Genomic DNA, 112,885 nt, shown 5'->3' with positions numbered 1-112,885 from the left:
TTGCTGCCAGTTTTTCAGTTTGTACTTCTGGCTCACTCAGGATTTGAATTGTTCTTTTTTCTGGATGAAGGTTCCAAGAATTTAACATGAAAACGTCTCTGAAAGGAACAAGAATTTCTCTCTTTTTTTAAAAAAAACAAACAAACAAACCAAAAAGAAGGTTTTTCGGGCCTATGAAGCTGAAGTTCCTCCACCACAGAGGTGTTTCACACACGTTCAGGCCTGTGTGTAATAATGCAGAGACGACGTGCCATGAATCAGATTTTCCATTTACTCAGAAAAGACACGTTTTTATTCCTACGGTTGGGTTTTGTTCACTTTGTCAGGTTTTTTTTTTAGCTCGTTTGTCCAGCAGAGGTGAAAAACACATCAGGAGACGTGATGGCGAATTACTTTTATTTGCTTCAGTCACTATCTATTGAGCATTTTGTTTTATGAAACGGTTTGAGAAGAAGACTTCCGTTCATGTTCGGTGTTTACACCATTAACACACAGCTCCGGCGTCACCCTCAGCTGAGGCTCACAGAAAAGCTGGATTTTGTCCCCGTAATGATGGGTGGACCCCCCAGACTCAACCCACCTTTAATAACTACAGTGGTCGTCAAGGTCGTGTTGGGGTTCAAACATGTCGGGCAGGAAGTGCAGTGGTCTGCAGGTTTCAGGCCTTCTGGAGGTTGAAAACGTTCCCGCCTGCCGGGTTTCAGCTTTACAGTTGACCGACGTGCAGACATTCCACTTTCCACTAAAGATGGAGATAAAGCAGCGCGGTAATACGGAAATCTTGCAGCTGGGCTGTGTGTGTGTGTGTGTGTGTGTGTGGGGGGGGGAGGTTGAAAAGGGCCTGTGACTGCGAGTGGCCGCCTTGGGAATTACCTGCACAGAGAAAGTCAAACGTCCATTTGATTTTGAGAAAGAGGAAACTCAGCAGCTTCAGAGCTCGCACGGAAGAAAAAAAAAATCCTCTCACACATTCCCACCTGGAAGTCATATTGGAAACGTGGCAGATGAAATTTGGCTGAACTCGTTTGTGTTTCCGAGGCTGATGTCGTTGACGAGTTAAAACGATGTGATGTGACGCTCGTTGTCAAAGCACAACATTTAACCAAATCATGTGAAGGAAGCTTGTTTTGCATTATGCAGAGGATGTGCAGGCTGATCACTTTCAGCTCTGGACCGGGACAATTTCTGCTTTGTTCTTCTCATCAGGAGGTTTTTTTCTTTTTCTTTTTCTTTTTTTTCTCCTGAAGTTTAGAAGAAAAGAAGCACAGAAATGGTTTTTAAACAGCTGCTTTTGTTCAATTGACATCAAAACTCCACGTCTTTCTACTTATTTGATGGAAACATGTTTCACCGGGATTCTGTTAGCTTGATAATAAAAGCTGTATTGTTGTTGGATTTACTCGTCTTGTTTTTTTTATTTATTTATTTTAACACGTGAAAGCATTTCCTCGCCGTTAATGTGACCAGCACTTCATTGAACATTCACGCAGGTCATCAACACATTTTCCAACTAAATCTAATTCAGCTGTGTCGATCCCGTTGGAGGAAACACTGAGAAGAAAGCAACGATTCCACGCCGACGAGAGGCAAAGAGAGGAAACGGTGGAAAGACGGCGGCGACTTTCCACCGCCACTGGTTCCAGTTAGAGGAATAATGAGAAACAAGGCAGTCGGAGGACTTGTTGACATGAAACAACAAGAAACATGGAAAACGTTTCCTGCGACTTGAACTTGTAAAATGTGTTTGAGGTTAATTATTGACTCTAAGACTGTTGGTCGTCTCCCGACGCACTGCTCACATAACGCCTGCTGCATCTTGACCTTTATTTTATTTATTTATTTATTTATTTTCGGGGAGAGTCTGTAATGTTTCTGTGCTTTAAATTGCGATCAGAAGTCTTCCTGCGTGCAGCTTATGCAAGGTATTACTGGAAGAATGTGTCTTCAAAAGAAGCTGACAAAACACATTGTGTCCCATGGAATTAAGGATGAAGGGGAAAAAAAATATTATGTACTGAACCTTTAAGTGATCATCGACAGAAAATAAGAAAAACCACCTGACTTCAACCAGAACAACATGAATTGTACAACGTTTTGCATTCACGTTGTCTAAAGTGAGAGCTGCAGTTTTCACCAAGGATGTTTGTTTGTTTGTTTACTCACAGTCCTCATCCCGTCTTTTCAATCCAATTAGATTAAACTAACATTTACAGTCCTCAACGTTCTATCCAGTAAAGTTCACAACATCATTCAGCTTTGACAAACATTTAACGGACCGAAAGTCTTTAGAAGTTCAATTCAAACATAAAACGCCACATCATCATCATATTAGCAGATAGTTCGGGCCTGAGTGTTCACCACGCGGTGTTCGCCACGCGGCGCTCGCCACGCGGCGCTCGCCACACAGCGGTCCCTCTGTGAATCCAGCTTTTTCCAGGAAGTCTGTGGTTCCCGTGTGCCTGTGGAGAACCGAAGGGCCGCCGCTGGAGACGTTTCCCTCCATTAAAACACCATGTGAACAAACGCTGAGGGGGCCAAGCCCCATTAATGCTGCTCAGACTGCCAGCGACCAGACCGGAGAACACATTCATGTTAACAAGTCACCAAGTCCAGCGGTGACTGAAGCCTTATTTTCTAAAGCAACGCCGACGGGGTGAGATCACCTCAACTCGGTGCCAGAGCAAGAACCAACACCATCACTGGATTGAACGAGACGCGGGGATTTGCTTCACTCGGCCACATTGTCACTGCCGATGTAGGAAAAGACCACGGTGAACTCTGTGTGGTCGTGAAAGTACTTGACTCATTTTCCTCGTCTGATCAGAGACGCTGATGGAAAGAACTTCACTTCTATTCTCGGAGAGGAAGGTGAAGACGGGGGGATTCAGGGAAGAGTTGCTCTCTAGAGTCTTGGTAGGAAAAGGTCAGAGTGGAAGTTCATTTATGAGCCACATAAATTAAAGCAAATAAATGAGAATATAATGGTGATGATTTTTCAGTTACTTAGTGTTTAAGTGAAATATATTTTTACTTTCTTCACTGTGAGGCGAGACTCGTAACTCGTAACAAGAGTTGGTGATTAATGAACTGAAAGTAAAGTATCGGGGGCAAAAGTTCAGTCATGTCAGATTTACATTTAAGTTTGTGAGATCCACATAATTACATGAAGTAGTCAAATAATGTCTGAAGCTCATTGGGTCGTTTCACACAGAGGAACGACGCCGCCGCGGCACAAACATTTGGAAGACGTGCGCCGTGGCGTCCAGTCGTCCTGACGTCTCCTCATGTCTCCTCATGTCTCCTGCTCACAGTGAACAGGAGGTGCTTCATATTGTCTGGTGGTGTTGTGCAGAGAATCCAAACAGTGCTGCCTGGTTCCCCTCCATGCCGATGATGAATGGACCGCCGCCATGAACAGATGCAGTGTGTGAGCCGCTGCTCCTTCGCCAGCCTGCACAACTTATGCTTGTTTAGTTTACGTCTCCACAGGCGGCGTTCCCAGAAGGACTCGTCCAGCTGCCTCTTCTTCTTCTTCTTTTTTTTTTTCCCCTCCCCCTCCTCCATTTTGTGGCGATATACTCCCTCTGCTCCACCTCCGGCAGGTTCTCCGGAGCAGCAGGTCTGGTGTCCAGCTGTTGGTCCAGAGGAGGACCGAGGCCTCGTGCTCCGTCCAGCAGGGAGCTGGCACCCGGGCAGCCTTCTGCTGGAGGTCAAGGGTCGAGACAACAACCAGACCACTGCACCGTGAAGTCCAAAAACCACCAGTCGGACTTTGATCCGGCCGGAGGTTCACTTGATAACAGAGGGATTTGAACCTGTGAACACCGGCTCACTTGTGAGAGGCCAGTTTGTCCACTGTGCCACGCTGAAGGGTAAAGCAAAATATAAAAAGAATTGTCTGGAACCCCGATATAAAAAGATATTTGGCGTAGAAACAAAGCAGTGCTTGCGTCCAGGGTACAGAGAGACAAAGACAGAGTGGATAACGTCTCCAGCTGCAGAAAGACTGGAGACGAGAGCAGCGTCAGAAGCTTGAGGCTGCTGCTCACTTCACTAACTCATCCCGATTCGGTTGTGGTGAGATATGTAACACCTGCTGACTGGTTCATCACTGCACCGGCAGACTAAAACCAAAAACACCAAACTACTGTCAGACATCAGGAAAGCAGGACGATCACCTCCTCCTCGCTGGGGGTCGAACTCACACTCATTTAATAAGCACATGACGGGAAGCGTTTCTTCTCCTAATCTCATTTTTACTCTTTATTGTGATGTTATTACAAGATCCTCCTGGAATCATGTGCTGCACTGAAAGAGGGAACTGGATGACTCAACAAGCAGAGACTCTGGTCCCTCCATGTCCCTCCATGTCCCTCCATGTCCCTCCATGTCCCTCGCCGTCTCCGTCCTCCTCTCAGACGCAAGGAAACTTATGAGCTTTCGAGCCTCGAGGCCAAAATCCACAGAGTTGGTTGAGATGGTCCAGAGCTCCATCACGGACCAGTGCTGCATCACTCGCTGAGCCTCCGGCGAGGCCAAAGCCTGTGTGGGACCTGGACCCCGCCCCCCACCACCACCACACACCCCCCCCCCCCCCCCCTCCCCCCCCGGCTCCCCCGGCTCCCCGGTGGGTCCGTTTGTTTGGTCTCACCAGTCCGTCTGACCGTCGGTCCTCTCACCAGCCCGCCGCAGCATCCACAGACGGTGACTACATGCTCCGTCTGCTCTTCCCTCCTCCACCTCCTCTTCCTCCTCTTCCTCCTCTTCCTCCCGGAGGGCTGCTCCACCAGGCTGCTGACAGACGTCCGCAGCTCGGCCCGAGGCACCGTCCAAACCCTGGGATCACTTTTTCCTTGTATGGTGCTCCGGAGCTGCAGACTTTCTCCTTCTAAAGCTCACTGGTTCTATACGTTCTGTATCGTCACGAGGCCCCGGTGGCGCATCTCAAACCTCCTACGTCTGTTTATCGTCGTTCATGTGTTTTTAAAATGTGTCTTTTATGTGTTTTAAAGCCTTTTCACACTTTTATCACTTGTTCTGTGAGTCTGTTTGTCCATTTTTTTGCATCTCGGAGACTGTGCTCATCTTCATCACGCCATGTTGAAGCAGCTGGTTCCTGATTCTCCGTTTGATCACAAATATAGATTGTTTTGGTTTATAGAGCCGATTGTTGATCATAAAATATGCGCCTCACTCAAGAACCGTCTTTATAAAAAGGCACAGACACCAAACATCTTTAAATGACTTACAATGTGCCGATTTTAATACAAAAAAAAATGAGAAAGCAAAGTTTGTAAAGGAGTGAGGCATTAAGGCCACGCCCCCTGAGCCTCCTCTGGGTCTGCTACCGAGGACAGAACTTTAATATCAATCTAATATCATTACAAACCTCCTCACTCCTCCCTGGATCCTGCTGCTGTCAGGTGGAGCATGTTCCTCCTCCAGCCTCCTCCGTCTCTCTCTCTCTCCCACTCCATCAAACCTCCAACTGGAGGAAGTGAGACGTGATGGAAGGCTCTTCAGGGAGGAGCTGGTTTGTGTTCGGCTGTTCGTCCTCCAGCAGGAAGGAGTGAGGAGGAAGTGGCTCCGTCACTGGATGAAGCGTGAAAAAAGAATGGCCAGATGTATGAAACACCCTCCACCACTTGGGCCTGTGACAAATGTTTTTAAAGTTTAAACTCTTAAACTCAATCGATAATGAAGCTCGACTGATTAAGAGTAGTTAGTGTAGTGGGATCAACCCCGCCTCCTCCTGACACAACACTGGATAAAGCCTCAGTGACAGTCGTCGTACGTTTGATGTGAGCGACACTTGGTTCTAAAATCTGTGCTTTCATTAATACATATGAGTTTTCAGCTCCACTTACTTTTGTCAACTAAAATGACAGGAATAAAAGGAAACATGTCGTCAACCACAGGAATGACCAACACTTTCTTCACAAGTCTGTCTTGACCTTCGTGGGCAGAAGTCCCAGGCTGGACTGGAGGGTCTGGATCTGCTTCCATAAACCAGCAGAAAATGACAATCTATTTATTTGAGGAAACAACAAGGTGGAACGGAGCAGGTGATTCCCGGACGTCCAGAAGGAGCGACGACTGCAGAGAGGAGAGAGTTTCATGTTCTCCAGTGAGAGACTCCCCGGGAATGTGCAGGGAGGAAGTGATGAGACGAGACGTCCGTCCACAGTGGACCAGCAGCACATCGTCTCTTTTTTTCCCCTTACCGGCCTGAACGGGTGGCGTTCCAGAACACTTCATGCAGAAAACAACTGCCTGTTATCGTTTCCAAACCACTTTTCCAGAGCGGGCCTCGTTCAGCAGATAGAATCATTAAATAGAGAAATACTGGCCACTCGGAGGGGATAAATGTGATCTGGGACCAAAACAACACAATAAAATCAAATAAATTCTTCTGCAGGCCCGAGTCCGCTCAGATTTATTTATTTTGAACCGTGCAAAGCATTGAGGAGGAGAGGATGATCGTCTTAATTCTAGTAAACATGAGGGAGCAGCTTAATAATCAGATAAGATGCTCGTTGGAAAGGTTCCCCACTAATATTAGCCGGTGGAAAATCTCCTGTGACGACTCTTTTGCATAAAAAATACAATTTTCAAAGCACGTTTGTTTCATTAAAACTTTCCAGGTCGTGTTTTGAGTGACTGAAGCGGCAGAGTCACATTTAGATCCGTGACGTTTTCAAGCGTCACATTTCATTTCCATGCTTCAGGAGCACGTCGGTCCCGTTTGCATCCGAGCGTCTTGAGTCAATAAAATATCATGAAGATGTTATAAAAAGGCAGATTTACAGAGAGCTCAGGGAGGATTCACACGGTACTTCAGAAGAAAAGGGATTTCACTTATAAACCACGTGAACATCCCCCAGAGCCTCACAGCTTCATCACATCCACCCTCCGATGGAGGAGCTGCAATGTGAAGGTGCAGTTTGGGGGTTCAGGGTCTTGCTCAAGGGCACTCCGACATGAGGAGAAGACGAGGAGTTGCACCTGCAGCCTTCTGATAGAGTGACGACCTGCTCTACCAACTGAACTACAACTTTAACCAAAAACATGAAGGCAAATTAAGAATAAATGGAAACTAAGAACATTTTTTAAAAAGACCAACTCGATGTTCTGTAAAGCAAAATCAAGCTAAAATTGTAAATAAAAATTATTCAATATGAGTAAAATAGAAAAAAAAAATGCATTGAAAGAGATGAAATAAAAAGAGTTCTGCTGTAGGTTGTTGAATTACTACCTTTCATTCTCTGTAACCTTGTATTGAGAAAAAGCCAATGTAAACATACTATGCATGCTGGTTCGACCAAAACAAAGTATTAAACTCCTAAATGTTTTTTAAAAAGAGCTTGGTTGAATAGACCAACTGAAGTACACCATGAAAACCACTTGATGAGTGAAATTATGATGGGAGGGGCCTCCCAAACATGCTGTGGGAAACCCTGCTTATCTCCAGACAACTGCTGAGTGGTCGAAAGACAAATGTGACTCTCCTGGAGGAGGAGGCAGGAACCTCACAACTGTATTTAAGAGCTGAACCAAGAGTGAATGTTTTGTGTCCACTGGTCCACCTGGGCTCCGGGTTTGAGCAATAAAACTCTACTTTATCCAGATTCTGTCTCCCAGCCTGTCTTTGCATTCGAGGACGAGCTGAGCACCAGTAATGTTAGAACATTGATCAAATACGCTCGTGGAGGCATCCTAACGTCGCGCCTGGCCCAGGACACTTCCTCTTCCTGTCGGCTGTTGAGAGGAATCGACAACCTTTCTAACTCCTGCATAAAGTCCATTTCTTCACCTCAGTCACTGTCCTCTATAGAGCAGTGTTTTTCAACCTTTTTTGAGCCAAAGCACACTTTTTTGTTTGGAAAAATCTGGAGGCACACCACCACCCGAGAATGTTAACATTTGAAACTCTGTAGCCTATATTAATAATATAAAGTCATTCTTATCAAAGTTTTATCAACAGGAATCAATTAATTACAGAAAAAAGTATTTCCCAATGTCTTTTTTTAATTGTGACTCCCTCATTGTGAAACCTGGACCTGATGGATGAACACAGAGCTGAGATCCTGGTTCGATTCTTCCTTTTCAAAAACTTCTCCATCACTGTCACTGACACAGTACTTTGATACAAGATGGGAGCAGCAGGAGGTGGAGATTAACCAGACTGACGTCAGTTAAGTTTCCATTTCACCGGCAACGTTCTGTGCTGCCATCTAGTGGCGAAGAATATTGTAGCGATCACAGAGTTGGTCGCTGCAGGGCATGATGGGAGTTCAGGTTATGTGTTGCCGGAGGTTATTGAGGGTTATTGTTGGGGTTGTTGTGTGTGTTGATTTGTGCTTGTGTTGTGTTTTTGTTCCTCAGTTAAGATAGTTAATTATTTCGTCTAGTTTGGTTTGTTGGATGTTGGTGTGCAACCATGAGTGAGAAAGGTGTTTAGTGGAGTGTCATCCTATTATGAAGTTCTGGTTGCGTGTGTTCATGTCAAAATAAAAGCCTCTTGTGATCACCTGGCAGAAAAGAATCTCAACTCAGAGCAATTCTTCCCCGGCGCTTTTAGAAAAAATGTGAAATTGGATTCTTTCCCACGGCACACCTGACTAGATCTTGTGAAACACCAGTGTGCAGCAGCACAGTGGTTGAAAAACACTGCTCTATAGTAACACCAGAACTTGACATGAGACCAAGTGGACGTCTGTCCCCTCCACCATGAATCAAACTGGCTGTGGCTGTGACGCTCCCGTCCTGCCACCCAGCGCTGTTTGGGCTTCAGACCGACTGGAGCAGCTGCTGCTGAGTGCTGCAAATGTAAACTTCTTTCTCAAAGTCTGGGCTGACAGAGAATCTCTCAATGCAGGACTGCTGCAAATAAAACACACGTTTTCCACTCTGTAATATACATTACTTTTATTGCAAGGACTTTAGAAATAATACAAGATGACAAGGAACAAACAAGAAGTCTGCACAGGAAGCGAATGTGTTAAAAAGTCGAAGAGGTGGGTGGATGCACAGTGTGGGGGGGGGGGGGCATCATGCAGGATCTCCACTCAGAGGCCTGGAAAAGAAAAGAAGAGAGAGAAATGAGACGATCTCTGCACTGATAATCTATATCAACCTTGTCGCTGCAGTCAAACAACCAATCGGTCTTTTTCCCCACTTTAACATTATTATAAACGTTCAACAGGTTGTTCAGGACGAGACTGGAACTAAATCCAAACTCCTTCTGCCTCCCAGACGACAAACACACTCAATGAACCAACAGGTGAGAGAAGGAGGGAGACGATCTACTGTAACGCTGATTCATGACAACTTCAGACGTAGTTTCTGTCATAAGTTATGACAAGTTCCTGGTTGTAGTTTAGTTATTCACTCATTGACTGAATATTAGGTGAACATCTCCTCATTGATTATCGTCAATTATGGACTCCTGTTCACAACCTGAGAATGTCGTTTCACCTAAAAGAGATGAAGAATCAAACCCTGAACGGCTTCAGTATTTCAGCCTGTGTTGTAAATCTAGAACCCACAGAAGGGTCACTGTTTTTAAAACTCAGGCGTCTGAGAGGAGTGACAAAAGCACAGAGGGTCTGATTTACTCGCTGCCACCTCGTCGTCTCGCCACGCTGGCGTGCAGCCGCTCAAACACGAACGCGGCGAGCATCAAGCGCTCGGCTTCGCGTAGCAGCGAGGAGGTTTGTGCTGCGCTGATGTTTACAATCCTGAGTCCCTGGCGGGTGCAGCCGGGTTTTTAAGAGCAGCGCAGACTCGCACGGCGTGTCGCTGCACCATGTCACTGTATGAAAACAGCGGCCTGGCAGAGTTACAGCCAGAGAGCAGGTCTGGTTAACCTCCTCTGCTGCTGACCACCAGCCTCACGGTTGCTGTGATTCAGCTTCAGCTGGCTAAAGAAAGTGGAGCAGATCGATATGCCACGGGGGGAACAGGAAGGAGGCGAGAGCGAGATAATGAATGGACGTGGGTGGAGGAGGACTGGTCAGTGTACCTTTACTCTTTACTCGTCAATGTACTCGAAGGGCTCCGGGGGCTCGGGCTCCTGCTCCTCCTCCTCGATCCTGGGGCCGTGAGCCGAGACGGGCTCCACCAGCTCCTCCTCTTCCTCGCTGGTGTCCTTCATGATGATGATCCCGCCTGTGTGCAGCTGTAAAGTCAGAAGGTTGGAGGTTTTTAGATCAAGCCGACGACCTGCAGCACTTATTTTTAGTGAACCTTTTAGGACCAAACTCCAAACCTCCAGTTAACAACAAGAAACTTCCTTTCATACAACAAAGTGTTCAATAAATCCCCTGACCTTGAACAGATAAACTCTGAAAGTCTTCTTCACTTCCTAAACTTGCTTTTGAATAAAAACCAAACCCTTAAAAGGGGCGAGCGGCGTTATAAAACTGAAGCGGAGCAAAGCCAGCGTCACGGCGCTGAGTGACACTGGGACACACAGTCAAACACTGCTTCCTCTTTACAGGACTGCGGCGCCTGCTGGTTGGGTGACTGGACGCCGTCGTGGCGTTTACAGCGGGAAACTGTCGACGTTTACAGCGAGCGCTCCGGTGCAGGGCGGAGAGTCTGGACCTTCTGGAGGACAAAGTCTACCAACGAGCCGTTCCCACATTTTAAACTGTAGTTTAAAGAAGAAAGTCACAGCTTTGCTCTGTTCTAACTGCATTATCTGATATTAAACGTATATTAAAGGTTTCTAAGCAGTAACTCAAGTCTCTGAACAGATTGTTGCTATGAAAACGTGCAGATTAAATACACTGAACAGCTGATTTGAATACGACAGGCTGAGGATTTTCAAAAGAAAGCTCCAGTAATTGAAGGTCTGTCTCTTCTTTCAGACAGCAAACCCCGTCCTCCGTGGTTTAGACCAGAGGTCAACAACCTGCAACACTCAGAGCCATTTGGACTCGTGTCCCACTGAGCAGAACCCACTGGGAGCCGCCCCCGCCCGCCATCTTGGCACCATTATTGTTGCATAATGACGTTGCATCACATCACATCACTGCAGTTACCGGCTTGAAGGGCTGGTAGCGGCAGGTCTCCGGCATGTTGAGCACTTTGAGCTGAGCCGGCATCACCCTGGCTGGGTTTTCCAGGAGCTGGAAGTTTGGCTCCGCCTCTTTTTTCTTCTCCTTCTCCTTCTCTTCATCCTTTTTCTCCTTCTCCTTCTCCTTCTCCCCCTCCACCACTTCCTGCGAGACACGAATCAATGACAAAGTTAATAAACATTTTTGGAAGTTAAAAAGTAAAATCAAAGAACTAAAAATTGTTTAGAAGAAACTTGTTTGACAATATTTGACAGTGTTAAGCAGTCATAACTTCAGTTTTTTGTTCAGTCTGTTAATTTTTGACGTGCTTCCTTTCGTTTCAAAGTACAAAGCTTTTAGACCAGGGTCTCCAGCCTGTCCTGCAGGGTTTAGCTCCTCCCACTTGCAGAACACCTGACTGCAATGAGGGGCTTGTTATTGGGCTTGTTCACAACCTTGGTGATGACATCATCACTAGATTCAGGTCTGCTGAAGCAGGGAGAGAACTGAACCATGCAGGACAGGGGCCCCTCGAGGATCGAGGCTGGACACCTCTGTTTTAGACAATATAGATCAACACTAAACACAATTTAAAAAGAACAACAGTGAAGCCACAGGTTCTGAACTGTGCGACCCCGTTTCAGTGGGTAACTTCCACTCAGCCGCCACCTCAGCGGGTAAATAAAGTGAAAAGCCCGCGATGTGAGCAGGCTGGACGTTTCCAGGCTCGTCTCTCAGCACCAGAAGGGAGATGTAGCGTGGAGCGGGGGGGGAATCAAACCCTACTCATGGTCAGAGAGGTTGTAATGACATAAACACTGCCTGCTGTGGGTGACGGAGAAGATTAAGACCGACGTGTGTTTTGAGCAGGACCTGTTGTACGATCCACCGAAGCCAGAGTCAGAGAGCACCCATTCATTTAATCCCTTTAAAAAAAACCCGCTACTCTAAATACCGCCGAGAGATCAAAGGATCAAAAGGGTCCTTTTGTTTTAATTTGAGAACAATTACTCGGTGTGGGTGGTCCGTTCAGATCGGAGATTCCTGCTCATGGAGACGAAGCTGCTCACGTAAACTCCCCACGCGCAAAGAACAAGCAGGATAAATCCACGACTGGGCTTTAAAGTGATTGAGAGCAAAGAAGAGGAAATTGATGAGGAACCGCGAAAGAGGAGAGCGAGTTTCCACTCACCACTTCCATCTTTTCCTCCTCTTTCTCCTTCTTCTCCTTCTCCTTCTTCTTGGCTTTGGCTGTGATGGACAGCACGGCGGTGGATACCTGCCACGCACAGAGCAAAGCTTTTTCCACAACATGCAACAACATCAAGAGCTTCTGCAAACATATCTGAAAATGTACAAAAAAACAAGTTGACCACAACATAAACTTTGGTTTTGAGGAACGAAGCTACAAAAAAAAAAAAAAAGGGGGTCCCATAGATTCTCAAACAATAAACACGGTGGCGAAGACGATAATGAGCTTTACAGAGAAGGTTTGAAAAGGATTCGGAAATCAATACAAAGCTGGATCGGCTTCCCTGATGAAGGAATCTCCTTCTGAAAAAGGAAAGTAAAACATTTTGTTGTGGCGTTTTAGTTCTCACCTTTTCCTTTTCCTTTTCCTTGGGGACCTCGAGCGCCGGCGGGTAGGCGAAGGTGGAGGGCTTGCAGTTGGAGCGGTACTGCACCTTGGGCATCTGAACAAGAAGAGGGTGTGTTGTGTCAGAAATGTAGAAATTAAAAGATCAAACCTGGATGTGCAAACTACTATAAAGTAAACAGACCACGTACGATTGTACCTGTTCAAAGTAAAGACCCAGTTGGTGGCTTTTAGAGCATTTTGTTCTGGACAACAACTGAAACCTTCAGTGAATAAGAATTGTTTTTGGATTCTGTGATTCCACACGTGGATGAAAACAAATGTGGTTTATTGACAATAGAAAGGTTGTTGTCTCGTTTCCAGCAGCAGTTTGAAACTCCTGCTTTAAAGACAAAGGGTTAAAATTGAAACTGGACGGTGCTCCAGCGGGAAACGTCTGCGAAGAGTTTGATTTCAGCTGCGCGGTTCTAAAAGGAATTTGAATAACGACTGAAAGGTGAATTGAGAATGAGCAAAAGCCAAACACCAGGAAGAAAGGAATGTTCCACAATAAATTTCATGTGTCTTGTTAATTCGTCTGTCAGAGGGCTGCGAGTGGCGGCCCGACTCATCTTGTTACCACGGCGACTTCAAAAGAGTGGTGATTCGGTTAAGAAGAGGCTCCATTACATTTGACAGAGAAATCACTGCTCCATGCAGGGTAAAGACGTCGTCGCTGTAACACTCGTGAAAAAGAGTTTCAGCCTCAGATGTGACCCTTGTTTTGGTGCTTCTGGACTAAAGCTGATGTGAAAATGAACACATGCTTTGACCAACAGAAGAGGAGTCCTGCTGCCTCCTGTTCAGTGTTTGCTCTCAGTTTGCAAACGCTCCACAGCTCTGCCGCCGAACACAACGGATTTTATGCCACGTCGTAATCCGGTCATCCACCTCGAGAATCAGAGGCAGATGAGTGATTTTTACTGTGCAGGGGGCGTCTGGTAGAGAAACTCCACGTCTGTTCAACTGGAACAACCAGTATACGACGAAAATGTTCTTTTCCTGACGACGAGATGCCTCGTCATCGGAGGCTTTAAACACAACCTGATGAGAACGTCCACTGAACCACTTCACTCTCAGCCACCACCTTTGCTTCTTCACCGTCGTAATTGTATAGTAGCTTACAGGCTTTACGCCACATAAGATTCCCCAGGGCCTTGTAAAGTTGGGAATGTAACAGACCCCCCAGTGGATCAGTGTCCCTGATGGCAGGTGCTGTTGATCCAACGAACAAAATAGGAGATAAAGTCCCATCTATTGTCCGTTTAAGTCGACAATATGTCTCACTGATCTCTTGGCATTGGTGTGCGAGTGGCATGGGGCCAGAACAAGCCTGCAGTCGGGGGGGAGTCTTGTTATAGAGAGGCTGCTGGTGACAGCTGTTATCACCACAGAAAGGCGAAATACAAACACCTGCAAACGCTATGCCACATAAAATTCAGAAGTAATAACTAAACCCGACAAGGTTTACACATTAGAAATATATTATCAGACGTTAACAACTGTATTTGACAAATGTATCATGTGGCGAATGATAATGTGACAGGGGTTCGTTCGTACCGACCTTGAGATCTTTGTTCAGGCCGATGATGGCGGTTGGCGTGAAGGCCAGCGACAGGAAGTGAGAGAGGGGGAACCAGAACCAGAACTGGGTGAAGACCAGCAGGCCGACCACCGAGGGCATGTGAGTGTGGCCCGTTCTCGACTGGAGGGAGATGGTAACATTACGGCCACCTGGACAAGAAAAAGCACTGATGTCAGTTTCACTTTTATAGAGCAACACTTCATTTATCCACACAAGGACTAAATCACGCAGCATTCCAGTCTATGCAATACATTCACTGAAAATATTTGAGGAGTTCAATAACAAAATGGAATCTGATGGTAAAGAACTGCTGTTAGCCAAGACAAAAGTGTAGAATGAAATAATGAATGCATCTCAAGGTGTTCAGGGTGAACAGGCACACAACGATTCCCATCTTACATTTGTATTCAATTACAAAACACAGTCTCTCCATACCAAAGCACACTGCTTGTAGGAAGCGATGGATTACACAATATTAAAACAGATGAAAAGATTAGGATTCGCTGCCAAATACAAAATGGCTTCGGTGATAAACTAAAAGGTATTGGAGCTAGTTTATGTGTTTATATGTTCATAAGTGACACGACATGATGCTACACAACATACAGAGGAGTGATGAGAGGGTATTCTGGATGAATTGCAGGAAGGTGGTGTTCATGGTGAATCAGGTCAATGATATAAAGTGTCAGGAGAGTGGTGAAGTCGTGCGTGTTGGTGAATGAATGTTAAAAATGGATACGTCTGAAACATGGTTTGGCAATCAGTGTCTACCAGAGTTCACAGCAGAACCATTGCCAAGTGAACTATTTCAACAAAAACCACAATGGAGGTGGTGAAATGCTGTCATGATTTATTACCAATTGTGAACAATCTCAAGACTACGTGGCGTAGAAATGATCTGAAAGGAGTGCGAGGATACTGAGGGTAGGATGTTCGCCACCCCTTGACTTCAACCTGAACTGGTCACTTGAGGGAGGATCTGAATCACAGGAACAAGTGAGCCCGTCCAATACCGTGGAATGCATTGTCTCCTGCATTCACAAAGAGCCTCGATCATTATCCTTAAAGCTGAACTACACAGAAGATTAATGTCAAACGAGGGCCACGGCTGCACCTTGAAATAATACCCTTCAGTAAAAGAAATAACTTTATAATTAATATGACGGATGACTGAGTCAAACTGTATTGATGATTATATGAGCTTATTAATTAGCTGTGTGTGTGTAAGAAGTAGAGGAAATGGTTTCAAGAAAGTAAATTTAAATATCTCTGTTCTTGTAATGGCAATGTGGATAAACAAAAAACAACTTGAATACATGAAAGTCAAATAACTTCCCTTGTAAGGAAAAGCTGTGTTCGCCGTACAATCTATTCGCTACAGGGAATAAATGTACAAAGATGTGTAAAAAGAAGGTGATAAATGACAGTGGAGTGTAACTGGAAGCATGAGGAGGGAATGGAGACTCCTGGAGTCTTGGTGGGACAGACGACAGGGGCACAGCGGAGGACAGGGGGTGAAGAAGGAAGAGAGGAAGGGAGGCAACTGGGAGGAACTGGCTTCTTGTCAACGATAAAAACAAAGAACTTTTGTTTCAATGGTAAGGTTACTAGGAGTTGCCTTTTAAGCTAAAAAAGACATCGGCGAGCACAATACCATTTAAATCATCCACTGCTATCTTGAAGTCTTTTTGATTTTCGGTCAGAGGACAGATTTAATGTTTGACACATGAACCAGTGCTCTAAACGTAGCCGTCCCACAGCCTGAACACTGGCCTCAACGAGCCCCGAGCTCGCTGCTTCCACCACGTACTGCTTGAGAGAGTCTCTTGAATACTTGAGAATGGTTGAGTGCACTTGACTAACAGGTTGTGCCACCCACCCACATCTTGTTTTGCCAGCTTTCAGTCTGGTGAGCCAATTTTCATTCCACGCAGTAGGTAAGGGAGGTGCTGGGGCCACCTGAAAGACCCTCGGAGGTGCAACGTGACTCCACCGACAACCAAGCAGCCTGAAGACGGAAACGTCTCCATCTCATACAACAGCCAGCAGGACATGGCTCGCTGCAGCAAGAGTAAAATTAGCTAATTAATGGACTTGTATCAATTAGAGAGAGAAAGCATGTCAATGGGGCTTGAACATGCTGGGCGAGAGAGTAAGAAATGGATACAGAGAGCAAGAGAACGACATTTCCTGGATAATGAGCGCCAGGGTTTGTAAAACTGGGCTCTAATCACTTCCGCCAGTCAAATTATATACAATCAGCCCTGCACCTCAAACACAACGCCCTCCGAGTCGCAGCATATTAAAACTTTCATGTTGCATGAGAGTGTGTGACCATTCAAGAGTGTGTGTGTATGTGTGCGTGTGCGTGTGAGACACTGGAAACAGCTGGAAGAAGAGCTGGGAGTCTGTATGTGAACTGAATAACGATCAATACTCTGAATGGACTCGTACAGCTTGTAGTGCTTGATTGAGCACATGGTGGAACGCCTGTCCATCATCGCGAACGGCTCAACTGCTCAGAGCAAATTAACCGTGAGTGAGCAATGGAGGATGGGCAGAGTTAATCATGTGACACTGTTATGACTAATGAAAATCCCCCATAATTCATAATAACTCAGATCCTGTCATATGATGGTGCACATTCTTGAAAAAAGGCTTCACTTTGTTTAATCTACAACATCTGGTTGTGTATTTACACAGCAGTGTGTAAACTTAGCTGGTTTCTCTCTGGCTCAAGCACATGAGGTTTTGTGTTCAGGGCTAGAAAATGCGTTTTGGGTTCAGTCTACAGAGGGACGGGGCATACATTCGAATGTCGGTGTGTGAGTGTGAGTCGCTCTGTGTGTGATGATGTGCAGCGCTCCTGGACCTCACACGCACACAAACACAGGCGGCTTGCTTGTGTCCACAAACACCGCGCACAGACACACAAACACAGAAACACAGAGACCATCAGAAAAACAGAAATCACAAGCGGGGGGACCGGCGAGAGCGGGGCTGCGGGTGGAGCGCCTGGCACTAATGCACCTTAGCATGATCACTTCCAGAGTCGTGGTGCACGGGTGGTCAGCCAAAGAGCGTAAAGCAACGCCGATTAAGGTGTGCGCACAATGCACACACAGGACATTTAGAGCTTTTTTCCTAACTTGTTTTATGGAGTAATTTAGAATTACACAACGTTTTGCATTTCCCTGGAGCAGACCACCTGATGCATGTAAGACCACACGCTGATTTGATCTAATTTTTTTAGTGAAAGACCTGCACGAACCAAATGCACCTCCGCTTGTAGACTCACCTGCATCGAGGATTCCCTGGGCAAGGATGGCGCCAAACTTGGCCATCACGTCATCATGCTTGTCATTGATCACCTTTGAGTAAAGCTGCCGGAACTGGTTCACCTGCAGTTAACAAGAGTCAAGAATCACAACGTCTCTCTAAAATAAATATTCTGTCAACGGTATATTCACAGCTTCGAGAGCATTGAGCTTTGCCATGTGGCCAGACAATACCCTAAACACTGATTGCACTTTGTGTTATCAAATTGTTCAACTTTTCAATCAACCAACTGGATCCTTTAGCCTCCTGAAACTCCAGGAAGGGATGGAGCACAGCTGATGCGCGTGCAGATGGGCCTGGACTCGTCACCCTCCAGAGTCATGACAAGACTTTTTGTGATGCGTTCTGCTTCCAGTCAAGACTTTCGTTGTTTCTTTCTTTTCACTGTTTACTCTGCAAAAGCTCTGGTCTCGGTGCCATTAAGCATCATTTAGTAGTCACTGAACAATGTAGCAAATATCTAACAGACAACATGACAAATGCCAGATCAGTATTGTTCTGAGCTCTGCAGCGTTTCTTCTGCACAGAGTGGTTTACGTTTAAATGGAAATACCTCCGCTGTTTTATAGCTGTACGCCAGAGTCGAGACCAACGGTCTGATCAAAGCTGTTGGCTGCGAGGCCAATTTCATGCACTTACCTTGGGACATGTGACTTCAGTTTGCTGGATCATGATGAGGGCAGATGCGATGAGGGCTCCCTGTCTCACATAATTCACTGGGTCGTTAGTCATGGGCTCCAGGAGATTAATGGCCTCCTGTGAAGAGGGTGACAGGTAAGCTGAAAATGAATCTTTAAATAGTTGTTTTCCTGCTATGAGGTGGCGGGCACCTTAAAAGAAAAGAACAAATCGAAATATTCTTCGCCATGCAAATATGATTTTATTACTGAAATGTGAGACGACACACACTTAAAAGGTCAATTATTATTTTTACAATTTACCACAAAATAGAAAATCCACCAACTGTTTAAAAAAAATTAAAAATGAAGTAATTAATTAGCTGATTATTGGACATACATGAATTAAACAGCTGAATGATGAGCTGTCTGGCAGAATGACGCCAAGGACACAAGTGACTTCTACCGTTCTTTCTTCTGATTTATAAATCAGTACTGTGCAGAACACGCACGTTGCTCTCCAGCTGCAACTTTTAGTGGCTCCAAGCCTGAACACCCTTCAGTAGGCTGGATGAGGTTCACCATTTACCACCACAATTTTAAGCAGAAAGTAAGAACTGATAAAAAATTGTGTGGACATCTAATATTTCGTTGGATACAAAGTGATGCCATAAATGCCATTTTTGTTTCTTTTTATTGCTTTCAAACACGTTATTTTACTGTTTCAGTTTCCCCCACTTTAGGGCACAGTTTACATGAACATCCCCGATGCGAAATATAATTCCAGCTACATGACCGAGTCAATAGTTGCCCCGACTGGAGGGTTGACTAAACATGATTATGTGAATTACAGAATAACAAGGTGAGCTCAGCTCGTGAAAGCCTGGCCCACACCAAACCTGCAAACTTGACCTTTTACACAAAAAAGAAGTAACATAAACAGTGTCAAATCTCAATGTTGGATATTTTGGTCCTGTGTGACATGATAAATGGATTTCATTTAGATCATGCCATTTTTTTATTTTTTATTTTCTACAGCTTCAGTCATCCCAATCTCTTCAGCTTATGGACACGGGATTAAACATTTCACCTTGTGACTGAAAGACAACCCATTCAACCAAAATCAGGCCCAATATATTACATGCGATACTCACATCATATACTAGGGAGAAAAATAATTTGCCTACATGGATAAAAGTAACAGTGATTCAATAGCAAAAAAAAAAGTTGAGCATTTACCACATTAATCCAGTGGACATAAAAAAACAGAAGGTCCTTAAATGTGACCTCTTAAAATCTATGTTCACGTGTGTCGGCATAAAACGATATGTTAGCTCACTCCTTTCAGTATCTTTTCCATTGGACACTGAACAGCTGAGTGCAGCACAGCCACTATAGCTTGTTGATAATTACCTTTCCTGTATTCAGCCAGAGTCAACCAGACCTCACAAATTAATAACATTAATGTCATCCATATCTGGTTGCCCCCGACAACAGAGCAACAATCGGTCTCCTCCCATGATAACTGTGACGGATGGGGTGAAGGAGGCCCACATCTTCTGCTTTTTTATGTCTGCTCCCTCCTCTGCCCTCCGGCCAGTACATCATTTTTACTTTTCTTTCTGTTGAACAGTAATTGTTGTAACCGACACCAACGGACTCAGAAAGAGGCGTCCGCTCTGCCGAGGAAAGAGAAACAAACTGGGATGATGACAGTGGAGGTAAAATAAACCACGTTTCATCTGTGCTTTTGGCTCGACTGGCTGAGACAGCCGCGTACCAAGATGATCGCTCGGCGTGTAAAGCCAAACACTCGTCGACCACATCCTGTCTATGATGGGTTGTTGGAAGGGGGGTTAATAGAGGGTACTTACTGTCAGACCCAATCAGAGCAGGTTGGTTGCTTAAGATCATGTTAATCTACATGCTTAGAGCTTGTGCCCCAATGCCCCAAATGACTGTGAAATTAGACTTGATTCAGCAAAACTACAAACTGGCTTGATGCTTGTGTAAATAAATGGAAATGTGGTGACCACATTTTACCACGAGATAATTTCCATTTTAATACACATTTATAGAAACAGTATCATGTGACAAGTTTACTGAAACAATGAAATGTTTCTTGCACGAGTCTGCTTGGTGTTTAACATTACATTTCCACACATAATTCCCTGTGAATAATGTTTCCATGCAATTCAATAAACAATCTCAACAGTTGTTTTTCTATTTTGAATTTCATTATGGCACTACATCAACATAAACAGACTGCAGGCATGGTCAAAACATTTTTTGTCCTGCTGGGTTTGGTTCTTTTCGGCATACAGCAGATTACGTCCTGTAAACAAATACCAACACCGAAGTGTGAATGATGGTAAGAAGCATGTTCGCCACCTAAATAAGGGACCCGGTAATCTTGACACCATCATCACACTCACTGTGCTGGAGGGCTTACGAGCAGGTCGGTAGCACGTGGCGGCTTGATCTGGTCCACATTAACAACCTTAGGCAGTGGAATGAGCCATGATGAGGTCGGTCAGTCAACAGAACATGAGAGGTCAAGAGGCTGCCGGAGTCTAAGACCGTCTTATTTACTCTAGTAACACTAAAGCCCATGATCCAAGTTGGCACATTCACCAAACCTGGATTTGTATTTAAATCCTTATTGAGTTCAACAAACAAACACTGAAAACCTCTTTTAAGCACCTTGACCTGCACTTCTGCATTAATAAATCACACACCGGAGCAATTTACTGGCTGCTTTATTGAAAAGCCAGATAGTCGTTGTTCAGCGACACGTGTTGCATCACAGACAACATAAAGCCCCCAGAATGCGTGAAGATAGTAAATCAAGTGCTGTACTTGGAGTGGAATTGCTTTGCCGATATGATTACAAACTGAAAAATTATTGTTTGTATAGAGAGAAATCACTAAAATTCAATATCTGTTGTCAGGGATCAATATGAATATAACCAGTCACAATTTTATATATTGGGCAGAAACAGACTTTGAAGACGACAAAGCAAATTCTTCAATACTGATTGGAGCTTTACTTCAAAGTCTACAATTAACAGACAGAACGCACTCGAGCTCCACTGATATTGTGAGCGACTGCAATGAGGTTTTTTCCAGTGGTCGTTTTTGCACCAGAAAGATAAAAGCCAGCCCAAATATATTTTTGAGTAAAGTGGAACAAATAAGAACTGACCTTGTTGCCCGTCCCAGCGCAGCAAATTCCCAGAGCCATAGCAGCCCCACAGCGCACGTGAGGATTGTAGCTCTCTGACAAGAGAGACACCACACTGGGGCACTGCTCCGGGGTCCTGAGGAAAACAGAGAAAGACAATAAGAAAGACATTTATAGGTTTGCAAGAAGCCTTTTGACCATCAAGCTGAAGGATAAAGTGAATTAATGTGATTGACATAAAATAGTATGAGGTAATATGCCGTCATATGAACCAAACTACTAATCGTTAAAACTGGCACCGGGATTTTTAGGTTATGGCAAAATCGGTACCAATTTTTAATTCACCATGTTTTAACACCACAGTTGCAGCGTCTTTTTGTTTTTATAGCGCAAGTCGACAATATCCTTCTCAAAGGGAACAAAACAATTTTGAAAGAAAGTGTGTGAAATTGGATGCTGGGTTCTGGCTCATATTTAGTCAAACTCGTAGCCAACAGCTTTTCTCTCAGTGTGGTGATGTGGTGGAAAAGAAAGCCCAGATGTCAGAGAGCCAAACCATTTGAGCCAAAGCGTTGGCTGCGGACAGATTTGCCAATACGTAAATGAAAAGCACATTAAGATGTCCCAATTAGAAAATACAACTGAAGCAGTTTATTTCAATGGAAAGAACGAAGATTAAAGAGTGTGCAACCATAGTTGTAAAATTCAATTATAAATGCTTATAGAAAAAGATCTGCCAACTATGTGCACTTTTGACTCGAACAATTCCACATTCATGAACCGCATGCAATCATCTGCAAGTACAAGGAAATTGATGGTGCCGATTGAAAGAAAAAAAAATGTACAAATGAGGAAAGGACACATCCTTACATTGAAATAGCAACATTTTGGATAACAGAAACCTGACAACGAAAGTGTGAATGTGAACTATGTTATCGGTTTCAATTAATTGCTTTTGAGAATCTTCTTCAGTTATCACAGCCGGGCAAACAAGATATATTCTGTTCATTTGTGAAATTATCTGTCGGATGCCAAGAACTGGACAACTTCCAAGAGAAAGTTAGTGTTGATAACGCCTGCAAAGTTAAATTAAATAGGTCAATGACCTCAAACCTGCGTGACTCCAAAAGTTTATTTTGAAAAATAGGAGAAACGTCTGCATTTTGACATAACACATAACACATGCAGTTTGAACAGTTCCTTTCTTTTGTTTGTTACCATGAAAGAGTCGAGGCCTCAGTACATCAGTAAAGGTAAAAACGGTGAATCCAAAAACTGCTCTCAGCTCAGTTTACCTTGTAACTAGTTAGTAATTAGTCTCTTCAAACTTCTCTCAACCGGAAAAGAAAAATAGAATATCTACACAGGGTTGACACAACTGTACCGACAGAAAACAACTTTTTTGGGGGGGAAAGGTACAAGTGTACAGGGTGTTTGTTATTTACAGTATATGTGGTCATGTTCTCACAGAGCCTGTTGGGTCGGTTCATAATGAGTCACTACTTGGGAGAGGACACAGAATGTGAAACCTTTGGAGAAAAAATGTGATTTGAGCCTTTTTGAATTAAAACTGTCCCGATACCCTCTTTGGTGAAGGCTCTTTACTCCCCACCTTGGATTACATGGTTCATGGTACGTCTGGTGAGAGATCAATGGGATCCGCATTGGGCGCAACGTCATCAGATTTTGCAGCGGTAGCACGTTCCCACATAATTTGTGATTTAGACTCTGAAATATACTTGGATTGACAATAACTAGAGGCACAACTGAAAGAGAAAATACTGGGTATTGTTTTTCAGTAGAGTATATTTAAATTTATTTCCAACTACCAAATAGCAGACAATCTTAAGGCTTATGTTATGGTGTGATGCAGTTATTAAATTGTGAAATAAACCAAATAAGAAAATTGAAATACGGCAACAGTGAATTGATAACATTTATCTAAAGTTTAAACTTGCCAATAGCTTGCTCCAGAGATTTCCATGCAGATAACCATAAAACTGCACAAAGCTTTGACTTGTGTCATTAAAGTACTGTTTGAATATACATGAATACTTCATGTATTACAGCATGAGTGATATATGCATTGATAACCTCAAAGCATTCTTCTGGTGGACATTACAGGTGATACCTGTGACACATAACTCATCTATATAAGAAGGTTGGAATAAGCAGACTATAATTATGTTTTGCAAAAAGAATCATATTTATAATAAAAATACCCTCACTGTGAGAGACTAAATTTAATGAGCTGGCTTCCCATTCACACGACACATGACAGCACCTGCACAATATCCCGCATTACCGGGTTTCTTCTGAATGAAGTGCTGAAACTGACATTATAATACCGACCAAACAAAGATGGGATTTCTTTCAAGTACACATTAAAGTTTCACTGCAGGCCATTTACTTTTTCTGTGTTTTTAATACATTGTTCTTATTTATACTATTGATAGATATATCATCTTGGTGTTAACACACTTGAGACAGTAATGTGAACTGTTGTGACAAGCTAGGATTGCAGCCTGTCACTGGAAAATAGGCTTGGTTTGATGTAGACAATAGTTGGCGCACATTCAAATGTCTTCAAGCAGGTATTCACAACATAGCGAGAAGTTTTGAGGAAATATGCCAGTCATCTACCTTGTTCATGTAATCGCTGTGCACATTACTTGATTTTTAACACGAGATGTGACATAATAAGAACAAACAGATTAATTTCTAACAGAAGTGATTCTGTGTTCACAGACAAGATCAGTTGTTCAAGAAAAATGATTATCTGAAACATATTTGGAGTGTTGGTGTGAATAGTGGATGTGTACAATATAAATTCCTCTCATGTTTCTATAAAAGGCTTAAATAATTTACAATTATCTCAGCACTGAACACTCAATATTCTATATTTTGTAGACACTGATAGAATGAAGATTAAATATCTATATGTGTAGGTATCCATAATCATGTGTTACAAACGAGGATTAAATTGGGCTTCAAAATGTGAGATTGCTGGGAACAAAAGCAAAAAGCTATGAACAAAAATATTTTTCAAGCACAACGTAAAAAGTCTCTTCCTACACTCAGATGCAACCACCCCCCCCATCAATGATTTCTTCAAATGAAGGAGAGAACAGAAAGTGACAAATATAAACAGTGTGATGACTGTGTTGAAGGAAATTACCTCCCAGAACCACTGGCACATTGCCAGCCTGAAGACATTCATCTGTTTTGTATAGTCACGCTCGCCTGTGAGACTGACGGGAGGGAGGGAGGGAGGGAGGAGGGAGGGAGCGAGGGAGCGAGGGAGAGAGAGAGAGAGAGAGAGAGAGAACAGGGAGGGAGAGAGTGCGGGCTGATCACAGGCAGCGAGAGGGAACTGGAGGAAGGCACTGGAGAGCCACAACATCTGAAAGTTTTAAACCTGTGATCGCCGTAGGTGATGCGAAGCAGGACTGGGGGTTCCTCCAACATGTGGACTCGGAGCAAATTCCACATCATGGACAGATGCAGGCCCGGACAGATTTAGGTTTTGCTGCTGAGGGAGGGCATTTTCTGTCAGACTCTTATGTGGGGACGGTGGAAATATAAAGACGCGAAAGGGAACTTTAAAAGAGTCACTCGACGACAACGTGGAAAAAGACTTGCGAGGTGCTGGATCCTGAGCTGCACGCTCTTTCCGAGCATAGAATATTTGCTCCAGCATTTATGAGAGTGAAAAACGGAGCAGCTTGGATCAAACCTTTAACAGCTGAAACACCAAAGAAGACCACCAAAGAAGAAACAAGTTTTTTTTTTTAAGCTGGTAAGCAACTTTGTTATGATGTATGGATTTTATTTGAATCAAAACACTTTCTGTATTGTTTTGATGCATACCTTCTCTCTGCAATTACAGATTTTCCAGATATAATTTCAGGACACTCAAATCTTAAATTGATAGCTTATATTTTTTTTAAGCAATTATTAAATTTGTTGTAATATAAAGCAAACCACAAGAGAAGATTAAAACTGCTGTCATTCAAGTTTTCCACCTTGGCAAATCTCTTTGCTATGATGTGGAAACAAGTGTCACACAGGAAAGACTATGTTCATTTGTAACTACTAATATCTCCTCATGTCTTCTTTCAGACAAATTAAAGCGAGGGGTAACGAGCGGTGCTTTTAACAGGCCCATTTCTTATTTAAAGTGGATTCAGAAGAAGACGAGAGCATCAGCAGCCTGGGGAAAAAGAGGACACCAACTAACATGCCTCTGTGGAAGTACTAACCGTGGTGGGATTATTACCAACGTTGGAGTTTATTGCATTGGACCCCGACTTTTTTTTTTTTTTACTCTTATGGTCTTGAAGCAGTAGATGGTCTACTGATCACCAGCTTCTTCCTTTGAGTTTGTGCACTGTAGGACGGATGAAGCTTCTTGTGCGCTGACCTCAAGCTGTCCTACCCTACCCTGCGCCCTTTACCAGTAGGACCAAGTGACCATGCTGACCGATTGTCGCACGCCAGAAAAATCAGAGCCCCGACTCTTGCTCAGGCACACTGTGATCTTGGCAGAACCATGTCTCACCCAGTTGTGGCACAGCTCGAGGCCAACGACTCCACTGCAGGAGAAGCGCCTGAGATTCAGCTGAAGTGGGCTGCGCTGCTTATCGTCATGGTCATTATCCCCACGATCGGAGGAAATATCTTGGTCATTCTTGCCGTGTCGCTTGAGAAGAAGCTGCAGAACGCCACCAACTACTTTCTGATGTCACTTGCGGTGGCTGATCTGCTGGTGGGGCTTCTTGTGATGCCCATTGCGCTCATCACGGTTCTCTACGGTGAGTCTCGTCGTGCTCTGCCTTGGTCAGCCTGTCTCACATCGTTACACAATCCCAAAGAAACACACGCTCGGAGATGATTACGAAAATTCAGTCAGGCCCAAATCTTTGAAGATTTATTTTGATTAAATTCCAATGACCTTTAACATTCCTCTGCTACTTATTTTAGATACACTTATATATTATAAAGATTTATGTTGATTTAACGCTGAAACAATTATTTAAATACATTTCATTTCAATAATACAACAGCAAAAGAACTAAAGTGAACTACTATACTGTATATTTTAATAGCATCACAACATTTCCACAGGGTGAATCTATTAAGTTTATATTCCACTGGACAGTAACTATTCAGGTCCACAGATTGAAGAGTGGCGTTGCAAATGTCCTCTGTAGTATCCGCTTTGTTATACTTCCACTGACTGCGTCAGTGGTTGTAGATGACATTTGTATCTCTTATACAGGGACAACAATCAATCCACAATTATTTTATCTTTGTAACAAAATAATTTCTGGATCCATGCTGCTCTTGGCTATTTTGATTTACTGCTAAAAATAGTTGGAAACTAGTTTGGACGGAATTATTAAAAGGTTTAGTTTCATAATCCTGAAGAGTTCTACCCGCTTGCACTGCTTCCGATGAGGAATCAGAGAAACTGAATTTGACAAATTATATCAAGAGTGACAAGGCCATTTATGAACAAATAAAATATGAAAAATCTCAAACAGAACTTGATTTGTAAACACCAAGTTTGAATGATGATGCCTGTCATGGTTAGTATTCCAAAATGACATTTACTCCCAACAATACATCAAACTGCCGCAATCTGGAAAAATAGGAAGGAAATCTCTAAAGTGCTGAATAGTTTTAGACCTCGGCTGCTGTCATCCCCTTATAGAGGGATAAAACTGGGGAGTACTGGGGTCTGGAGGCGGAGGTCATGGGGACATAAACATATGTGCAGTGTGTACATGAGGGTGGCGTGAAGCAGAGCAGTGCTGCCCTGACAGGCAAACTGCCAAAGCAAGTACTGGTGCTTCCTCCTACCTCAGCTGAAGAATGTGATGCGGAATCAAGTCCCGAGCACAGAAGAGCTTACAGTCAATATTAGTGCCATCACACACACACTTTACAAGAAATGGGGGCGGCGTGGTCCTGTTGAATAAAACAATATCTAAATGGAGTAGGTCCCAATGAGTCAGACCATGACCTCCACATGACAGGTCAACATTCAGTCACTTGCATAGCGACGCGGCTTCATCGGGAAACCAGGAACATTAACAAGAGAAGTTTGTTAGATGACATAAACAAAGGTCATCCGGAGTCTGTGTTTTTAATGTAATGATATTCAAAAATATGAAATTGCCACATCTGTAAATTAAAAAGAAAAAAAAGTGGTTTAACCTACAGAAAAGCACAACTCTCTCCTCAGCTGCATCTTAGCTCATTGTACATTTTAATCCCTGCTCACTTTTAAATAAACCAGCAACCTCTATCTTAAGTTATGAACCTTCATGCGCTGAGAAACAAACATCTGCGATATGCCAATAAAGCCATTGCTACTCTTTCAAAGTCATTGTCATTTATGTGGACTTAGTTTTTACGAACCGCATTAAATGCAATCCAGATAAATTGGGGTAAATTATTCAGGAGCGAGTTGATATTTATAAAAAAAAAATTAAGAATGTAACTGAACTTTTAACCCCCGTCCTCCTTTCTCCTATAGATCAACAGTAATAACCCACACAGAAGTTTCCAGCTGGGGCTTTTGGTTCCATAACTTTCTTCAGCTTTTTTATATGAATTTAAGCGTTTAATTTAATTGCTGCACTGACGAATCCCTTTTCTGCAAGTTGAAGCAGAATCTTTGTGAGACAGGCCTGGATGTTCTAAAAAGGTTGACCAACTATTCTCTTCGCTGATCAGTCATCTTAACCACAGACTACAATTTAACTTAAGCCAAACTGAAAGGTATAAGCCATGTGTTGAGATTAACTTATGAGGAAAGAGACAAGTGAATTAAAAAGACAGCACCGTTTTAAATATTATTAGGTTAGGGTTTTCTTTTTTTTATTAGTCATATAAACACAGCAAATAAATTGATATTCCTATATCACTATTCCTTCCTGCAGTTCCATCATAGTGTAAAGTGCTGTTATGTCACATCATGCAGAATATTTCAAGTAGCCCGTCACCTTTGAACTGAATAACAAAAGCACAAGTATATAAATTGCTTTTCTCTGGCAATAAAACTTGAGTCCAGTCTTCCAAATAGCCATTACAATAGACATTCATACATCAACAAGAGCTATGCAACTAAAAAAACAGCCAGTAAATATGACAAAGTTCTGTCAAGGATAAACTCCAAAATTATTGAGGATAAAACACAGCAGTAAAACAAACCCGTGCAGGTGATAGCCAGGGCCTTCAGAAAACAGAAACTGCAGTAAAGTTATTACACTGTATTTACTAAAGTATAAAAATATATTAAATAGAACAAAAGTGAAAATTATGTGCAAAAATAAATCATAGCAAATGGCACAAAAAACCAAACTGATATAAATCATTAACACAACATTGTAAACTTAATACAAACTTGTTCTAAGGCTTGCTAAATATGAATACAACAAACCAGAACTGCAGAGAGCAATTTAAAGCTCACTCACTGAGAGGTTTTCAGCTTAACTAAGCACATTTTCTAATGACTTGTCTGTAGAAACATATCTTGTTTATTGGAATTGGCATGGTAGGTACAAAGGGGCTATTGTGAGAATGAGTGGAATAACAAACCTTGGCAATGAAAGTAATCAACATGGTGACTCAAAACGTTTCCCCCTGTATGACAAGTACATGGTGCACGTCAAAGAAAACACAGGGCAAGCAAATGAAGGAAGGAGTAATAAAAGAAAATGATCTTTTGCTATGTTAATGGGTGACTAGACATAAGCCAGAACAATTGCTTGCCAGTTTTATGCCCGGAACTGAAAATAAATACTACTGTTGTGCATAGTCTCCAAGCGGACATAAAAAGCTTCGAGCTCCATAAACAGTCAACGAACCTTTCTTTTTCCAGTAAAGTCATTCCTCAGAGATGAACAAACACCAATCCTTTTTTCCCCCGAACGCTTTCCCATTGTGGTCAATGTGTTGTAACCTCAAGTAAGTAAGAAGCTTGTTCTGTAAGGAAAGCGATTTTTAACAGAAGTCCATTAAATTAGCAGCTAATTGCAGAAACATTATCAGATCAATAATGTGAATTATTGTTGTAATTCATTTGTTTCGTCTTCTCTTTAGACTCTGGATGGCCTCTTCCGGAGTTCCTCTGCCCAATTTGGCTCTTCCTGGATGTGCTGTTTTCGACTGCGTCCATCATGCACCTTTGTGCAATTTCACTGGATCGCTACATTGCCATCAAGAAGCCAATCCAACACAGCCAGTACAAATCCAGATCCAAAGCAATGGTCAAGATCGCACTGGTGTGGCTCATATCCATTTGTAAGCATCTGTTCAGCTTTCTCCAGATTTTCTTTATTTCTACTGAAATACTACAGCAGCAATAGCATCACCGCATCATACAGCTAAAGTATAGAAATTTCAGGACTGTTCGACAATCTTAACTCTCAAGGCATGAGTTTGCCAATATTAATTATGCTTATCATTTTCCAGGTATTGCAATTCCAATTCCTATAAAAGGGCTTAAGAACTACCACGTTCCCAACAACATCACCTTCAACAGTAACCACACATGCCTGCTGAAAACTGACACCTTTCGGGAGTTCATCATGTTTGGCTCCTTGGCAGCATTCTTTGTCCCTTTGACAATCATGATGGTTATCTATCTACTCACGGTGCAGGTTTTGCGCAAAAAGGTTTACTTGCTCAGATCAAAGGTGACTCAGCGCTTAAACTACCCAACAGTCTCCACGGTTTTTCAAAAACAACCAACTATGACTTCCCTTCAAGCTGAACAAATGAACATGCTGGACAACAGGCTTCTCAGGATGCAAGAAAAACCCAATACAGGCACAACAAACAATCCTGCAGGGAACGCAATGTCATTTCGGAGAATGTCAACGATGGGGAAGAAATCAATGCAGACTCTAAGCAATGAGCAGCGGGCCTCAAAAGTGCTTGGCATCGTCTTCCTGTTATTTGTAGTCATGTGGTGCCCTTTCTTCATTACAAATATCACCTCGGTGCTCTGCCCCGGTTGTGATGCCGACCTCATTTCCCGCCTCATGGAGATCTTTGTTTGGGTGGGCTACGTGTCATCAGGCATCAACCCGCTGGTCTACACACTCTTCAACAAAACGTTCAGGGAGGCTTTCACGCGTTACATCACTTGCAACTACAAAACCTGCACGACTGGGCACCAGCGACCAATAACTTCAAATGCGGATTGGACGCTCACGGGAATTTCGTTTCGATCGTCTGTGGCGGAAAACTCAAAACTCTTCATGAAGCAGGGGATGAAGAACGGCATTGGAACAATGAGCTACCAGAGTCCATTGAAGTGTCGGCAAACACCTGTACAGTCGTGCAGTGGCGTTGCGCTCGACACAATACTTTTTACTGAAAATGATCACGGTCAGCAGGAGGAACATGTGAGCTGCCTATGAAGACACACAATAAAATGAATTCATATTGTAACAATTGGATCTGATCTATGGAGCCATTTTTAAATCTCTTAAGACAAAGGCTTTTCCGGAAATATACATTCAAGAGACAATCATCAACTAATCTCTACTGGATACACACTCCATTGCCTATTACACACTGCACAACAGAAAAATCGGCCTTATTGTTGTCTGATGTTACCGCTGTGTGTTGACATCAAGCTGTGAGAAGGCAAACAAGACTGCATTTTCAATTATGTTCATTTATGTAATTTCTTTTCCACTACATGTCAAACCCCCTTGTTGTCTGACTGAATGAGAAGGATGCTGAATATTAATAAAACGATGCTGTGACCGACTTCAGCCTTCACTAGAAAGTAAAACATGCCAAGAGTCATGACATAACAGGCCAAACAACACTTAACAGTATGTTCAACATATAGCAGGTCACAAGAAAACTGAACAGAAAATTGTCCGTAGCAGTGTATAAATCCACTACTTTGAAGCTACCAGAAAAAAAAAGAAGACAACCGGAAAGCTGAACGTAGTATAAAGTACATTCCTAAGCTGATCCCTTCAAACTAGGCTATGTGAATATGCTACCAATCATCTCAAGCTACGTTTATACTTCAAGACAATCACAACTCTACCTTTCAGATCTTTTCTGCAAAAGACATGAAATTGCATTGCACTTCTGAAATGTAACTTTTTTCATTCTTGTATGTGTATTGCAAACCTGCTGTTTTTGATATGTTGTAACGGTTTCCTAATAAATGATTGTAGACATGAAAGAATTAAATCCACTTTAAATGAAAGCATGAATGTTTTTTCAATAATACATTTTGTGTTGCTGACCTAAAACCAAAGTGAAAACCATTTATGTTTATGTATCGTTATCTACAATGTGCATGCTGCGTCGTTTAATGCCAGGAGCAACAAAGCACATCATTGAAAATGAAAAAAGAACATACCACACTACAACATCAGAAATGTTTTACTTTTGATTCGGCGGGATTTGCTCACCATCAATAAACTACACATTTGTTGTTTTAGGATGAAAAAAATAGATTCAAGCCAACAAAGTCATTCTCCTTGTATTCACATTGGGAGAGTGCAGAGGGATTTATCCGTGACCCATTAGGGTGTCAAGTTGGAATGGGAAAGGAAATTGGAGTCCGTATGGTTCAGAATCCTTTTGTAAACATAAGGAAGATTCCCAAAAGATTTATCTGACAGCTTGTTGATCAAACAGAATATCGCAAAGCCTTTTTTGGGCCGAAAAATTGACTTCCAGATATTTGTGTACCCACTGTGAAATCTTTTCAACACTGCTCTGGGGTCTGATGAGTAAATTCATGGAAATGTGAGAAGGATGAAACAAACAGGTGAAGAGAAAATGTGTGAATGATAACGACAGCCCTCTACGGCAAAGACATGATAACCAAGAAGACAACAAGAACACTGTCAATTCTGTATAATGTATTCAACCTTGAATAGAAGTTATGATTGTTACTACATAAAATGTTATCCCATCTCAGGGACCTGGAAAGTCCAAGTACAGACCGTCAAAATATTTGTGGCAGAAAGACCGTGGGATATTAATATCACTGTGTGTTTTAATCCGTCTTAAAACACATGGAAATGAAATGAGTGCATGCATTTGGGCTATTGTTAATTTAAATCTTTTACTGACAGCCTAGTATGAATAATGGCATGCTCACTAGTAGCATTAGAGTACATCTTTAATATGTTTGCAGTGTGTATATTGCCAATGTTTGTGGCAAATCTCATATGCAATAGACACCTAATTATTTATAGGAAATGTTGTGAAGTAGATTTTCAACAAAACTAAACCCTTTTTTCCATTAATATTAACTTAACCACAACGAAGATATTGTTGTACATTTACAAAGTGTGATTTAGTGTAGTGTCACAGAATTAGTTCAAATATTATGGCACTAAAGAGAAAGAGGTTGTACAAACTACTAAATGTGATGTTCACTCAGTTTAAGGAATTAAGTTTGATTCCTACCTGAACAGGATGAAGCCGATGGACTCGACGGCCGCCCTTCTGACATCATCGTTGACGTCACTTACCTTTAATGCAATAAGAACACCAGTCAAATCACCAAAAAATTATATTAAGATTAAATGTAATACTCATGATGTAGGTCTCTTGCATTACACAGAAAACAGAATACTCCAGTATCTTGAATACGCTTGAATACAGTTAGCTTGCACAAGCTGCCACCTGGTGGACAAACTGTTCAAAATCTGGAACTATGGGATGGGCGAAAAGTCAGTTGCATGCAATTATTCTTTTGTCTACAACAATGAATTTGATGCGTCTCAATCTAAAATCTTTCTACCTCTGAATCATAGAAGTTTTGCACGATTTCTCCTGAATGTAAGACTTTCATTCTTTGCATTCAATTCAATAAAGGTTTTATTGCATTAAATGCAATTGTTATTAAACCTCAACACATTGCTACAAATAATCATCACATTTATGACTGCAAATACAAATGAGTCAGAAATCCTGGCAAAAACACTCAAATCAGGAGCACTATTTACAAACCCAGTGGCATCCGTTCATGGAAACTGCTTCACTATCACTGAGACAAAAAGGTCCCCTGTCAATGAAAATGCTTCAAACAGTAATGAGCGAGACACTCACAGCGACATGCAGAAGCCGTCTGATAGCCTTGTTGTTCCCGGAGCCGCAGTAGGCCATTCCCACAGTGTACATACCAGAGCGCCTCAGGATGGGGTCCTGTCATTGACGGTGAGAAAACAGAACGCTGCAAGACTTTCCATGTCGATGCAAAACTAAAAACAACAAAACCTCAACTGGTCCCGCAGCTAGATTACGGAACGGTTTCTGACACGCGCGACAGAGGAAGAGGCGCATGAACGTGGGTAATAAATGTACATACAGAACATAATACACCAAACGATTGCACGTTGAAAATTCAGGTTTCATGAAGGCAGTGACATTAACCTTTTTGAGAAGGAAAGAACTCCAACTGTATCGTGTTAAAGGCTTGCTCTGTCAGTGCTTTTCAGTGATACCTTGTCTCTGCAGAGGCTTTCAATGAGGGCATCAGCCTCCTCCATGCGCCCATACATGACCATGGCGATTCCCACCGCCAGGCCACGCAGGATCTTCTCGTGCTGCGTCTCCTGAGCGTAGCCCACCATGTCCTCGATTGCCTGAGCTGACTTGGAGCCCAACATGACCAGACCCAAAGCCAAACCAGCTGCTTCACCTGGGAGACATGGGGAAATGCCGTTTTAGAACGCCTCCATTTGGATTTTAGCCTTTTAAAAACGAGATTAACATAAAAATAAGCAACAAGGGTCTTAGACTCGTCATCCATCCATACTTTTAAAAATCTAAAAGCATACTTTTCAAGGAAATAAAAAAGCACATCAGTGCATTTCATTTTTCATCGTCGAGTGCCCAATTTCTATGCTACGCTAATCAAAATATAAGTTGAGGGCATAACATTACAGAGATTTTAATTTCTGCTCCAACACAATGGGAATAAAGTTGTGGAAACAGATGGAGAGTGACCCAGGAAATCGTCTCGTTCGTTAATGTCTACGCACCAGTTACAGCATCATCCTGGTAAAGGTTTGACTTGAGTAGGTCGTAAACATCCTGCCTGGCTGTGCCCAGTGCAGCCAAACCCAGGCCAAGGGCACCACCATGGCGGACGATCTGCGGGGGGAAAGAAAACATTAAGGAAAGAAAAAAAAAACCCATCAAGGACGGTCAGGGAGAATATGAATTAGTTAACTGGCACGGTGACTTCAAACAGATTTTTTGAATGAAGAAAGGCTCACATCATTGCTGGCATTCTTTAGTTGACTAAGCAGGTAGTCGATGATGTCTCCACCATGGTTGGCATGAATGAGTCCCAGAGCGTACAGGCCTCCTCCTTCCTGGTATGCAGACCCAGGAGATGTGTCTTTGGGCAAGTAGGTAGCCATGAGCTGGAGTGCTTCTTTTTCATGACCCTGAAATCCCCAGCATGACATTTTTACAAAAATGAAATAAGACATCATGGGACACATGATTTTCAACTGGTTTTATTTGACGACTGCCAGCCACAACCCTACCTTGTGAATGACCCCCAGGCTCGCTGTGGCGGTGAACTTTGCCCAGTTTGTGGCTCTGGCTAGCCATTCTAGGTTTTCTCTAAAAAGGACAAAAAATTGTCAGGCATATAAGAATGACTGTTTTTTTATTTTGTTTTTGTCTGCTCATCAAAAACATAAAAAGCAGGGTAACCTGAGGAACTGGTCACTTGTGGTTCCCGTGTGCATGAAAGAGTTGGCTATAACTGTCGCTGTGTGGCACACTGAATTTCGAACTGCGTCCTGGAGGAAGGAAATTAGATAGATGAATTAATAAACAATTCAAACTCAAACAAAATGTCGCTGCAGACTTTGCGCCCTTCATCAGATTCAAACAATTACTCACATTCATTTATATTCACCAAGTAATTATTTCACTGTCAAACCACATTACCTTTGTGTTTTTGAGAATCATCAGATCTGTGTTGTTATTTCGGATTAGGAACTGCAGGTGCAGCTCAATGGCCATCTCCCCACTGAGGATCTTGATCATCTTGGCGTTCTGGTCTTTTGGCTCGTCTTTCTCTTTCTACAAAGACAGAAAAAGGTGATTTGACAATCAAACTGAAATTGCTCCATTCAGACGCAGGTTAAACAGTTCAAAACAAGTCGAGACACGAACCGTTTCCGACTTTCCAGCAGGGGAACTGCCGGGCTTCTCATCCGTCTCCATCGCATCACTGGAACATAAACGCAAAAAAATAAAAAATAAAAAATCAGCGTCACATTAACAAAAGAAGCTTAATTTTAACCATGTACAAACATTTTCGCAGACTTAATTAAATATCTCAATACAAAATCACTCGGAAGGAGAAAACTATGGGGAAAAAGGAGGAAAGGCTGGTTGTTTGCTGAGTTTGGTCCTGAGCCTACCTGTCTGGTACAGGCACGGTGCCTGTATTCGTAGAGCCAGGAACTGCAGGAATAGGTGTTCCAACAGTGCGCAAGTTCTGGATGACGGAGGAGAGGAACTGCTGGCTGGCGCTCTCATAAAGGTCAAAGCAGATCTGGTAGGCCATCAGCAGGTTGTCCTCCTTCACCAGCTTTTCAAGGATGTCACTCACAGCCTGTGGGTCGTCTAGGAATATCAGGCACTGAAGTGGAGAGGAGAGAAAAGTTAGCGATGTGTTTCACCGACCATGTTGGAAATGACAGTGCTGGTTTATATAGCAGAAAACCCATACGGACAATTTACAAAACATTATAATACATGAAACATCCTGGGAATGCCTGCACACATTTTGCATCAAAAGGTTTATGGACTCTTTTGTTGCTCAGTGGCTCTTAATCAAATCGAGTCCATTCAAGTTAATGAATTTCATTGTGGCTTAATGCGTCTCTGAAAACACAACTGTTGTACGAGCTTGACACCAATATGTTGTATATATAAACCTCAAACTTCTCCAACGACACATAAAAACAAACCAAACAGTAGTATTTTTTGGTCTTGTTTGATTGCATTCATGTATTCATGTGTTACAAGGTACATTGGAGCATTTTAAAGAAATGTGTAAAATAGTTTATGAGGCTAAAAGCGACAACCAGAGAGCACATCTGTCTGGACATTACCAGAAGAGTTGTGGAATTGTCTGATCAAAACAAAAAGGGCTCTCAAAAAGAAAGCTTCCCCATTAATGTCTTCAGCAAAACTGACATAAATCGCTGGTCATACCATTGTCGATACCAGGATTACAACAACGCAGTAAATATGCTAACATCTGAGGCACCAGAAATATGAGAGACATCCCATCAAGACACATGCAATCAAACAAAAAATGTCACAAACAACAAATCAGTCAAAAACTTTTCATTTATCTGAAAGCCAGAGCAGGGCTAAGATGGAGCATGAGAAATCACATAACACATATAAAGTTGTATTTTGCAGTTTAGTAGGCTACCTGACAAACGTTGATGAAATCGGGCTTTTCCAGGTTCATGTAGAGTTTGACAAGCACCCTCAGCACTTCATTACGGAACTTCTTGTTCTGCATCAGGGACATGCACACCTTCAGGCTGTAGGCAAGGAGGCCACTCACATCATTCTGTAGGACGAGGAAAGAGGTTCACAATAATGAATATGCTTTCATGTTAAGGAGGAAATACAATCAGAGTCATACAATGTCGTAATAACAGGAGCAATCACTTATACATCTGATGATTTAAACAGACAAGTCAATGGTGAATATAAATGTCACGTTTCTCTATTTTATATTACTTCGATTATAAAGCTCACAGGAGATATTACACAAGATGGAAAGAGAAAAAAATACTAACCGATTCCAAGATGGTTTTCTCAAACGTATCCAGACGCCTGGTCTCCAAGGCAATGCCAATGGCCTGTTTATACTTGTGATCGTCCAGGCAACGCAGAAACATCTTATTGACAATGCCCTCCAGACGGGGGTCAATGCTCTTCTTCTCCTCATCCTCTGGGAGCTCAGCGTTCTCCACCCGCAGCTTGGTGTAATGGTCAATGCATTTTGCTGCAACAGGCAAAAAACGTGTTTAGATTTGTCAATAGACATACATTGTAAATAAACTCTTATATGGTGTTTTCCCCTCAAAACCCAAGCATAGGCAAACACAGAATGTAAAATTACATTATCTATTAATATTGGATTTATACTGGTAATGAACACAAGACAGCAGCACAGCTGCACTCTTTGTGGTCAGCCACTCACCAATGATGGTCTCCACATACTCAGAGTCATCTGTGACACTGAAAAGCTCTCCAGCACCAAGGGCATAGTTTAGGGATTCCTCAAAGGCTCCAAGGTGATAGAACACTTTGGAAGCCACCAAAGCAGCAAACGCCCTGCTCCGAAACGTCTCATCCTCATAAAGGACCTCGCTGTGAGGAGACAAGGAGACAGACAATTGCATTTTACACAAGACAAAAAAAACAAGCAAAAAAACAACTTACGAAAACCAACAAACTTGTTTTTTTGGCAGATCAGATAAAACCAGCCAAAATTAGCTCAGCTTAAGAAACACTATTGTCATATTTTAGTTGACACCGATAGGCTGGGCTTGATTTACATAGAAGAATAAAATAAAATAAACTATTACTTGAAATACTTAGCTTTATTCCTGCATCAAACATTACAGTCAAACATGTATGAACACTTGACAACATAACACATGTCATCATACGTATAATGAAAATGCATTTTTCTGTTAAAAATAACACGAAAAAAAGAAAAAAAAGAATTGCCAATGTACATTTTATAACTAGATAACTAGAGATGTCCCAATCAGAGTTTTTGGTCTCTGATCTTGATGCAAGCCCCCCTAACACAGAAGTCTTCCTTGTTCTATTGATACTGGGACATTGGTAGTTATAACTAGCAATTAAATGAATGCAGTGGTATAAAATAAATAAATAAAAAAAACTCAAAAAAGACAAGAATTATGATTCTGATAGGGCAACTATCCTGAAAGTAATGGTTCATATTGCAGTCCTATGATCAACCTCCCAAGAAACAGTAAGTCTGTAACTGTGACGGTAGGGACACAGAAAGACATTTAAAGCATAGTTGCAATACTGGATCAAAAATAAATGGTACTCACATCTTATCAACAGATCCTGAAATCTCAGCCCAGAAGTCATTCACAATGGAGTCCAGCTTATGCAGAGCAAACTCCTGTGAGCAAAAGCACAATCAAATTTATCTATTTTATTAAACATTTTTTTAACTCGAGTCAAACTACTTGATGGTCAATATGTGAACAATGACAGGTGACTTTACAGCGAGGTCAACCCTACCAAAAACAAGCTATATATCATTAGACACCTAGCAAATTATTGTGGAATCAATATTTACCTTGAGCTGCGGTTCCTCCTCATCAAGGAGCGAAATAATCCCAGCTGAGAGAGAGAGAGAGAGAGAGAGAGAGAGAGAGAGAGAGAGAGAGAGAGAGAGAGAGAGAGAGAGAGAGAGAGAGAGAGAGAGAGAGAGAGAGAGAGAGAGAGAGAGAGAGAGAGAGAGAGAGAGAGATTAATTTAGATGATAGAATATTCACAATAGAACTTGTAGACTGTGTTTTTCATGAAACATTTCTTGCAACATAAATACAGAATAAGTCACAAGTTGTTTTACGAAACAACTAATTATATACTACCCTGTTATTGCGAATTAGATATATTACAAATGCAGAGTGCTTATGGAACTTCTCGATCGAAAAAAAACAAACTGGGTCACACTGTTTGGTTTGTTTTTATGTTTTGTTAGAGAAGTTTGAGGTTTATATATAGAACACATTGGTGTCACGCTCGTACAACAATTGTGTTTTCAGAGATACATTAAGTGGGTTGAAATGTGAAGATTCCTCGGATTATCGTGGAAATTCCAGTAGTGCAATAATAGTCGATACAAAATGTTAGGATTAGCATTACGACTTGGGACGCTTGAAGAACAATTTGTTGAAGAAACCATGAATGAACGAAAACGTTACGTGGTCAATTCAATGTACGCTACAAACGTGGAATATTTAAGAAACCCATTTTATTTGTCGGTTGCTGTTACTGAAGTAACAACTGACATCCGCCACATTAGCCGTGTGACTCAGCTAAATCAATGGCAAGCTAGCTGAAGTTAAAGCTACAAAATAAAGACGCCTTCTGCGACTTACCGGCAGATGTTATCATGACTGGCTTCTTTTTCCAAACCCGTCAGCCTCACGACCGTGGCTCGACTGTGAATGTCCGTAAAACCTTGGTTGTAGGAGAAGGAAACCAGATTGGTTGTAGAATTGTACAACGGTAGCACACAGCATAGAACTGCTAACTTCTTTTTGTCCCAAGGACTAGGACCAGGGCGGTGGCTTTTTCTTTGCCTGTATAAAAAAAAGACACTTACAAGCATGGTATTTGACATGTTCAACTCAACTACATGTACGTCTTGTTGGTAACATGGAATAGCACTTTTTTCGAAAGTTGTTGGAATTGTTGGCTTGTTTTTCATTTTCACAATTATAGACAGGCATTATCAATCTGAGCATACCGTGAAACAGCGTTTTGACGCAGAGACGCTACGTCACTGGACCGGCCACATTCGACCGGGCAATATTATGCAAATATGTTAGGCGGTAATATATAAGTGAGAAAAGAAAAAGTAGATGGCACGCGGCGTTTTTTACGGAGTTAAAAGCAATGCAGTAGTTATATATATATATATATATATATATATATATATATATATATATATATATATATATATATATATATATATATATATATATATATATATATATATATATATATATATATATATATATATATACACCATGTGCAGGTTCGTGGGCGCTGGAGCCAATCCCCACCAAGTTTGGCAAAAGGCAGGGTACAACCTGGACATTAGTCCATCACACTGTAAACACTAGAGATGGACAACTCAATAAAAAAAAATTAATAAAAAAGGAAATCCATCCTTTTCTGACATGCAATGAATGGAGGGGAAAAAAAGAGATAGACAACCACACTCACAATTACACCAAGAGACCATGGTCAGAAGCATGTTTTTGGACTGTGGGAAGAAAACTGGAGTACCTCGAGGAAACCCCATACAGAAAGGCCCAGCGAGCACTTGAACCTATGACCTCTTGCTTTGAGGTGAGAGTTGTAACCACTGTGTCACAAGTTCCAATTCACAAACTGGGGTCAACTTGTCAGTATTTCCAGTGGAAAAATAGACATAAAATTATCAGTAATAACATATAAAGTGCAGCTCAAAGTGCTTCAGGTGTAGGAATTAAATGTAAAAATAAATCAATGTAAAGCTGATGAACTCTTAATGATAAAGGAACGTGCATTCAAAATATGATGCGAGAGTAACACTTGTAATGGTAGCTGTATAACCTGTCCAACTGCAGCCTATTAACAGTGTACAGTACTTTCTGCTTCCTTGTTTCCTTTTGAGATGTCGGATGTCCACCACAACCCAAGCTGCCACTTCTCGATGGATTCTGATGATGCAGCTATCTTTGGATGATCTCAGAGGGAAAAGACCCAAAGTATATGGTTGTCATTATCCCCTTTTCGTTGGTGATGCTGGTGTGATTATAACCACTTTGTAATAAACCCTAGTAAGACAAAGGAGCGAGTGACAGACTTCAGAAGAAAACTACACTCCTTCACATATCCAGTACACAAAGGTTTGATACTGACACAGTGGACTCTGGGTGAGTGTTCCCCACAATAATAAGCTGAATGATACAAATGACTGAGACGTCCAGTAAAACAGGGACTAATGCGGACTCCACCTGCTGAGGAGTCAGTTAAGGGCTTTTTTTTTTTACACTGTGATTCTATCTGCTATATTTTATGCAGGGGTCAGTCGGTGTTTCTTTGGAATATTAAGGTAATTAAACCATTTAAAACCATTGGCCTAAGATAATCTTTTCATTTTTTTTTTTCGTTTTGAAAAGTCTGCTGTTCGCTTGTTCATTTATTTATTGTGTTTAAAATCTTTTATTGCTAATTCTTATTCCCACATGTGGGATGTTAAAGTCTGCCTTATCTTATCTTAAAATGTAGACATTTAAATTGTGCTTGGTAGCATAACACATTAATAACAAACAATTATAAAATGTACTATTGCAATATTATGATATTAACAATAAAAGCAAAGCAGCATGTAGTCTTTGTTGTCTCGTTGAAGAATTCTAATAAATGCTGATAACTTCCTTTGTACTTTAGTGACAAACCAGCAGAGTTTCATACACCAGTTGTAATCTCTACAAGTACCTTTCATAGTTGACATTTTTATATTTAGGTGAAAAAAACCTTTTTGTGTGTATTTTTAAAAGGGCTGCACACAGACATTTATTTATTAATTTGAAATGATATACCAGTAGGCTAGCACATATAAATACACTCACAGTGACTAGCAGGTTTTTCTTTTTGTTTAGTTTCGACAGTACTTACATAAGGTACAATCCCAAAAAAAGTGAGAATGAAAGAAAATACTATTATTTGAAACAAGTTAGGCTTTCTATTCTCTTCCCTGTTGTATGTGCAGCGTATACATGTTTGCAAGTAAACAATAGCATTTGGACAAACATGATCTGTATGATACTTCAACGCAACAATAACTAAAAATACGAAACACCTCAAATCCGAAAACTTCATGTGTGGTTTCAAAATATCTCATGACACAAAGGCCTTTTGAAGAGTCAGGCACAGTTATAAAGCTTGGCCCACCGTCAAGACCCTTTACATGTCAGATGATATTGTGCTTTAGAAGTGTTTAAACTTAAGATAACCCTTGATTCCAATTAGCACAAAACAACTGGCAGAGTGACCCCGGAGTTATTTGAGCAGCACCCATTTACTCCTCTTGGCAATCCAGTCCAGTGCTTTACTCATGCGCCTCATGTGAGAGAACTACTTGAGCCAAGCCACGTATCACTAGAGAGTCTCTTTAAAAAGCAGCAGTATAAAACTGATGATCAGTCTACAATACAATTAAAATCGCTTCATCTCTAACAATCGTTAACGATATGAAAGCAACATGGCAGCAGGTTTGACTATTGATCAATATATTAGCTCAGCACAAGAAACAACTTATAAAGACTTGTAGCATTTGGTGAGGCCGAGTAGCTCCTATATTCTTCTCATAGTAAAAACATGATGGTCCACTGTTGCAGGCCTGCATATCATGTGTTCCCAACATCAGGTGGCTTCCGCTTGCTGTCCATTCACATGACGCTGAGCAGGTGAGGCACTTGTTTTTAAAGGAACGTCTTCTTCAGTACAGTCACCTGAAAAAAATTTAAATAAAATATAAGAACATAAATGAAAGTAAAAATGATATTAATTGTATTGTTGAGCTAGTCAAGCAACGAGTTGGCTGTGAGTGGAAGCTTTTATATGCCGGGATGAAACCCTGTGAGGAGTGAACTTCAGGGAGGACACCACCTCTTGTGCTTGAAGAGTTGTTGGCCTGGCCTCCAGCTCCTCTTCTATGAGACTTGAGCCAACATTGAAATGGCCACAAAAACGGGTCGGCTCTGTCCCCGGTATCATCTGAAAGGGAATAATTAGCATTCAACAAGTTGGCAGTTTATCCGAGGGCTTGATTATTTCATGAATGGTCTCTTTGTTCCCGGGCTTTTGAAGCCAAGCCTGGGAAGAAAGAATGAGGGTAAAAATGTGTGGTCTTATGAATGTCATGGACTAACATACACAATAGACCAATAGTGTGCACTTATGACATCTTTACTGTGTTTGCCAGACACTCCCACAGCAATTCCAACCAAAACAGTGCCTATTAGTGAGTTTTCCACCTTTGAGCAAAGGTGTTTGAACTACCACAATGTCCTATATTTCACACTGGTTCTGACATTTTAAGCTTTGCAATCAAATAGGAACGTTAAAGTTCAAACTAGTAGGTTTAATAAATCGACCAGCCATGGCAAAGTGTAGAGTGTACGTATTGTGTCAGATGCATGTTATTACACCTGCTGTTTGGGACGAGCAAATGACTTTGCAAGCGTTTTTCTTGATGCTGAGCACTTTGGCATCGGTCATCGGGACGAAACAGCCAACCCATATCGTTTCTGGTGAGTGCCTGTGGAACACGGAGCGCATCAGACTCTCCAGAAGTTGGGCGCACTCGTGCGTCTCGGCACTTTCTTGTCTGGTGCGTATTAATCCAATGAGAGCGGGCCGAGCCGCCGCGGCACGTCTCGTGCGCGCCCTCACGTCCTTCAGGATCTCCTTCAGGCAGACCTCGTTTGGACCACGGGAGACAAACGTCTGTCTGAAGAGGAAGACGACGACCGGGGAGTCGATGGCTCTCTTGGAGCTGTAAACGTTGGACCGCCGCGTCGCCGTCCTCGGCGCGTTCCCGTTTGGCGTCGTGCGCTTCTCCTCACCGCCCCCCCCTCCTCCTCCAGCCGGACCGCCGCACGGAGCCAAGCCCCCGGTCTTCCCGGAGAGAGGGATCTCGTTGCTTTTCGCAGACTCGGGTTTGCAGCTGGATGGCGCGGTGTTGCCGCGACTGCCCGGCGGAGAGGTACAGCGCGGCTGTAAACAACTGACGAAGCTGCTGTCGTGGAACATGTCGCGTAAGAACTCCTGCAACATCGTCGGGTCGCCTGCGTCCTCGTCGGTACCGCCACAGGCGTCACTGACCAGATAAATCTTCTCTTTGCCTCCAATCCGCTCCACGAGCTCCTCGAACTCCGTCTCGTGCGCGGGCAGCGTGTCCTCCACGGTGTCCGCCATCCCTGCGCGATTGTTTTATTTACTATCAGCGCCTCGCCATGTCCAAACCACCTTCCAAAGCCTCCGCAGAGCAAACTTCCTCACGGTCGCGAAGATGACCAATGGGAGACGACGGGTGGGGGTGGGGTTGAAGGCTCGCGCCGGGTTCCTATTGGATGGCCCGCCAGGTGGGCGGAGCTATCCGTCATAAATCGCCTGCAACGCAAGTCTGTTGCAAGATAATGAAGTTAATCTTTAATGGATAACTAAATAAAAGAGGTTGATTTCAAAATACAGCTGGATTAATTCTTGCCAAGTAGAATATATTTTAATATAATTAATATACATTTCTTTTTTCTAAATCAGTCCTTTATTTTTACCACATCATTCTATCTTCTTGTATCTTTAGTTATATCCTCGTTAAAAAAAAGCATTTCACATAGACAATCACCACCAGGGAAAGTACTCTGGAAATAGTTCACATAACATGAAACAATATTGTTTAGCTTAATGAAAGGCATGGGGGAAATTATGGATGGTGAACTCTCAGAGTTCTGAGGTCACTCTCCTTATTGTCACTACTTGCAAAGAATCCCAGTTCATCTTCAGTACAGTATATTCCTGTCCAAACAAAGAAAATAGGAGACAAAGAAAAGGCAGACTTAAGCAGAAAAAAGAAAACATAAGCCACTCTTATTTAATCTGCTTTTTGTAGCTTCAGCCAATGTAAAACCAAATATGCCTTTCACTCTGAAGCCCTCCACTACATCAACTGCCTTGTTGAGTTTCCCCAGACTAATCCTTTAATCCACCCAGGTCACCTATTTAATTAAAGGTGCTGTCAGTTTGACGTGCCACTGACGTGTTGTGCAAATAAAATAGCTTCATCTGCTGAGTATGTGAGTGATTGCACCATTGTTTACTGAGCAAAAAGCAGTAAGTTGTAAAGTCTGACCAAAACCAACACAGAGATTTCAGCCTTTGACCTTTAGACTAGCTCGACAATGATTAGAGGGGCGGTGTGTGCTTTGTGTGGTTCATTCAAACAATTCGTTTTTCATAATATATTTACAACTCAGCTGAACTGGAAATTACCACAGTAGTTTTTGAGGTTTGTCGTGTCCAAATTCACATGTGAGCATTTGCGTTGTGCCTTTTAGAGTCAACTTACTGTCCTGTTTGTTCAGCAGAGGAAGGAGCTGAGTTTCAAGCAGCTCAGTCAGGACAGTGAAAGACACATGGAGGCCCAAGTGAACTCTAAAAAAAAGAAAGAAAAAGAAAAAAGAAGCTCAGTACATTTGTTCAAAATATTTTGCTTTGCCTCATACGAGATGTCCAATTCCATGACATGAACATATGGGATCGCCAAACAAATGTGATGACAGCTTGTCTCCTGACTTAAACCATTAACTGCTTGATGCAACTCATTGTTTGTGCTTTAAGATAACATGGAGCTCCCTGTAGTATTTAATTCATAATATAGAATGACACTTTTCACATGTTGTAATGTGGCTTTATGTTTTATATATGTCCCTATGTTTTGGAATCAAATTGTTATTACATCGTACCATTTATATTTTGAGTGATCAAAAATGAGTAATAATTATCAAAGACAGTTATTATGTTATTGAAAATTTATCTGATCAGTATCAGATACCTCAGGAGCACCACCTGTTTAACAGGAAATGACAGCCAATTTAGTTATATCCGACTTATAAGATATACAAAACAATTATTTAGGAATTTGAATTATTAGTTAAAATAATTCAAATTAGCAAAAGTTACAGTAAAGCTTGAAGGATTCTGGAGTTCTTGACACAGAACAGGTCGACATTTCATTCACCTGTGTGCACATTAAGAACACAGCAAGTAGGATTCCAAATATATTTATTTACAATTAAAACAAATAAAACAGATTCTAATTACCTATATCCAGCTCGGGGTGGAGGTGTGTGTGAGCCGGTGGGGAGAGAGAGAGAGAGAGAGAGAGAGAGAGAGAGATGGAGGGAGTGTGTGCGTATATATATATATATATATATATATATATATGGTAATCTGCTACTTTACTTTGAAGTGTTTAATCAGAACGAATAAATAAAAGTCAATTGCTCTTTGACATAACTTTACAGGGCTTTCTTTTGTTAAAGGCTGTCTAATTCAATATTTACAATGTTTTGAAATTAATACTTGAACCTCTCTGAGGCTCCTTTAGTTTCAAATTGCAGCTTGATCTGTGGCATAATTGCTGATGTTCTCCACCGTTCTACTTTCTGCATTAGAAACCGCGTGAAGACGCTGAGCGTTGAGCTGCTTTGAACATGGATGTTCACATAAAAGAACACAGGATGAGTGTTTTTATTGTGAAAAGAGTTTATGTTCTGTCTTGCTTTTAAATGGGGAATCACCTGTGGACAAAAGCAGTTCACCCTTATGACTGGTTTATAAAAATCTTTATGTATGTCTCCGGCTGCATCATCTCTCTTTAGTTTGTATTTACTGAGAAATCACAAGTGAGAAAAGCTGCATGTACTGAATACTCTCATTTTAGTGTTATAGTTGTAAAATCCACGTTTAAATACAGCTTCGTGTGGCTTTCTAGCTTATTGATATTTCCCTCATTGTGGACTGGTGAGTCGAGCCAAACGTAAGAATGCATTTTAATGTAATGGCGCCATCCAGAGGACATCGACATATTTACTTTAACAGGATTTCTAAAAGAAAGGAAAAGTTATATGTATTTGGAAACTTTGTGTAAAAGAAGAGGACAGTTTTAACATATTGAATCCTTGAAGAGTTACAGTCTGGGTTACTGCTCCTGTATCGTCTTTAAAAAGTCTTCAAGGAATTTCTCCTGATTGGGCAGATGAATATCTAATATGTTCTGGCCATTAGGTCAAAGGCCAAAATCACTATCATTGCAGTTTTTAAGTCTTTACAACATATAGACAGGCTACAATTGTAGATTCTAAGTGTTTGTTTCTATGACTCGGTGGAGGAGGTTCCTGGTGAAACATCACAGTCGGACCTGGCTCCTGACGATGTCATGATTCTTGACACCAAGACCACGGTATGTCTCCACTGTTATTCACTATCTTGACATTACTTTTCATTCTGGATTATACGATTCCTTAAATTCCTCCGGTCTTTTCCTTGATCAGCTTCTTGTTTGGATCGGATAAGATTCCAGGGAGGAGGAGAAACAAGGAGCAGTTAAAATTGGTAAGGGAAATTAATGGATATGACCTGAAGAGTTGGTGTGGGAGAGATTTCATCCTACTAATAGTTTTTTTCTGTACTCATAGCTGAACAATACCTGAAGTCAGACCCCTCCGTCCGTACTGGTGTCCCCATCTCCACCGTGAAGCAAAGGGAGGAGCTTGCTATGTTCACCGGCTGGTTCTACAGCGGCTGCTACTGATATTAGTGGAAACAACACAAAGAAACCTGGTCAAAGCTGGTTAACTGCTATGGTTCTGGTCTGGGGCTTTGAAAAAGACATAATGTCAACAACCATGACAGTCAACACATGATATTCCACTATTTTTCAACAATAAAAGACTTGTGTTGCTTTGGAAGTGGAGCGCTTATAATAAAATGCAAACAACATGAGTGTGTAAAATCATTAATGGGAAAGTTTAGGAAATTTAGCTTTGCTTCCGGTTTTCATATTTCATCTTTTTCCCTGCTTTGTAATCGAGTCCAAGGGGTTAAAAAAAACAACCTATTCCACTGTGTTGTTCATATTAGATGAAGCTCAAAAAGCCAGAGGGAGGCCAGGCTGGAAGCTCATCTTCAGGCCCTGTGCATGCGGCCATATCTGCTGAGTTGCAGACTTGTGGATTAAAGAGCCGGCTTTTAAAGTGACTCCACATCGTGCCTCCCTTCCACTTCTCTTGCTTCTCGGCCGTCGTCTTCTGTCGGAGATCCAAAACAAAGCGTGAGCGGTCAACAGTGAACCAGAAGGTGGTTCTCATCACGGGCTGCTCCTCCGGGATCGGCCTGGCTTTGGCTACCCGCATCACAAAAGACGAGAAGAAGAGCTTCATGGGTACATTTGGTTTGAAAGGCTTTCTTTAAACACGCTGAGGGGATTTCATTACGTTGTTCTTTGAAATGCTGTCATGCTTCTTATTCTCTTTAGCTTTAGATTCCAATTTCATCACTCATGTCTTTTTGTTTATGAGTCCAGTTTGCTGCACTGCGTAACTATTGCCTCAATGTTCAGTGTCAAATTCACATCATGTAAATATCAGTGGTACAAAAGAGGAGTAGAAGTGGCAAAGATGATGCTGCGTTCAAATTAAAATAGGAATGTAGACGAGAAAACATGTTCACTGAAGCTGAAGCGACGACTCTTAGCAGAAACACACTTGAAGAAAAACCACAAAATAAAGTTTATCCACTGTTGTGGACTTGTGAGTTTCATTTGTGCTACAAAACATCAACAATCATCAGGTTTAAAAAACGAATATAAGGCACAAAAGAATGCTACTCGTCATATGGGAAAAAAAACAAATGAGAGAATGACAGTGAATTTTTTATTTTTTATTCAAATGGTCAATGCTGCGGTGGGCTGGCAGCGGGGAGCGATTGATTCGCTGCGTTAGGAGCTGGCGACGTTTTGAAATTGATGGATGTGTCCATTGCTGTCCACCCAAAACCATGCCACAGGCATCACTGGTGGAGGAGGAGGATTGAGAGGCTGGTTGTTTCGCCCTCTCCTCCGCGGTCGTTTTTTGCCCTAAAAATAGAAAATACGTTTAATCACTAAGTTGATTAAAAAAACAAAAACTGTTTAGCAGTTTTATTGACGTCTTGTGAGCATTTATGAGTTTTAGGTGAAGAGAGAGTTCCTACATAGTTTGAGGCGGGCGACCAGCCTGGATGCCTCTCCTGGTGGAGCTGAGCCTCAAGTTTGGCCAGGTCGTAATACCGCTGCTGCTCTGTTTGTGACATGGCCTTCCACTGTGGAGAGACGACAACACGTTGTCAGCACACACAACGACAAGCCAGCTTCTAAACATGAGTAAGGAGTTTGTATCTCCAATATGTAGGAGCCGACAACTCACCCTCTTTCCGACCTCGGCGTTCACGGCCGCACTCCCCTTGGTGCCGAGAGCTGCCGCAGTGGTGGCTCTCTGCTCTTTTAAATAGAGCATGAAGGCATTCGGGGGTTTTCGAATGTGCGGCTCGTGATCGTCAGGACGTTTTCTTTTCCTGCAGGAACCAAAAACAAATGTTCAGAGCAAGCATTCAAGAAGACTTCAAACACAAATCGACATGTAATAGGATGTCTGGTGTTACACTCTAACATGTGAGTCACAGTCAGGCCTCACTGACACTTAATAAACGGAGGTTTTGTCACTGAGCAATGACTCAGAGCTTGAAGTAAAGCTCTGGTAAATAAACTGAATGTAATGATGTTCATGTAGGTACAAACAGCCAGAAGTGTTTTTAGAGCCAGAAGTGGACAGTGGGACTCACCTGGAGGTGGAGGGGGTGGGAGTCGGAGTCGGAGGAGCAGCAGGGGGGGCGGGACTTGGGCTCTGGGACAGTCCTTCAACAGACTGGAGACAAAAGAAAAGTGTTAAAAGCACAAGTTCCATAAGTTGAGAGACTGTTAAGATCTCTCAACTAGATCGACACACACAGAGTGAGGTGGAATTTAAAGGATCAAATGTGTCTTTTTTCAAAAGCATATTTTGCTGTGTAATTAAAAGAGATATTTATCAATCAGAGTCCCACATTGTTCTACATCTTCAACGTCTTAACAAGTGAAATCACAGCTCTAAGTTCCAGTGACTGAACGTCTCACCTGTCCCACTCCAGCTTGTCCGGTGTCTAGCTGAAGGAGAGCATCTGGCTCGATGGTTTGGAGGTGACCCTGACCACATTCCTCCAGAAGACTTTTCAGGTTGTCATCAAAGTCAATCCGAGAGACAGAAAGAGCATTGAACATTAGGATGAGGCTCACAGTAAAAAACTGTGACTAGAATAATGATGCAAACACTGGAACTAACAGTTATTAACATCAGAAAAGACTGAATGTATGATTTCTTTCACAGTAGTATATATATCAACACAACTGATAACATTTCTAATAAACATAAATCACAACCAAATCACTGAAACAAGAAACGCTGAGTGGAAATGCACAGTGTGAAATGTTACTTTTCACACTCTCTTAGTTAAAACTTGAATGTATTTGGAGATTTTCAGTAACTTAAAGAATACAGAATAATTTAAAAACATACTCAGCCAGAGGACCAGAAGCTGGTGGGACCGGGTCTGGAGTGAACTCGTCCCCCAGTAGTTCCACCAATGCATTTAAAATGTCCATTCTGGAGATGGGAAAAGCATTGAATATCAGAATGAGGTTCACAGTCACTTTAAAGCCAAACATGTTACAAGAATAATGACATAAACACTGGCACTAATAGTTCTTAACATCAGAAATGACTGAATTTATTTAATGAACATCAACCACAATTCAATAGCTTCAGGATAATTCAATGTAAGATAAATGATTAAAATAAACTGAAATGCAAGAAATTTAACTCTTTCTAAAGCTTCTGAGTGAAAATACAGGTTGAAATGTTACTTTTCACTATCACTGGTACTTTGTTGATACTTTTTCACTAGTATTGTTGTTATTACACACATATATGTATCACTGAGCGGCAGCTACACTCAAAATGTATTCATAAATGTTCTAATTATGTTTAATCTCCTTTGTTATCTGTGTTTAGATATGGTGGAAGTATTTTTAACTAGCAGAGTGGTGAGAAAGTAGAATTAAAATGGCAGGTGTTTATTTGTGTTGCCATGGAGACGGCCTTCAGGTCATCACATTAGCTTTAGCAGCTAGCTTTCAGGCCTTGATGGATTTGTAGTCCTCAAACAAATGATTGTTATTCGATAGCCAATTGACCAATTTGAAGGATTTTTGAACTTACAGCATTTATACAGTGTGAAATGTTACTTTTCCTACTCTCTTAGTTCAAACTTGGATGCACTTGGCACTTTTCAGTTTTTTTTAAACTAAAAAGTTTGTCATCAGAAGTTAACTTTGTTAAACCACTGAAACCTCTCAGAGATCAAGAAGCAACTTAAAAGAATCCGGCATGATCTAAAAACAACAGAATGTGTAAACACTTACCCGATTTGTGGATCGAGCTCCTCATGAGGAGGCTCAACGGGGTCTGGTGGGGGATTGTTACTCCGAAGAGCCTCCCATTCCGATCTAAGCATTCTGACCATTCTGGAGATGGAAAAAGCATTGCATATTATTTGTATGAGGGTGTTTGAGAGAGAGATATATGATATATTTTTATATATATGTATAATTAAAAAACAACCCAATCTCGTGAACATGTAGCAACATTAGCAACATCAGCACTAAGTGACAGGAGTTGATCAATCCAGTAAAAATAAGCACTTACTTTGGTTGTTGATGCCGGCTCCTTTTTTCGTGGCTGCTACGAGAAGGCTCACGGAGGACTGAAGCCTGGCGTTGGTTATGTCTAACTGCCCGTCAGGTAGTAACGGCTTCCTATTGGCCGCCACGGCAGCGAGATCACTGATTGGTTGAAACCACAGCTACCGCTGATTGGCTGCAACTATCAGCTACGCTGATATATCCACTGGTTCTGTTTCTGCGACTTCCAACTTTTTTAAGGAAAAATTACACTTTGAATTTCTTGATATTTCTACCATTTTAATGTTCCTTAACAAAAGTAACCAATTTTTTAAAAATTCAAATTTTCCAGAGTTTGTAGATATATATGTATATATTGATATTTATGTTTAATTGTATTAATTAATAATTATAACATATTCATTAGATATATATTAAAACTATTAGGTCATATTTGTTGGACGGCACTATCAAGTTCAGCGACGCAGCGGCCCGGTGTTTCGGATTAACTGGTTTCCATGTTAACTGGTGACCAACACAACAAACCAGACAGAAATCCATAGCTGTCCTCGCCACAGTCATTTACCCACATTTAAATTGGTCACCAGTTAACATGGACGCCAGTTAATCCGAAACACCAGTGGAAAGTTTGACGGAATCACGATACCTTATTCTTGCAAGTGAGCATAAAGAACTTTTTCCGCCAGGTGAAGTATACCTGCTGCATTTTGTCATATGGATTCTGGTCAAACTCCAGCATTTAAATTGTATTTGAACTGCTGAAGGACGTTCATGTGAACAATGACACATCGAGAGTTTCAGATTAATTATTCATGGAGCTTAGTGCTGCTTTTGACACACTTGTCTGCAACATACGACTTGACATACTTGTTGGTAATTTCTGACGCATTAAATTGGTTTAGATCTTGCTTCCAGGACAGGAACTCGTTGGTCCATAAATCAAAATAATGAGTGGATGTGTCGGAATGTTTTCTAATGTAAGGCAGAAAACATGGGAGGTAATTGTTTTTGGCCCCAAAGAAAAAATGCTAAACTCTCATTTTGACTCCATGTCACTTGGGTTGGACATTAAGAAAATAACTAAATCAGTTCACTGCCATCTGAAATCTATTGCAAGAATTAAAGGATTTCCAACCAAATGAGATTCAGAGAAGCTTGTTGATGCAGCTTTTAGTTTATTCTCCTTTCTTCGTTGCTTTGTTTTAATGTGTTTCCTTGTCAAGCACTGTGCATCGCCTTGTGTCTCAATGGTGCTGTAGAAATCAATTTGTCCTGCTTTAGTGTTAATAGACCTCGCTCTTTTAGGAAAACCAGGCCGCGGACCGTCCTCGCAGGTAAAGCAGGATCAGAAACGATGGCGGGGAAACCTTGGAAAAAACACGGCAACAGAAACAAGAAGGAGAAAGTACGACGAATCACGAAGCATCTTGATGCTTGATGAGGTTCACATTACTGATTATTTTATCCTGAGTGGAAAACTTTTAAAGTTGACATGTGATTCCAAAGGAGTAAGTGTAACAACGTCAGCAGATGAAGGCTTCTAAATCCTTTAAATACTGAAAGGACCGGCTGTTTTATTACGGCAGTACATAATCTGCCCTGTATGCTCTGGTGTGAAGATCATGATTGATGCATTCCCTCAACTGGACGTTTTGCAGCGTCTGGTGTCTCCAGGGAAGTAAATTCATTGTGATTAAAAACTTCAATCCTATTGCAGTGAAAATCGTGTCACAGTTGTCGTGATACGGTTGTGTTGTATGTTCATTACTGAGTTTTTCCTCATACAGTTAACATCTACTGAGCTGGACTGTTTATTAGTAAATGTCTTCATATTGGTGCGTCACTTCTTTACCTGATTTCTACAATGAGCTTGATTTCTGCATCTCTGCAATGTTTCAAAGGTAAATTAACATTTCTTCAAAAGCTTGATTTGTTACAGTGTGAACTGTGATTAAGACAGTATACATTTTCCAAATGGAATAAATTGTGACATTTTAAATTGAGGATGTGTGTTCATTTCTCAACTCGGCCAAGAATATCCATGAATTTTAATTATTATATATATATTGTAGCGTCCCGCAGGCCGCTGGAATAACCACGACGTTCTTGACAGCAAAGCCGCTTTATTGCTTCTCGAACCTGGTTACTGTAGGCCGTAACCACGCCAACACAGAATACAATCTTCAACGAACCTGGCTGCTCTCTCGCTCATTCACGTCACCTCTCGCTCTCCTCAGGCCGACCCACACAGCACACCTGACCCGCCCCTATTCTCCACCCGCAGCCACTCACAATCCAACGGTGCATTCACTGAACATTAAAACAATCGGAACCATCAGAAAATCATTAAAAGACAATAAACTCACAACTATATTACAACTGCAGAATATTACAATATATATATATATATATTTATTTATTTATTTTTTTTTTAGATATATTTTTTATATATATATATACTGGGTTATTTTGGTTGAGTATCCACCCAAATACTTTGGGAATGATTATTAGAAAATAGTATCCTCAGTTGCCAAACTGAAGAAATAATGTTTGTGATAGGAGCAGCTGTACTTATTTAATATATATATGTGCAACACTTTTTTACTAAATATTTTTGGGAGGTTTTCTTTAGCATCTTATTCCTATAAAACTAAGTGGTCTTTGTTTGTCCATATTTTCTGTGGTAACTTTGTTTTTGGTTGGGAAACGTGAACTTGTTCTCTCAAGAGGATCTCATAAATACCAAGGCAGTGATGGTTGTGGTTCATTTGACCACATTCCCAAACACATGAAATCTTTTTACAGTATTCCTGGCTATTGTCCAATATATTAGATTTGCTTTTAATTAATTTCAATCTAATTAGTTAGATAGCAATCATGTCATCGTTGACATTCTGTTATTACATTTTAGCTTTTTAAACTGCATATAAGTAATTTTGTCAAATGTTGTGTTTGTGCTGAAACAAAGTAATTTTGTGCAAAGGGGCGATAAAATGCTTTTCTGTGTTAGTCCATCATATTTTAAATTCCAAGGAGGTTTAAAGACACCTAAGGCGTTTAGTACGACTGGTGTTGGCGTCCACTTTTCATAGGTTTATGCACAGATACTATTGTTGGCCCAGAATCTGTATTTTCTAAAGCCGTAAACAGTGAATCATCCCCCTCAAAATAACCCAAAGTGGAGTGTAGTACTTCTTTTACATTTCCAGCTGCATTTGCTTAAAACAAACAAAAAAAAAAAACTCTTCTTCATGATTTAATTCAATGAACCTTGCAAGATTCACCACAAACGATCCAGCGCGTTCATTAAAAACAATACATCTCTTATATTATTCTTTATGACCATATATCTAGAATTGTATTCACTCAAGTTCATAATCAAATGACCAACATAGCGGCTCGGACACAAACTGTTAATGTTACTCTTTTTGTTTACATACTTGGTTTACGTGAACTGACAGTTAGTCTGAGTTTAGGGAAAACAAAAGTTTTATCAGATTTATTTTCAAACAACACATCAAGACATCTTTCAAAGCATTTTAGAATGTTTTGATAGAAACCCCCAAAAAAGAAGTGCAAAATAAGCTGCTTGTTTCAGTCATTGACGAATATGAGCAGATCTAAACATGTATAAATATGAACAAATCTGGAAACATTTTCAAGATTCTGAACACATTTCTGGGTGATAATAAAACTGAGCCTTACGCTGGACAAGAAGGTCCGAATCAGAAACACCAGCTCACTTTATCAAACACAAAATGCTCCTTTAAACCACATTTCCACTGATCAAGTGAAGAAGTCGTGCATCAAGACATTAAAACTTTATTTAAGTTTTCCAACACAATTTTTGAAGTGGTCTTGAAGAGCTCGATCTCCTCTCATTCGCCGGTCTCTCAGCTCTCTCTCTCTCTCTCTCTCTCTCTCTCTCTCTCTCTCTCTCCACTCTCTCTACTTACATGTACTTGTTTTTTTCTTTCTTTCTTTAATCTCTCACTACTATAATAAAGCACCCTATGGATCCGCACGCTGCACAAGGTGCCTTTATTTTACACTGACCACCTGCCGTACAAAATGTCTGTACACACAACTGAATATTATGTTTTTGTCCCATATTTGTAATTAGACTGGACTCTGCCCTGTATTCACAGCGTGGAATCCAGCGGCCTGCCAGCAGGGGCGTTTCTAGACCCCCTGGGGGCCCGAGGCAAGAAGGACTATGGGTTCTCCCGGCCCCAGAAGAATGATGAATGAAGTCCAGGATGACAGGTCAGTAAAGAAATACTTTATTAAATAATTAACATACAAGATACATATTTCAAACTTTACACACAATATTTAAATGTGCAAAATTTTAAATATGATAAAACTGCAACCAAGCACCAAAAAAACCCTGGACGCAGACCAAGTTTGTGTCCCCTCTGTCTCGCCCTGATTTCTGCACTGCTTTTGCTTCTGTCGTCTCTAATGTGAGGAGCTGCACACTGTGCAACATGTGTCCCAGTCATGTGGGGAGAAGAAATTCTCATTTAACACCTTGCGGTTTAGATTGAAACTGGTCATAGGAATAATAACTGTGGGACATATTTCATGGCAGTAAGTGCAGTTCAGAGTGTAGGACAGTACCGTCACTGACAGTAGCTGCTGAGGCTACTAAATACTGCTTCATCTCGTCCAAATACAAGAGGATAAATAGCCTTTATTGTCATTATACAATGTACAACAGTACCCTGGCAGTGCAGAACGTGTGTGAATGTGTGCATGAAGGGTGGTTGTGACTCTGGCCAATATTGTGTCTTTGCCACCAGAGGGCAGCAGGTCCAGCAGGTAGAAACCAGGGTGTGAACTGCCCTGGTGATGTTTTGTGCTCAGCTGAGGCTTCTGGAGATGTAAATGTACTTGAGGGAGGGGAGAGGGCAGCCAACAGTCTGTGCTGCTGTATGTGATTCTCCTCTGAAGCTTCCTCCATCTGCCTCAATGCTGCTCCTCTTAAAATTATAACTCAGTAGTCCAGTGCAACAATAACAATGTAATGAAAATGACTTTAAAGAAGAAGAGCAACATAGTTTTATTATTATTATTCTTTTTTAAAAATTGCAATATCTCTGCACAGAGCATCCAGTCCTCGTTGTACAGTATAGGAATAGCAGCTTGTTCGGTCTCTACAATTATTAACATGTCAATGACACGCAAAAACAGCTTGGATTTGAGATGATTCTCTGAGTTGTCTGATAAAGTGGAAAAACTCAAATACTCCAACCTGGGTACAATATTGACTCGGGTGTGTTTCGGTGAAAGATGTTTAAACCAGTAAACTTCATTTCAAGCACATAAATGATGAAAACAGTGGTTTAATGATTTAACGTGAATAAATGGCAACAAAAGGGGATCAAATGAAATGCATGTTTCATAAACAATCTTAACACATCAGATGCTGAAAGTGAGAAAACGATAATTCTGTTATGGACAGGTGACTTTTACGTGCCTTTGTTCCAGCTTCACGTGAACCAAGTTTCAAATGTATAAGAGAGGGATGGATGCAGATCTCAGGGTCATTTGACGACAGGGAAGTAACGTGACTTGATAATAGGGTTAGAGAGACAATTTAGAAACAATTCCAGAAGACTACTTTTTAATTTTTAATGAACTCTTCGAAGATCTCAACTTTTAAAATGTATAATATCATCAAAGAGTTCAAAGTTTGGAGATGCCGCTGTGCACATGGCGGCACTGCTTAATGAACACTGGATGTACTAGATGTCACTGCATGGGCTCAGAAACACAAACCCACAAATCACTGTGAACACAACTCTTCACGCATATGCACAGCTCATGCGATAACTGAATTATATACAAACTTAAGAACATTGATGTTGACGTCTTCCTGAGGCAAAATGAGAAATTCACTGTGGTCAGAATAAAAAAACAAACAAAAAAACAAACAGATATTTGCCATATATCAGATCCATCACCACTTCACAGTAAAACATTGTGGTTGCTATGGACTGCATGACACGTGATTCGACCAATAGAGGAAGACTTCTACACAATGACCCCCGTCTCAAAAATGACACCGCCATCACCTGTTGGGAAAAAAAACAAATAAACTCGTCAACATCAACTCACGAAATTGTTAATTTTGTCCAAGTATCATTATTGCACATTGAGACGTTTACAAATGGATCATTTGTAAACTACATTGATGTTATGCTGTATCAGTCGTAAATGTGTTGATTTATATTCTATAATGTAACTTGAAGTTTATGTCAAAGTAAATAATAAAGTAATAAAAAGTGCATCATATAAGGAAGAGATTTTAAAATCTAGTGAGGATCAAATGCAGTGTCTATAGTCTTGACACTGTGTGGCTGAAACTGGGTGAATAAATGTTGAATTAACTGGAAAATGGAGCAACAAAGAAAAACTGCTGCTCAACATGGTACGTAAGTCACATGGATCCTTGTGTCTCTATCACGAACATACGGCCATAAAAAGACCGAGTGCCACCCCACTTCTGTTAAAGCACCGTTCAGTGTCCAGGACACTTCCTGAGACCTGGAGAGAACTGATCCAAATCAGATGCCCGAACCACGTCAACTGACTCGTCTCAATGTGGAGGAGTCGCTGCTCCACTTCGACTCTCTCCCAGACAGCTGAGCTCCTCACTCCTTCACCAAGAGAAGACAGAAAGCTCTTTTTCACCCTCTTGTATTCATGGTCTCATTCTTGCAGTTCATGGCCATAGGTGAGGGCGGGGATATAGACCGACTGGTAAAGACAGCTTTGCTTTATAGCTCAAATATATCCGTCCCTGAGGTGGACTGCAGTGGATGTTGCTGCTTATCCACTTCCAGCATGACCACACCAGAGAAAAGCTGAGGTGTGGAGGACATTCCTCTGTCCACAGTCACCCTGGGAGGTTTCTGTACTACAGGATCTCCTCTCTCTCCAGTGACCTCTCTCTTTGATGCTGACAGTCCCTAAGACGAGGCTGAAGCTCAGAGGAGACAGATCATTTGCCGCCGCTGCTCCGAAACTCTGGAATGAGCTGCCTATCAACATCAGGCAGGCTTCCTCGCTCCCTTTTTTCAAATCCCTTTTAAAAACCCACTTTTATTCTTTGGCTTTTAGTACACCTTGATTTATTTTCATCTTGTTTGATGTCATATAACTTGTAGTAAGCTTGTTTGTTTACATGTTTTCTATGTTTTATGCCTTGTCTCTTCTGTGCTTTTGAATTAACTTTTGAATTATTTTATTTATTTTATTTAATGTTTTTGATGTACAGCACTTTGGTTACCTTTAATTTTTTTTAAATGTGCTTTATAAATAAAGATTGATTGATTGATTGATTGATGGATCTCACAGCGCTGGAAACCGGGGCTTGGTTCTCCTTTGTCTTCCATGTCGGTACAATAGAGGTCAGTCAGTCTCCAAGGTCACGTCCTCCTCCTCCTCCTCCTCCTCATCCTCCTCCTCCTCACAGTCATTTCCTTCTCTAGTGTCTTAGTGGAATCGCTGGCTGAAGGAGCTGTCATCCTACCAGGTGATGCTGTTTTCACAAACAGTGTCTCTTTATATTGCCACCAACTTATGAAACCTGTGAAAATGAAATTACTTTCACCAAATAATGGAAACAGGCACATGCAGCAAAAGGCTCCTTGACAGGAAAGTTTCGGCAAATAATTACACCCACTGCACATTTACAATGAATTCACATCTTTTTAAGACCTCTTTCTCTTTTAATTCTGTTTGTTTTTAAGTTTGATTCCTGCGTTGCTCTGTCTTCAGTTTAATGATTCTTGTTTTGGAATAATTAGATGCACGCATATCAGTTTTGTTTGTTTGTTGAATTAGATCCCAAAATCCAAAATCCAAATCCAAACACTTTGGGGGATTCTACTGCTCGCAAAGGGGGTCTTTCCATGCATGGAAACAACAGTCGCCGATATTTTGACAGTGTTGTCAAATAAAATGGATGTATTCAAGGTTCATACCTAAACGTAAATGTTTGCATGTTTGTTTAATTCATTCTATGTGTCAAACTCCCTTAAAGGTTTTGAACAGAGTATCTTTGGTATTCTGTCATATTCTGCTGCCACCTGATGGCCAACTTTGGTTACTACATTCTTACTGGTATTGGTGAGCTGCCTAAACTATTCTCAATCAGCAGACATAAAAGGAAATTTAGCCTAAAGATGAATTGTGTTTGTTGATACACGTGAAGATATTATAAAATACTGTTAAAAGCACACTGTTTTAGTGAGTGATGCAGCCTCCAGTCTTACAAGTGAAATAGGCTAAGAACACCAAGAATATTGTCATAATAAAATATTGCTGTACAGTAGGTAAATGATTTAATCTTATCTGCGGATTTATATATATGAAATATTCCTTTCTGCCTCAGCTTGGTCCAGGCCGGGGATGAAAATAAGATGGTTTCAATAACCATGTCTTCATACTGTCACACCCTCTGATTCAGCCCGTCAATTCACAACAGGTGTCCTTCAATTATGGTGGCATGTGACAGGAAGTAATTATTCATAAAATAAATGTCAAGCTATAAAGTCTGCAACCTGTATTAAAGCACCAATTCATATCACATGGAAGAGTCAACATTCAGCACTCAATTGACATTCAGAAACATCCGATTTGAGGAAAGAAAGAACAGCACTCAGAAACGTTAAAGAATGCACTCTGCAATCCAGTGTTTGTATCGTTTGAGATTGGGCCCCGGCTCCATCCGGAGACCTCCACCCTGTGAGGTGGGAGTGGTACCCACCACACTATTGTACCGCCCATGAGCCTGCTTTCTTTCTTCATCAGGTCGCACATGGGATGAATATGTCGAAATGAAATGAGCCTGAGTCGACACACCAAGAATAATAATATAGAAATACAGTAACAAAGAAGTGTGCAGAAAAACCTCTGCTTATACTGCAGGACAGTGAATTCAGAAAGTCATCATCTGTTTCACTTCAAGCAGGCAGCCTCGGTAACAATACTGAAATCCACCTGTTGTACTAAATACCAGGACAGCTTTGAACACCGTATCTACAAGTCTTCATCAGTGTAACTAACCAGCAGGCTTTATTGATGAGGTACTGCTAAATTATTAACACAACTTATTTTGTTTTGACAGAAATGTTCTTGATCTGCTAATTGAAAGCCATTTCGCCCTCTGGGTGTGTGAATGGTTGCCCTGTGTGTGTGTGTGTGTGTGTGTGTGTGTGGGGGGGGGGGGGGGGGGGGGGGGGGGTTGTGCGTGTAACCTGGGACAGAAGTACAATAATAAATGGCGGATCACAATAAGCTTCATTTAGAATATATATATATATATATATATATATATATATATATATATATATGGTAATCTGCTACCTTACTTTGAAGTGTTTAATCAGAACTTATAAATAAAGGTCAATTTCTCTTTGACATAATTTTTTGGTATAATTGCTGATGTTCTCCACCGTTCTACTTTCTGCATTAGAAACCATGTGAAGACGCTGAAAGCCACATTGAGCTGCTTTGAATATGGATGTTCACACAAAAGAACACAGGATGAGTGTTTTTATTGTGAAAAGAGTTTATGTTCTGTCTTGCTTTTAAGTGGGAATCACCTGTGGACAAAAGCAGTTCACCCTTATGTACATTTGACTTATAAATTTTTTTATGTATGTCTCCGGCTGCATCATCTCAAAAGTGAGAATCTGTACAGAAAAGCTGCATGTACAAAATACTCTCATTTTAGTGTTAAAGTTGTAAAATCCACGTTTAAATACAGCTTCGTGTGGCTTTCTAGCTTATTGATATTTCCCTCATTGTGGACTGGTGAGTCGAGCCAAACGTAAGAATGCATTTTAATGTAATGGCGCCATCCAGAGGACAAATAAATATTTACTTTTACAGGATTTCTAAAAGAAAGGAAAAGTTAGATGTATTTGGAAACTTTGTGTAAAAGGAGAGGACAGTTTTAACATATTGAATACTTGAAGAGTTACAGTCTGGATTACTGCTCCTGTATCGCCTGTAAAAAGTCTTCAAGGAATTTCTCCTGATTGGGCAGATGAATATCTAATATGTTCTGGCCATTAGGTCAAAGGCCAAAATCACTATCCTTGCAGTTTTTAAGTCTTTACAACATATAGACAGGCTACATTTGTAGATTCTAAGTGTTTGTTTCTATGACTATTAGATGAAGCTCAATAAGCCAGAGGGAAGTCAGGCTGGAAGCTCATCTTCAGGCCCTGTGCATGCGGCCATAACTGCTGAGTTGCAGACTTGTGGATTAAAGAGCCGGCTTTTAAAGTGACTCCACGTCGTGCCTCCCTTTCACTTCTCTTGCTTCTCGGCCATCGTCTGCTGTCGGAGATCCAAAACAAAGCGTGAGCGGTCAACAATGAACCAGAAGGTGGTTCTCATCACGGGCTGCTCCTCCGGGATCGGCCTGGCTTTGGCTGCCCGCATCGCAAAAGACGAGAAGAAGAGCTTCATGGGTAAATTTGGTTTGAAAGGCTTTCTTTAAACACGCTGAGGGGATTTCATTACGTTGTTCTTTGAAATGCTGTCATGCTTCTTATTCTCTTTAGCTTTAGATTTCAATTTCATCACTCATGTCTTTTTGTTTATGAGTCCAGTTTGCTGCACTGCGTTACTATTGCCTCAATGTTCAGTGTCAAATTCACATCATGTAAATATCAGTGGTACAAAAGAGGAGTAGAAGTGGCAAAGATGATGCTGCGTTCAAATTAAAATAGGAATGTAGACGAGAAAACATGTTCACTGAAGCTGAAGCGACGACTCTTAGCAGAAACACACTTGAAAAAAAACCACAAAATAAAGTTTATCCACTGTTGTGGACTTGTGAGTTTCATTTGTGCTACAAAACATCAACAATCATCAGGTTTAAAAAACGAATATAAAGCACAAAAGAATGCTACTCGTCATATGGGAATAAAAACAAATGAGAGAATGACAGTGAATTTTTTATTTTTTATTCAAATGGTCAATGCTGCGGTGGGCCGGCAGCGGGGAGCGATTGATTCGCTGCGTTAGGAGCTGGCGACGTTTTGAAATTGATGGATGTGTCCATTGCTGTCCACCCAAAACCATGCCACAGGCATCACTGGTGGAGGAGGAGGATTGAGAGGCTGGTTGTTTCGCCCTCTCCTCCGCGGTCGTTTTTTGCCCTAAAAATAGAAAATACGTTTAATCACTAAGTTGATTAAAAAAACAAAAGCTGTTTAGCAGTTTTATTGACGTCTTGTGAGCATTTATGAGTTTTAGGTGAGGAGAGAGTTCCTACATAGTTTGAGGCGGGCGACCAGCCTGGATGCCTCTCCTGGTGGAGCTGAGCCTCAAGTTTGGCCAGGTCGTAATACCGCTGCTGCTCTGTTTGTGACATGGCCTTCCACTGTGGAGAGACGACAACACGTTGTCAGCACACACAACGACAAGCCAGCTTCTAAACATGAGTAATGAGTTTGTATCTCCAATATGTAGGAGCCGACAACTCACCCTCTTTCCGACCTCGGCGTTCACGGCCGCACTCCCCTTGGTGCCGAGAGCTGCCGCAGTGGTGGCTCTCTGCTCTTTTAAATAGAGCATGAAGGCATTCGGGGGTTTTCGAATGTGCGGCTCGTGATCGTCAGGACGTTTTCTTTTCCTGCAGGAACCAAAAACAAATGTTCAGAGCAAGCATTCAAGAAGACTTCAAACACAAATCGACATGTAATAGGATGTCTGGTGTTACACTCCAACATGTGAGTCACAGTCAGGCCTCACTGACACTTAATAAACGGAGGTTTTGTCACTGAGCAATGACTCAGAGCTTGAAGTAAAGCTCTGGTAAATAAACTGAATGTAATGATGTTCATGTAGGTACAAACAGCCAGAAGTGTTTTTAGAGCCAGAAGTGGACAGTGGGACTCACCTGGAGGTGGAGGGGGTGGGAGTTGGAGTCGGAGGAGCAGCAGGGGGGGCGGGACTCGGGCTCTGGGACAGTCCTTCAACAGACTGGAGACAAAAGAAAAGTGTTAAAAGCACAAGTTCCATAAGTTGAGAGACTGTTAAGATCTCTCAACTAGATCGACACACACAGAGTGAGGTGGAATTTAAAGGATCAAATGTGTCTTTTTTCAAAAGCATATTTTGCTGTGTAATTAAAAGAGATATTTATCAATCAGAGTCCCACATTGTTCTACATCTTCAACGTCTTAACAAGTGAAATCACAGCTCTAAGTTCCAGTGACTGAACGTCTCACCTGTCCCACTCCAGCTTGTCCGGTGTCTAGCTGAAGGAGGGAATCTGGCTCGATGGTTTGGAGGTGACCCTGACCACATTCCTCCAGAAGACTTTTCAGGTTGTCATCAAAGTCAATCCGAGAGACAGAAAGAGCATTGAACATTAGGATGAGGCTCACAGTAAAAAACTGTGACAAGAATAATGATACAAACACTGGAACTAACAGTTATTAACATCAGAAAAGACTGAATGTATGATTTCTTTCACAGTAGTATATATATCAACACAACTGATAACATTTCTAATAAACATAAATCACAACCAAATCACTGAAACAAGAAACGCTGAGTGGAAATGCACAGTGTGAAATGTTACTTTTCACACTCTCTTAGTTAAAACTTGAATGTATTTGGAGATTTTCAGTAACTTAAAGAATACAGAATAATTTAAAAACATACTCAGCCAGAGGACCAGAAGCTGGTGGGACCGGGTCTGGAGTCAACTCGTCCCCCAGTAGTTCCACCAATGCATTTAAAATGTCCATTCTGGAGATGGGAAAAGCATTGAATATCAGAATGAGGTTCACAGTCACTTTAAAGCCAAACATGTTACAAGAATAATGACATAAACACTGGCACTAATAGTTCTTAACATCAGAAATGACTGAATTTATTTAATGAACATCAACCACAATTCAATAGCTTCAGGATAATTCAATGTAAGATAAATTATTAAAATAAACTGAAATGCAAGAAATTTTACTCTTTCTAAAGCTTCTGAGTGAAAATACAGTTTGAAATGTTACTTTTCACTATCACTGGTACTTTGTTGATACTTTTTCACTAGTATTGTTGTTATTACACACATATATGTATCACTGAGCGGCAGCTACACTCAAAATGTATTCATAAATGTTCTAATTATGTTTAATCTCCTTTGTTATCTGTGTTTAGATATGGTGGAAGTATTTTTAACTAGCAGAGTGGTGAGAAAGTAGAATTAAAATGGCAGGTGTTTATTTGTGTTGCCATGGAGACGGCCTTCAGGTCATCACATTAGCTTTAGCAGCTAGCTTTCAGGCCTTGATGGATTTGTAGTCCTCAAACAAATGATTGTTTTTCGATAGCCAATTGACCAATTTGAAGGATTTTTGAACTTACAACATTTATACAGTGTGAAATGTTACTTTTCCTACTCTCTTAGTTCAAACTTGGATGCACTTGGCACTTTTCAGTTTTTTTTAAACTAAAAAGTTTGTCATCAGAAGTTAACTTTGTTAAACCACCGAAACCTCTTAGAGATCAAGAAGCAACTTAAAAGAATCTGGCATGATCTAAAAACAACAGAATGTGTAAACACTTACCCGGTTTGTGGATCGAGCTCCTCATGAGGAGGCTCAACGGGGTCTGGTGGGGGATTGTTACTCCGAAGAGCCTCCCATTCCGATCTAAGCATTCTGACCATTCTGGAGATGGAAAAAGCATTGCATATTATTTGTATGAGGGTGTTTGAGAGAGAGATATATGATATATTTTTATATAAATGTATAATTAAAAAACAACCCAATCTCGTGAACATGTAGCAACATTAGCAACATCAGCACTAAGTGACAGGAGTTGATCAATCCAGTAAAAATAAGCACTTACTTTGGTTGTTGATGCCGGCTCCTTTTTTCGTGGCTGCTACGAGAAGGCTCACGGAGGACTGAAGCCTGGCGTTGGTTATGTCTAACTGCCCGTCAGGTAGTAACGGCTTCCTATTGGCCGCCACGGCAGCTAGATCACTGATTGGTTGAAACCACAGCCACCGCTGATTGGCTGGAACTTCAGCTACGCTGATATATCCACTGGTTCTGTTACTGCGACTTCCAACTTTTTTAAGGAAAAATTACACTTTGAATTTCTTGATATTTCTACCATTTTAATGTTCCTTAAACAAAGTAACCAATTTTTTAAAAATTCAAATTTTCCAGAGTTTGTAGATATATATGTATATATTGATATTTATGTTTAATTGTATTAATTAGTAATTATAACATATTCATTAGATATATATTAAAACTATTAGGTCATATTTGTTGGACGGCACTATCAAGTTCAGCGACGCAGCGGCCCGGTGTTTCGGATTAACTGGTTTCCATGTTAACTGATGACCAACACCAGATACAACAAACCAGACAGAAATCCATAGCTGTCCTCGCCACAGTCATTTACCCACATTTAAATTGGTCACCAGTTAACATGGACGCCAGTTAATCCGAAACACCAGTGGAAAGTTTGACGGAATCACGATACCTTATTCTTGCAAGTGAGCATAAAGAACTTTTTCCGCCAGGTGAAGTATACCTGCTGCATTTTGTCATATGGATTCTGGTCAAACTCCAGCATTTAAATTGTATTTGAACTGCTGAAGGGCGTTCATGTGAACAATGACACATGGAGAGTTTCAGATTAATTATTCATGGAGCTTAGTGCTGCTTTTGACACACTTGTCTACAACATAGGACTTGACATACTTGTTGGTCATTTCTGACGCATTAAATTGGTTTAGATCTTGCTTCCAGGACAGGAACTCGTTGGTGCATAAATCAAAATAATGAGTGGATGTGTCGGAATGTTTTTTAATGTAAGGCAGAAAACATGGGAGGTAATTGTTTTTGGCCCCAAAGAAAAAATGCTAAACTCTCATTTTGACTCCATGTCACTTGGGTTAGACATTAAGAAAATAACTAAATCAGTTCACTGCCATCTGAAATCTATTGCAAGAATTAAAGGATTTCCAACCAAATGAGATTCAGAGAAGCTTGTTGATGCAGCTTTTAGTTTATTCTCCTTTCTTCGTTGCTTTGTTTTAATGTGTTTCCTTGTCAAGCACTGTGCATCGCCTTGTGTCTCAATGGTGCTGTAGAAATCAATTTGTCCTGCTTTAGTGTTAATAGACCTCGCTCTTTTAGGAAAACCAGGCCGCGGACCCGTCCTCGCAGGTAAAGCAGGATCAGAAACGATGGCGGGGAAACCTTGGAAAAAACACGGCAACAGAAACAAGAAGGAGAAAGTACGGCGAATCACGAAGCATCTTGATGCTTGATGAGGTTCACATTACTGATCATTTTATCCTGAGTGGAAAACTTTTAAAGTTGACATGTGATTCCAAAGGAATAAGTGTAACGACGTCAGCAGATGAAGGCTTCTAAATTCTTTAAATACTGAAAGGACCGGCTGTTTTATTACGGCAGTACATAATCTGCCCTGTATGCTCTGGTGTGAAGATCATGATTGATGCATTCCCTCAACTGAACGTTTTGCAGTGTCTGATGTCTCCAGGGAAGTAAATTCATTGTGATTAAAAACTTCAATCCTATTGCAGTGAAAATCGTGTCACAGTTGTCGTGATACGGTTGGTTGTATGTTCATTACTGAGTTTTTCCTCATACAGTTAACATCTACTGAGCTGGACTGTTTATAAGTAAATGTCTTCATATTGGTGCGTCACTTCTTTACCTGATTTCTACAATGAGCTTGATTTCTGCATCTCTGCAATGTTTCAAAGGTAAATTAACATTTCTTCAAAAGCTTGATTTGTTACAGTGTGAACTGTGATTAAGACAGTATACATTTTCCAAATGGAATAAAATGTGACATTTTAAATTGAGGATGTGTGTTCATTTCTCAACTCGGCCAAGAATATCCATGAATTTTAATTATTATTATTATATATATATATATATATATATATATATATATATATATATATATATATATATATATATATATTGTAGCGTCCCGCAGGCCGCTGGAATAACCACGACGTTCTTGACAGCAAAGCCGCTTTATTGCTTCTCGAACCTGGTTACTGTAGGCCGTAACCACGCCAACACAGAATACAATCTTCAACGAACCTGGCAGCTCTCTCGCTCATTCACGTCACCTCTCGCTCTCCTCAGGCCGACCCACACAGCACACCTGACCCGCCCCTATTCTCCACCCGCAGCCACTCACAATCCAACGGTGCATTCACTGAACATTAAAACAATCGGAACCATCAGAAAATCATTAAAAGACAATAAACTCACAACTATATTACAACTGCAGAATATTACAATATATATATATATATATATATATATATATATATATATATATATATATATATATATATATATATTTTTTTTTTTTTTTTTTTTTTTTTTTTTTTAGATATTTTTTTTATATATATATACTGGGTTATTTTGGTTGAGTATCCACCCAAATACTTTGGGAATGATTATTAGAAAATAGTATCCTCAGTTGCCAAACTGAAGAAATAATGTTTGTGATAGGAGCAGCTGTACTTATTTAATATATATATGTGCAACACTTTTTTACTAAATATTTTTGGGAGGTTTTCTTTAGCATCTTATTCCTATAAAACTAAGTGGTCTTTGTTTGTCCATATTTTCTGTGGTAACTTTGTATTTGGTTGGGAAACGTGAACTTGTTCTCTCAAGAGGATCTCATAAATACCAAGGCAGTGATGGTTGTGGTTCATTTGACCACATTCCCAAACACATGAAATCTTTTTACAGTATTCCTGGCTATTGTCCAATATATTAGATTTGCTTTTAATTAATTTCAATCTAATTAGTTAGATAGCAATCATGTCATCGTTGACATTCTGTTATTACATTTTAGCTTTTTAAACTGCATATAAGTAATTTTGTCAAATGTTGTGTTTGTGCTGAAACAAAGTAATTTTGTGCAAAGGGGCGATAAAATGCTTTTCTGTGTTAGTCCATCATATTTTAAATTCCAAGGAGGTTTAAAGACACCTAAGGCGTTTAGTACGACTGGTGTTGGCGTCCACTTTTCATAGGTTTATGCACAGATACTATTGTTGGCCCAGAATCTGTATTTTCTAAAGCCGTAAACAGTGAATCATCCCCCTCAAAATAACCCAAAGTGGAGTGTAGTACTTCTTTTACATTTCCAGCTGCATTTGCTTAAAACAAACAAAAAAAAAAAACTCTTCTTCATGATTTAATTCAATGAACCTTGCAAGATTCACCACAAACGATCCAGCGCGTTCATTAAAAACAATACATCTCTTATATTATTCTTTATGACCATATATCTAGAATTGTATTCACTCAAGTTCATAATCAAATGACCAACATAGCGGCTCGGACACAAACTGTTAATGTTACTCTTTTTGTTTACATACTTGGTTTACGTGAACTGACAGTTAGTCTGAGTTTAGGGAAAACAAAAGTTTTATCAGATTTATTTTCAAACAACACATCAAGACATCTTTCAAAGCATTTTAGAATGTTTTGATAGAAACCCCCAAAAAAGAAGTGCAAAATAAGCTGCTTGTTTCAGTCATTGACGAATATGAGCAGATCTAAACATGTATAAATATGAACAAATCTGGAAACATTTTCAAGATTCTGAACACATTTCTGGGTGATAATAAAACTGAGCCTTACGCTGGACAAGAAGGTCCGAATCAGAAACACCAGCTCACTTTATCAAACACAAAATGCTCCTTTAAACCACATTTCCACTGATCAAGTGAAGAAGTCGTGCATCAAGACATTAAAACTTTATTTAAGTTTTCCAACACAATTTTTGAAGTGGTCTTGAAGAGCTCGATCTCCTCTCATTCGCCGGTCTCTCAGCTCTCTCTCTCTCTCTCTCTCTCTCTCTCTCTCTCTCTCTCTCCACTCTCTCTACTTACATGTACTTGTTTTTTTCTTTCTTTCTTTAATCTCTCACTACTATAATAAAGCACCCTATGGATCCGCACGCTGCACAAGGTGCCTTTATTTTACACTGACCACCTGCCGTACAAAATGTCTGTACACACAACTGAATATTATGTTTTTGTCCCATATTTGTAATTAGACTGGACTCTGCCCTGTATTCACAGCGTGGAATCCAGCGGCCTGCCAGCAGGGGCGTTTCTAGACCCCCTGGGGGCCCGAGGCAAGAAGGACTATGGGTTCTCCCGGCCCCAGAAGAATGATGAATGAAGTCCAGGATGACAGGTCAGTAAAGAAATACTTTATTAAATAATTAACATACAAGATACATATTTCAAACTTTACACACAATATTTAAATGTGCAAAATTTTAAATATGATAAAACTGCAACCAAGCACCAAAAAAACCCTGGACGCAGACCAAGTTTGTGTCCCCTCTGTCTCGCCCTGATTTCTGCACTGCTTTTGCTTCTGTCGTCTCTAATGTGAGGAGCTGCACACTGTGCAACATGTGTCCCAGTCATGTGGGGAGAAGAAATTCTCATTTAACACCTTGCGGTTTAGATTGAAACTGGTCATAGGAATAATAACTGTGGGACATATTTCATGGCAGTAAGTGCAGTTCAGAGTGTAGGACAGTACCGTCACTGACAGTAGCTGCTGAGGCTACTAAATACTGCTTCATCTCGTCCAAATACAAGAGGATAAATAGCCTTTATTGTCATTATACAATGTACAACAGTACCCTGGCAGTGCAGAACGTGTGTGAATGTGTGCATGAAGGGTGGTTGTGACTCTGGCCAATATTGTGTCTTTGCCACCAGAGGGCAGCAGGTCCAGCAGGTAGAAACCAGGGTGTGAACTGCCCTGGTGATGTTTTGTGCTCAGCTGAGGCTTCTGGAGATGTAAATGTACTTGAGGGAGGGGAGAGGGCAGCCAACAGTCTGTGCTGCTGTATGTGATTCTCCTCTGAAGCTTCCTCCATCTGCCTCAATGCTGCTCCTCTTAAAATTATAACTCAGTAGTCCAGTGCAACAATAACAATGTAATGAAAATGACTTTAAAGAAGAAGAGCAACATAGTTTTATTATTATTATTCTTTTTTAAAAATTGCAATATCTCTGCACAGAGCATCCAGTCCTCGTTGTACAGTATAGGAATAGCAGCTTGTTCGGTCTCTACAATTATTAACATGTCAATGACACGCAAAAACAGCTTGGATTTGAGATGATTCTCTGAGTTGTCTGATAAAGTGGAAAAACTCAAATACTCCAACCTGGGTACAATATTGACTCGGGTGTGTTTCGGTGAAAGATGTTTAAACCAGTAAACTTCATTTCAAGCACATAAATGATGAAAACAGTGGTTTAATGATTTAACGTGAATAAATGGCAACAAAAGGGGATCAAATGAAATGCATGTTTCATAAACAATCTTAACACATCAGATGCTGAAAGTGAGAAAACGATAATTCTGTTATGGACAGGTGACTTTTACGTGCCTTTGTTCCAGCTTCACGTGAACCAAGTTTCAAATGTATAAGAGAGGGATGGATGCAGATCTCAGGGTCATTTGACGACAGGGAAGTAACGTGACTTGATAATAGGGTTAGAGAGACAATTTAGAAACAATTCCAGAAGACTACTTTTTAATTTTTAATGAACTCTTCGAAGATCTCAACTTTTAAAATGTATAATATCATCAAAGAGTTCAAAGTTTGGAGATGCCGCTGTGCACATGGCGGCACTGCTTAATGAACACTGGATGTACTAGATGTCACTGCATGGGCTCAGAAACACAAACCCACAAATCACTGTGAACACAACTCTTCACGCATATGCACAGCTCATGCGATAACTGAATTATATACAAACTTAAGAACATTGATGTTGACGTCTTCCTGAGGCAAAATGAGAAATTCACTGTGGTCAGAATAAAAAAACAAACAAAAAAACAAACAGATATTTGCCATATATCAGATCCATCACCACTTCACAGTAAAACATTGTGGTTGCTATGGACTGCATGACACGTGATTCGACCAATAGAGGAAGACTTCTACACAATGACCCCCGTCTCAAAAATGACACCGCCATCACCTGTTGGGAAAAAAAACAAATAAACTCGTCAACATCAACTCACGAAATTGTTAATTTTGTCCAAGTATCATTATTGCACATTGAGACGTTTACAAATGGATCATTTGTAAACTACATTGATGTTATGCTGTATCAGTCGTAAATGTGTTGATTTATATTCTATAATGTAACTTGAAGTTTATGTCAAAGTAAATAATAAAGTAATAAAAAGTGCATCATATAAGGAAGAGATTTTAAAATCTAGTGAGGATCAAATGCAGTGTCTATAGTCTTGACACTGTGTGGCTGAAACTGGGTGAATAAATGTTGAATTAACTGGAAAATGGAGCAACAAAGAAAAACTGCTGCTCAACATGGTACGTAAGTCACATGGATCCTTGTGTCTCTATCACGAACATACGGCCATAAAAAGACCGAGTGCCACCCCACTTCTGTTAAAGCACCGTTCAGTGTCCAGGACACTTCCTGAGACCTGGAGAGAACTGATCCAAATCAGATGCCCGAACCACGTCAACTGACTCGTCTCAATGTGGAGGAGTCGCTGCTCCACTTCGACTCTCTCCCAGACAGCTGAGCTCCTCACTCCTTCACCAAGAGAAGACAGAAAGCTCTTTTTCACCCTCTTGTATTCATGGTCTCATTCTTGCAGTTCATGGCCATAGGTGAGGGCGGGGATATAGACCGACTGGTAAAGACAGCTTTGCTTTATAGCTCAAATATATCCGTCCCTGAGGTGGACTGCAGTGGATGTTGCTGCTTATCCACTTCCAGCATGACCACACCAGAGAAAAGCTGAGGTGTGGAGGACATTCCTCTGTCCACAGTCACCCTGGGAGGTTTCTGTACTACAGGATCTCCTCTCTCTCCAGTGACCTCTCTCTTTGATGCTGACAGTCCCTAAGACGAGGCTGAAGCTCAGAGGAGACAGATCATTTGCCGCCGCTGCTCCGAAACTCTGGAATGAGCTGCCTATCAACATCAGGCAGGCTTCCTCGCTCCCTTTTTTCAAATCCCTTTTAAAAACCCACTTTTATTCTTTGGCTTTTAGTACACCTTGATTTATTTTCATCTTGTTTGATGTCATATAACTTGTAGTAAGCTTGTTTGTTTACATGTTTTCTATGTTTTATGCCTTGTCTCTTCTGTGCTTTTGAATTAACTTTTGAATTATTTTATTTATTTTATTTAATGTTTTTGATGTACAGCACTTTGGTTACCTTTAATTTTTTTTAAATGTGCTTTATAAATAAAGATTGATTGATTGATTGATTGATGGATCTCACAGCGCTGGAAACCGGGGCTTGGTTCTCCTTTGTCTTCCATGTCGGTACAATAGAGGTCAGTCAGTCTCCAAGGTCACGTCCTCCTCCTCCTCCTCCTCCTCATCCTCCTCCTCCTCACAGTCATTTCCTTCTCTAGTGTCTTAGTGGAATCGCTGGCTGAAGGAGCTGTCATCCTACCAGGTGATGCTGTTTTCACAAACAGTGTCTCTTTATATTGCCACCAACTTATGAAACCTGTGAAAATGAAATTACTTTCACCAAATAATGGAAACAGGCACATGCAGCAAAAGGCTCCTTGACAGGAAAGTTTCGGCAAATAATTACACCCACTGCACATTTACAATGAATTCACATCTTTTTAAGACCTCTTTCTCTTTTAATTCTGTTTGTTTTTAAGTTTGATTCCTGCGTTGCTCTGTCTTCAGTTTAATGATTCTTGTTTTGGAATAATTAGATGCACGCATATCAGTTTTGTTTGTTTGTTGAATTAGATCCCAAAATCCAAAATCCAAATCCAAACACTTTGGGGGATTCTACTGCTCGCAAAGGGGGTCTTTCCATGCATGGAAACAACAGTCGCCGATATTTTGACAGTGTTGTCAAATAAAATGGATGTATTCAAGGTTCATACCTAAACGTAAATGTTTGCATGTTTGTTTAATTCATTCTATGTGTCAAACTCCCTTAAAGGTTTTGAACAGAGTATCTTTGGTATTCTGTCATATTCTGCTGCCACCTGATGGCCAACTTTGGTTACTACATTCTTACTGGTATTGGTGAGCTGCCTAAACTATTCTCAATCAGCAGACATAAAAGGAAATTTAGCCTAAAGATGAATTGTGTTTGTTGATACACGTGAAGATATTATAAAATACTGTTAAAAGCACACTGTTTTAGTGAGTGATGCAGCCTCCAGTCTTACAAGTGAAATAGGCTAAGAACACCAAGAATATTGTCATAATAAAATATTGCTGTACAGTAGGTAAATGATTTAATCTTATCTGCGGATTTATATATATGAAATATTCCTTTCTGCCTCAGCTTGGTCCAGGCCGGGGATGAAAATAAGATGGTTTCAATAACCATGTCTTCATACTGTCACACCCTCTGATTCAGCCCGTCAATTCACAACAGGTGTCCTTCAATTATGGTGGCATGTGACAGGAAGTAATTATTCATAAAATAAATGTCAAGCTATAAAGTCTGCAACCTGTATTAAAGCACCAATTCATATCACATGGAAGAGTCAACATTCAGCACTCAATTGACATTCAGAAACATCCGATTTGAGGAAAGAAAGAACAGCACTCAGAAACGTTAAAGAATGCACTCTGCAATCCAGTGTTTGTATCGTTTGAGATTGGGCCCCGGCTCCATCCGGAGACCTCCACCCTGTGAGGTGGGAGTGGTACCCACCACACTATTGTACCGCCCATGAGCCTGCTTTCTTTCTTCATCAGGTCGCACATGGGATGAATATGTCGAAATGAAATGAGCCTGAGTCGACACACCAAGAATAATAATATAGAAATACAGTAACAAAGAAGTGTGCAGAAAAACCTCTGCTTATACTGCAGGACAGTGAATTCAGAAAGTCATCATCTGTTTCACTTCAAGCAGGCAGCCTCGGTAACAATACTGAAATCCACCTGTTGTACTAAATACCAGGACAGCTTTGAACACCGTATCTACAAGTCTTCATCAGTGTAACTAACCAGCAGGCTTTATTGATGAGGTACTGCTAAATTATTAACACAACTTATTTTGTTTTGACAGAAATGTTCTTGATCTGCTAATTGAAAGCCATTTCGCCCTCTGGGTGTGTGAATGGTTGCCCTGTGTGTGTGTGTGTGTGTGTGTGTGTGTGTGGGGGGGGGGGGGGGGGGGGGGTTGTGCGTGTAACCTGGGACAGAAGTACAATAATAAATGGCGGATCACAATAAGCTTCATTTAGAATATATATATATATATATATATATATATATATATATATATATATGGTAATCTGCTACCTTACTTTGAAGTGTTTAATCAGAACTTATAAATAAAGGTCAATTTCTCTTTGACATAATTTTTTGGTATAATTGCTGATGTTCTCCACCGTTCTACTTTCTGCATTAGAAACCATGTGAAGACGCTGAAAGCCACATTGAGCTGCTTTGAATATGGATGTTCACACAAAAGAACACAGGATGAGTGTTTTTATTGTGAAAAGAGTTTATGTTCTGTCTTGCTTTTAAGTGGGAATCACCTGTGGACAAAAGCAGTTCACCCTTATGTACATTTGACTTATAAAATTTTTTATGTATGTCTCCGGCTGCATCATCTCAAAAGTGAGAATCTGTACAGAAAAGCTGCATGTACAAAATACTCTCATTTTAGTGTTAAAGTTGTAAAATCCACGTTTAAATACAGCTTCGTGTGGCTTTCTAGCTTATTGATATTTCCCTCATTGTGGACTGGTGAGTCGAGCCAAACGTAAGAATGCATTTTAATGTAATGGCGCCATCCAGAGGACAAATAAATATTTACTTTTACAGGATTTCTAAAAGAAAGGAAAAGTTAGATGTATTTGGAAACTTTGTGTAAAAGGAGAGGACAGTTTTAACATATTGAATACTTGAAGAGTTACAGTCTGGATTACTGCTCCTGTATCGCCTGTAAAAAGTCTTCAAGGAATTTCTCCTGATTGGGCAGATGAATATCTAATATGTTCTGGCCATTAGGTCAAAGGCCAAAATCACTATCCTTGCAGTTTTTAAGTCTTTACAACATATAGACAGGCTACATTTGTAGATTCTAAGTGTTTGTTTCTATGACTATTAGATGAAGCTCAATAAGCCAGAGGGAAGTCAGGCTGGAAGCTCATCTTCAGGCCCTGTGCATGCGGCCATAACTGCTGAGTTGCAGACTTGTGGATTAAAGAGCCGGCTTTTAAAGTGACTCCACGTCGTGCCTCCCTTTCACTTCTCTTGCTTCTCGGCCATCGTCTGCTGTCGGAGATCCAAAACAAAGCGTGAGCGGTCAACAATGAACCAGAAGGTGGTTCTCATCACGGGCTGCTCCTCCGGGATCGGCCTGGCTTTGGCTGCCCGCATCGCAAAAGACGAGAAGAAGAGCTTCATGGGTAAATTTGGTTTGAAAGGCTTTCTTTAAACACGCTGAGGGGATTTCATTACGTTGTTCTTTGAAATGCTGTCATGCTTCTTATTCTCTTTAGCTTTAGATTTCAATTTCATCACTCATGTCTTTTTGTTTATGAGTCCAGTTTGCTGCACTGCGTTACTATTGCCTCAATGTTCAGTGTCAAATTCACATCATGTAAATATCAGTGGTACAAAAGAGGAGTAGAAGTGGCAAAGATGATGCTGCGTTCAAATTAAAATAGGAATGTAGACGAGAAAACATGTTCACTGAAGCTGAAGCGACGACTCTTAGCAGAAACACACTTGAAAAAAAACCACAAAATAAAGTTTATCCACTGTTGTGGACTTGTGAGTTTCATTTGTGCTACAAAACATCAACAATCATCAGGTTTAAAAAACGAATATAAAGCACAAAAGAATGCTACTCGTCATATGGGAATAAAAACAAATGAGAGAATGACAGTGAATTTTTTATTTTTTATTCAAATGGTCAATGCTGCGGTGGGCCGGCAGCGGGGAGCGATTGATTCGCTGCGTTAGGAGCTGGCGACGTTTTGAAATTGATGGATGTGTCCATTGCTGTCCACCCAAAACCATGCCACAGGCATCACTGGTGGAGGAGGAGGATTGAGAGGCTGGTTGTTTCGCCCTCTCCTCCGCGGTCGTTTTTTGCCCTAAAAATAGAAAATACGTTTAATCACTAAGTTGATTAAAAAAACAAAAGCTGTTTAGCAGTTTTATTGACGTCTTGTGAGCATTTATGAGTTTTAGGTGAGGAGAGAGTTCCTACATAGTTTGAGGCGGGCGACCAGCCTGGATGCCTCTCCTGGTGGAGCTGAGCCTCAAGTTTGGCCAGGTCGTAATACCGCTGCTGCTCTGTTTGTGACATGGCCTTCCACTGTGGAGAGACGACAACACGTTGTCAGCACACACAACGACAAGCCAGCTTCTAAACATGAGTAATGAGTTTGTATCTCCAATATGTAGGAGCCGACAACTCACCCTCTTTCCGACCTCGGCGTTCACGGCCGCACTCCCCTTGGTGCCGAGAGCTGCCGCAGTGGTGGCTCTCTGCTCTTTTAAATAGAGCATGAAGGCATTCGGGGGTTTTCGAATGTGCGGCTCGTGATCGTCAGGACGTTTTCTTTTCCTGCAGGAACCAAAAACAAATGTTCAGAGCAAGCATTCAAGAAGACTTCAAACACAAATCGACATGTAATAGGATGTCTGGTGTTACACTCCAACATGTGAGTCACAGTCAGGCCTCACTGACACTTAATAAACGGAGGTTTTGTCACTGAGCAATGACTCAGAGCTTGAAGTAAAGCTCTGGTAAATAAACTGAATGTAATGATGTTCATGTAGGTACAAACAGCCAGAAGTGTTTTTAGAGCCAGAAGTGGACAGTGGGACTCACCTGGAGGTGGAGGGGGTGGGAGTTGGAGTCGGAGGAGCAGCAGGGGGGGCGGGACTCGGGCTCTGGGACAGTCCTTCAACAGACTGGAGACAAAAGAAAAGTGTTAAAAGCACAAGTTCCATAAGTTGAGAGACTGTTAAGATCTCTCAACTAGATCGACACACACAGAGTGAGGTGGAATTTAAAGGATCAAATGTGTCTTTTTTCAAAAGCATATTTTGCTGTGTAATTAAAAGAGATATTTATCAATCAGAGTCCCACATTGTTCTACATCTTCAACGTCTTAACAAGTGAAATCACAGCTCTAAGTTCCAGTGACTGAACGTCTCACCTGTCCCACTCCAGCTTGTCCGGTGTCTAGCTGAAGGAGGGAATCTGGCTCGATGGTTTGGAGGTGACCCTGACCACATTCCTCCAGAAGACTTTTCAGGTTGTCATCAAAGTCAATCCGAGAGACAGAAAGAGCATTGAACATTAGGATGAGGCTCACAGTAAAAAACTGTGACAAGAATAATGATACAAACACTGGAACTAACAGTTATTAACATCAGAAAAGACTGAATGTATGATTTCTTTCACAGTAGTATATATATCAACACAACTGATAACATTTCTAATAAACATAAATCACAACCAAATCACTGAAACAAGAAACGCTGAGTGGAAATGCACAGTGTGAAATGTTACTTTTCACACTCTCTTAGTTAAAACTTGAATGTATTTGGAGATTTTCAGTAACTTAAAGAATACAGAATAATTTAAAAACATACTCAGCCAGAGGACCAGAAGCTGGTGGGACCGGGTCTGGAGTCAACTCGTCCCCCAGTAGTTCCACCAATGCATTTAAAATGTCCATTCTGGAGATGGGAAAAGCATTGAATATCAGAATGAGGTTCACAGTCACTTTAAAGCCAAACATGTTACAAGAATAATGACATAAACACTGGCACTAATAGTTCTTAACATCAGAAATGACTGAATTTATTTAATGAACATCAACCACAATTCAATAGCTTCAGGATAATTCAATGTAAGATAAATTATTAAAATAAACTGAAATGCAAGAAATTTTACTCTTTCTAAAGCTTCTGAGTGAAAATACAGTTTGAAATGTTACTTTTCACTATCACTGGTACTTTGTTGATACTTTTTCACTAGTATTGTTGTTATTACACACATATATGTATCACTGAGCGGCAGCTACACTCAAAATGTATTCATAAATGTTCTAATTATGTTTAATCTCCTTTGTTATCTGTGTTTAGATATGGTGGAAGTATTTTTAACTAGCAGAGTGGTGAGAAAGTAGAATTAAAATGGCAGGTGTTTATTTGTGTTGCCATGGAGACGGCCTTCAGGTCATCACATTAGCTTTAGCAGCTAGCTTTCAGGCCTTGATGGATTTGTAGTCCTCAAACAAATGATTGTTTTTCGATAGCCAATTGACCAATTTGAAGGATTTTTGAACTTACAACATTTATACAGTGTGAAATGTTACTTTTCCTACTCTCTTAGTTCAAACTTGGATGCACTTGGCACTTTTCAGTTTTTTTTAAACTAAAAAGTTTGTCATCAGAAGTTAACTTTGTTAAACCACCGAAACCTCTTAGAGATCAAGAAGCAACTTAAAAGAATCTGGCATGATCTAAAAACAACAGAATGTGTAAACACTTACCCGGTTTGTGGATCGAGCTCCTCATGAGGAGGCTCAACGGGGTCTGGTGGGGGATTGTTACTCCGAAGAGCCTCCCATTCCGATCTAAGCATTCTGACCATTCTGGAGATGGAAAAAGCATTGCATATTATTTGTATGAGGGTGTTTGAGAGAGAGATATATGATATATTTTTATATAAATGTATAATTAAAAAACAACCCAATCTCGTGAACATGTAGCAACATTAGCAACATCAGCACTAAGTGACAGGAGTTGATCAATCCAGTAAAAATAAGCACTTACTTTGGTTGTTGATGCCGGCTCCTTTTTTCGTGGCTGCTACGAGAAGGCTCACGGAGGACTGAAGCCTGGCGTTGGTTATGTCTAACTGCCCGTCAGGTAGTAACGGCTTCCTATTGGCCGCCACGGCAGCTAGATCACTGATTGGTTGAAACCACAGCCACCGCTGATTGGCTGGAACTTCAGCTACGCTGATATATCCACTGGTTCTGTTACTGCGACTTCCAACTTTTTTAAGGAAAAATTACACTTTGAATTTCTTGATATTTCTACCATTTTAATGTTCCTTAAACAAAGTAACCAATTTTTTAAAAATTCAAATTTTCCAGAGTTTGTAGATATATATGTATATATTGATATTTATGTTTAATTGTATTAATTAGTAATTATAACATATTCATTAGATATATATTAAAACTATTAGGTCATATTTGTTGGACGGCACTATCAAGTTCAGCGACGCAGCGGCCCGGTGTTTCGGATTAACTGGTTTCCATGTTAACTGATGACCAACACCAGATACAACAAACCAGACAGAAATCCATAGCTGTCCTCGCCACAGTCATTTACCCACATTTAAATTGGTCACCAGTTAACATGGACGCCAGTTAATCCGAAACACCAGTGGAAAGTTTGACGGAATCACGATACCTTATTCTTGCAAGTGAGCATAAAGAACTTTTTCCGCCAGGTGAAGTATACCTGCTGCATTTTGTCATATGGATTCTGGTCAAACTCCAGCATTTAAATTGTATTTGAACTGCTGAAGGGCGTTCATGTGAACAATGACACATGGAGAGTTTCAGATTAATTATTCATGGAGCTTAGTGCTGCTTTTGACACACTTGTCTACAACATAGGACTTGACATACTTGTTGGTCATTTCTGACGCATTAAATTGGTTTAGATCTTGCTTCCAGGACAGGAACTCGTTGGTGCATAAATCAAAATAATGAGTGGATGTGTCGGAATGTTTTTTAATGTAAGGCAGAAAACATGGGAGGTAATTGTTTTTGGCCCCAAAGAAAAAATGCTAAACTCTCATTTTGACTCCATGTCACTTGGGTTAGACATTAAGAAAATAACTAAATCAGTTCACTGCCATCTGAAATCTATTGCAAGAATTAAAGGATTTCCAACCAAATGAGATTCAGAGAAGCTTGTTGATGCAGCTTTTAGTTTATTCTCCTTTCTTCGTTGCTTTGTTTTAATGTGTTTCCTTGTCAAGCACTGTGCATCGCCTTGTGTCTCAATGGTGCTGTAGAAATCAATTTGTCCTGCTTTAGTGTTAATAGACCTCGCTCTTTTAGGAAAACCAGGCCGCGGACCCGTCCTCGCAGGTAAAGCAGGATCAGAAACGATGGCGGGGAAACCTTGGAAAAAACACGGCAACAGAAACAAGAAGGAGAAAGTACGGCGAATCACGAAGCATCTTGATGCTTGATGAGGTTCACATTACTGATCATTTTATCCTGAGTGGAAAACTTTTAAAGTTGACATGTGATTCCAAAGGAATAAGTGTAACGACGTCAGCAGATGAAGGCTTCTAAATTCTTTAAATACTGAAAGGACCGGCTGTTTTATTACGGCAGTACATAATCTGCCCTGTATGCTCTGGTGTGAAGATCATGATTGATGCATTCCCTCAACTGAACGTTTTGCAGTGTCTGATGTCTCCAGGGAAGTAAATTCATTGTGATTAAAAACTTCAATCCTATTGCAGTGAAAATCGTGTCACAGTTGTCGTGATACGGTTGGTTGTATGTTCATTACTGAGTTTTTCCTCATACAGTTAACATCTACTGAGCTGGACTGTTTATAAGTAAATGTCTTCATATTGGTGCGTCACTTCTTTACCTGATTTCTACAATGAGCTTGATTTCTGCATCTCTGCAATGTTTCAAAGGTAAATTAACATTTCTTCAAAAGCTTGATTTGTTACAGTGTGAACTGTGATTAAGACAGTATACATTTTCCAAATGGAATAAAATGTGACATTTTAAATTGAGGATGTGTGTTCATTTCTCAACTCGGCCAAGAATATCCATGAATTTTAATTATTATTATTATATATATATATATATATATATATATATATATATATATATATATATATATATATATATATATTGTAGCGTCCCGCAGGCCGCTGGAATAACCACGACGTTCTTGACAGCAAAGCCGCTTTATTGCTTCTCGAACCTGGTTACTGTAGGCCGTAACCACGCCAACACAGAATACAATCTTCAACGAACCTGGCAGCTCTCTCGCTCATTCACGTCACCTCTCGCTCTCCTCAGGCCGACCCACACAGCACACCTGACCCGCCCCTATTCTCCACCCGCAGCCACTCACAATCCAACGGTGCATTCACTGAACATTAAAACAATCGGAACCATCAGAAAATCTAAAAGACAATAAACTCACAACTATATTACAACTGCAGAATATTACAATATATATATATATATATATATATATATATATATATATATATATATATATATATATATATATATATATATATTTTTTTTTTTTTTTTTTTTTTTTTTTTTTTTAGATATTTTTTTTATATATATATACTGGGTTATTTTGGTTGAGTATCCACCCAAATACTTTGGGAATGATTATTAGAAAATAGTATCCTCAGTTGCCAAACTGAAGAAATAATGTTTGTGATAGGAGCAGCTGTACTTATTTAATATATATATGTGCAACACTTTTTTACTAAATATTTTTGGGAGGTTTTCTTTAGCATCTTATTCCTATAAAACTAAGTGGTCTTTGTTTGTCCATATTTTCTGTGGTAACTTTGTATTTGGTTGGGAAACGTGAACTTGTTCTCTCAAGAGGATCTCATAAATACCAAGGCAGTGATGGTTGTGGTTCATTTGACCACATTCCCAAACACATGAAATCTTTTTACAGTATTCCTGGCTATTGTCCAATATATTAGATTTGCTTTTAATTAATTTCAATCTAATTAGTTAGATAGCAATCATGTCATCGTTGACATTATGTTATTACATTTTAGCTTTTTAAACTGCATATAAGTAATTTTGTCAAATGTTGTGTTTGTGCTGAAACAAAGTAATTTTGTGCAAAGGGGCGATAAAATGCTTTTCTGTGTTAGTCCATCATATTTTAAATTCCAAGGAGGTTTAAAGACACCTAAGGCGTTTAGTACGACTGGTGTTGGCGTCCACTTTTCATAGGTTTATGCACAGATACTCTTGTTGGCCCAGAATCTGTATTTTCTAAAGCCTTAAACAGTGAATCATCCCCCTCAAAATAACCCAAAGTGGAGTGTAGTACTTCTTTTACATTTCCAGCTGCATTTGCTTAAAACAAACAAAAAAAAAAAAACTCTTCTTCATGATTTAATTCAATGAACCTTGCAAGATTCACCACAAACGATCCAGCGCGTTCATTAAAAACAATACATCTCTTATATTATTCTTTATGACCATATATCTAGAATTGTATTCACTCAAGTTCATAATCAAATGACCAACATAGCGGCTCGGACACAAACTGTTAATGTTACTCTTTTTGTTTACATACTTGGTTTACGTGAACTGACAGTTAGTCTGAGTTTAGGGAAAACAAAAGTTTTATCAGATTTATTTTCAAACAACACATCAAGACATCTTTCAAAGCATTTTAGAATGTTTTGATAGAAACCCCCAAAAAAGAAGTGCAAAATAAGCTGCTTGTTTCAGTCATTGACGAATATGAGCAGATCTAAACATGTATAAATATGAACAAATCTGGAAACATTTTCAAGATTCTGAACACATTTCTGGGTGATAATAAAACTGAGCCTTACGCTGGACAAGAAGGTCCGAATCAGAAACACCAGCTCACTTTATCAAACACAAAATACTCCTTTAAACCACATTTCCACTGATCAAGTGAAGAAATCGTGCATCAAGACATTAAAACTTTATTTAAGTTTTCCAACACAATTTTTGAAGTGGTCTTGAAGAGCTCGATCTCCTCTCATTCGCCGGTCTCTCTCTCTCTCTCTCTCTCTCTCTCTCTCTCTCTCTCTCTCTCTCTCTCTCTCTCTCTCTCTCTCTCTCTCTCCACTCTCTCTACTTACATGTACTTGTTTTTTTCTTTCTTTCTTTAATCTCTCACTACTATAATAAAGCACCCTATGGATCCGCACGCTGCACAAGGTGCCTTTATTTTACACTGACCACCTGCCGTACAAAATGTCTGTACACACAACTGAATATTATGTTTTTGTCCCATATTTGTAATTAGACTCGACTCTGCCCTGTATTCACAGCGTGGAATCCAGCGGCCTGCCAGCAGGGGCGTTTCTAGACCCCCTGGGGGCCCGAGGCAAGAAGGACTATGGGTTCTCCCGGCCCCAGAAGAATGATGAATGAAGTCCAGGATGACAGGTCAGTAAAGAAATACTTTATTAAATAATTAACATACAAGATACATATTTCAAACTTTACACACAATATTTAAATGTGCAAAATTTTAAATATGATAAAACTGCAACCAAGCACCAAAAAAACCCTGGACGCAGACCAAGTTTGTGTCCCCTCTGTCTCGCCCTGATTTCTGCACTGCTTTTGCTTCTGTCGTCTCTAATGTGAGGAGCTGCACACTGTGCAACATGTGTCCCAGTCATGTGGGGAGAAGAAATTCTCATTTAACACCTTGCGGTTTAGATTGAAACTGGTCATAGGAATAATAACTGTGGGACATATTTCATGGCAGTAAGTGCAGTTCAGAGTGTAGGACAGTACCGTCACTGACAGTAGCTGCTGAGGCTACTAAATACTGCTTCATCTCGTCCAAATACAAGAGGATAAATAGCCTTTATTGTCATTATACAATGTACAACAGTACTCTGGCAGTGCAGAACGTGTGTGAATGTGTGCATGAAGGGTAGTTGTGACTCTGGCCAACATTGTGTCTTTGCCACCAGAGGGCAGCAGGTCCAGCAGGTGGAAACCAGGGTGTGAACTGCCCTGGTGATGTTTTGTGCTCAGTTGAGGCTTCTGGAGGTGTAAATGTACTTGAGGGAGGGGAGAGGGCAGCCAACAATCCTCTGTGCTGCTGTATGTGATTCTCCTCTGAAGCTTCCTCCATCTGCCTCAATGCTGCTCCTCTTAAAATTATAACTCAGTAGTCCAGTGCAACAATAACAATGTAATGAAAATGACTTTAAAGAAGAAGAGCAACATAGTTTTATTATTATTATTCTTTTTTAAAAATTGCAATATCTCTGCACAGAGCATCCAGTCCTCGTTGTACAGTATAGGAATAGCAGCTTGTTCGGTCTCTACAATTATTAACATGTCAATGACACGCAAAAACAGCTTGGATTTGAGATGATTCTCTGAGTTGTCTGATAAAGTGGAAAAACTCAAATACTCCAACCTGGGTACAATATTGACTCGGGTGTGTTTCGGTGAAAGATGTTTAAACCAGTAAACTTCATTTCAAGCACATAAATGATGAAAACAGTGGTTTAATGATTTAACGTGAATAAATGGCAACAAAAGGGGATCAAATGAAATGCATGTTTCATAAACAATCTTAACACATCAGATGCTGAAAGTGAGATAACGATAATTCTGTTATGGACAGGTGACTTTTACGTGCCTTTGTTCCAGCTTCACGTGAACCAAGTTTCAAATGTATAAGAGAGGGATGGATGCAGATCTCAGGGTCATTTGACGACAGGGAAGTAACGTGACTTGATAATAGGGTTAGAGAGACAATTTAGAAACAATTCCAGAAGACTACTTTTTAATTTTTAATGAACTCTTCAAAGATCCCAACTTTTAAAATGTATAATATCATCAAAGAGTTCAAAGTTTGGAGACGCCGCTGTGCACATGACGGCACTGCTTAATGAACACTGGATGTACTAGATGTCACTGCATGGGCTCAGAAACACAAACCCACAAATCACTGTGAACACAACTCTTCACGCATATGCACAGCTCATGCGATAACTGAATTATATACAAACTTAAGAACATTGATGTTGACGTCTTCCTGAGGCAAAATGAGAAATTCACTGTGGTCAGAATAAAAAAACAAACAAAAAAACAAACAGATATTTGCCATATATCAGATCCATCACCACTTCACAGTAAAACATTATGGTTGCTATGGACTGCATGACACGTGACTCTATGACCAATAGAGGAAGACTTCTACACAATGACCCCCGTCTCAAAAATGACACCGCCATCACCTGTTGGGAAAAAAAACAAATAAACTCGTCAACATCAACTCACGAAATTGTTAATTTTGTCCAAGTATCATTATTGCACATTGAGACGTTTACAAATGGATCATTTGTAAACTACATTGATGTTATGCTGTATCAGTCGTAAATGTGTTGATTTATATTCTATAAGGTAACTTGAAGTTTATGTCAAAGTAAATAATAAAGTAATAAAAAGTGCATCATATAAGGAAGAGATTTTAAAATCTAGTGAGGATCAAATGCAGTGTCTATAGTCTTGACACTGTGTGGCTGAAACTGGGTGAATAAATGTTGAATTAACTGGAAAATGGAGCAACAAAGAAAAACTGCTGCTCAACATGGTACGTAAGTCACATGGATCCTTGTGTCTCTATCACGAACATACGGCCATAAAAAGATCGAGTGCCACCCCACTTCTGTTAAAGCACCGTTCAGTGTCCAGGACACTTCCTGAGACCTGGAGAGAACTGATCCAAATCAGATGCCCGAACCACGTCAACTGACTCGTCTCAATGTGGAGGAGTCGCTGCTCCACTTCGACTCTCTCCCAGACGGCTGAGCTCCTCACTCCTTCACCAAGAGAAGACAGAAAGCTCTTTTTCACCCTCTTGTATTCATGGTCTCATTCTTGCGGTCCATGGCCATAGGTGAGGGCGGGGATATAGACCGACTGGTAAAGACAGCTTTGCTTTATAGCTCAAATATATCCGTCCCTGAGGTGGACTGCAGTGGACGTTGCTGCTTATCCACTTCCAGCATGACCACACCAGAGAAAAGCTGAGGTCTGGAGGACATTCCTCTGTCCACAGTCACCCTGGGAGGTTTCTGTACTACAGGATCTCCTCTCTCTCCAGTGACCTCTCTCTTTGATGCTGACAGTCCCTAAGACGAGGCTGAAGCTCAGAGGAGACAGATCATTTGCCGCCGCTGCTCCGAAACTCTGGAATGAGCTGCCTATCAACATCAGGCAGGCTTCCTCGCTCCCTTTTTTCAAATCCCTTTTAAAAACCCACTTTTATTCTTTGGCTTTTAGTACACCTTGATTTATTTTCATCTTGTTTGATGTCATATAACTTGTAGTAAGCTTGTTTGTTTACATGTTTTCTATGTTTTATGCCTTGTCTCTTCTGTGCTTTTGAATTAACTTTTGAATTATTTTATTTATTTTATTTAATGTTTTTGATGTACAGCACTTTGGTTACCTTTAATTTTTTTTAAATGTGCTTTATAAATAAAGATTGATTGATTGATTGATTGATGGATCTCACAGCGCTGGAAACCGGGGCTTGGTTCTCCTTTGTCTTCCATGTCGGTACAATAGAGGTCAGTCAGTCTCCAAGGTCACGTCCTCCTCCTCCTCCTCCTCCTCCTCCTCCTCCTCCTCCTCCTCACAGTCATTTCCTTCTCTAGTGTCTTAGTGGAATCGCTGGCTGAAGGAGCTGTCATCCTACCAGGTGATGCTGTTTTCACAAACAGTGTCTCTTTATATTGCCACCAACTTATGAAACCTGTGAAAATGAAATTACTTTCACCAAATAATGGAAACAGGCACATGCAGCAAAAGGCTCCTTGACAGGAAAGTTTCGGCAAATAATTACACCCACTGCACATTTACAATGAATTCACATCTTTTTAAGACCTCTTTCTCTTTTAATTCTGTTTGTTTTTAAGTTTGATTCCTGCGTTGCTCTGTCTTCAGTTTAATGATTCTTGTTTTGGAATAATTAGATGCACGCATATCAGTTTTGTTTGTTTGTTGAATTAGATCCCAAAATCCAAAATCCAAATCCAAACACTTTGGGGGATTCTACTGCTCGCAAAGGGGGTCTTTCCATGCATGGAAACAACAGTCGCCGATATTTTGACAGTGTTGTCAAATAAAATGGATGTATTCAAGGTTCATACCTAAACGTAAATGTTTGCATGTTTGTTTAATTCATTCTATGTGTCAAACTCCCTTAAAGGTTTTGAACAGAGTATCTTTGGTATTCTGTCATATTCTGCTGCCACCTGATGGCCAACTTTGGTTACTACATTCTTACTGGTATTGGTGAGCTGCCTAAACTATTCTCAATCAGCAGACATAAAAGGAAATTTAGCCTAAAGATGAATTGTGTTTGTTGATACACGTGAAGATATTATAAAATACTGTTAAAAGCACACTGTTTTAGTGAGTGATGCAGCCTCCAGTCTTACAAGTGAAATAGGCTAAGAACACCAAGAATATTGTCATAATAAAATATTGCTGTACAGTAGGTAAATGATTTAATCTTATCTGCGGATTTATATATATGAAATATTCCTTTCTGCCTCAGCTTGGTCCAGGCCGGGGATGAAAATAAGATGGTTTCAATAACCATGTCTTCATACTGTCACACCCTCTGATTCAGCCCGTCAATTCACAACAGGTGTCCTTCAATTATGGTGGCATGTGACAGGAAGTAATTATTCATAAAATAAATGTCAAGCTATAAAGTCTGCAACCTGTATTAAAGCACCAATTCATATCACATGGAAGAGTCAACATTCAGCACTCAATTGACATTCAGAAACATCCGATTTGAGGAAAGAAAGAACAGCACTCAGAAACGTTAAAGAATGCACTCTGCAATCCAGTGTTTGTATCGTTTGAGATTGGGCCCCGGCTCCATCCAGAGACCTCCACCCTGTGAGGTGGGAGTGGTACCCACCACACTATTGTACCGCCCATGAGCCTGCTTTCTTTCTTCATCAGGTCGCACATGGGATGAATATGTCGAAATGAAATGAGCCTGAGTCGACACACCAAGAATAATAATATAGAAATACAGTAACAAAGAAGTGTGCAGAAAAACCTCTGCTTATACTGCAGGACAGTGAATTCAGAAAGTCATCATCTGTTTCACTTCAAGCAGGCAGCCTCGGTAACAATACTGAAATCCACCTGTTGTACTAAATACCAGGACAGCTTTGAACACCGTATCTACAAGTCTTCATCAGTGTAACTAACCAGCAGTCTTTATTGATGAGGTACTGCTAAATTATTAACACAACTTATTTTGTTTTGACAGAAATGTTCTTGATCTGCTAATTGAAAGCCATTTCGCCCTCTGGGTGTGTGAATGGTTGCCCTGTGTGTGTGTGTGTGTGTGTGTGTGTGTGTGTGTGGGGGGGGGGGGGGGTTGTGCGTGTAACCTGGGACAGAAGTACAATAATAAATGGCGGATCACAATAAGCTTCATTTAGAATATATATATATATATATATATATATATATATATATATATATATATATATATATATATATATATATGGTAATCTGCTACCTTACTTTGAAGTGTTTAATCAGAACTTATAAATAAAGGTCAATTTCTCTTTGACATAATTTTTTGGTATAATTGCTGATGTTCTCCACCGTTCTACTTTCTGCATTAGAAACCATGTGAAGACGCTGAAAGCCACATTGAGCTGCTTTGAATATGGATGTTCACACAAAAGAACACAGGATGAGTGTTTTTATTGTGAAAAGAGTTTATGTTCTGTCTTGCTTTTAAGTGGGAATCACCTGTGGACAAAAGCAGTTCACCCTTATGTACATTTGACTTATAAAATTTTTTATGTATGTCTCCGGCTGCATCATCTCAAAAGTGAGAATCTGTACAGAAAAGCTGCATGTACAAAATACTCTCATTTTAGTGTTAAAGTTGTAAAATCCACGTTTAAATACAGCTTCGTGTGGCTTTCTAGCTTATTGATATTTCCCTCATTGTGGACTGGTGAGTCGAGCCAAACGTAAGAATGCATTTTAATGTAATGGCGCCATCCAGAGGACAAATAAATATTTACTTTTACAGGATTTCTAAAAGAAAGGAAAAGTTAGATGTATTTGGAAACTTTGTGTAAAAGGAGAGGACAGTTTTAACATATTGAATCCTTGAAGAGTTACAGTCTGGGTTACTGCTCCTGTATCGTCTTTAAAAAGCCTCGAAGGAATTTCTCCTGATGAATATCTAATATGTTCTGGCCATTAGGTCAAAGGCCAAAATCACTATCCTTGCAGTTTTTAAGTCTTTACAACATATAGACAGGCTACATTTGTAGATTCTAAGTGTTTGTTTCTATGACTATTAGATGAAGCTCAATAAGCCAGAGGGAAGTCAGGCTGGATGCTCATCTTCAGGCCATGTGCATGCGGCCATATCTGCTGAGTTGCAGACTTGTGGATTAAAGAGCCGGCTTTTAAAGTGACTCCACGTCGTGCCTCCCTTCCACTTCTCTTGCTTCTCGGCCATCGTCTGCTGTCGGAGATCCAAAACAAAGCGTGAGCGGTCAACAATGAACCAGAAGCTGGTTCTCATCACGGGCTGCTCCTCCGGGATCGGCCTGGCTTTGGCTACCCGCATCGCAAAAGACGAGAAGTAGAGCTTCATGGGTAAATTTGGTTTGAAAGGCTTTCTTTAAACACGCTGAGGGGATTTCATTACGTTGTTCTTTGAAATGCTGTCATGCTTCTTATTCTCTTTAGCTTTAGATTTCAATTTCATCACTCATGTCTTTTTGTTTATGAGTCCAGTTTGCTGCACTGCGTAACTATTGCCTCAATGTTCAGTGTCAAATTCACATCATGTAAATATCAGTGGTACAAAAGAGGAGTAGAAGTAGCAAAGATGATGCTGCGTTTAAATTAAAATAGGAATGTAGAAGAGAAAACATGTTCACTGAAGCTGAAGCGACGACTCTTAGCAGAAACACACTTGAAGAATAACCACAAAATAAAGTTTATCCACTGTTGTGGACTTGTGAGTTTCATTTGTGCTACAAAACATCAACAATCATCACGTTTAAACTATGAATATAAAGTACAAAAGAATGCTACTCGTCATATGGGAATAAAAACAAATGAGAGAATGACAGTGAATTTTTTATTTTTTATTCAAATGGTCAATGCTGCGGTGGGCCGGCAGCGGGGAGCGATTGATTCGCTGCGTTAGGAGCTGGCGACGTTTTGAAATTGATGGATGTGTCCATTGCTGTCCACCCAAAACCATGCCACAGGCATCACTGGTGGAGGAGGAGGATTGAGAGGCTGGTTGTTTCGCCCTCTCCTCCGCGGTCGTTTTTTGCCCTAAAAATAGAAAATACGTTTAATCACTAAGTTGATTAAAAAAACGAAAACTGTTTAGCAGTTTTATTGACGTCTTGTGAGCATTTATGAGTTTTAGGTGAGGAGAGAGTTCCTACATAGTTTGAGGCGGGCGACCAGCCTGGATGCCTCTCCTGGTGGAGCTGAGCCTCAAGTTTGGCCAGGTCATAATACCGCTGCTGCTCGTTGTGTGACATGGCCTTCCACTGTGGAGAGACGACAACACGTTGTCAGCACACACAACGACAAGCCAGCTTCTAAACATGAGTAAGGAGTTTGTATCTCCAATATGTAGGAGCCGACAACTCACCCTCTTTCCGACCTCGGCGTTCACGGCCGCACTCCCCTTGGTGCCGAGAGCTGCCGCAGCGTTGGCTCTCTGCTCTTTTAAATAGAGCATGAAGGCATTCGGGGGTTTTCGAATGTGCGGCTCGTGATCGTCAGGACGTTTTCTTTTCCTGCAGGAACCAAAAACAAATGTTCAGAGCAAGCATTCAAGAAGACTTCAAACACAAATCGACATGTAATAGGATGTCTGGTGTTACACTCCAACATGTGAGTCACAGTCAGGCCTCACTGACACTTAATAAACGGAGGTTTTGTCACTGAGCAATGACTCAGAGCTTGAAGTAAAGCTCTGGTAAATAAACTGAATGTAATGATGTTCATGTAGGTACAAACAGCCAGAAGTGTATTTAGAGCCAGAAGTGGACAGTGGGACTCACCTGGAGGTGGAGGGGGTGGGAGTCGGAGTCGGAGGAGCAGCAGGGGGGGCGGGACTCGGGCTCTGGGACAGTCCTTCAACAGACTGGAGACAAAAGAAAAGTGTTAAAAGCACAAGTTCCATAAGTTGAGAGACTGTTAAGATCTCTCAACTAGATCGACACACACAGAGTGAGGTGGAATTTAAAGGATCAAATGTGTCTTTTTTCAAAAGCATATTTTGCTGTGTAATTAAAAGAGATATTTATCAATCAGAGTCCCACATTGTTCTACATCTTCAACGTCTTAACAAGTGAAATCACAGCTCTAAGTTCCAGTGACTGAACGTCTCACCTGTCCCACTCCAGCTTGACCGGTGTCTAGCTGAAGGAGAGCATCTGGCTCGATTGTATGGAGGTGACCCTGACCACATTCCTCCAGAAGACTTTTCAGGTTGTCATCAAAGTCAATCCGAGAGACAGAAAGAGCATTGAACATTAGGATGAGGCTCACAGTAAAAAACTGTGACAAGAATAATGATGCAAACACTGGAACTAACAGTTATTAACATCAGAAAAGACTGAATGTATGCTTTCTTTCACAGTAGTGTATATATCAACACAACCGATAACATTTCTAATAAACATAAATCACAACCAAATCACTGAAACAAGAAACGCTGAGTGGAAATGCACAGTGTGAAATGTTACTTTTCACACTCTCTTAGTTAAAACTTGAATGTATTTGGAGATTTTCAGTAACTTAAAGAATACAGAATAATTTAAAAACATACTCAGCCAGAGGACCAGAAGCTGGTGGGACCGGGTCTGGAGTCAACTCGTCCCCCAGTAGTTCCACCAATGCATTTAAAATGTCCATTCTGGAGATGGGAAAAGCATTGAATATCAGAATGAGGTTCACAGTCACTTTAAAGCCAAACATGTTACAAGAATAATGACATAAACACTGGCACTAATAGTTCTTAACATCAGAAATGACTGAATTTATTTAATGAACATCAACCACAATTCAATAGCTTCAGGATAATTCAATGTAAGATAAATGATTAAAATAAACTGAAATGCAAGAAATTTAACTCTTTCTAAAGCTTCTGAGTGAAAATACAGGTTGAAATATTACTTTTCACTATCACTGGTACTTTGTTGATACTTTTTCACTAGTATTGTTGTTATTACACACATATATGTATCACTGAGCGGCAGCTACACTCAAAATTTATTCATAAATGTTCTAATTATGTTTAATCTCCTTTGTTATCTGTGTTTAGATATGGTGGAAGTATTTTTAACTAGCAGAGTGGTGAGAAAGTAGAATTAAAATGGCAGGTGTTTATTTGTGTTGCCATGGAGACGGCCTTCAGGTCATCACATTAGCTTTAGCAGCTAGCTTTCAGGCCTTGATGGATTTGTAGTCCTCAAACAAATGATTGTTTTTCGATAGCCAATTGACCAATTTGAAGGATTTTTGAACTTACAACATTTATACAGTGTGAAATGTTACTTTTCCTACTCTCTTAGTTCAAACTTGGATGCACTTGGCACTTTTCAGTTTTTTTTAAACTAAAAAGTTTGTCATCAGAAGTTAACTTTGTTAAACCACCGAAACCTCTCAGAGATCAAGAAGCAACTTAAAAGAATCCGGCATGATCTAAAAACAACAGAATGTGTAAACACTTACCCGATTTGTGGATCGAGCTCCTCATGAGGATGCTCAACGGGGTCTGGTGGGGGATTGTTACTCCGAAGAGCCTCCCATTCCGATCTAAGCATTCTGACCATTCTGGAGATGGAAAAAGCATTGCATATTATTTGTATGAGGGTGTTTGAGAGAGAGATATATGATATATTTTTATATATATGTATAATTAAAAAACAACCCAATCTCGTGAACATGTAGCAACATTAGCAACATCAGCACTAAGTGACAGGAGTTGATCAATCCAGTAAAAATAAGCACTTACTTTGGTTGTTGATGCCGGCTCCTTTTTTCGTGGCTGCTACGAGTAGGCTCACGGAGGACTGAAGCCTGGCGTTGGTTATGTCTAACTGCCCGTCAGGTAGTAACGGCTTCCTATTGGCCGCCACGGCAGCTAGATCACTGATTGGTTGAAACCACAGCCACCGCTGATTGGCTGCAACTATCAGCTACGCTGATATATCCACTGGTTCTCTGTTACTGCGACTTCCAACTTTTTTAAGGAAAAATTACACTTTGAATTTCTTGATATTTCTACCATTTTAATGTTCCTTAAACAAAGTAACCAATTTTTTAAAAATTCAAATTTTCCAGAGTTTGTAGATATATATGTATATATTGATATTTATGTTTAATTGTATTAATTAGTAATTATAACATATTCATTAGATATATATTAAAACTCTTCGGTCATATTTGTTGGACGGCACTATCAAGTTCAGCGAGGCAGCGGCCCGGTGTTTCGGATTAACTGGTTTCCATGTTAACTGATGACCAACACCAGATACAACAAACCAGACAGAAATCCGTAGCTGTCCTCGCCACAGTCATTTACCCACATTTAAATTGGTCACCAGTTAACATGGACGCCAGTTAATCCGAAACACCAGTGGAAAATTTGACGGAATCACGATACCTTATTCTTGCAAGTGAGCATAAAGAACTTTTTCCGCCAGGTGAAGTATACCTGCTGCATTTTGTCATATGGATTCTGGTCAAACTCCAGCATTTAAATTGTATTTGAACTGCTGAAGGACGTTCATGTGAACAATGACACATCGAGAGTTTCAGATTAATTATTCATGGAGCTTAGTGCTGCTTTTGACACACTTGTCTGCAACATAGGACTTGACATACTTGTTGGTAATTTCTGACGCATTAAATTGGTTTAGATCTTGCTTCCAGGACAGGAACTCATTGGTGCATAAATCAAAATAATGAGTGGATGTGTCGGAATGTTTTCTAATGTAAGGCAGAAAACATGGGAGGTAATTGTTTTTGGCCCCAAAGAAAAAATGCTAAACTCTCATTTTGACTCCATGTCACTTGGGTTGGACATTAAGAAAATAACTAAATCAGTTCACTGCCATCTGAAATCTATTGCAAGAATTAAATGATTTCCAACCAAATGAGATTCAGAGAAGCTTGTTGATGCAGCTTTTAGTTTATTCTCCTTTCTTCGTTGCTTTGTTTTAATGTGTTTCCTTGTCAAGCACTGTGCATCGCCTTGTGTCTCAATGGTGCTGTAGAAATCAATTTGTCCTGCTTTAGTGTTAATAGACCTCGCTCTTTTAGGAAAACCAGGCCGCGGACCCGTCCTCGCAGGTAAAGCAGGATCAGAAACGATGGCGGGGAAACCTTGGAAAAAACACGGCAACAGAAACAAGAAGGAGAAAGTACGGCGAATCACGAAGCATCTTGATGCTTGATGAGGTTCACATTACTGATCATTTTATCCTGAGTGGAAAACTTTTAAAGTTGACATGTGATTCCAAAGGAATAAGTGTAACGACGTCAGCAGATGAAGGCTTCTAAATCCTTTAAATACTGAAAGGACCGGCTGTTTTATTACGGCAGTACATAATCTGCCTTGTATGCTCTGGTGTGAAGATCATGATTGATGCATTCCCTCAACTGAACGTTTTGCAGTGTCTGATGTCTCCAGGGAAGTAAATTCATTGTGATTAAAAACTTCAATCCTATTGCAGTGAAAATCGTGTCACAGTTGTCGTGATACGGTTGGTTGTATGTTCATTACTGAGTTTTTCCTCATACAGTTAACATCTACTGAGCTGGACTGTTTATTAGTAAATGTCTTCATATTGGTGCGTCACTTCTTTACCTGATTTCTACAATGAGCTTGATTTCTGCATCTCTGCAATGTTTCAAAGGTAAATTAACATTTCTTCAAAAGCTTGATTTGTTACAGTGTGAACTGTGATTAAGACAGTATACATTTTCCAAATGGAATAAAATGTGACATTTTAAATTGAGGATGTGTGTTCATTTCTCAACTCGGCCAAGAATATCCATGAATTTTAATTATTATATATATATATATATATATATATATATATATATATATATATATATATATATATATATATATATATATATATATATATATATATATATATATATATATATATATATATATATATATATATATATATATATATATATATTGTAGCGTCCCGCAGGCCGCTGGAATAACCACGACGTTCTTGACAGCAAAGCCGCTTTATTGCTTCTCGAACCTGGTTACTGTAGGCCGTAACCACGCCAACACAGAATACAATCTTCAACGAACCTGGCAGCTCTCTCGCTCATTCACGTCACCTCTCGCTCTCCTCAGGCCGACCCACACAGCACACCTGACCCGCCCCTATTCTCCACCCGCAGCCACTCACAATCCAACGGTGCATTCACTGAACATTAAAACAATCGGAACCATCAAAACATCATTAAAAGACAATAAACTCACAACTATATTACAACTGCAGAATATTACAATATATATATATATATATATATATATATATATATATATATATATATTTTTTTTTTTTTTTTTTTTTTTTTTTTTAGATATATTTTTTATATATATATACTGGGTTATTTTGGTTGAGTATCCACCCAAATACTTTGGGAATGATTATTAGAAAATAGTATCCTCAGTTGCCAAACTGAAGAAATAATGTTTGTGATAGGAGCAGCTGTACTTATTTAATATATATATGTGCAACACTTTTTTACTAAATATTTTTGGGAGGTTTTCTTTAGCATCTTATTCCTATAAAAGTAAGTGGTCTTTGTTTGTCCATATTTTCTGTGGTAACTTTGTTTTTGGTTGGGAAACGTGAACTTGTTCTCTCAAGAGGATCTCATAAATACCAAGGCAGTGATGGTTGTGGTTCATTTGACCACATTCCCAAACACATGAAATCTTTTTACAGTATTCCTGGCTATTGTCCAATATATTAGATTTGCTTTTAATTAATTTCAATCTAATTAGTTAGATAGCAATCATGTCATCGTTGACATTCTGTTATTACATTTTAGCTTTTTAAACTGCATATAAGTAATTTTGTTCAATGTTGTGTTTGTGCTGAAACAAAGTAATTTTGTGCAAAGGGGCGATAAAATGCTTTTCTGTGTTAGTCCATCATATTTTAAATTCCAAGGAGGTTTAAAGACACCTAAGGCGTTTAGTACGACTGGTGTTGGCGTCCACTTTTCATAGGTTTATGCACAGATACTCTTGTTGGCCCAGAATCTGTATTTTCTAAAGCCTTAAACAGTGAATCATCCCCCTCAAAATAACCCAAAGTGGAGTGTAGTACTTCTTTTACATTTCCAGCTGCATTTGCTTAAAACAAACAAAAAAAAAAAACTCTTCTTCATGATTTAATTCAATGAACCTTGCAAGATTCACCACAAACGATCCAGCGCGTTCATTAAAAACAATACATCTCTTATATTATTCTTTATGACCATATATCTAGAATTGTATTCACTCAAGTTCATAATCAAATGACCAACATAGCGGCTCGGACACAAACTGTTAATGTTACTCTTTTTGTTTACATACTTGGTTTACGTGAACTGACAGTTAGTCTGAGTTTAGGGAAAACAAAAGTTTTATCAGATTTATTTTCAAACAACACATCAAGACATCTTTCAAAGCATTTTAGAATGTTTTGATAGAAACCCCCAAAAAAGAAGTGCAAAATAAGCTGCTTGTTTCAGTCATTGACGAATATGAGCAGATCTAAACATGTATAAATATGAACAAATCTGGAAACATTTTCAAGATTCTGAACACATTTCTGGGTGATAATAAAACTGAGCCTTACGCTGGACAAGAAGGTCCGAATCAGAAACACCAGCTCACTTTATCAAACACAAAATGCTCCTTTAAACCACATTTCCACTGATCAAGTGAAGAAATCGTGCATCAAGACATTAAAACTTTATTTAAGTTTTCCAACACAATTTTTGAAGTGGTCTTGAAGAGCTCGATCTCCTCTCATTCGCCGGTCTCTCAGCTCTCTCTCTCTCTCTCTCTCTCTCTCTCTCTCTCTCTCTCTCTCTCTCCACTCTCTCTACTTACATGTACTTGTTTTTTTCTTTCTTTCTTTAATCTCTCACTACTATAATAAAGTACCCTATGGATCCGCACGCTGCACAAGGTGCCTTTATTTTACACTGACCACCTGCCGTACAAAATGTCTGTACACACAACTGAATATTATGTTTTTGTCCCATATTTGTAATTAGACTGGACTCTGCCCTGTATTCACAGCGTGGAATCCAGCGGCCTGCCAGCAGGGGCGTTTCTAGACCCCCTGGGAGCCCGAGGCAAGAAGGACTATGGGTTCTCCCGGCCCCAGAACAATGATGAATGAAGTCCAGGATGACAGGTCAGTAAAGAAATACTTTATTAAATAATTAACATATAAGATACATATTTCAAACTTTAAATGTGCAAAATTTTAAACATGATCAAAAAGCAACCACGCACAAAAAAAAATAAAAAAATCTAACAAACAAAAAACTAATTGAAATCAGGGCCCTGGGCAATGGCCCGTTGTGACGCCTCTGCTCCTCCCATCATATAAACGCGCCTCCAGCAGCAGGCTGCAGGACGTCTGACGCACACAGTCGTCCCTCGGTTAAATGGGTTCAGTACTTTCTGTAACAAAAAACAGCCGATGTGAAAAATATCTGCACTTGCAATAGAAAGACGTAGACGGATGGAAAACTGTAACAGTACCTGGACCAGCGTGGCAGTCTTCCTGGTGAAAGCAGCGGCTCCCTGGACGCAGACCAGGTTTGTGTCCCCGTCGGTCTCGCCCTGATTTCTGCACTGCTTTTGCTTCTGTCGTCTCTGATGTGAGGAGCTGCACACTGTGCAACATGTGTCCCAGTCATGTGGGGAGAAGAAATTCTCATTTAACACCTTGCCGTTTAGATTGAAACTGGTCATAGGAATAATAACTGTGGGACATATTTCATGGCAGTAAGTGCAGTTCAGAGTGTAGGACAGTACCGTCACTGACAGTAGCTGCTGAGGCTACTAAATACTGCTTCATCTCCTTCAAATACAAGAGGATAAATAACCTTTATTGTCATTCTACAATGTACAACAGTACTCTGGCAGTGCAGAACGTGTGTGAATGTGTCCATGAAGGGTGGTTGTGACTCTGGCCAACATTGTGTCTTTGCCACCAGAGGGCAGCAGGTCCAGCAGGTGGAAACCAGGGTGTGAACTGCCCTGGTGATGTTTTGTGCTCAGCTGAGGCTTCTGGAGGTGTAAATGTACTTGAGGGAGGGGAGAGGGCAGCCAACAATCCTCTGTGCTGCTGTATGTGATTCTCCTCTGAAGCTTCCTCCATCTGCCTCGTTGCTGCTCCTGTTAAAATTATAACTCAGTATGTCGGCAGGCTTTGAATGGACCAGAGTTAGAAGGTCAGCAGGTCAGTGGGCAGGTTGTATTTCCAGAGGACCCACAGTATGTGTAGTCTCTTCTTGCTGATAGCTGTGATGTTGTGTACCCAGGTGAGATCAGATTACAGGAGGGCACCAAGGAACCAGAACGTGGGACCCTTTTCACACACTCCCCATTGATGTGGAGTCACTGGACTATTTGCATGAGGTTCTCATTTAAAACACATTTGTTCATACATTCCTCTTGCAGCTAATCTTCTGTTATGCACACTGAAGTGTTTTGATAGAAGAATCGTTGGGTTTTTAGTTTTTCCATATAACATATAGTGTTTTAAACTCTAATATAAATGAGAGTCATTCTTATGTAATGTTTGATTATAGACATGGTGAAAACAAGGGGATGTCATTTCAAGTGTTGTATTGTATTTATTTACAGATGAGAGACGGAAGGACCAGTGAAACTTGAGCGTCAAAGGTTATGCAGCTTTTATTTTGAAACATTTTGATAAAAAGAAAATAACATGACTTTGATTAATAAAAAGAAGGGAAGAAAGGTGTCCACTATTTTCCGTAATTTATGCACATCCCACTTTCTTATCAAATTAATTGTACAATATAAATATTTGTTGCTTCATAGATGAATATCGAACTTAAGCTTTTTTATTATTTCAACCAGTTTTTAAGACTACAATAGCATTTTTCTTGTTCTATCATGCGTTGTAATTGTGATACATTACTCTGCTATGCTTTCAAAACGGCATTCTTCGGTTGTGGAGGTCATTTAACAGAAAACAACCCCTAAAAGATAAAAATAGTTTGATCAATGACTACTTTTATTACTTCAATGAAAAGAGATCCACAGCTCTTCTGTTGTTGTTTGGACAATAACCATCTTCAGCTGCTGTACTTCAATGAAAGGGGTGTAACCAGAAGGTGTGGGGAGTGTTTGTGTTTGTGTTTTTGTTGTGAGTAACAACATTCGACAGCGCAGGGAACATTAGATATGCCTGTGGCGCCCCCAGGCGGTCAGACGTGGTCAGTACAGGAAGAAGGCATGCCGACTCAAACAGCAAGTGAGTTGGGAGCCAGAGCTGATGGAAGCGGTGCTGAGTGGGGGGCTCTCGGGGATTTTTTCCCCCCGCGGGAAGGTTTTGTTTGACCCCCGTGCTCGGCAGCCCGGCTACGGGTCGGGGTGAGGCGGCGACCTGCATGCGCCGTTTGATTGTAGGAAACACCGAGGCGCCGCTTGAGGCCTCCAGGCGGTCACCACCTGCGCTTTCTATGGACGAGCAAGTCAAAGTGGGATTTAATTGAGTGTGCAGACACACCTGGGTGGAATGCTCTGAACAGGTGGAGCTACCACTGTTATTATTCAGCAGAACGTGTGCAGACGGATAATTTAACCTAGGAAGGAATTAGAAAACATGCTTCATTACTACTGTTCCCCTGCTTTAATTACTTCAACAAGGTTTTGGTTTTTACATTTTAATTAGAAGTTTTCTTAGAAATTCTGTTAAATAAGTAAAGGTAATTCGATGAATGCCACAAGACCCAATTACAAAGTGTATAAATATTCTGTGCTATCCAACAATGACTGTGGTTAAATGGAAGCCCAGAGTGACGGACTGTAAGCAGCCACACACCCCAACATTAGTACTCGATGACACTTGCTAATGTGGAAGTACTTCATTACTTATTAACTCGAGTAACTCCACTTAATGTTTCCCTTCCAGTTTGGCTCGTCTCAACATGCATCCATATCATTAAAGTGTAGCTTTGACACATCAGCTGTGCTATTAAGTCATGGAATTGTTTTAGTCTATTTGAGATACACTTCCACGATTTCAAGCAGATATTGTCAAATCACCTTTTAATGAAGCTTGCGTTTCTGTTTTTATCTTTTTTCTGGACACTTTATTTGTCATTTTGTCAACTGCCTCATCTGTTTGCCTGTTCTGACCACTAGTACAACATAGTCTTTCTTTCTTTACCCCAAAGGTTATTACTCATATCATTGTTTCAATTAGAAACATTTGAAGTAATTTGAGAAATTGGGAGCAAGTTATGTATCCTCTATTTTGGAGATATAAATTTGGTCTCCTTAGAGTTAAACTATATCAATAAATCAGTGGACCACATATTTAACTGACTGTGAGCGACTGCAGCAGAACGTTTATCGTCCTTTGCCACAAAACAACTCACTGCTGTCTTTGATATCAAGGTTTTCTCCCTCCCTGCTTCCTACTGAATTGTACAATCCCACAAGTTATCCAAAAAGTTATTTAAGTAAATGGAAGAATGTAAACGTAACCTTTACTACACAGCTCAAGGTGAGACCCACACAGTACTGACAGCTCAGCCAACACTAAACAGACTGCCAGTAAAGACTGATAGGTGGTCAATGTTTTCGTGACATAGTGATGGATGAACTTACTTGTACCGGTAATCAAAAAGCTGTGAAGAGTCTCAAACTGCTGCTCAGACTGACATCTAGTGGCAGTGAACGAACACCAGCACAAGAATCCTGCAGAGACCAGGCAGGGCTGCAGCAGCCACGTCTCTTCCAGACCCGTAATCCATCCAACTCTGTCCAAGCACTTTATCCAACTGAGGGTTGAGTTAAAACTGAACCACCTTATCGGGGGAGAAAGTCAGGAAGCACCTTGGGAAAGTCCTTCATCCATAATAACCCACTTTAAAGATGCTGTTGACTGATTAATGGATTCAGTTTGCCGTCTTATGTACAATTCAGTGTGTTATTAGTCCCGTGAATTACTTAAGAATTGAATTCCACTCAGAGATGTCTGGAGGCTGAGCAGATTATTCTATCCTGGCTTCTGTTATGCTGCCTCTGTTACACCAACTCCCACAGAATGAATCAGCAGCAGCACAGATTCAGATATGAGATTATTTATTCCCCTTAAAATGTTCTATAAGTTTGGTTCATTGGATGAATTGTTGCTTTTGTCGTTCAAGAACAGACAGAACTTTACAAGAGGTCAATCATGGAGAAGAAAATATACTAATTCATCAGGATTTCATGTTGAATATCTAAACTACTGAGTACTGTACTATATTGTACAGATGAACGTGGTGGATTCATATGGTGATGAAGCGTTTAAAAAAAAAATCACAATTTATTTGAATAAGAACAATAAACCCTCTATTTCAAGCTGTTTCCATTGGAATGTGTATTAAAACATGACTTGTCTCCCCAGGATGGTCATGTGAGCCCCCCTCCAGCCCTCTGTGCTTCAGACGAAATTCCCTGAAGACGGAATATATGTGTGAATGGAGTGAAACTGGGAACCAGAGCAATGTGACGTACGACCTCCACTTTCGGTGAGTGCTGTTCACTGTTTTAGCTTCAATATTTGAGTCACACAGGTCCTCGTCGACGAGAGGTCAGAGAGTAACTCGTGTTCACAGGGTTGCAGGTTCCAATCCCACTGCCTAACAGTAGCGACAGTTACCCTCTGAACAAGGTAAAAGTAAAAAAAAAAAAATGTGTTGCCTCAAAACTAGTCCCACAAATACAATTTATTCAAAAAGTAAATACGAGAGAGTAAATGTAACTCATTACTGCACAGCTCAGGCAACACTGCGATAAAACAGCTCAATGAAATTCATAAGTGACACACAAGTTACAAAGTAACCAGAGACTTGAATGAAAGAGTATTTTTGTGTCGTATCTGCAACACTCAAAGAAAGAATTAGACAGAATGAATTCTAAACATACGATTTGTTGGTCACCTTCGTTTTTACAGATTCCCCAGAGCAGAGACATTTAAAAACATCAACACGACTTGGGTTGCGGTCTTGGAGGAGCAGCTGATTACACATCGATCTGTTGACTTGTGGGTAGAAGCTCACATTGGAAACTCCAGCTGCACGTCGCCCGTGAGGTCTGCTGTCCTCGGGCAAGCAGGTATGCCCTACCATCTGAACTGCCACCAGACTTTATTTCACTTTGCAACATCCACATAGAATTCAAACCAATTAAATACTTTAAATATAGTTGTTTTGTTTGTTTGTTTGTTTTTCTTCAACAGTTAAATTTGACGCACCGGAAAATATTACAATGTCTTGGATGCAAAACAGCCTGAATTTAACGTGGCCTGCTGCAGAGAAGTTCCCAGCTTTGGCAGAAATCCGCTTTCGAGGAAACGAGAACCTCACAGAAACGTGGGACAAGGTGGGGAAAAGTGATGCACTCCTTTATGTTTACATTTGTATTTACAGTACTGTGCACAACGTGTTGGCAGATGTTATAAGTGCCACTGAGCCGTGACGTAATACAATCTGTTAAGACTTCACATTTATTCTACATCTCTACTCTACATCTTTGAAACAGTCAGGCTTTACAGTATTTCTTCACAACTGCTGACAGGGTTTTATTCCGCACTACGATATACGTTTATGCCGTCTTAGACAATCATTTACCATCACGTCTGCTTTGCTGTTACAGACAACGATCAACACCACCAGTGACGCCTCCAAGTGTAAGTACATCCGCATCTGTATTGAAGTATTTCAAGTTTATTACTAATTGTGTCTTCTGTGTGTGATATTATTTTTATGTTGCTTATGGATATATTATTCAGTGATTTATCACGTTTGGGAAGAAATGAACAGATAATTTTATTCAGAACTGGAGTTTATAGTCGATGTTTCCAACCCAGGGTTCCGCATTCACAGAAGACGTCACCATTGATGGCTCACTGTGCTTCTTCCTGTCTAAATAGCTCAATTCATTTCTTTACAGGCGTAACTGTGCTGCAGTTTTTAAAGATTGGATATCTGTCAAAGAGTTCAATATATAAATATGCTTCTATCACATGTACTGTATTGTTGACAGCAGATTTTTCTGTATTTGATTTTGGTTTGATTTTACTGCTTCGGTTTGTTTATGTCGTGAATGTTTGTGTCGTGTGTTTGTTGTGTTGTTTCTTCCTGTTAGAAGGAGTTTTTCATTTCCACAAATATTTCTGCTTGCTCATGTGGATTCATTTGTTTTTTTCTCTGTTAAAAGCGCCGAGAAACGACAGTATTGTATTTGGTGCTATATGAATAAAGTTCAATTGAATTTAATGAATTGACCAGTGACAAAGCAGTTACAAAGCTGGCATACACACAAACTTAACAAACATGGACAGATGTGCACCAGGTTTCTAACACATAAACTACAGTAACGATAGAACACGAGCCAGTGAACATAGAAACCAGGAACTGTTAGTGACAGGACACTGCATCTCCTGGAGTTTGAACCTCCAGGTAACAGGATTGTCTCTTTTTTTTTTATCTGAACAGATCAGGCCATTGTTGTGAATCTCCTGAAGAACTCATCCTACCAGGTTCAGATCCGACATGAGTCCACACAGGTCCCAGACCCTCTGTGGAGTGACTGGTGTCCAGTTGTACTTGTTCCAGCAGGTCAACTCTCATTTTCTCTACATTTTTAACATGTATCTGGTGGCACCTTGGCCTTTATGTACGGTGACCTTTTGTATCAGTTGATTCACTTTGACGACCCATAAAGTGAGTATTAACTCAAATCTTAAATCTCAAACATCTTAATACGTAAAGCTGCAATATATTTGATTTGCTGAGGAGGATTGCTGTATCGCTGCATTGCTTTTCAAAGTGTGCAGCAATTCCTCCCCTGGCTGCTGCCAGAAACTTCATGGTTGTCACAGTAGCTTGAAGGTTTTGGAGGTGAGGGGGATGGATTAAACCTCGAATTTGATAAACAGTATATGTATATTTCTATAAGCCTGTGTTGTATTAGGTCAATTTTGAGGTTTTATTCGAATGTTTATGGTCGTTGCTGGTAGAAGGTTTGACTTTATAGAGACAGAAACAGGCATCGGCTCCACGGTGATATGGGGAACTCTCGGGCAGCTATTTAACTTTGATTCATTTATTCGTTTATTTCTTTGTTCGATTGCTCCTTCTATACGTTGGAGCAGTTTTATTTATTTTTTGTCTGTTTCCTGTTTCACTGCAGAACTTGAACATGAACTTAACGTCAGTTTCAAACCAGAACTTACAAATGGCACAAGAAAAGTGAAGCTCAGTTGGCAGGTGAGTCAGAGGAGAAACAAGCGACAAAGCAACGGCACACGATGAGTAGAACATGCACAGAATTACTGCTATTCTTCATTATTTATGATATTCATGCCCAATCCAGAAACACCATAATAAAGTGATAGAGTGATAGAGCTCACAACAAAGACCCAAAAGGGAGTCAGAGGCTTGAGGGATGGAATCTCTCATAAGAACGGGACATATATGCCACTGTGTGACTATTTCTAAATCTTACTAGTGTCAAATGTGGGCAATTGTCAGACTTCTCCTGTGAGAACAGAGGTCAACTAACATTATCCAAGTACGTCCCAGTTGGTTCTATTGACTTTGTGTGTGGAACACGAGTTGTCGTCTCTTTTCAGCCGGTACCTCGCGCAGCCTCGGTCAGCGGGATAACGGTCGTCCTGAGCGACACACAGTCTTCTCATGGATGCCCCTGTAAAAGTAACACAGTGCACAGCACCAACTCCACCAAATACACTCTTTATGTGTCGAGCGCCGCAGTCAACATTTCACTGTTTGCAAGAAATGCTGTGGGAGATTCTCCTCAAGTCTTGACATTGAGGGTGGAGAAGCAGCTTCAAATCCCAGTTGCAGCGTCCCGCCTGGAAACTAAACCAACTCTATAGTACAACATGCAATGGCTTGTTGTGGCGTCTCATCCAACACCAAGAATTAATGAGGGGGAAAAAAAAGTCTATTTATTTCTGTCATGAAATAACAGATAATAATGCACACCACGCACGCACAGAAAATAAATCTCATGTTTTGTTTTACAAGCTGTTTTCACGATTATCAAACTAAAAACAGCATCTGAAAGCTGTTAAATTATGAATAACTATGATGTATTTACTCTGTAATGAACAGACCCTATTGTGGAAACAGTTAAAAAGAAATCTGACTTCATTTGCTTACATTTAATATAGGTTAAAAGAACAGCAGTATTTGCATTTTATTTGAGTATCTGAAACATTTTTCTTCTTTCAACTGCAATTTCCTCATGAAAAATGACTTGTTGGCTATTTTCATCATGAATACTTCTAACATGTAACTTTCCAAGTTCTCACTTCCATCTATCTACACATGACTCAGTACTCATAGCAGTAAACATGTTGGCCGCATCACACTGCAACTCATCACCAGATGACTTGCCTGAGTTTTGTATGGAAACCAGTACTTTTTATTTCACTTTTAATTGCGAAACAGCGTCACTTCTTTGACCTGTGAAATAGTTACTTGTCCATATTTGTCCATACATATTTGAGTATCTTTGCTGATTTGTCTGTGTTACAAAATACACCTGTATATAATATTCTCCCTGTCTTTAAAAACCTTATGACTGTGTCTGGTCAGTCAGACAATAGAGCTTGTCTTCTGAGGTTTCCAGGTTCAAAATAATTAATAAATAAAAATAATTCAACCAATTCAACAATAAACTAATTACTATAGTTATAAGAGTCCGTTGCTTTTCTTTCCTTGCATTTTTTTTTTCAGTTTTGAATGGCAAAGTCAGTGAACTGCAGATGTTTTGAGATAAAACACAACAAAAAACATGGTTTCTATGTCAAATATGATAGAATTGAAACAACGAGGCATCTTTTCTCTGTGGGGGTAAATCATTACAACCGGGTACACATTATGCTGGGTGCGCATTAGTCTTCGGTGCCCTGCCATGTCTTCAAATCACGAGGCAGGACTTGGCAGAATGATGAAAATAACAAACGGAACAAACCAGAATGGCAAAAAAACTAGAACGGCCAACTGACATCACTTTGTTTATTCATTTGTATGAATGTTGGTGAATTGTATATGTTAATTTACTGAACCGTTGAGGGGTGGACCACCAGCGAAGCAGCTGTCCCAGCTGGCAGACACTGTGTTCAGTGTGTTGGGAAGGTCTGACACCAGCATCAGTGGCCTGGAGGAGGACATTGATCGCTCATTGATCCAGCTGGCAGAACTGCGTCAAAGGCAGGACAAAGTGATTTTCACCAGAGAAATCAAAAGAAAAATAATGTATTTACCGTCGGATGCATTGTCTATTTTCAGGTGGATTTGTTGGGTTTTCTCTGACAAATTCTCTATATTGTGATGAGCGCTGTGACACGGCTTGTTGTAATTGATGTAATATAAATAAAATGGTAATCAATTATGTTTTTAAGCTTTTATGAAGCCATGTAGAATGCAGGAAAAGAAATAAAAAACAGCAATAATGAGAACCAAGGCTGACTATCGTCTCTTCTGGACAGCTCTGAGCCGTCAGAGGAACCGGGGCCTTCCTCATCACTGGACCACGTTCAGCCTGAGATGCCTCCTCTTCTTCTTCCTCCTCCTCCTCCTCCTCCTCCTCCTCAACCCTGCAGGAGAAGTGGGAAGTAGAGATGGACATTCTTAAACAACACAAAAAAGTCCTTCTACTGCAGGAGGAGTATTACCGGCTCAAAATTGAGCATTTGAAAAATAAATTGCCTGACAAATAAATGATCCAATCCAATCCAATCCACTTTATTTATATAGCACATTTTAATAACGAAGCGTTTTCAAAGTCCTTCACTGCATCTTGTGTTCACAGCTGTCCAATACCCCGCTTGACCAACGCTCGTGTTTTCTTATGGGCCCTGTGCACAAACAAAACAAAAAATAAAGCAGTTGCACACAATAGCTGGAAATGGTAACTAATTGTAGATGACTGTAAATTATTTTCGGGAGACATTTAAAGTAATAAGACAATACAACTGCTCCTTATAATCAATGCATTATAGGCTATAATTTCTCATTATTTACATTACGTGTTGTAATTCAGTGGTGCTCCTGCTTCTGGACGAAGGTATGGAGTGAGAAGCAAAGGTTTGTACGGGAAACCACCGTCCCCTAACAGGTGGCATCTAATTGGCCCGTGCCGTTCTTCAAAGAGCGTCTCAGCCGCTGTCAGGCAGCATCCGGGAGTCGTGTGTTGAGCCGGGCCACGACGTCCACCCTCATACAGTTTGCATTAAAAACAATCTGTGAGTTGCTGCTGTGGTAACATTTCCTGTTGACATAAACAGCCTCATCTTGTGACGGTGCCGTTATGAGGAGAACGTCTTTCGTTCTTTCCGCCATCTTGTCTGTTTAAGAAACTTATGTAGACTTCTTCAAGTCCTCCTCACTGCTTTTAGTGGTTTTCCACACGAGGAGTCCTCTTATGACACAAGATGCCTCCTTATCTTAGTAAGGAAAAATTCTAAGAAAATTCTTAAATTTCGAGGAATTCTAAGGGTTTTCTTAAGGGTGACGTCACTAAGAGCTACTTTTAGTCTTAGGATGCTTGGTGAATACGGGCACAAGTGTCCAACATCGTGGGGATCAGATTTCGGGTAGGACTGCAAAAGCTGCACCCTCTGTCCCGTGACATAAACTTAACAAAATGACCATCGGCAGGGCAAGTCCTGGTTTGGGAGGCTCGCGGCTCGGCTGTTCAAACCGGGAAACATTGTGGTGGGTGCAGCAGTGTCTGCAGGATATAAAGCTGTAGAGGTTTGTATTAAGCATTACCAGTTATGATCTAATTCATTCATATTCCTGATTACTGTAGTGACAGCAGAAGGTTATGATACTAAAGCAAAATCGGTTTGTTTGTCTCCAGGCTTATGAACGGTGGAAGAACAAGACTGGAAAAGCTCACTGGGAAGCCACCCGACTGGAACAGGTCACCGGGATTCCTGAAGCAGTGGTGTGAAGTGGATCTGGGTGAGTCTGCTAGGTCCAGGATGGTCAGTTTGTTCTGGCAGGGAATTGCAGACTCACAGAGTTCCATAATATCAAGTTTTTTGCACAAGAAGTCCAGGGAACACGTGGAAACGCCGGGGACATGAGAGCGACATGAAGACAAGACGGGTCGGCCCAGACAACAGAGGAAGAAGAGGGTTTAAATACACTGGGGAGGGGTGGACACAGGCGGAAAACAACAATTGGTGCACACTGGTTAATTGGAAACAGAAGGCAACACATGCCAGGGGACAGCAAGACTGGGGGAAAAACACAGGATCCTCGAGACTGGGGGGGGGGGGGGACACTGGGACCTAGAGACTGGGGGGCAGATACAGAGACCTGACAGATGGACTATGATGGAAAGATGGACTTGAGAAGGAAGGTGGGCTGGAGGAGCAGATTTCAGACTGTGTTCCCCAGTTTTATTTAACTTTTTGTTGATTGCGTATGTGATGAAACCCCGACGTGTGCGGCACCGGAACTGATACGTCGCCTTGAATGTCGTACCTTTGTCTCACCCGGTGGTCCTAAAGAAATAAAAGAAAGTACACATTTTGTGGTAAGCAGAGAACTGAGTTGACACAAATCATTTAATTCGGGCCCCTGAGCTCCGACTGTGTTCTCCGTCTGGAATATACAAAGTTCTTCATTGAACCCAAAGTGAGACTTTATTATCTGAACGGTGCATAATATTTACATTTCTGTCATCAGACTAAATTTACCCACTGATCCTCCCTTTTCTATTCTTTTCATGCTGCCTTTGGAGTGACGACAAACTAGAAAGAGTCACTACATGTTGTGAAGCTGAAAGGAATCACTAGGCGTGGCGTCGTGTTATTAGATTCCAGAATGCATGTCTGATTAATCTCCCATTAATTAAGTTTGGTTTATGAATATTTCACTGAGGAAATAATGACATTGTGGAAAGAAAGCTCCCTACTTTTGCACTCTACTTGGATCTCCGTTAAACAAGATTATTGACAGATCAACAAAATGCACTCAATCTCAAGCTGTGGAAAACAGCAACATGTTCAAATTTTGTTCTTTTATATAGATTTTTAAAAAAATGACAAACGTTATGTTTCATATGAACATTTCAGTTAATTTTCTCATATCTAGTCAGTGGTGGCACCGAAATTAAAAAATTTTTTGCTCGTGCTATGATGATGGAGCTCGATCTTTCAGTGACGGTGCTGGGGAAAATAGGGCTCCCTAGTTTGTTTTTTACTGTAACACCGACAATATATGGGCGCCACACTGTGCACGTAACAGTCAAACAGCACAAGTTCCACGATTTACAATGTTATTATGTGACACAATATGCCAGATATTGAGCAAAAGTGATAAAGATGAAAGGATTACAAACCTGCCATTTAAACTTGAACACAATTATGTCACTGATGGAGCCACAACAGCAGTTGTAAGCAAAACACTCACAGGTTTTCATTTCAGCCTCACACACAAAGACCACTAACTCTTTGCTGCCAGTCACCAAAACCTCCACTGAAAGAAAAATATGCAGTTTAATGGATCTAATGACATATTAATAATCACCGCAGAGGAGTCAGATGCTGACCAGAAGGAGTCAGAATTCGGATCTCAACCACCAAATAGGCAATAACCAGGTTCCTAGCATTATCTCATAATATACTATGTCGGTTGTTGTGGTTGAGATTGAAGGCATCAATGATTTTATTATCAGAAGTTACACAGTCACCAGGTAAAATGCACTTTGATTAACAGGAAATGGGGAGTTCAATGTTTAATGCACGACACTGCACAGATGGGCTGAATCAAACCGCACTGCTATTTTGTAATAAATTGATTGATTTTTTTGTGTGTATTTATTAATTAACCAGACAACAGATTAGAATATTCACACAAAATCTAAATAAACCACTTTAGGGGGAAAAAAAAATCATATTTCTTGGGAGTGCTATGGCTATCCCAGCGACAGCACTCCAATCCATCCCCCCGGTGCCGCCTATGTATCTGGTGTCCCTGCTAAGCTGTCAGGTTCAGCTTTAACAAAATGGATTGAAATCAGGAGTTTATGATATTTCAGAATAATTTCAACATAAGCCGAGTGCTTCAGTTCAGAGATAATCTTCAAACGTGTTGAATTGCTTAGGAAACGTCATTGCAAAACTACCTGCCACAATATCTTCTATCATTTCTTCTCTGCACCTGATCTTTGGTCTTATTCAGCCTGATCGGGGTTCCTGGTGGAGGCAGAAGTCTGAGTTTTAACTTAAGGCTTCGTGTCTTTCAGGAAAGGTGTGTTCACCGCTTAAATAATCATTAAGGTCAAATGTGGAAAAACAAGGAACATACTTAAATCTCTTTCTCACCAATGTTTAAACAACCCTTTCTTTTCTCCTTTGGCCTCAAGTGATTTGTCGGAAATGTAGGCTTGTTTTTACCCTCAGGGTTCAATATTCACACCTGCAGCTCCTCCATCAGCACCATTCAGACTCCTTACCCCACCCACCTGATTCTCCTCTGAAACTCCTGTGTTTTCCTGAAAGCAGGCCGAGACCATGTCATTGCTTCATACGTCTCTACTGATTTCTGTACATGTGAAACTTCAGGAGCACTCATGGAGCTTCGATCACGTTCAGCATGTGTTTTCAGAGGAAGACACCAGTGTGACAGACGATTGGTGGAGCGGCTTCAAAACCAGCTTGATGTTGTAGAAAGTAATGTTTGCATGGCCGTACCTCGTCAGATGTGCTTTATTTATTAAATTTGTGTTTAAAGTGAATTGACAGTAAAATACTTAGATTTACTTAGATTTTTTGGATTTGCAAATAAGAAAGTTATTCCTTAAACTTAATCATCATCTTTACAAACTAAATGTCGTTTGATGACTTGTGCTTTTCAGCAGTGGAGACTGTTTTGTTTCCGAGCCGCTAGATGGCGACATTTCCTTACAGAAAGTGTCATTTGTTTTCCTGGATCGACCCACCAGCCAGGCCGACAGTCCTGCCACCCAAGAGGCATCATGCACTTCATCTCACCGTATACAGTACAAACACCACAGCGCACAGCAGTGCTCAACAAACGTCAGGGCAGAGAAAAATAATATCTCAATCACATGTGCAAACACAGCCGTCTCCTTTGGGAGCAGGCGTAATGGTTAAGACGAATATAGAGGCTGTATGTTCTGGGCCAACTTATTTGTTTGTGGTGTCTTTACTGCAGAATGACACATCACCCTCAAACAACGTCCCGGCTGTGTTTGGACACCTCAGCTCCATCTGTTGCGACTTTGAAGACATGGTTTAACTGCTTAGGCTGTTGATTTGTAGGCTGATCATCAGAAATGGTCCAAACCACACAGACGTCAGCGATTGTCTTTCAAAAGATGCTCTACTTGGAGTGTTGGTCAGTTTGCGGCAGCCCAACATGATGTGTGTGCTTCAGCTCCTTAGGGGGACAACAAATGTCTGAAACTTGAAAGTGTGGAGGACATGTCCACTTGGATGCTTAACAGAGGTGCTGCACGCACATTTTAGGTGAGTATTATCTTTTATCAAGTGCACTTAAATGACACTTCACTCAGAAGGGCCCTGTGCATATTTTGACTCTTCAAAAGTCCATGTCACATTGGAGGCTCCCCAACCCACAGGCTAATAAACAGCAAAAGTAAAGGGGAGTAAAAATATAATAATATCTAACCCCCCCCCCCTGAAGATAAAATAAAAAATAAAAGTACTGCACAGTGTCGCACTGGTTAGGGTACATGTTCACTCTGGGTGTGAAAGAACCTTATCTATGCTGGTTTCCTCCTACGGTCCTGAAACGTGTGTCCGTGGATGAGAAGTCACCCTGAAGTCTGAAAGTCACTGTGTGTGACTGTCCTTCTGGTTTGCCTTGTGAAGGAGTCCAAGGTGGAGCCTGCCTTATCCCACGGTCAGCTGGGCTCACTTTTCAGTGCTGTGAAAAGGGCAGGAAAGATGCCCACGCTTTAACTAAACTGCAAAATCAATCAAATCAA

At 40.6% G+C, this 112,885-nt stretch overlaps 3 protein-coding genes across 3 annotated transcripts; 1 reads left to right on the top strand and 2 right to left on the bottom strand.

Moving 5' to 3' along the window:
* Positions 1–8,922: 8,922 nt before the first annotated feature.
* On the bottom strand, positions 8,923–39,789 carry psmd1 (proteasome 26S subunit, non-ATPase 1). The gene is made up of 25 exons (XM_080505780.1): positions 39,634–39,789; positions 38,826–38,869; positions 38,572–38,645; positions 37,683–37,852; positions 37,276–37,484; positions 36,900–37,043; positions 35,875–36,095; positions 35,624–35,681; positions 35,396–35,530; positions 35,156–35,244; positions 34,984–35,062; positions 34,708–34,881; positions 34,471–34,582; positions 33,931–34,127; positions 33,536–33,631; positions 32,891–32,955; positions 21,446–21,560; positions 18,263–18,379; positions 17,583–17,685; positions 14,264–14,433; positions 12,665–12,757; positions 12,256–12,342; positions 11,049–11,228; positions 10,025–10,180; positions 8,923–9,076 (listed from the first exon to the last, which is right to left on the bottom strand). Exons 1-24 carry the CDS (start codon positions 39,647–39,649, stop codon positions 10,034–10,036), a joined length of 2,895 nt encoding a protein of 964 aa, XP_080361906.1. The 5' UTR covers positions 39,650–39,789; the 3' UTR covers positions 8,923–9,076; positions 10,025–10,033.
* On the top strand, positions 25,977–31,655 carry htr2b (5-hydroxytryptamine (serotonin) receptor 2B, G protein-coupled; the record flags this gene model as incomplete). The annotated part of the gene is made up of 3 exons (XM_080506685.1): positions 25,977–26,238; positions 29,537–29,737; positions 29,909–31,655. 3 exons carry the CDS (start codon positions 25,977–25,979, stop codon positions 30,859–30,861), a joined length of 1,416 nt encoding a protein of 471 aa, XP_080362811.1. The 3' UTR covers positions 30,862–31,655.
* A 2,274-nt stretch (positions 39,790–42,063) lies between the features above and the next one.
* LOC308137262 (uncharacterized protein) lies at positions 42,064–44,276 on the bottom strand. The gene is made up of 3 exons (XM_080505878.1): positions 43,462–44,276; positions 42,920–43,027; positions 42,064–42,762 (listed from the first exon to the last, which is right to left on the bottom strand). The coding sequence occupies exons 1-3, from the start codon at positions 44,228–44,230 to the stop codon at positions 42,674–42,676; spliced, it is 966 nt and encodes a 321-aa protein (XP_080362004.1). The 5' UTR covers positions 44,231–44,276; the 3' UTR covers positions 42,064–42,673.
* Between the last annotated feature and the right edge of the window lie 68,609 nt (positions 44,277–112,885).

The sequence above is a fragment of the Blennius ocellaris genome (assembly GCF_963422515.1).
Source record: "Blennius ocellaris genome assembly, chromosome: 12".
NCBI classification, from domain to species: domain Eukaryota; kingdom Metazoa; phylum Chordata; class Actinopteri; order Blenniiformes; family Blenniidae; genus Blennius; species Blennius ocellaris.
Note: the sequence above shows the minus strand (reverse complement) of the source record. Positions and strands in the feature narration are given on the sequence as shown.

What these genes read in the sequence shown, in the direction of transcription:
- psmd1 (XM_080505780.1), bottom strand. An exon ending in TCAGGATCTGTTGATAAGAT is followed by an intron (nt 37,853 to 38,571) that starts GTGAGTACCATT and finishes GTCTCCTCACAG; the next exon opens with CGAGGTCCTTTATGAGGATG. An exon ending in ATCGGCTTCATCCTGTTCAG is followed by an intron (nt 21,561 to 32,890) that starts GTAGGAATCAAA and finishes TGTTTTCCTCAG; the next exon opens with GACCCCGGAGCAGTGCCCCA.
- LOC308137262 (XM_080505878.1), bottom strand. Translation starts at nt 44,230, where the DNA reads ATGGCGGACACCGTGGAGGACACGCTGCCCGCGCACGAGACGGAGTTC. An exon ending in TTGCTCGTCCCAAACAGCAG is followed by an intron (nt 43,028 to 43,461) that starts GTGTAATAACAT and finishes ATTCCCTTTCAG; the next exon opens with ATGATACCGGGGACAGAGCC. An exon ending in CAACTCTTCAAGCACAAGAG is followed by an intron (nt 42,763 to 42,919) that starts GTGGTGTCCTCC and finishes AATTTTTTTCAG; the next exon opens with GTGACTGTACTGAAGAAGAC.